Below are 134,963 nucleotides of genomic sequence, written 5' to 3'. Positions count from 1 at the left end.
TTATTTCCCCTTTCCCCCTTCTTCATGTCGGTTGATGTCCTCACTTGATTTAATTCTTGTTCTATGGAAAAGCTACTTTTGTCACCTGAAAAAGTTCTAAGCTCTATAATAAGCTTTACAGACTCAGACAACCTGAAAAAGGAAATGTTGTCGTTATTACAGGAGGCCTTCAAAAACTTGTAAAAAAATGCAACAAAATTTGTTAATTATGAAGCACAGGATTCTAGTACGCTATCTTAAAATTGTTCCCTGAACAGCTATTTGATAATCAATATTTTGCATTAATATAGTGCTTATTGCTCCAAAACCCAATTAACATTTGTTAATGAAGTAAGCTAGACAGCACCTACAGGAACCAACTTAATACTCACCTACTTCATATGGGTATTATTAAATAGTTTGTAAATAATTATATTATGATCTTCAAAGATGTTTAATATTATGCTAACTTTATTCTATTAGATATTTGAAGATTATTGCATCCATTTTATGCAAGGAGGAAACTGAAAATGCAGCAGACCACCCTGGCGAAGTGGCAGAGAGATGTAAAGCAAGCATGAGTGCTGACTGGCTGGAGAAGTTCCACACGTGCCGGGCAGGTACACCTTATGTGAAAACAGAAGCTGCAGAGACTCTCTGAGGATTCATGATGTGCTGATGAAACGGGGTGCTGGTGGTGAAGATTTGAAAGTGCTGACATCAGATAAAAGGGCTAGTTCAGATTATATGCTTCTGAAATTTAGAGATACCTAAATCTGATACCATGGTAACTTGGAAGAACGGTTCTTACAACTTATTTTCCAGATGTCTACAAATACGAAAAACAAGCTGCTTGATTTCTTTAACTTGATTTCTTTATTTGCCAAATCTCTATTCATATCTTCATCTCCTCTTTATTTGACTGGATAATTTTCTAAGACTACCATATGTCTTTGAGTATTCTCTAAACATTTTTTTTCCTCAAAATACAGTTATTCAGGCCCTCACCTATACCTGGACTGAGACACATAGCCACCACACACAAAAGACAATACTAGAAGCACCACAGGGAATTCTGAATTTACTATCTGTAATTTAATCCATGAATTTATAGTTTGTAAGAGAGTGTCAGAAGTATCTGGGATAATTAAAGATAATCCGCATTTCCTTTGACAAGAAAAAATACCACCCACACTATAACTAACAATAGCCCAGCCAGTTCTTAAGAAACTGTTGTTGAGTGTAGCTCTCCTCACAAATTGCCACTTAATGTTGAAATCCTTTATTACAGCAGGGTGTTTGAGAAGTTTACACAGAACTAGGCACATTTCACTACCTGCTGCCAGTATCCCGGATCCTTTCAGTGTCTTGTTTCAGACGGGATCCAGAGCAGATCCTAAGATGCTAACACTAATGCATATCTTGTTTATGAACAAGGGCTGTGCAACCATACTCACTGCTGGATCTCGCCTGGATGCCGGTTACTGGCAGCCTGACATGCTGTCGTACGGTCTTGAAGAAGCAGCACGAATTTCCTTTCGGGCAGAATTTCATCTCTATACCTCTTACTTTCCTGTTAGCAAAAAGACCCAGGCCATTAGTTATACTGAGTTTTGCAGATGGTTCTGCATTTTTTAACCTGTGTTTTTGGTGTGGTTTCCAGGTTGTATCAATTTTTTTACTTAACAATTAAGAGTGTCCAGAATACAGGTTTTAGTGCTTATCCTGCGATATCTTCAAGGGACTGGACACTACATTTATGCCTGCCCGCTCCCAAAGATAACTTTCTATCACATTTCCACTGTTTTAAGGAACGTGACAATTCAACTTCAAGAAAAATTGTGTAAACAGACTTTCTGAACAGGTGAGCCACAACACAACCAGCCCTTGAAAATTTTAGAAAAAGAATTCTCCTTGCTTATGAAGTGGCCATCTGAAAGAAAACAGACTCATGAAAATTGGAGGGGAGGAGAAAAGAGTAAGAATAATTTTGTTGCTGTATGAAACCTTGGTACCCCCACGTCTTGCTTACAAGAGGGACGGGTGTATACACCTCAAGAAGAATACAACAAAATTAGGGAAGGTAAAGAGAAGGGCAGACGCAATGATCAAGAGGGTGGAATAGTGCCATATTAAGAGAGACTAAAATGGCTGGGGCTCTTCAACCTGCAGAGGAGAAGGCTGAGAAAAGATATGATCGAGGCTTACAAAATCATAAAGGCAGTGGCTAAGGTGAATACGAAGTTGTTATTTATCAGATCTTACAATACTAGAATGAAGGTGCACACAGTGAGACTAATCAGGCATTACTAACAGTACCTTTTTTCACAGCAGGTAATTAATGTCTGGAACTGCCTACCACACGCTGTAGTAAAGGCAATAGTCAGCAGGTTCAAAAAGAAACTAGTCAAACTGGGTAACAGGTCTATAAACAGATGAAAAAAAAGAGAACAGGCATGGAATCATCATCTAACATCTCTAACTGATGCCCACTCGTAATTATGGATGCTTGGGAGTATGAGATGAACAGCCTGTGGGCTTGCATGCTGGTCGCTAAGCAGAGCATCCCTTACTGCCACGGACAGGGAGAGAGCAGTGGGCTAGGTGGACCGCTGTTCTGGTCCAGCAGGACACTCCTTACGTTCAGGATTCCTTGGATACGCTGGTTTGCAGAATATAGAGAGAATTCAGATTTCAAACTGATTCTAATTAATTCAAAACACATTAAAGGGATCTATCTGTAATCCACAAGGGCGAAGCTCATTTCCAGGAGCAACTAAGATAAAAAGTTATAAAAATAATTGATGCCTTAAATCATTATATGCCTCTCCATTGGAACTGTTAAGATGGATTAGAAAAAAAAAATGAAGACATGCTTAATTTAGTTTTTGTTGACAATCCTCCATCCTATATTCCTGTAAAATTGCCAACAAATTAAAGTTTTTATATAGGTTTTCTTGTTCTTTCAGTTTCTTAGATCTCTAGTGACAAGCATTTAAAAGCAATTAATTATGTATGGTGATTGTTATCTGACATTTGTTCTATCAGGTAAGTATCCAGTATAGAATTATAAACTAATTTTCTTCTTTCTGCATTTTGTATGTCCCATACTTTTAAAGTGATTCTGCGCTACACAGACCCCTTTCCCCCTGAATGCAGTATTTCGTAACTGTTTATGAAAAACTAAATATATTAAGTTCCCTTTGCCTCTAAGGAAAAAAAAAAAAAAGAAAAAAAAAGAAAAAAAGGGAGTTCTGTTGGTTTCCTTTGTACTAACAGTAAACACGTAACAGATCCCAGCTCAAGTCATCAGTGCACAAGCCCTAGTAGATTCTCAAGCTGTTTTAGTACCATGGATATACCAGCTCATGACTGATTTCTTTCATTCCTAACTTTGTGAACTGCTTCCCCTTCCATCCATGATCACATAACACCTAACGGACTATGTAGGAATTTGCTTATGTAGAAAACTCATGCCTGTCACTACGTTTTTAGCTGCCTTGTAACGAAACACAGCAGCGTGAAATAAAGGGCGAGCCCGCACCCTGGCCCTGGGCAGCGCTGCACAAACAGGCACAAAGCAGAGAAAACACAGCGAATTGCTCAGCAGGCGAGAGCTCAGCTCAGACCTCACCTGGGCCCAGCATCTCCGCGGTTCCTCAGTGCGACGAAACAATTTGAAAAGCATTCTCTCGTAACTGCATAACCGTGCGAACAAGATTTTGGTAGAAAAGCATTTAAAAATAGTTTTAATAAAATCATTGCCAAATTACACTGTGTTTCAACAGCGGCTGTTTATGTGTGCTGGAAAGTGATGTACAGATGGTGAGGGGAACGTACAAAGTAGTACAGCAACTGTGAACTTTACGCTGCAAGTTTGTGAGTTTTCTATTCGTGCTGCATTAGCTTCTATCAGCCTGAACCAGAAATAGAAAGGGTCCCACGGTGCTAGAAACTGTGAATATCACATTGAAAAAGACCATCTCTCACTGAAAAAAACCTGAGAAGCCAGTGGTGCATCCCTCTCGGGATAACCCAGGAGACGGGACAGCTGGTAAACGTGTGCCGTTTCTCAGAAGACCATTCGATTGCACGTTGTGGCAGATGTCTTGGGCCCTCTCTGAGTGCCGAGGCTGGGCAGGTCCCGGTGCCTGGGGGGCTGCTCCCCTGCCCCAGCTTTGGGGGGTGGGAGGGCTGTCCTGATGTGAGGGTTTGTGGTGGCCCTGCTGAGTTACAGTTCAGGATACAGGAGCAAACACCAGACCAGCAGCTTTACAGATAAATTATTTCTCTCTAAAGACAGTACAGTAACAAATACTAATCAGTAGAACAGTTATCTGGATTGAGACAACAGCAAATCCAGTATTTCACCAATACCGGGCTAAACTTAATACCCAGGCACGCAAAGACTCTCATACTCATGCACTACCCAGCGCTACCCGGACTTGTTAACGAACCGTCGCATCCCACCCCTGCCCTCCCTCTGGGTTCTGTCCCTGCTGGGCACCGGGCCTGGGAACGCCGTTGCTGAGGGTTGGCCCTGGCCGCTCGGCACCTGCACGGCCGCTCCCTCCCTCCCCAGCGGGACGGGGAGAGAACAGGCAAAGCAAAAGTGAGAAAGCTCTTGGGTGAAGATAAAGACAGTTTAATAAGCAAAGGAAAGAGGAAGAAAAAAAAAAAATTTTAAAGATCTGGCCAGCAGCCAGATCGAACCTCAGTCTTCCCAGTCAGGGCTACAGAAAATACTGCCTTCCCCCCAAAAAGCCACAGCGCAGAGCAGCAGAAAACCGGCAAGGGTTTAAAAGATGCTCACCTCCAGGAGGAAGTTTCTGCCAGAGACTGTGGGTGAGGACGTGGTGGTGCATGGCTCGGGCTCTCTGCCAGAAGTGAGGGCAGGCAGCGGTGGGTCTGCGGGCGAGAGCCATGTGCCGGCAGCAGGGCAGCAAGAGGACGGCAGCAGGGACAGCCACCCCCAGTGCCCGAAAGGGCCTGGAGAGACGATGCAAAACAAGAACTGCCTTCTGAGGAAGGCAAGCTCTCTGGCAGCGTGGCAGGAGGCAAAGTGGCTCAAGCAGAAGAATGCTAAACTGCTTCCACTACCACGCTACCGGAAGAAAGATCCAGGCAACTACACGAGACCACTTTCAAGGCAATCAGGTCTTGGCTTCTTTCAGATGAGGACACCAAATGAGACACAGGAATCAGTAATGGACAAATGTTCCTTAATCCAACAGTCCCCAAGACAACAACCTGCAAAATTTAGAGTATTCTTAGCTTGACATAGCTATGACCCTTTTGATGGCCCTAATAAGCACCTAATAAGTAGTTAGAGCTTCCTCTAACTTCTGGAGAATATGGTTTATGTCTTTTGAAACTGGATGAGGATGGTTTCTTTGAGGGAGAGCTGACTGATGGCAGAGGAGCACAGGTCCCCTCTCATGTGGTAGAAGTTTCAAAGGATGACATGATAACAGCTGAGCCTCCAGAGCCAAGTCAGCTCTTGCAGAATGCAGATCACGAAGTGAGATTTTGCAGCAGAAGCGTTAGCAACGGAGGAAAAAGGGATGGTCTTGACAAAGGAATCTGTGTCATTGTGTTGGCTGATAGACTAGGAGACACAGAGATTCCTCTTAATCATGCAGCAGTACCTTATCCAAGAAATCTCACTCTAATCAAACACTTTGCAAGAAGTAGTATTATTGGCCAGGAGCCTCCGCTTGTGCTAGCTGTGTGGGAGGTGGTGCAGAACTATAACATTTATGTAGATACCAAATGTAGTTTATATAGCCAGAATGTGAGATTTAGTTCAAAGACTCAAGCAGTGATTGAAAACTTGGATTTAAAAAAAATCAGACCTACCGAATTTTAGTTTGAAGCATAATAGAAAAATTCAGATAAGAGGCAGCATACTAGCCTGGTAGGTATAGCCTTCCAAATAGCACCAAAACCTTTGAAACTTAGCAGCATCATTCCTATTTCAGAGGTCACTTGGATGCCAAGCAGTAATTATTTGCATGCTGTGTACCTCAATGAAAGAGACTGTGATGCGGCAAAGGCAGAGGGCTACTGCTCTACTTTCCCAAGCTTGCAACCCAACACTCAGCAAGAAACAAAAGTGAAAGCGTGGCCCAGAGACATGAAATGGCACATTAACCGTGAGAGGAGCAAAATTCAGCAACAATGAGATTTCTTACTCCATCTGCACAACTCCTTCATGTTCCACTTGATATTCAGGTGGAGCCTGGCCCATCAGTGGATGTTTTGCTTATCAGTTGACTATCAATCAGGATCAGTCAATGCTGGAGGATCTTCCAAAGGAATACATCGGTGTACACCAGAGGACAAAGAGACAGAAGTTGCATCTCCAACACTGGAAGTACCCTGATGGTTTATCTGAGAGTTTAATATTATGGAAGACACTCCTTTCTTCAATCAACAGAAGAAATCCTGACATAGTTGTTCTCACTACATTTCATTTTATCTGGACGAAACTTAGGAAATTTGTATTATTTAACTAAAAAAAAACCAAAACAAAACTAAACTTTCTTTGACTTTAATTGTTAAAACACGAATGTCTCTTCCCCCATTAGATGTGTGTATAGTGTGTATCTGTATTTAGAAAACCAAAAAAATGCACCATTTCCTGTTCCAATTGAATTAAGTTGTTTTTTTCATTGACTTCTGAAGTATAGGATTAATGTACCAATTTTACTATCTCCAGAGCTAAATACAGACATTTGTACCGTAAATACTTATGTCTTAATTGATACCGCACAGATGAGTGACTGCCAAAACCATTTTTCTGTTAAGACATGAATTAAATAACTTTACACACTATAAGGACTACATATACTCAAGAAAAAGTTCTCCTTAGCACAAATTTTAAAAGAAAGGATTTTGCTCAGCTAGCACTAAGGACCCAATTTTGCAGCGATTCCACCCATATGTGGAAGTCCCCCTGCACTAAGTTACATCCAGAATCAGTCACCTTTTGTGCACTTAATAATAAAAATGTTTTTGTCTTCTGTAACTGATTAAATAATTTTCCCTGTATAGATTTGTTTGCTTGAAATGTTACACTATTTTACTTGTTAACTTTAATTTTTTTTTTCCATATATAAATACTTGCCTTATTTCTAGTGTATGATTGGCTCTGACTATAAATGCTGGAAAGGGTGGCTCACAGCTAAATTATGTGGAGTATTTTTAAATAAGTGAATATTCAAATATTTAAATTTAAAGAACATTCTTTAAGATGAAGGAAGGTGGAACCAGTGGAAAGGTTTACTGGTTTTTATAACGTTGATTTCTGTACCTATTTCATTGTTTGTCTTAAGATACAAATGTGTGTAGTTTTTTTTTTTCCCCAAAAACATGGATGTTGAAGATAGCTTGTTTAAGTAAGCCTTTATTACAATAGCATTTGCTTTTAAAACCACTGTTCGATGAAGGACAAACTTGTAAAACCTTATTAAAATTATTTTGCCCTTGCACTGTATTTAGTTCCATGGCTAACTCATAAATGAATCTCTTTGATGAGAAGGGGATTTTGCAGATGTAAGGTGACGGGTCTAGTGGATACTACTGATTTCTGTGGATAAAGGAATTTGTACCTCCCAGGTGCTGGGACAGTTGTGGGCTGATTACATCGTACAGATTAACACTGTCCCAGGAACTCTTCTGACTTCTGCCCTGCCTGTACAAGTGCCTAAAGATCCGTCAGTAATTTAGAAGATGCTTTTTTAAATCTTTTCAATTTGTGAGCCATATCTAATTTACAGGGAGGTACAGAGTACAGAAAACTTAAGCTCACTACTGGCCTAAGAGTGCTTTTCTTACTTATTGCTAGATGTCTTAGAAGTAGCCCGTAACCCCCTGCCCTAACGTAATTGATCCGCTCAGTGATTAGAAGCGACAGCATTTCTTTCTAACATCCAGTCATTTTCTAGGCTTCTATAATGAGAAAAAAAGAAAAGAAAAGAAAAAGAAACACTTGCTGCCCACGCAGAAAGCAAACGATTCCAAGTGCCTGGCTGCAGGAATGCCGATACAACCTTTAGATGTCAGCAGAGCCCACGAAACGAGAACCCGACCGGCAGCGTTACCCGAAGGCTGGCTGCGCTAAACCCCTTCTGTCCCGAAGGGCTCTGGCGTTGCCTTCAGGGTATTTTAAAAAGAACTCTGGTCAAAACACTTGCTCTTCGTCTGTGTGCTACATTACTTTTTGTATTTCTCACAGATGCAATACTCTGAACAGTAATCAGATCCCTATTTTACAAGAAGTGATTTTTCTTTCTCTTTTAGTTTATGTACATCTTTATATCTGCCTCCAGTTTGGAAAAACTTGTTTAAAAGCAAGCCTCAATTTTGAGCCAAACTTGACTTTCTAGTGTTCATTCCTCAGACAAATCTATTTAGGAATACTTCATTACGGAAATGTTACTGTACTTGAAAGTTGTTGGTTTTTTTGTGTTTTTTTTTTTTTTTTTTTTAAAATGCCTGCAATGTTACAAAGAAATATCCAATATCTAAAATACTAGATATCTAGAAATATCTAAACTTGAACATAATGGAAGGGACAGTTGTGACAGATTACAAGATTCCAGGCACTTAAAAGCAAAAATGAGGCTCTTTTTTACAGCAAATAAACTCTAGAGAGATTGATTCCAATCCTTAAAATACTTTGATTTTTCCCCCCACTACTATAAAGTATATTTCATTGTGACTGAAAAAAGTTTAAATCTCACTGCCCCAATTGGAAAAAAAAAAAAAAGGTGTAGAGTCATCATCTTTTACCACAATAAACTTTACTAAATACAGCATGAGCTCAAGCTGTATGGAAAGGTTGGAGGGAACTATCAAAAGCCTGTTTCTGTAGTTGCACAGCTAGAAGTTGGGAAACAACAGATACAGGAATAATCTAGTGGTCTAGAGCTAGCAAGGGTCCTGAAGATGGGCTTGGTGAAGTCAGGGGTGAAGAAAAGGGCAGGCAGTATCAGGGACAGCTTGGAGGTGGCTTCCGTGTCACCTGGGGGGAAGCCACAGGGATGGAAGGAGCTGACGTGTTTAGCAGCCCCCCCGGGAAGGGGGGAGGGCATTGAACAGTTGCTGAAAGCCTGGATCGGCCAAAACCTTATGGATCATCAACCACAAATCAGGTAAGATACCAGCTTGCAGCAACTAGTAGGGCTCTATTCTGTCGAGTGTTAGCTATGAACTGGGCTGCCTGCCGTTGTGGAGGGCACATCCTGGCTCATTAGATGGAAATCACACAGGGCGGTGCTGAGCCAGGCCGAAACAGAAAGTCATTTAGGAATAGATGTAACTCTGGATTTTCCTGTGGCATCATAAATACTGCTAGCCACAGCTGTCTTGGATATCACCATCCCACACGTGATCTGCAAATTCGCTGAAAGATCAGGCAGATGAAGGACAAAGATGATATCGTTTGGCAATGGACTTCAAGGGTCTTGAAAGGATAACTGGCAGGTCTGACATCCCAGGAGGTGTTGCTTTTAATTAAAACAACTGAAATTTGCTCAAGATGTACAAAACCAGACTAGTCAAAAGGACTCAAAATACTACAAAAGCAACTGCATGCTCACAGGGAGATGGCATTAGATGACCGATTATTATTTTCATGTCTAATTTCTATGTTTAAATAGGTGCATAAACCCCCAATTTTATATTAAAGGTGTATTTCATTCACACCCAGGTTTTAAGTTGAAGAACTATTGAGGGATAATAGAATGAACCAGAATGCTAAATGTAGTTTTTAATAAATTAACTTTGAAGAAAGGCATCATCTCTCAGGAACCACACTTCCTGCACAAAATCAGAGAAAATGGTACAGACTCCTGAGACTTTGCCTGTATCTGTGCCCTCAGGATTAGATTCCCTTACTGTACAGGCTACGAGCTTCTGATCATGGTCTCAGGCATGGGAGAAATTCAGCCCTTTGAGCACGCAGGTATACAACATAACTGATGGGTGCGTGGCTCTGCCAGACACACACAGACGTCCACAAAGTAACCCCGTAAAATGGAGCCAGAACACTTGTGCTTGCTTGACTCCAAGAAATACTCTTGTAGAGCAAAGCTGACACAGGCTGGAGATGCACTGATGGGTGCCCTTCCCAAGCAAGGCTTACAATACTCCTCTATTCTTAGCTCAGTTACCTCTGTACACGTTTGATGGAGCAGACTCTGTGGAATAACATCACGTTAAGCCAAGTCTAGTTTTATTAGATTTCAGTATTTCAAAAACCCTAATATTATTCTAACCAATGAAAAGCAGGAGTGTCATCCACTTGAAGGGGATATATTTTGCTCTGACTTTTACCCCTTGACTTTCCCGCACAGCACATTTCATTCTCCTGACCCTTGCTATTCAAGCATTCCATGTAGAAGGAGGAAGTAGGGCTGGCACGAGCAACTTGCTGCTTATTCATAGACTCAGGCCTGTGACAAGAAGACAGATCCCAAAAGTAGGATCCAGCCCTTGAGGCTGGCACGTTTAGAGCACGCTGGTTGACAAAAAGATTAATCTGCATTAGGTATGCACCTTCTTCATGGTGTTCTATGGGTATGTCTTCACCCCCTATCGCCCATAGGTAAAGATGTGATTAACGTCATTTGGCAGGGAAGGTTTAGATTGGGATCTTCTTACGATGAATCACTAAAGAAAATCATTCCTTATGTCACTTATTCCCCCACCACGTGACCAAAAGCATGTTCCCCAACCAAAATGCTGGCATCCTCCATTACATAATGGGTTCACTTCTGGTTACATGCTAGGGGACAAATGCCTTCAGCCCAGGTCTCCGTGGGTGCTTGTCCAGTCACAGGAGAGCCCATCCTTTCATGTATTAAGAGATCAACAGATATGACAGTTGAACCACAAGTAGACTTTTGTCCACACGACGGAGAAAGCGGTAGAGTGGGCCAGAGGAATTGTTCTGCCACCTTGGATCTGGCTCCCAGTCTGTGGTTCTTCACACTCGCTTTACTGAAAGGATCTTTTCTAAATAGGTGGAATAACAGTGTTTGTCACTCAGTTGTTGGCTGTCCCTGCTGCATTCCCCAATTCAGCTACCCTTCAGAAAAACAGAGGAGAAGTGGCAGGAGTATTGCTAGTGCAAGGTACGACTATCAACTTCTGCTGTCACTTCTTCTCATAATTCACAGAAATTCAATTATTAAAAATTTAAGAATACTCTATATCTTATGTCACCTTCATTTCTGGTTCTTCTTCCCTAAATGTTGTCATAATTTTCCTTGAGATCATACTAGTAACTTAGTTCAGAAAGTTCCAGCACAACAGGGTTTATAACTGATCTGTGAAACATGAGGACCAAAAAATTGTCCTAGTTTTTTTACTAATACTGTTCATTTCAAGGTAAGAGCGCATGAAGAAAGTTCTTGATGATTTGAATAATCGAATCGCTAAGTAGGAAATTCATCTGAGTTTTAAAACAAACTCATCACACATTACTGATTATCTCTGAAAGGGCTCCCAGGTGACAAGAAACATGGTAAAGACAAAAATATTTTTTCAGCAGCATTTACATTGCATTCTATATTGCAAAATAGCCCTCCAAATTCTCACAGAAATCACTATTACTTACCTTACCCTACTAAAGAAAGACAAAGGGCCCAGGGAGAACAGAGCTTCCATAGCTTATAGCTTTTAGAAATTACCTGCCAAGTATGTAATTTTAAAGTGATTGTCTTCCATTAGGGCTACAATAAACAGCATGGTGGAAAATTCAATCTGATTAGCTTTTCTAATGAGCTGCAGGAGGTTGTGGAGGCCAAAGCAGAAGAATCTTAAACATTTCATCACTGATTACAAACCTGCCTCTGAATTAATCAGATAATGAAGTGCATAGATTTAATGAACTTAATGCTGATCAACAAATTATCAGTGATCCTTGTAGATTTTTGGCAGGCTAAACACCTTTTTTCTAAGGTTTCCTAAAGCGGGAAGGTTACAAAAAGTATGGTGCTCTATATGTAGTTTTTTATGCAATAACCAGGAGGTGTAAACTTTATAATTCACACAATTATTTAATTTACTCACAATGTGTTCGAGTTCCTGTTGGGTCTCCAGGAGGGCTGTTGTTATCACAGATGCAATTTAATTGAGACAGCAGCAATTAAAAAGATGAGCTAAATCCTGAGAACTTTTAACACATGGAACAAATGGAGCTCTTACTCTGGAAATGAGAGCAGAACAGGTTTTAGATCTTGCCAATGTACTATGTGCAAGGCCAAATTTCTAAACCCACGCTATCCCTTTTGGTAGAACTACTCACCACAGCCAGCGTTCAAACTGCACCCGCACTGACCTCCTGGTGTCTGCGCTGCATTCTTCCCTCCTCCAGCCATTTCTTTTCCGTCCATGTTTCATTCACGTTGCTAGAGTTTAATTACATACTTCCATTTTGCAACAGAAAAACTGGCCGTAGGACCCCAAAGCAGTTGTATCTAGCAGGGCGAGAGAACAGAACAAATAACACACACCTCTACGTTCGGGTTTCAGCAACTCCAGCGCTCCCTGTGAAGGTAACACCTTCGCTGCGGCTGGTCAGCCTGACACCTATTTCTTGTGAGACAGAGACCTCGAGCTGGGTTTGAGGCACTGGGAGAAATGATTTCACTTGCTGTTTCTTCTGAGTTTTGGAATACTCTGCTCTTGGGATTCCTTTTCATTTTCTGCTTAGTCACCAACTCAATACTCACTGAAAGATCAAAGCCATTACCGTTAAAATCTTATATTCTGCTCTTGGCTACTGCCAGAATCAGGGTATGGACTAGATAGACCTTTGCTCTGATCCAGTATGGCAGGTCTTATGTTCTTATTATGACTTAAAATTTACTTTCCCCAAAGGGATGTGCTTGTAGAAGTCCATCTGTCAAGTGATTCATGAGAAGTGGACATAAAAGAGAACTGAATATGACTAACTGAATACATTAAAAAATTTAAACAAGTATTCCTGGCAAATGAATACTTGAAAGATCTTAAATAAAAACAGTAAGAACTTGAATTTGTCACCTCTCTAGTATCTGTTTTGGATTTTAAATGGTTGCACCTTTGATGAAACATTTTTTTAACATTATGTATTGCCCTTTTCTTATAAAAACATATGTGGCTTTTCCTTTCTATCTCAGTTGTTTTGGATTAAAGAAGAAGAGGCAATTACAGCAATATCAAAGAAAGAGACAGAAGCAATCGCATGGATCAAATTATTATCTCATTGAAATCCAGGGGCCTGTTACTTGCAAGTTCAGTCAGAGCAGGATTCATCCTCAGTGCTTGGAACAGTGGCAAATTTGTTTTAATCCTCGTGCATTACTCATCTGTGCCCAATATGATTTATCCTGCAATGTTAGGTTTTTGGTATTTGTCTGAATGGCTTTTAATAAAGATAGCTCTGGCAATCAAAGATACTCTGAATAAAAATGCTAAACTTCATTTGTAAAATAAATTTTGTAAGAAGTTTCTTTTTTACTTCTATTACTGACTTCAAATATTCAGAGTCACTCTGAAAGCAGAGCTGATTGATGGATAGACTACTTTTTGAAAGTACTTTCTACGACAAAGTTTGTTATTGAGGAGTGGGAATAAGCTCAATTTTATGGCAATAACCATTTTATACATTATTCCTGACATGTATGTGTATGCTTTCAAGTGGTGGCATGCACGTGTTGTAAATACGATATCTTTATAATTCTGACAGAGCATAATCAGAATAGATCAGCCAAGCCAATAGATATGTGAATGCATCTAGAGGTGGAATGGCGTGACACTGACACTGATACAAAATAATCTCATTTTTCTGCCAACTGCAGACAAAGCATTGCTCACTGTGGTTTTGAGGGTGACACATGTCTCTAAAATGTCTTTTTCTAAGCACAATTTTGAACATCAACTGTCTCATTGCTTTGGAGTTTTCATGACAGGCTTCATTTATAATGTTAGAAAACAGGACGCTGGAGCATCAGCAAGCTTTTCAAAACCCCTGAAAGAATAGGAATTCTGCTGGATGCCATCTTAAGTGAAATGGAAAGATGGTGACATCCAAAAATAAACAAAGATGAAAACTGTGAAGTGCTTCACATCCCACTCTCTGCTGGCGATGCTCAGCTTTTCTGGATATCAAGCCCTACACACGTAAACTGAAAATAACCCAGAGAACCAAATTAATAAACCTGAGACCCAAAAAGTAAAGATTAGTTTAACAACTGTGTTATTCACAGTAGATTCAGAGTATTACTATTTGCTTACCAAAGAAAAACTAACCTGAAACATTTCTCACTGGAATTTGGACACTTTGGAATTGTTTCTTGCTGTGCTCACTTACCTATTCTCCCCCTATTCTCTTTACAGGAATTCTATAATGGATGTAAAACAGCTTTAACACCCTCCCCCCCCCCCCAATTAATTGGTTATTTCTCAACATAAAATACTTAATAAAGATTTGTGGTGGATGATACCTACTTTCAGAACCTATGAATTTCCAAAGTATTTTTAATACCGAAACTACGACTAGCATTTATATTTGTTGTGTCTGATGCCATTTGTTCTCATTCTAGATCACTTGGGGGTATTTGATTAACTCATTTCTAGTTATTTTGGGGTAGTCCATGCAGGCTGAGGCCACCTTCAGGAAGCCCATTAACAAGCCACCAAGACCTCACCAGTTTCAGGAGGCAAAGATATATACAGAAATAGGAGATCGTGTCTATCTTCTGCAAATCAAGAAAGAACTGTGTCTAAATTCAGGCTCAAGGTGGCGGTTTGGGTTTGTTTATTTGTTTTTGCTTTTTCTCTTCTTTCTTAAGAGGAAAAGCAATAGCAGCTATATGTATTCAAATCTTAGTCTCACCGAGTTTTTCCTGTAATTTCAAGGCGGCTAGATTTGATCACGAAACCTCAGTCTTCCCAACAGTACAATATAAATAACTATTTTAGTACTAAACAATTAGCAAATTTTCTGCAGACCTCTGTTGATTCTTCCACATAACCATTCTGTGAATCACAAGTTCTTCTCTCTGGGCATTTTTCAAAGACTTCTAAAAACGTAGGGCTGGATGGATCCTCAAGATATCAGTGACCTGAGCTTTCTGTAAGCTATGATCAGTGGTGATTCTTGAGACACAAGAAGGCGTTTTCCATATCCCACCTACCTGTACAAACAGACAGAGAAAGAGAGTGGGGGAAACAGGGTAATAAAAATAATAGTTAGCTCAGACCTGGAAAATGACTGTTTGGTTTAGTGTCAAAATTTTCCCTCTCTGGGATTCCACATCCTCCCCTGATAACCTGTCCCACCGCTCAGTGTGCTATCCACCCACTCGGAAATGAAGCCCTGCTATTTAACCTAATATCCTTGCTGTAAATTAGCCAACCATCTCTTATTCTGTGTTAGTGAACCTAAGGAGTGACTGACTGACATTTTAAAATATAAAATAAAAACACCATTTACATTTTTGGAGACTTGTAGCTTCCCTCATTACTTTTCTAAATTTAACGAAGACGGTTCTTTCAACCTTTCCTCCCAGGTCACGTTTCCCAAACCACTTATTGCTTTAGCTCTCCCTCCCTTTCTCTCCCCCACCAGCTCTCTCCCCAGTTTTGCTCTTTTCAAACTGCAGAGTCCAGAACGAGATACAGCATCTGGCTCAAGTCTCACAAGTGCTAAACCGAGCAGAGCAATCACCCTCTATTTCCATATGTGCTTTTTGCAGACACATTCAGTCTGTGATAGATGACAACCCCTCATGCCATCCAGCTACTTCTCCGCTACATTCCTGTGCATTTATCTCACGGACAACTGAAGTATTGCCACAAGTAACCACGAGGAAAAATCATTCTTGATTTTAAAGTTAATTAAATGGCTGAGAGTTCGCAAACGTGTCCCACCCCTGAGCAGGCTCAGCATCGTTCCAGCTGTGTACTGTGGTAAGCGGAGGAAGGCAGTCCAGAGAAGTCTGTTTACTAGAGCATTGTGATGGGTCAAAGAAAGTTCTTGGCAGGCTACATAAGCTCATGGGTCAGATGTTTTGCAGTTCTGTTTTATCTCTTGTCTTTTATGTATGAAATTCTTGGGAAGTTCTTCAATAACAAAACTTCTGTTGCTCTTCTACATGTTGTTCCAATGTCTGAAAATCTACAGACTGAAAATCTAGGTGCATGCATTTGTTTACAGATGCTTGAATTCACACATTTGCTATTGCAACTTACTGCCAGTAATTCCAATCCATTTAACAAATCTAACATTTCCACATGGCTCCCAAATTCCTGCAGCTCAAGGTCCTCCAGGGCACACAGTAAAAATTGGATGGGAAGTCTGTAAATGATGCAGACAGATACTGCATTTATCTGTAAGGATAAATCTTTAACAATAGAAGATATGCAGAACACTAATGGATCAATGTATATTCTTTATATGAAGCTGAGAATGCAGGCAAGTCTATAAAGTTGTTTTTCTTTGTAATTTTCTCCATTTTTGCAGAACCCTGTAAAAAGCAACATTGTAAATAGTGGTTGCTGATAGGAGAAAACCCCATTACCGAAGATTTAAACTGTGCAGGAGCAAGAATAACTTTCAGGTCAGTAATGGATTTTAACGAAATACATTTAAAATATCCATATGCTTTTAAAGTTGTGAAAACTTTTTTCCCCCCAAGGAAATGAGAGTTTTGCATTTTCAAATACATAGCAGGTATATTTGGTTAGAACAATGCAACGTAAGGCCAACTCCAGCAGTCCTTTCTCAGCTCTTACTCGGTCAAAGCTTCCATTGATCTCTGAATGAGTGTAAACTGGGCAAGGACTTCAGGACATGCTTTACAGCTGGTGCTTCATCCAGAGGCTTCCAACACAAACACACTTGTTAAGGTTATTATAGAATGAGGCTTTCGGTATGAATTCCCTTCATTAAGGGTCCAACAGTGTCCCTAATAAAATCAGTGAAAATTTTCCGACTGTCTTCAGAGAAAGCATTTTGGGGCATTCAGTGGACATTCACAAGCAAAAGCTATTGCTATACAAGTGGGTTAGAACTTGGGTGAGGCTTTAAATGGAGAAAGAAGAAACAGGGCTGCTCTTTGGACAATGTAAGAGCAGTTTATAGTAATAAATGCATGGAGAGGGCCAAATTCACTGCTGTCATCAGCTACTCTGACTCTTGATTTAAATGAATTTCTGTCCATTTACTCCAACCTGACCAGATCTCCTGGCCAAACACTTTTGAAAGCTTCCAGAATATGTAGTCACACAGCTGAGGACTTGCTAGATTAACTGCTTGTACAAATTTGAGTGACCCAACTGCCACATGTTCACTAATCACCCGGCCTGCTGGCACCCTGGACCTGTGGCTGCTTTTTCAGTCGTGCAGAACTGTGAAGGTTGCAAGTCAAATCCACTTTAGCTGAGCAAAGCGACTCGTATGCCATTTTTTAAATATATAGCTCTATAAATCTCAGTATGGCCTTTTGAACTGTATATTACTATAGAACTGTGGGAAACCCCTTTTGGGAGAGAAGTGGCGCAGTTGATATTTATCACTACAAAGTCTATTGCAACACACTGTCTCTTTCCTTTGAAATAAAAGCTTTTGAATTACAGATGATCAAATATATTCACACCCCAAGCGAAACCAGAATATTTCTGGCTTTTTGCCAGTATCGGCTTGGGTGTGAAATATTTGACATTTTGCATTAATTTTTTACAGTAATAAAAGCACTTTCTCAGCTAAAATCTGCTTTGCCATCCAGCAAGTGCTACTGAGCTTGCAGCTAGTTTAGACGCATGTGAGTAAATCTATAGGTCCCATGACTGGAGAGAACAGTAGTCCTGGGCATTGTGCTACATGACAGCTTATAGATGCCACCACAGTACAATCATCAACCACATCTAGAATTTGACAGATTAGCAACAAGCAATACTTCGAGATATATTTTAATAAAGGTAATTACATTATTCTATGCGTGTGCCCAGTGAAACAAGGCTGCTATACTGTCTGTGTGCAATGTGGCTGAGTTAGCACTGATACAGGCACCTTACCTCAGCATTTCCAAAATCTCTAGCTCTGCAACCTGAACGTTGCATTAACTTATCTTCCTCTTTCACGTATCGACATTTCTTTCCTTTGGGGAAGGAGGCACGAGATTTTAACGAACTGAGAAAGAAGATGTTAACCTCGTAAGAGGGATCACTCGCAGGGTGAGTTCTGAGTTCATCTTTAATACCCGTGGTCATTTCAGTATTGCTGCTAACAGGGTAAGTATTCCTCTCTCCAGGAAACGAGGAGTCACCCCGTTAAAGCCCGCTCTTGTACACTTTGGGGAACAGAGGCTGGTGAATCTGTGAGGCCCCGCGGAGCAGAGGCTGATAGATCTCCGGCCGTTGAGCTGCCCAGCTCCTGTTGAGACACAGCGAGGGAACAGATCTCTGCAGGACCTCAGAGACAGTCGCTTTCTCTTTTCTTCCTGAGCAAGTAGAGCCGTCAGTCCCACTTCCAATGTCTCAGCCAAATTGCCTTAGCTGTAATTAAATAGAAATAGAGAGGAAGAATGAACATTTCTCTTCCTGCTACAACAGTCACTTCTAGCATTTGATTCATCGATTCATCTCCGAGCAGAGATCTGTCAATTGGAACTTCACAGGATGGAAAGGATGCTGCCACTGGTGGGTCTGCATTTTTAAAAGGGAACATTTCTAGGTATGAGGTTTAGACTCTCACTTTTGGCTCATTTGAAGAGAGCCACCCTGGGCCTGAATTACAAAGGTATTAAGGCTCCTGTAGCAGGAATCCAAGACCCTTGAGTCATGTAAGCCTCTAAAGCCATGATCTGAACAGGAGTTTTGTGCTTAAACTACTTAGGAAATTTTTTAATCCCTTCTGGACTTCTATCCTTTTCCCATAGGTACTTAAATGCCATTGTGAATCAGGAATGTTTCATGCTTCAATTACTTTCTTTCTTGAAAGGAGTAAATAACTGGTTTTTGCCTCTTTACACAGGAAAAATTGCACCATGTCCTAGACCCAGTCCTACAAGCTCTCCAAATTATGGGAGCTTCCCTTACGGACACTGTGAACAGCAGGACTGCAGTCTGCAAAAGTTTTGCGTTTGAAGCTACCTAACTTCCACCTAACCCTGTTTTACAAATATATTTCTACCAAAAAAAAAAAAAAAGGGTAAAAAGAAAAAAAAAATCCCTATACCTTAAAAGTGTTTAATTATATGTGAATGGATCTACATACGCATCTGCTGGCCAGCAGACTTTCCTGCTCATTTATGATGTTAAGGATTGGGATACACAACCCAGTGGGCAGGAAATTAGGCACACACACAAGTTTCCCTCTTTCTGCCTCACATAGAAACGGGATAAAGACAACTTGGGGGGGAAGGGGATGGAGCAAGAGAGAATGAGAGACAGAACGATCACAGTTGTTCCAGCTCTCCCTCACACAGTTTTTACCAGCTGCCACCTCCAGCCACGGATGGTTTGCGTGGGGTGAGGATGCTGCGGGAGAGCTCTGGCCCGTGAGAACATCCATGCGCCCGCGACGCACAAATGAGAACAAAAGGCACGGTGAAGCCCGTATATGCTCCACGCTGCCTGAAATGCTGAAAGCCACTTTTAGGAGACAATTTACAGAAAAATAAAAAAGTTTACAAACTGGTTTACGAGACAGTTAAATGGTTCTTGAGGGGGGGTCTTTATAATTGAATTATAAGAACAAAAGAAATCTGAGGAGCAGGCAGAGGCCTTAAGGCCCAACATGCTTGACCTCATTTGGTTTAATTGCGCTGCTGGCTCTCTCACTATAACCTTCACTTGGAGACCAGTCTCTGGAAATCATTTAAACTCCTTGCTTCAGTTGCCTTTGTTAGTGATTTAGTCAATAATTTTATTACCTCTTTGGTAAGATAGCCCTGAGTGCCCCAGTCTTTGATTAAAAGCCTCTTAGGTTTGAATCTTCTAGCAATACGAACATATCTCTCCAAGATCTCTATCAGAACCTTCTATAAATTTTATAACTTCCTCCTAGTCATCTTGAAGATGCTGTTTTCCATTGTGAATAAACCCAGCTCCCTTTGCGTTGTCAATCTGTCAGGAGCACGGCGCAGAGCTGATGGCAAGCTGAGCTCTGCGGACCTTCTCAAGCAAGAGCGTGGTGCCAGCGGGAGGGTGGCCAGGGCCGCAGACGTCATTCGGCAGGAGCTCGAAGAAGTGCCTGCGACCGGGGCCAAATGGGAGGTACTGCAGCACTGTTGAATCGGGATTTAGTCCTACCGCTGCCACCTTTAATACTATAGCCTGGGGCTAACAGGGCGCAGATTTTGCCTCCCTGTGTGCTGCTGGTGGTTCCAGCAACGTCGATGCTACAGTCCCCAAGACTTTTCCCTCTCTTTGTACATAATGAGTATTACATTTTGAGCAAGCCTTTCCTGGAAGTCTTAGCTTCAGACTGACATTTTTTATATCTGCCCTCCATTAACTTCTTTATTTTTAATGTTTAGGTTATTTCTTTTAAAATCAGCTCCTGTTATTCAGGAGCGTTTCTGTTCAGCCAGTGATCTCCCAGAATCACAAATTCAGTGCCACATTTTCAACTCGAAGCGATCTGAAGTGACTTCTTGCGAAGCTGGAGACAGTCATTACCCCTCTGAACATGGCTGTGGTGTTCAGTTTTCTGGGAGCAGAGCAAGGGGTAATAATTAAATGGGCACCATTAAAACACTCAAACTCCTAGTAGCCTGATTCCATCAGGGCTCAGTCCTGCGGTGAAAGGGCTGTGAGGGGTGGCCTCCTTGGCAGCCCTTTTTGGAACCATTTGGGTCTGACCCTAGCCTGTCTCGTGCTCTGAATCCTTGTGCAAAGCGGGTCCGCTGTGCTCCCTGAGCAGAGCTGCTCACCACTAACTGTAAGGATGGAGTTAGGCAAAGACACGAGCAGTGTTAAGTGGGTCCATCCTGATGCTCTCAGGTAAGGCTGCCAGGGAAGCACAAGTTGCAGGAGAATGGACCTGGAGGTGGCACTTTTTTCACCTGCAGCAGGCTCCTCACTGCCTGCAGGGAACAGGAACCTCAGCAGCTCCCTGCAGAGGCTCTCCAGGGCTGGAGAGGGCTCCTTGGACCTCTGTCCTCACACCGAATTTGAGAACAATCTGCTTCCTAACATCAGAAGTTCAGCCAGCCCTCCCATAAAGAAGCACCTGAGCGTTAGTGCCAGCTGTAACACTGTCCTCCATTCCCAGGTTAGTCACAACCTTTCTGCCTCAGTTTCCCTTTCTGCAAAATTAGGGTAATTGTGCTGGACACCTCAAGGGGGAGGGGGTTCAGAGAAATTAATGTGCTCTTTGTAAAGTGCTTTGAATATGAATACTGATATGGACAGTAAGCGCTAACTATCAATTATTAAGTGGGAGTCAGGTTTCAGGAGCTTTATAACAGGGAAAGGTTAAGCAAGTGTAATAGCAGAAGACATGTAATGAAGCTCAGTACTGCCCTGTAGCACTGGCTATGAAAAGCTAATATCCACAGTAAAAATTCCAGCTCTGTGGCCTATGCAGAGTATTTTGCTCTGCTGCTATAATGATGACACTTAGAATTAGACCGACATAACCTAGAGAGCTCTGGGGACTCATCATCTCTGAGATTTCACTTAATTATTGGCAAACTCTGTCATTTAGTATCCCGAGCAGGCTGCGCTATGTATAACCAACACATCTAATTTGATTTCATCTTGAATTGCTCCTATGAGTGGTCTTGAATGGAACCGCATCTGGTATCTTGGCAACGTCTCTTCTTCTCTTGGAGAGAGCTGTCCTTGAATCTATAAAATGGATCTCTTACGGCGGGGGGTGTGTGTGTGCGTGTGCATGTGTGCACGTGTTGGGGGGGATAAACCCTCTGAGAGCACACAAAGGGAGCCTTTGCTTACATACACGTTTGATGTGTTTAAGTTTTTAATATTTTTTTCCAGATAAATTATATCCATGAGTCTTTGTGTAAATCTTTGTTGAGCTAGGGCAGTGGATTTAAGAAGCACTCAGGCTACTTCATCCTTAATTGGAGCTTTCAAGAAGGAATTGGTTGCTGATCTGTATGGACAAAACATTATCGCTTTCCCCTCTTTGCAATATACAATTAGAGGGGAGGGTGGGGGGATCAAATGTACATTTCAAGGAGAAAAAAATAGTGGTTATAAAAGTATAGTCAGAAACTGATTTTTCTGTGTAACCTGATGAGGTTCAGAATTTTGGCATTAGGGATATAAGGATCGCTCAGCTTCCCACTAACTCAGGATTTCTCCCTCCAGTCTGCTCTTCCTCCTGGCAGCTGGTTTGTGGAGAAGAAAACTCATCCCAACTTCCATGTACAGCATAGAAATGGGAGACAATTCACAACCCATTACCTTTGTCAGGGCTTTGGATCTTGTTCTTTACATGGTAAATTATTGAGGGGTTTCCACAACGAAGATGTGCCTTCCACTGCTCTTATGGGGGAACATAGGGGAAATGTGCAAACAGAGAATATAAATTAATGTGTGACATTATTTCAGTAACTTCTCTCGGCTTCTATTAGTCCTTGATAAAATGGCATTTACTGAATTATAGGAACTTCACTTGCCACTTAAAACTTGTCCTCCCCTTTTGCTATAACAGACTTAAGTCACTGGAGTTATTCCAGACACTGCAGTATCCTACTTGTCAATAAGACTCAATCCTGCAAAGCTGAAAGCACAGGGACTTTTCTTCTATTTGTTTCCAGAGATGGAGTGTCTTATCACTTTTGTAATATAAACAGCTATAGAGAATCCTCTCCCTTTGCATCATAAATTGAACATACTGAGGAGTCACGTTTTGGAAGAAGTATGGCTCTTTCACCTATGATAAACAGAGAGGTACATCAGGGAAGCTGAGGATAAAAATGAAGGAACAACTCAGGTTTACTTTTATGCTCTGTAACTCAGAACCTGTCTGACACTTTTTTCAGTCTTCTCTTGGTCATTCCCAGACTACCAAATTAAAGTTTTGGTGGGACTAAAATATAGATTAGAATCCTGAACATTAACAGCTACTTGGTAACTTGATTAACTACTTGCTTACTTGACAAACTGATACTCATAGAACTTTTTTTTCCACAAGAGGATCCAGTCTCTTTCTATTCAGAAGAAAGCTGTAGTTATTTCTTGCTTCAAAGACAGATCTTTTACCAGAATCTAGGATGGCACAAACTGCCTATGTCCAACAGATATTGTCTATTTATCCCTTTACCTTCCTCAATTCTCCTAAGCAGAGTGAAACCACAGTAACGCATGCGTTTGTGAATACGCTGTGTTTGAGTGGTCCATGTACATTCATCAGCTCTAATAAAATGCTCAGTGCTTCCTGGATGTACAGGATATGAATCAGTTAATGTGAAGAAGATGACCACATAGCATCATCATTACAAAGCTTTATTAGCATTCTGCTGCCTGTGGAGCAGCTGTGGTGGTGTGTTACTCTGCACATTTCAACAGACCGAGCCAAAGAGAGGTAGATTAATGCAGTCCTCTGCTCAGGCACATAGGAGCTAATTATGAAAAGGTGTGATCTTTGATTGGTATTTTCTTCTGTAATTATATCCCTCACTTACAAGACTTCTTTCTGACTGTTCCTCCCAATAACAGTATGCTTTTGAGTACAGAGCGATAATTGCTATTGTTATTTGCACTGCAAGTTTGGTCAGATGGAGGAACTTTGTATGACCTTCCAAATAAATGGAGAAAAAAATGATGCTAACACCATGCTATTTTGGGTGATTAATAAGGGAAGCAATGTTTGGAATCAGGATGGAGTAATGTTGCTGGGAGATCTCTAAGTCACCCTGCTGAAGCCTGAGAGCTACACTGCGTGTGACACTTCCATTTCATGCATTGATTCCACTACATTTCAACAAAGTTGGACTAACTAGTAAAGAAAATGTTTACAAGCGTCTATGAAAATAAGTGATGTCAGGATAAAACTAATCAGAGCAAAGGGACTTACGACTATTTTAAAGTATAAGTAGATCTGGCTTTAATTTTTTTGAACACTTTTGCTCAACATGGGCCTTTCTCCAATTTAAAGAATAAAATACAATTTCTGGTTACTTTTAGATTCAAACCATTGTTCTGGCACTGTGCAATGGAACAGGTTTTTTTAAAAATTCCAGGGCAGTCCTTTGATTTAAAAAAATTGATGACTGCCAGACTAGACAATCTCTTAAGGTCTCTGCCAGCCTTATGGTTCTATGATTTGTCATTGGGTCTGGAAAAGTCTCTGCTCTCATTCCTATCCATGTAGTTGCACTGTCTTCATTTTACACAAAGGAGTGGTGCTGTAGAGAAGCTGAAGTAGTTTGCCAAGAATCAAAAAAGGGATCAGTGATGAAGTCCGTGCAGAAATCGAACTTCTTGTTTTCCACTGTCTAACCAAAGAGCGCGGCCTCCGGCCGAACGGCTCAGCTGTCAGCTCTACCCCACAGAGCTACGTCCTCTACAGACCTTGCTGCCTGATCCTTCCAGTCAAATGTCAAATCCACAAACAATTGTTTTAATGAATTTCTTTAACATTCCTTCACCCTCCTTCCTCCTTCCCTCTCCACATACCCACGACATCCCCTGCGCGCCTTCCCAGGCCCCCGTTGCTGCTCTGTTCTCCAGGTCAGTGTTCCCATCGCTTCATTCCCAATGGCTTTTGGGGCCAGAGAAGGAGTGAACACATGTGCAGAGGTGGGGAGAAGAACTGGAGACAGGTTTGACTTGTGGGAAGAGAGAACAGACTGAAGAAGGGGACCCAGGCTGTGCTGGCTTACCATAAACTGGAGCATAAACTGAAGTTTGTGAAAACTCTCATGGGAGAATTTAACACAGAATTACCGGGAAATGCCAAGAATGCTTCAGACTCCCTCCTCCCTGCCATCACCAGGTACAATATGCCAGGGCATATGACACACTCACAGCCACGAGACTGCAGAGTTCCCTTCCCTATTTTAATCAAACCCGCAATGACCCCTCGGTATTTGGCTTCCAAAGAAAATGAGGATTATGCAGTCATGCTGTCTGCCTGTTCGTTGTCCCAGTAATGTTTGAACTGGATCACCAGTTTCAAGGAAAACTGTTTCAAAGCTATTAAGTTCCCACATGTTTCTTGAAAGTGAGTGTCTGGTCAGAACATGAAAGCTTTTGCCATAAAAAGTCCCTACTCCTCATAACAAAGATCTGGAGGAGGATGTGTGGTTGCCCATCCTGCTCTGAGTTAGGCTCAATGTATCTACATTATCCTCAGTGAATGATTTTTGAGTCTGAATCTGTTCTTGAAAACCTCTAGCAAGGGGATGCCCCAGCACCCCCTGGCAGACCCAGAGCTGCCACCTAAGCCTTCGCCTTCCTCCACACGCTCTGCCGCATCAGCTTGGTATGGAAGACAGTTTTAGAGAAACTAAATAAAGAAGCTTAAAAGGAAATAAAAAAAGGAAAATACTTCTGAGTAACAATGCCAGGTATCAGCTCTGTATCCTAAGACAACTGCTTCAAAACACAGCAGCTGTCTATAGAGGCAGGCCCTTTCAAAATTTAAAAGACTATTTGGAGAAACCAGTCCCAATAGTCCTATAAGCACTGATCAAAACACAGCAGCTGGATGTTGCCAATTTGTTGCTGACAATGCTTTGTGTCACTACCCTCATTTAGGAACACGAGATGGAAAACACAGTCCTAATACCTACTTATCTCCAGTAGCCACTGCTCCTTGTGTCATTTCATCTTTGGCATAAATCTACTCTACACGCCATATCCTTTTGTGAGAGGCAGGGATCTGGGGCTAAACGTATATAAATATCACCGAGATGCATCCCTTAGCCTTGAATCCGAGTGAGGAAGTATTACTCCATTTTGAAGTGCAGGGAGATAAGAGCACACAGCCAAATGCCATCTCCATTAACGGCCCTGCGAAAAGCATAATGGTGCACAGAGCACAAAGGCACTCGAGCCTGCCGTGCAGCAACCTCCCGCGCGCTTGCAGCGCAGAAGCCCGAAGCTCTGCAGCAGCTCAGCGTGTTGCTAACCTGTCCCAGGGCCCCCAGCCCCAGGCCAGCCCCGGGCTCCATTTGGGAACCCAGCAGAGGGCACTCCTAAACAAGAGCCACCAGAAGATGTCCTGGGCGGCCAGGGCGAAGCCGCGTTGGGATCTCGCTCTGGCGGTTTGCGGTTCAAATTCTGGCCCGCTCGCTTTCCACTCACGCAGGGGCGTTCAGCGAGAGAGGAAATCCTGACAGAAAATGAGCTTTCTGGGAAAAAAGCAGAGACATTCACTGGCACGTTGCTCCCCCGATGTGTGTTTGGTTTGCCAGGGGAAAAAGCGATAGTTTTCCACGTCCTCCAGCTCATGGCTGTGGCTCCAACTGCATTATTTCTGCCAGGTTTGTTGGCAATGCCTGAGAGCTAGGGATTGTATTTCAATAGTTATTAAAAAGAAAGAATATAGGGAAGGGTAAAAAATCTTGTTTTAATGGGAAACGAGGAATCTGCGGTCTTTGCTTTCCTTTACATTTCTGTGAAAACAGGTCACTTACTGGTTGATCTTCCCCTCTCTCTGCCATCCTGCCAGACCAGTCATACTGTCCTTTCACTCATACCACAACAGCACAAAGGAGCTTTAAAAATCCATCAGCAGTCACAGAAAGCATTCAGCAGTGCTGCTCTGTCACCCTCTGCTTGGACCGCACTGTCCCTCATCAATAGCTTGTGCACTTTGGTTGCAAGCTCCATGGGCCACAGCAGCCCTAAATAATTAGGAAGTACTAAAAGGGATTTAGTTCTGGCTTTCCCATTTCAGAGCTGTTCTTTTCTCTGCTTTCAACATAATCTTTTATTTACTCTATGCTGAATACTCTGTCCCTGGACCTTCCACCTCTCCGGGAAAGTTACTTCAGGATTTTGCCAAACATGCCGGGGTAGGGCAGAGGCTGGGCGCGGAGGAAGTCGGGCATTGCACCTTCTTCCCAGCACCCATGGCTCTGATGGGTGCCAGCTCACAATAAATCTTCCTGCTGCTTGCCAATGAGCTAACCGCCTCCCCGCACACAAACATCGCAGCAAAGATGTAAGAAAGACTTTGTTAAACATTTTAGGAAATAGGCTGCCATTTAGAAGTTAATCCCAAAGGTGCGGGGAGGGTCAGAGCCAGCAGAAGGGTGTGGGAGAGCGGGTGGGAGATACACACTTACTTCTGAACCCGGGCGGCCTGGCTCCATGTGTAGGGCTGCGCTGCGGGATGGGGATGCAGGTACGATCTCCATTCTGCCTTTGATGATTTAATGCCTGCAAGAAGAGCCGAAAAACTTCCCTTCCCCTCGCCCGTAGGAGAGAATTGACAGGTATGAAACAAACCCCAGCCGACTTTGGGGAAATAAAGGCACTAAAAATCAGCTCTACGTATGCTCCTTTGGCTTCAGATTTCAGTTAAAATCATCTCTTTCTATCGATAGGTTTGGTTCTCGTTCAAGTGACAGCAATGTCTGTTGGGCCACTAGCTGAGATTGTGGCTCAGCCTCGATGCACAAAGGCTCGTCCATCTATTGTTGGGTGTTTAAGTTCTCAGGTTTTGAATTCTTGCGGGTGACTCAAGGAAATAAATCTAATTTAGTGACTTTCAAAAAAATTATTGCTTGTGGGAGACACAGACAGATTGCAAACAACGGGCTGGTTCCTGCTCCTGTTGAAGGCATGGAGTTGAGGCACCAGAGTTCACTCCTGACTACTTTAAGTTTTCAGGGACAAAGAATGAAGTAAGAGCCAGCTGTAAAGCCAAAAGCGAGCACTGACTTGCTATCAAACCCTCGTGATACCTCTGAGGGGAGAAATGCAGCTTGTAAAAAAAATTATAAGAGGATAACTGCACCTTCTCCTTCATGAAAATGAGCAAATTCCAGAGTGTTTCTTCTTCTGCCTGCTATGCGATTTGCTTCAGCTTCATTTCACGTGCTGTCTCACACAATAGCCTCCGGGGATTCACAGGGAAAAAAATTTAGCTGCCTCACCTTCTATGTCCAACTCCTGCCTTCCTGCAAGAAAATTATTTGCTGCTTTCCTAACAAACCAGCTTCAGTTGTCACTGTAGTTAAAGTTATGTCAACACTTCTATTATAAACTCCTCTTGTCAGGAATTTACAAGTCGGCTGTAAAAATTCCCTTTGCACTTAATTCTGGCATAGATGAAAAAGCCCCAGGAGCACGTTAAAAAAAATCAACATTTACGTATTAGATTTTAACACTTTCCAAGAAATGAAAATTTCAATGTTAATGCAGACACTGTATGATCAGACAAAAACCTAAACCCATGGCCCCAGTCAGCGTGTGAGTCCTCTACTGAAATAAGTCACCTTGGAGCACCCTGCACTCCAGTGCTGCAAATACGGAATTGTCACTCTGAGTGCTACTGCAGGAATAAGAACAAAAGTCCCCTGAAAAAACCTCATCTACTTATACTGCAATAATTAAAATTGCCATCCTGTTTATTGAGGATACATCCTGTTTCTCGTACCAAGAAACCTGGTTTAATGTATAAAGGTTTCACAGGAGTTGAGGAAGGATTATTTTTATCTGTCTAAAATATTTATCTCACCTTCATCCTCATCTGAGTCCCTCATAATCACCAGCACATTTCGCTTTTCTGGTGCATTACTGTCGTTTATTTTCATTGCAGAAACAGAACAGTGATACGGAGAGAGGTTAAATGACTTGCCCAAGGTCGCAGAGGACAAGCCTCTGCTCTGGGAAAGGCACTCACCCCCCTGCCTGGGATCCACCCTAGCAGATTCTCCATCTTCTCATGGCTTGCTAAGGAGTAACAGCAATTTATCGTCCTTAATACAGCTCTGAGACTGCAGTTTCTTCTGGCTTCCCTGGGCTACGACTTGGCAGGATTTAACAGTCACTAGCTTCAGCCTCCCCCTCCACTTCCACCCTTGCTTTTTATGGGTTTAAGAGGAGCCTGAAAAGGTCTGGATTTGGCTCTGGAGAAGTCTAGAGAGCCCATGTATGGGCTCCCCAAATCCTTGGCGTATCAGAAATTTTCCAGATTGAAACAGAGACCAGGATTTGCTGTGTAGGCAGAGGTGTGTGCTTTTGTATTTTGTCCAGTCCCATATTGAAACTGAGGAGTACATGGCATTAAGCTGAACTCTATGTCTTGAGGAAAAAAAAGGAGAAGGCCAGGAGAAAGCAAAATAAGATATAGAACAGGCATTAAGTGTTGTCAAGACAGTCTTTAGTTCATTTTCAAATGCTACAGAAAATCAACAACTGAAAGAAATTATAAATAATCCAGTCAGAACTAGTGCAGCTTCAGTAAGACCACATTTTTAAAAGTATGATTGCAGCTCTGTAAACTCTTCCACATATTTAATGCATGCAAATATCTACACCCATGTGTATGACTTACCTTTGCAAAGTTATGCTCATGTTTGCAGCATTGCAAGCCGCATTTTAAACAAAGACTCAGATCTTTATCTTTTACCTTCCTTTAACTGTACTAGAACATGCACAAGAAACACTGCTTACTCTAGTGACAGCTAAGGAGGACAAGCAGTAACCCTGTGGCAATCCAGTCCAGTTTTGAGCAAACGATAGTGTAAATCTGGAAAGAAAAGCGTTGAATTCTGTGTAACAGAATCAGGCCCAAGAAGCGCAAAAGGAATTTACAAAGCAAGATTTTCTGTAATATGGTCCATTGGCTTTTGATAATAAAAACCACATTGTAAATGGCCAAGAAATTAATCTTTAAAAGGCAGCTGTAGCCCATGTGTATTAACTATTTTTTCAAAGACATTTCCTCTGGATTTTTGTTACCTTCTTTAATACATGTTTCCAGCCAGCAGAGATGTTATGCTCTGTGGGCGAAATATAATATGCATTTTTAAAACATTTATAAATATGTATACACCCTATGGATTCATATGACACTGTAGGAGCTGTGTTCTGGTCTGCCCTGAAATGACGGCAGTCTTTAAAAAATAATTACAAATATACTAAGGTGTACGTTCAACACAATGCATGGGGATTTAGCCACATAAATTTCATTAGCGCTAATGAGAGGTGTGCAGCTAAAGCCCTGCATATCAAGACATCACGCATAAAGAAAAGCCTGTCTAATGATGTATTTACTTATTAAACCAGAACAGCTCTGAAGGGCATGCATGTTTATCTATTTTATTTATCCCTTTTCAAAAGAAATGAAATGCACACATGCACGCACGCACACACGCACACATCCATATTCTGCAGAACACAGAATTTCTAAATTTTGATAAATTAATGTATTGAAAAATCAATTAAAATGATTCTTCAGCTATTTTTTTTTTTTGCAACAGGCAAAATTAAAATGTCCCTTGAGGTCGCAAACCAGAAACATGCAAATAATTTGACTATGTGGCATGGCACTTTTGTGCTAGAATAAACAGGTGGGATAATAAAGGCGTTGGTGGTATATTTTAGTAGAATTGAGACTGTGACATGCAGTACTCAAAGCTGGGAAATTCTCAGTTCACCTACCTCGTTTTCTCAGCTCTCACTTTCGTCTTTATAAAACTTCCTTCCTTTTTTCAACAGCGGGGCATGCAGAGGGCACACGGTCTGTGTTAAGGGAAAGCCTTGTTTTTAGTGCACATATGTGGATCAGAAACCAGGTATTTTTCATCAGTTTTGTTAATTTCTGGAGATGAAAGAAGTCATTTTATGCAATTGTTTATTTTCTTCTCTAGATTACAAGTGGGTTCCTTTGCTGAATAGCTACAACATGCGTTTGCTGCCAAGTTCAGGGTCCGAAGATGTTGCACCGATGTATCATTTGAACACTTCGATGCCATCTACTAGATCATTGTCTTATGGGGCCAAGTTAGGGCCAGCAGGGTAAAGGCAATTTATAACCCACATAGTGACATCAATCTAACCTAGCAACCTCCCTAGCAACACTGCCAAAGCATCACAATGTGGCCCCTATAGCTCAGATGATATGAAGATAGTAGCATTGTTAGGGTGGGAGGTTGCCACTTTGGCCTAGCAACAAATAACAGCCTGACCTTGGGATCTATTGAAAGCTGAGAAGCCAAGCAGAACAGAGGGAGAACCACCAAATGAAAACCCACGGGTTCCTGCCTGTTTCTTTTATGTAACCTAAACAAATTCTTCAGAGAAAAATATGGCAATGCTTCCAGACATGCTGCATGCATATATATTCAACATTGCTTTTCCACATGGCTGGTTAAGAGCTGTACAGCTTTTACGCTGTGGTTTGGAAATCATAAAATCTGGGTGCAGAAAAAGGATGAATACAGAAATCACTACAGCCGAGGCAGAGGGGTGACAAACAGGTTGCATGTTGCTATTAAAGTGCGCCAGATACACGAGGGCTCACACACGCAGGTATCGCCCGTGGTAATTGGGGAGCTACATACACCCGGGGTTTGGGTTCACTCAAGAAATCCAGCTGTAGCTGACTTATATGCAGCATTTTGTCACTGAAAATAATGAAATGGATATAAATCACATCCCCCCCTCCCTTCTCTTTCTTCTTGTTACCCATTCAAATAAGCCCCCTATACATGCCATTGTGCCAGTTCTCCACATGCAGCTGCCGAAGCAAGGTAACGTTTCTCTCTCCCGTATATACATCAAGCGTAGGGCATCTTCTAAAGATGCTCTGGAGCTATAAGGAGTTGGACCTGACCTGCTTGATGTTTCCCATTTCTAACGTTGATCCCATACTCTGGTGCTTGCAATTGAATACCACTTACAGCATCTTGACAGTTACAGTGATTCAAAGACAACTGAGAGAAACAAGTGGGAAGCATGGAAAAAGTAAAAGTGAGGCATTTGTTTCTGTACAGGTGGCCCCAAATCGGTGTGTGGTGCTGGAGGTTACCTGGTGCTGAGCTTCCAGCCACCGTTCCATCTTAAAAAATTATGTAACAGTATTAGCCCAGCAGTTCCTATGTGAATCATAACCCCTGTGATTTCAAAGCTATCCCGTACAGCGACCACTTCTAAGACCAACCAGTGGGAATAATTCACCTCCCCCTCCCTGCTTGCTGGCTTTAAGCTACCAGCTGGCCAGTGCAGAGAAGCTCAAATTGCAGCTGCCGTCACCCTCTTTAGTGTTCAAGATAAACAGATGACTTTGGTTTGCAGCAACAAAATATTGCACATATATTTTCAAAAATGTAATTTCTTTTGTTAAATGAAACACGTTTGCACATATATGTGGTTCTGCAGCTGGGTGTGTGTATACACACACATTATACATAATTACATATATTTAAGAGGGGATTTCTTAGGTTTTTAATGCCTTCCATTTTGTGCCTTGTTTCCCCCTTGTATAACACTTGGTATCACTTTCAGTTTATAAGTTCTCTTGAGAGAGTAGCCACAAGCCACAAATAGTCAATTGTCTACTTGCAGCAGACTTTAACAAAGGGACTGATAGAGCTGAACTGGAAATGGTATGTCTATACTGCAGTCACTGCTACAGTAACCACAACCGTAATTTTGGTAACACAAAGTCAGGGGCAATTTATCTTACACAGCCCGAGTGCAACTTACATCACAGAATATAGCATCTGTCCATTAGACCTATTTCTATTTTCAGCCAAGACCATGACAAATTCAAAGACATTGTATGAAGTGTGTGAAAGTTTGCTCTTTTGCATCTTTCTTAAATGACAAGCTTTAAGTGCATTGAAAAACAGTGAGGATTGGGAGAAACTTCTCGTGTCTTAGTGCCACTTCAGCCATTCCACACTTTTTCAAACTGAAACCGGCCAGCTGGATTTTTTTAATACCTTGAATTTCCCATAGCAGCCCTTGTTGGAGATGTTTGTATCCGAACAGTAAAGCGGATGGGCACAGCGGTAACCGAAGCAGTATGCTTGCCGCCCTACCATGCAGATCTGCTGGGATTCCCACAGACACAAAGAAAAATGAAATTTCAGCTCCCCGAAGGGCTTCCCAGCCACTCTGCTCTGTCCCCTCCCGCTGCCATCCCTGCAGCACGGTATCCTCAGAGGGTAACTTCCAGACTGTGAAAAAATGGGAGGAGAACGGGAACGTGGATGAATCCTTACAAACTGACCATATCACTTTCTCCATGTATTTCCCGCTAAGCTTCTCGGTAAACAGTGATAACCTTTGTCTATCCCTAATGCTGGCCACAGTTTTCCCCTTGGGGAATGCTCCGCATCAGTAAGTGAGCCCCCTCTCCCCCTTTTCCGTCTCACTTCCTTCCCCCTTAGAACCACGCTTCCTGAAGGAGGGAAGGGAGCGGGGTGTGGAAGTTACTCCTCCACCCAGGGCTGCCAGAGAATGAATGGTCACTACTGGCTGCGCGTCTTTTCTTGGCACCATATTTTGCCAATCTGTGGAACATAATGTGTGAAACACACTTGCAAAAAACAACCGAGAAGCAGCTCATCTCCTCCTCCTTCCTCATCGCTCAGCACCTCTAAAACTCCGGCCTGAGCTCTCACCAGTCCCCGCCACGGCGTTCGAAAGCTCCAGCTCCAGCTCAGCCTGTCCTCTGCCCTCCCACTGCAAATTCAGCCCAGAGCAAGAGCCCGGTGTAATGAGTAACCCGGGGGAGATTCAATGGGACCCAACACCAGGAAAACGATTTCTCTGCTTACAAAATTCAGTGTAGTTCATCATTTTCCCAGTTCTGAAACTGAGAAATTGAGGCAAACACCAGAGCCAGTCTCAGCTACTTAGAGGAGACAAAAGACTCTTCCATGAATGTTTCAAGAACCAAGCAGTACTTTTAGATGCTAGAGGTTAGGACTGCATTGCATGGATTTCTGTATGTGTGTAAATTTTACAATCTTGATAGCCATGTTTTTTAAAAAATGAAATCAGTGTTTAAAAATACATACACCTTATTAAATACTTAAATTTCCTGTCCTTTCCTCTAGAGATCATGCATGACTAGCATTGAAGCTGGGCCTTTGCAACCAAAAGAAATGACTGATTCTGATCAGCAGATCTTGATCTGAGCATCAGGAGCTGGTGAGGCTGGGGGAGATTGTAGCAAACTTGGGATGTTTGGGTCTGGGTTTTGTTCCACCTGTTAAAGGGAAGATGACAGATGCAGAATCTGGGATCCAGTTTATGTAGAGTTCATCTGTATTCAGTGTAAATTTAGGTGCCTCTCTGGTGTAAATCAGGGTAAACCTCATACACAAGCGCTTGGGAAAACACCGGCTCGCCCAAACACATTCATTCTTGCACAGGAGGGAAAAAGAAGTGGCCCTGCATTTGTGAGAGGAATGTAGCTATATATAAGGATCTCCAGTGCCTGCGGTTAATGCCAAGGTCAGCTCCAGCTGACACCCGTGCCAGAGGCTGTGGGGGAAGGGATCGCTGTACTCTGCAGCGAAGCCACAAGATGTCAGGAGACTGCTGCTGCGCTGCTGCGCTGCTGCTGCTCTGCTGCGCTGCTGCTGCTCTGCTGCGCTGCTGCTGCTCTGCTGCGCTGCTGCACTGGTGCGCTGGCAGGGCACGCAGCATTGAGGCCTGGGAGCAGCCTGGAAGCTCCTGCCACCATTTTTCAGGCCAGCTCGCTTCTCCCCGGTGCTATCCTGCCTGCTTGCCGTGCCACTCCGTTTCTTGATGAAAAGGGGCAAGAAAGAAAATGAAGAATTCTCTCCCTTTTGATGGCTTTTCCCAAGTCCCTATTTTACAGCTTGCTATCTCCCTTGCCATGTATCTACATGCAACTTCCTCTATTATATCTCACTTTACATGGTTAGTTGTGTTCATATTCTCCACAGGGTTCTTGGCAGTTACAGCGTACTGTAGGTCACTGATTCACCTCCGGGTTTTCAGAAACCCATCTTACAGTCCCCCCATGTAAAACTGAAAACTAGGCATATGTGAGAAAACAGCAGTTTGCAAGAATGCTCACGATAAAAGCGTAAACAAGATCTTACACAGAACCGTGCCCGGGCTTGCATCCAAACGCATTGTGTTATAGCTTTGATATAAAGAGATGTTTGTAAGATGCAGTTCATTCTCGCTGCATGCACTCTGCTAGTGAATGCTCTAATCACCAGACACTGTGTGCTATGCACAAATCCTGCAGGAACCTGCTGGTGGAATAAATCCTCTTCTCACACTTAAAGTACACCCCTGTGCTAGTTTTTGCATGTCAAGCAGCCAGAGCACAGCTGTGCATGTTTTTAAAGCAGCAATGGCCGTTCCACGGGGTTCAGTTCCAGCAGGTGGTAATTGGGGTGTACACCATTGCTGGGAAATGGCACCTAACTGCAGTTCTTAAAATATTCCTTCAGATCCAGTCTGGTCCGTAGCCGATATCTATCTGATGGACTGATGGAGCACTGTCCAAGTGACTCCCATTTTGTTGCTGCTCTCAGATCAAACCCAAAATGGTGTCCTAAGGAAACCTGCTGCATCCCTTTCCCTCTGCACCGACACACTGCCACTTACTTGCCTATACTTGCAGAATGAAACTCTTTTATAGAGAAGTAATTTTTTCCAAGTGCAAAGCTGGCGTAAGCAGAGGATATGTGTAGCCAAGATCTGCACAGTGCACAAACTAAACTGGGAATTTCAGGGCCCAGTTCTTTACTTTATTGTTATTTTCATATCCTTGCTTTGGCTGTAAGCTATCGCTTGTCTGGATCGGTAACTCTGATCCCTCTCTGCGTGCAGGTGTAAACAGAAACACAAGCCACTTACCTGCATGGAAGAGTCAGTCCCTTATTTTTCCACACTAGAAAGTGTATCTCCCCGTATGGAAAGTGCTGCAAAAGCTTTAGACAACTTCCATCTCAAGATACTTTCTATTATATGTTATGCCTGATTTCCCAAATGGTTACACCACTTCACACCAGTATATCTCCAGTGACTTTGGTGAGACCTGCTAACCTACATTACATGACAGCACCGCTGGTGCCGTGAAAGGATGAATGAGGGCCACTGAGTGTCTGGAAACTCTGCTGTGAAGCCAAATGTGCTGTGTATTGCCATCGTTCTTGAAACCCGGTGTTCTGCTCAGGACTCTGTGCAGCAAGAGATTTACCGTTTTTTCAGCACTGCATCACCTGTGTCATACAACTACTACTTTTCGGGTTACTTTTTCAAGGTGTTGTGAAAAGAGCATTTAGAAAATGCTGCAATCGTATGCTACTGTTAGTAAAATATGAAAAATAGTTTCTGAGTCTCCTGGTTGCTAAGATCAGCTCTGGTCCAGCAGGTACCCCATCCTGCTCACGATCTTATCTTGCTTCTGTATGCAAGTTCCTGAGCTTCTGGATACTAAATGGATGCAGTGAAGCCTCTCTTTTGACATTAAGTGGCACCTGCACACCCAGGTCTTGGGTGTCATGCTAAGATCTAAGAAAATCAGAAGACACTGGAGAAAAAAGAAGAGTATTAATGTTGTTATGGTGATAGCTCATTTGCCAGAGCAACATCAAGAAATACAACAGACACACCAGTGTGTCTTGCTCCAGTTTCAGGAAGAGTCATTGCCATGGACGTTGAGGTGATATGCAGAAATGGATGTTAGGTACCTCAAATGCAAAGCATGGGTATATACAGGATATTTTTACGCATTGAACGTTGAAATGTTCAGTTTGTTAGTGACTGGAAATTTTCATTCCACGGATTTTGAGTCGCTATGTGAAATGACATGAAAACCACCAAGTTTCTGTTCACATAAAAAAAAATACAAGTACAGATGGTACCTTGTCTTTCTGGCAGCGTCAGCAGGTTGAAGCAGGATTAAGCAGGTAAGAAGGGTGAAACACAGGCTCCATGGCTGCCACTTGTAGAGCTCCCCTGCTAGAACTGATTTCAACAGAATTAGTATTCCTTCTGAACAAGAAGCAGTCCCGTCCTGTCCCCTACATGCCCACCCTCTCTGTCAGGCCTGAAGCTCATTAGTGGAGCGGCATAGGACGCTTGCATTGTCTCTCCGCATTTGGCACCTTGGAACTAGAAAATTTATTTTTTCAGCTCTGTCAATCTAGCTACCAGCTAGCAAGTCAGTCAGGAAAAGGAGTTCTTTCGGAAATACGAGGGGATGAGAGAAGGCAGGAAATTAATGAGTGATGAGCTCTGAATGCAAGTGGGGAAGGAGGATGTTTACAGGTATGATCCTACAACCCTGCAAGTCAAGTTCGCTGTTCAATTTGCTACTGTAGCCGTGAATTCTGGGTTGAGCACTGATGGGTAAGAATGAGTACAAGCTCTGCAGGACAAGGCTGCAAATTCTGAGCTTCTGTGCAATGGCTCTTACCCTGCATTTGATATCATAATCAAATAATGATATTTTAATGAGGGAATAGACCATGCAGATTCTTTTTCTTGTGCTATTCTACACTGCTGCAAATGACAGGAACACCAGGGAAGCAAGAATTACAGCCCTCTGTTTTAGGGATGGTGCACACTTGCTTAATATACAGCTTGACTGTTTTGTCCTAACCACTTCATTTGTATGATTTGCTTTGTAGCCCATGGCTCATAACAAAAAAACCAGGTGGCATTAGTTTTCTCATTGTGACACCAGACTGGTGAGGAAAATACTAACGTAGTTGGCATTTTAGCTGTAAGCGTACCTCAGGAAATTATGGCACTTCCGTTTCACCTTCACAGCGCATTTCCCAGAACTATATGGAGAAAGGCTGCTAGATACAAACTGACAGTCTCTTGTATTTTAAAAAGAATTGTAAGAAGGTAAAAATAATGCTAATAAGAGTTGCTAGGTACAATTCTGGAGCATAATCTAATGTGAATTTGTTTTCTGTTACAAATTAAGTATTTGATTCTGTAAACACTGACCCCCCTTTCATCAGGTCTACAGTTTATTCTGGGATACATTTTAACGTCTTCCAACAAAAACTGCTTAGAGTTTGGTAAATTTATAGTTTTTTACAGAGTCAAGGAAGAAAGATTAAGTATTAATAATCCTGACAATTAACTAAATTCTTGTATTTCACTAAAACCTTCCTTCCACTGAGCCGAATCCTCAGCACACTGCGCTGCACGTCTCAGGCACTGCAGCACCTTGTCGTCAGGACGGTCTTCCGCTTGCAGAGCTCATGAAAAATGGATTCCAGCTTGAAGCAAAATTTCTGGTGACTAGTAGCTACATGGTGATGGCATCTTGTCTGAACTGAAAGCTGAGGGCTGGCTACTTGCAGGGCTGCAAGCAGGTAAAAAATGACATTAATGACAGTTAAGTTTATTTCTATGTCCAGGATAAAACAAGGGAAAGAGAGAGCAGATTTGGGCAGCTGAACAAAACTTCCCTGTAAATATTTGCGATTATTTTCAAGAAAAATATTCTTATTACCCAGTAATATCTTGCTGTCATATATGACACTAAACATTTGAATATGTGAATTTTCGCACTGGGTAGAATGATTTAGCACTTAGTTTCTGGGAAAGTTTTTTAGCAAATCCAGCAGACTCGGGCTGAGTACTGGCATGATGGATCTTTTTAGAAATAAACGTTAAAAGAACCTGTGTTCCGTAAGTCCAACCCTTTCATAGGGAAACAAGGACAGCAATGTGTGAGGACCTCTGCATGGTGTTGTGTGGTTTTGTGCCTCACGTTGGCGGAAAAAACAAGTCGACGGCAGCACAATTTGTAAACCAATTACTGCTTCTGGAATTGATAGTCTCACGCTGCTAACTGGAGGTCTAACGGAATCAGGTGTTTGGCTGCAGCGATGGCCAAACAAGGACAGATAGCAAATTAAGTGCTATCCTGAACAGCAAAGAAAATATTACATTTCTTGCTCTAAATTAGCAACACTGAATTTTTTAATTAGACTTCAAAGGCTTCCATAGAGACCAAAGCAGTATGTTGCTGTGGTCAGTTTACATTAAAAAAAGTAACAATGCTAAATTGAAAAGAAAACAAAAAGTCACACAATTTGCTCTTGCGTGGAAAAGACCACAAACTCTGGGAGCATTTGCCACTGCGCCATGTGACCGACCTTCCCCTGCCCGTGGATAGTGGATTATCGTCAAAACTATTTGGACACACGCACATGACCTCACAAAAATGTGCACTAGCAAAAACACACTTTTTCTCAAGCCAAAAAGGGAACAAAATTTTTCATAAAAGAGACCTAAGCCTTGCTCTTGTGCTAGTGATTGGATTAGGTAATGACTAATTAGATGAGGTCATCACTTTCTATGTCATATATATACAGTATTTATGGAGAATTTGCTCATTCTAATTAACAGAGTAGAAATAGTTTCTTGACAAACTTCATTTTCCTGAAACTAAGAGCTTTGAATTTGTTCCACTTTTGATCTTTCTTCGGTGGCTATGTTTGCTTTACATTAAAATAACTTCTAACATTCCCATTAAGGATAATCCCTCCAGCAGCCACAGTATGACATTTCTATATTAATCTTTTAAGCATTTTAGAAAAGCAAGGTTTCATGTTTTAATAATCACAGTGTTTTTCTCCGAGGAGTTGTAAAAATTTATGGGGCCTTTCTATCCTATTTGACTTCTACATCTTTAGAGTTTGGTGCTAATGGCCCATTCAGCCTGCTTACTCTTTGACTCCTTTTTTATTTCTTTTTCATCTTCTTACAAAAGAAAAATTGCTTCCGTGCCTTACGCTGTTGCAGATGCTATTCTAGTGGTAAGTAATTTCAATCCAACTAGCTGAAAAAAACCGCACAGTTTACTCGGAATCACTTGGGGGTCTCCACTGTAGACGTGTGCATACAAACCCTTTAATTCTTAATTAAGAACAAAATATAGCCACTTGTTTAAAGCAGCAAAAGCAGCAACAACAATATACATACAGGTTATCAACCCGTCTTTAAAAAAATACTTTTTCTGCTTTAATATTTTATCCCATTCTTGCTTTTTTAGCAGAAAAATAAAAGTAATAGATTAACTATTTATGTTTATTATCATTCTAAGGTTGCCATAAAAGTGGCTCTCCAGTGCCCCTGGAAGCATTCTTGTCCCATACTACTCACACGTTGCTCTATGCAGAGCCAGGAAAGCCATTGCAACTAGCAAAAATCCAGCCACGCAATCACGTAACAAAACAAGCAAATCCCTCGCTCTGTCACCAAGACCTCTCTCACTGCTCACAGTTTCACTTGCTGAGAGCCAACAAATCTTGGCCCTTTTGGAGAAAGTAATTTCCAAAGTGGAGAGAAAACAATACGCCTGCTTTAAGTCAAGATTGCCTCTGTTGATTTCTGTTGCTGAAATCCCTGCAGAAGAGGAGATACAGCGTCTCAGTTAGGCAAGTCTCGAAGCATTTGTGGTTATAGAGAACAAAACCAATGATGTTCTCTGTTCCAATGCAAGTGGAAGACACTTAGTGGGGTCATTTTTTTGTGAGGTGCTTCGCTCAAGAAATAGATTGATGTGATTCGCACAAACAGCATTACTGTCAGAAATGGGGTCTTACCCCTTACCAAAGCCACCACAAGTCAAGTCTCACCTGACTTCCCTCTGGAGAACCAAGGGGATAAAAAATTTTTGTGGTGTCTTATATAGCAACAAGAAGCTGTTTCTTGAGACAGTCTACTGGGGCCCTGCAAAGAGACTGGGACAGAGAGGATAAAGAACAGAGCAGTCAGCAGCACTTCGGAATAAGTTTGATAATGAAGGAGACGGGAGTTTCAGGGGCTGGGAACACTCACCAAGGAAACTGCAGTAACTATAGAGGAGTGGGAAAATGTAGTTTCTATTGCATATTCAGGACTGTAATCAAAGAGATAAGTGCCAAGAAGATCTGCAGCATCCAGAAATTGTCAGGGTTGTCTTGCCACAGCTTCCTCAGTGATCTTATCCTAAGTGTTTCATAACAGATTGAATGATAGCTAGAATGCACGTTTAAGAATACAAGGAAAAAGCAACCCTTTTTTGCACCAAAAGACTCCATGCCCTATTTAAAAATAAAGTAAGGACATGGTGGCAACTCGATCACCACCACCAGAGTCAGCACTGCCTCAATGTCCCCGGCAGCCAGCAGGCAGATGGGTCTTCCCTCACCACAGCCTCTGTGATTTACTGCATGTACATAAAGCCTGAGTAACATGAGTGCCTCCTGTATGATTTATGGAGGCGTGGGTTGCTCATCTAAGCAGAGGAGTGGGATGCAGAAATGCTTGTGCTCTAACCAGTTTCTGACATGGACTCCTGCAACCCAAGGCACGTCATGTTGTTTCTCAGCCTCTGGGCAAGTTCTCAATTCCTAAAGCAAATCCCGAGTGGTTTTAGATGTGATGTTAAAGGTTCCAGGAGAATGGGGAGAGCTTGCAGAAGTCCCCAGCTGTTCCACTCCAGCTCTCCTTCCTTCTGTGTATCCAGCTCTCCTCTCATTCAGCCCTGAAGAGCGAGTACTGCTGAGTCGCTTGATATGCAAGAAGGTGCAATGATTTTCTTCAGGAGCTATCCTTTGCCTCCTGCCTCTGGGAGAGCAAATGCAGCATATCAGTTGTGCTGGATGAAAAGGACAGCGATGATGTTCATCTGTTTCACAGCCACGTACTTCTGGTCCTTCACTACTCCAGAATTTTCTTTTGGCCCTTGCTTGCTTGAGCACTTGGAAGAAACATTAGCCTCTTTGTTCCTGTATTTGTACAATTATGAGTGTAAAATTTACTGCTCTGTATCCTTCTCTAGTGTTTGAAAAGCCACTGAAAAAATGTAATATCCTAAATGTTGCATTTTTGCTGACAAGCTAAAGATATTTTTCAGCAAATATTGTTGATGATATATATTATTTTGCTCTCTACATCAAGTTTGATCTTTAGTGGACATTCTGGCTGAGTTGACTATTACCTGGCAACATGTCACAGTTTGCAAATGTTACACCAAGGAATGGGGTTAGTATCACAATTTAGAATATCAAATGTGTCACCAGAAGTTAAGCAAAGGTTGAAAATATTTTGGTCTGATTCAGCCCAGAGTCTGCTATGGACCTCCTTCGCCTGCGAGCACCGCATGTGTGGTCCTAGGTGGCCACTGTGGTGTCTTTGGTGTTCAATGATATTCGTAGTTCCCTGTCCCTGCACCGGGCTGTCACCCATCACTGGTTAGAGCAGGCTAAAAGCTGCTGTAAATGACACTCTGGCCCAGGGGCAATAGAAGAGCACCAGGGACCAGCATATGGGTTTCTAGTATGTTGCTTTTTATATGTATTGTCCTTAAACTAAAACAGTGTGAAAACATTGCCAGAGATGTTGTGTCTCCAGAGAACCAAAAGGAAAAAAGGAATGCAAGTGTTAAAAAGGGGAAGGAGAAGCAGAGGGTCTGCATTCCCGCGCATAACCCCTAAACTGGTACTACATCTCAAAATCTGCCATAAAGTGCCACTCAGCCCTCGGTGCTGATACAGAAAACAATGAAACTAAATCACCCCAAACATTCATAACCAGTCTTTTGTCTGCTCCTGAAAAAAAAACCAATCTCTCGTTCTTTGTCCTCTGAACTATAGTCACCTTGCATTACACGCTATTGAAATGACTAGCCAGGCTTCCCATTGTCATCGGCGTTAATCACAGAAGATGAATATGAACTGACCAATGGTGTTTATAACCTTGTTTGACAATGTCAGGCACTGGGCTGGAGTCTCCTCTCCCTTTCACCCATATCATTCCAGTGGCTCCAGTGTAGTTATTTCTGGTTTACACCAGCACCAGTGAAGTCAGACTCAAACAAAAAGGCACTTTTAGGACAGAAAAATCCAACAACACTTTTGAAAATTAAAAAGAATGAAAAGTGTCAGAATCCAGTGAATTTCTTCGCTTTGCAGCTCAGGTGCACACAAAACCCACTTTCCATGAAAACAGCACAGCGCATGCTAGAGTAAGAGAACCTGGCCTTTGAAGCAGATTCCCTGCCAGCATAAAGCAAAACATGTTTCATACCCATATATTTTCCCTAGCACTTGAAAAATCACAGTAAATACAGTCCATGTTGGTACCAAACAAGAAAATGTCTCTCTGGTGGTAAAGAAACTTTTATCTTTGATCACCAGTGCCCTGCTGGCACTGGAACATATTTATTTTTTAGCATTCAGTGACCTTTGATACCAGTAACTACAGAGGGCTGCCAACCTGCCCATGGGCTCTTCCATGCCAGTCTTTATCTGCTTTGTATACTGGGCAGTTTGAAAATGAACTCTGCTTGTTTGTGAAGAGGTAGGTAGGATAGATAGCAAACCCTATAGGGACTGTGCCCCGAGTCTGTGAGTGTGTGCGTGCATGCCGCGCATGTGCCGTGTGTGTGCCACGGATTCCGAGGCCACTGATACTCAGTTAATACACACCTATGTATGTGTGCATGTAATCAAGGGAACTGCAGTTTCTTTCTCTTACACAGTATAAAAAGTCATATTTGCATGGCCATTGGGCAGTCTTCAGCTGGGCTACAACATACCCTAATATCCTGGTGTCCATTTTGTATGGAAATGAGCCTTTTTATTGCCCTTGTGATTATCTTCTCTACCACATTAATTAAAAACACTGCTGTGACCTGACCAAACCTGTAGTACTCCCTGGGTTTGTACTTCACCCTGGGCAGTGCCAGCTTTGGGGAGTTTGCGTAGCCCAGTTGCTCTACGACAGTTCCATTTTTTCAGCTAAGTTCCCAGCTGGAGAGGCACGTGTTGCCCCCATCTAGCTGTCCCAGCAATGACAGCGCATGGCTCATGTTCACCTAGATGTAACTCACTGAGAAAATGCCAAGTTGGAGAGGGAGGAAAACGTGGCTTTTAGTTAGAGCTCCACCAACTAAATCAAGCTAAAATTACCTATGCCCTTTGCTTAAGTGCCACTGCTTGAGAAGCAATCTCATTACATGTGGTAAACACGTAAGCTTAAAAGCATTCAGCTAAAACCAATCCTTCTGCTGTCCCCTGGTCACCAACTGGCAACAAAGCTCCACATCGACACCAATCTGGCAACCTGTAGAGTTTGCCCTCTATTACATTTTGCTTCTATAAGCACAGCTATTATTGGAACTGCTTACTTGACCATATTGTATGCTTTACCTCCATCTGACAATAATTCATTCTTCCAGCTTGCAACGTTAATTACTTATGCAGACTGTACACACCACCACTCAAAGTACATATACACAAAGAAAGCAAAAAGATTTTATGTACAGCTGAATTTGGTCGTTTTTTCCCTATTATTTTTATCTAATATGAGGACAAGAAGAGATTTTTAGGTTATCTATAACTTGAAAGTCAACACCACAAATACTCAGAAATGTAACATATTAACAAATACTGGCTGGCTCTGTGCGTTATTACGGACAATACAAAATATAGCTCAGTATCTCTATGCTACCCAATAAGCAAATACAGAAGCAAAATATAGACGCAAAACTTCACTTAAATATGTATTTATGCATGTGTGTGTGTGTGTGTGTGTGTATGTACACACACATATATGTACTTACATGCAAACACAAAAAAATAAAAACAGGACCAAAAAAAGCTAGTCAAAGTATACACATGCTTTTGATGATTAACACTTTCCTATCTGTAACATTAGAAATATAAGACTGGAAGAGATCCTGGCATCTCAGAAATTCCCAGCCACTACCAGCAGCATACCCTGCATCTCTCCTACCCATGGATCAGCATTTGTCTGTAAAGTAGTTGCAGTTTTCAGCTCTCTGCTCTTGTTGGAAAGCTAGTGTCTCTTATGATTACCCAGGGCATCCTGATAGATTAACACCTGTCCTAATACCCGTGACGAGATCCTACACAACAACAGACATGATGGTCCAGCAGCGCCTTCTGTCGCGTCAGCAGTGCCTTCCTATTGCTCCTGGAAGAACCTTGTCTAGGATCACATTTGTCATTTGTATTACTGCCTCATGTACTGATGGTTCACAGTCATCCACTGACAAACTAATGCATCCATTTTTTTTTTCATCGTAGTCAGTTTTCTTCTTTCAAGAGAATCTATTTTCCTTCATCCTTCTGCATAGGGTTCTGTAGAGTTAATAGAGACAGACATATCCACAGAACAGTTCCTCTTACCCTAAATTAAAAACCCAGAAGAGGCAGGATAGACCTCCAAACTTGAGGTATCTCCTGTTTTCGTTGGCTGCAGAAGAAGCCCTGATGACCAGGTTGAAGACGACGCCTAATTTTTGATGGCTAATGGTGAAGTGCATCCCTAATGTATGTTGGTTTTGTATGGAATTGCATCCCATTTCCATTGCTCATTGCTTTCACTGTCTTCCAGCTCACTAGCCGTGATACTCTGACCCTGTTAATGACAGTGCCTCTCGACTGTTTCAACAGAAAATTTCTTAGGCACACTCCAGCTTAAATGGCAATACATCATTATAGTGAATATTAAACAAGTTCAGTCTTGAATCACTAGTAATCTTTCTATCCCAATAGTAATCTATTGGCACTTCTCCTTCAGACAATTCCTTATGCATTTTACTGTTCTTGTACTAATCCCCATCTTCTCCATCTTAATTAATAACTTCCCATGTGGCATCATATCAAATGCTTGACTAAAATCCATATAGATTAGATCTACTACACTTCCCCTTGCTTAGAAAATCAGTTATCTCATCTCAGCAAAGAAATAGTTCAGGATACTCGACAAAACCAGCGTTGTGGTTGCATTTTATCCTGTTTATCTTCTCTTTCACTCTCTCTTTCTTTTTTTTTTTCTGGTTAATTGTATTTTCCTTCAAAACTATTCTGAAAGCCTGAAATGGTCTCAAAATCAATGATGAGCTCAGTGGCTACTTAGATAACTTTCTAAAATTTTTAAAAGAAAAGTATTATATCCACTATTTTCAAATCATGCAAGAACAACCTCCAACTCAAAAATTTATTTTAAATTTTTGCTATCAACCTGGTACTTGTTCCTTTGGGATTCTGGGAAGGAAATTACCTGATCTCCTTCGTTTGAAAATGTTGAGCTCTTTTAGATTTGCTTTCACCTTTATTGTGATAATTTCCATTTTCATCCCCTCATTCCAACTAATCATGCTGGTTTTGCTCCCTTCTTCAATTTCATTCTTCCTCTTAAAAGCCATGGCAAAGCTTTCATTTGGATTTTGGGTACAAAAGTATTTTTAATCTTTTCCTTGTCCACACACTTCATAGCAGCACCAGTTCTTTTCTTGTTCGCTGTTTATTTACACGGCTGAAGAAATGTTTCCTTTTTATTTTAATTTCCTTCTGACATCTATTTCAGAGTTATTTTCAGCAAATGTCACTTTATTCCTAACACACATAGGTAGTGGCTTTGTTCATCAGTTGTTTTCCTTACTTTTTATTGCTCTCCCATAGTCTAGTGAAATTATGCCATTGCACAGACTATATTAACTAACAGGGTAGATATAGTTAAATACAGATGTTTTGTAGATAGGTACAGAGTGAACATATTAGCAATGAAATTCACAGGCCAACAGAAATCAAAGATCTTGTTATAATGGAAGCAATGTTTTTATCTGATTAGAGTCGCAAAAAGCCTTGCATCAGCCCTGTGTATGCCAGAATGCCTAGCAAAAAGCTTCAGCTTGTAGCAATAAAAATACTGTATGTTTCTTCTCTTCCAAGGAAATTAAAACTATTACTAAAAATACAACAGAAGCAGAAGTGTACAAAATAGTACCTTGTACAAGCACTAAACGACTAGCCTAATTTCTCAAACTGTTACCTTCTATTTATTTTTTTTTAATTGGGTTTCTAACCCCATGATTTTGAACAGAACCCTTACAACGCAAACCAACGCAGAGCTGAGTGGATCTGTGAGCCATTGCAGCATAAAACTAGCTCTGAGTTGAGGACCTTTGTGGCTATTTTTGATACTGAGGATTCAGATTACATTTACAGTTTCTGATTTTCCTTGATTACATATGATTTTCCTAAAAGACTGTATTTTGATTTTCAGCTGTGGAAAAATTGTTTGTAGAATTTGTGCACTCTCAAGTTTTGAATTAATAAAAATAGGAACAGAGATGAGAAATTAAAGTGTCATTACACAAAGGTCAAAATGTAATGTTCTTTGTGTCCATCCGCCAACTGCAAAAGACCATAGATAGCAGTGGGGGAACCAGCTAAGCCAGCTAATTATAAAGGGGCTTTACTGAGGATAGTATATTCATACGTAGAGCATTTGCAGCTAAGAGACAAAAGATTTTCAAAACCCGTCTTAGCATAAGATTGGAGTCTCCTCCATGGACACTTCGGAGTCTGTTGGAAAAGACCTTCCAGACACATATGTCTGACCATAGAGGGATATTTCTATTGAGGGGACAGTAAAATAACAGTTTAATTTCATGAGCTATCACCAGCAGTCCTGTTACCATTCAGGCACAGTTTTCCTGGGTGACTGCAATGCTTCAGAGGATGCCTGTTTCAGCTCCAATCTGATGTTCTGGTCCTCAGCATTTTTAGTGGCACTGTCAGGACTACCCCACGGGAGAGGCAATGACTGCAAACCTCTGCTAAGAAACTTTTTTTTCATTTTTAGGGCTAAGTCCTTTTTTATTCTCGAGGAGCAGGCTGGTTAGCTCTCGCCTTCACTTTGCTTTCAGATATACACCCTGCGCTGGCATTCTGTGCCCTGTATGTTTTGCTTAGTTCCTGGAATTATAGTTTTTTTCCGTTTCACTTCAACTTTTCCGCCCAGCTTCACCCATCAGTTTACTACTGTAAACAACTGTTTTGCCTGCTAGATGGCACTGGACATCCACTAGCTTTGGGACTGAAGGCAGGTGGCACTGAAGAGCTGTAAGGGCACATGGCCACCCTTTGGTCGTTATTCTATTTACTTTCTGCAATGGCATTTTCTTTGCTCAGATTACTTCATTCCTCACCCACAGCACTGGCTTGCCACTATAACAATTCTACCCATGTCCTCTTCCTGTTTTATGATGAGTTTAAACCTGCTATTAGCACAGCTACAAAGGACTGGAGCTGCTTCTGAACCCATCAGTTGGTCGAAAACGACTAAAACCAAACTGAAGCCCTGAAATTCTTCTGGGTTTCAGCCACTGACTTGATTTGAGTCTAAGTATTGTGCAAACAGTAACTTATTTTGGGCAGTTAGTATTAATTAAACTTTTCTGCCTGAAAGCAGCATTATAGAGCTATTTGTGAATAGATACTGAAGGCTAATATACAAGGATGGTGTGAAATCTGCTTATTCTTTGGATTCTGTTCTGAATTCTTTGTATCCTGTTAGGACAAAAATCTGTCCATCATAGCTACCTTGGATGTGTTGCATTCAACATATTCACCCACACACCGAGGAGGAAGTTGAAGCTTTCATTTGTGTCTGCAGAGCACCCCGCAAAATCCGCTGCTGCCGTTCTGACTGTCCTCTTTTCAAAATAAATGTTAAAAAACCCAGTCACACAAAATTAGGAATCAAAGTTAATCACAAGTATCTGGCTGGAAATAGAAGCGTCTCTTTCTTCAAAGTATCCACTAGCCCAAACCGTCCTTCATTGCACCACAGTGCCTGTAACCAGGGTGCCACCATTACCCTTCTAGTCCGGTCTTTCACCAGAGAATGCTGTTCTCTGCACCTTAGTAACGCGTTTGCTTTTCTTGTACAGAGACACATGTTTCACCCAGTGCCAGACGTGCCCACAGTGGGTGTGATTTCTTGGAACTGGAGGGTGTACCCTCTGTTTGGATGGCAAGTTCCCTGGCTGTGGTTGCTTGGAGACATTATAGGTATCATGGTATCTGCCTTGCATGCCCGTAGATGTTTTCCAGGTAGGTGTGGTCATACTTCTACTTGGCTCATCAGATTCTCCACAGATGTCCATGGTTCTAGTGACAGCGCCAGGTCTAGCTTTCTCATTAATTCTTTTTCAACCTTATAATTATCATGTATATATGAAGCTGAATGCAGTGTTGCATCCTACCATATCATTTCTAGGTGCCAGACACCTAATTTCTATCTTTTTTTTGTCTCCTCTCCACTGGGAATGTGTGTCTCTCTCCATTTCCTTAGGGATGCTCAGAACTGATTGTTCCCAAACCTAGAGAAGATTCAAATGCAAGAAAAGCTTTTTGCAGACTACATCTTGTGGTGGCATTTTAGGATGTTTCTCCCCTTCTTCTCAACCTTCTTCACTCCCTTCACTCTCAAAAGTTATCACCTGCCTAGCAAAGTTGGCAGACAGACTGAAATGCTTGTGCTTCAAGCCATTCCTGTGCAAAGCCTGGCACCTTTGTTCAAATGTCTGATGAAAGTGGGTTTGAACTAAGATGTTGGTCTGCGAACTGGCAGGGGCACACAGACTGTTCGGCTGACTGTTTCTGGGGCAGTAAGCTTCAGCAGAAGGAAGGAAGATTGAGGGCAGATGGTGGCATTGTTGAGGTCTTGAGATGCCACACAGAGATTCACAAAAGCGGGTCTTCCTAAACCCAAATGTCTAAACTTGCCTGAAATAACTCCAGGATGCATTTTTCCCCTGTTTAGATAACATAGCACAAGGACTTCTGTGTATTTGCCTACCAATTCCTCTGGCACAGCGTGAAGCAAATGGCTACCTACACCTCCCTGGCTATTTGCAAGGCCACTTAGCTTTAAAATACAGCTAAGAGCAGCACCACCAATCTTAAATTAACTTTCCCGGTGGGGGAAGAGTCTTGAATTGATCCTTATCTACTTCACTGGGTCTTGTGCTGACAGTCAGGTTTGCTGTTCTCACCACTGTTAAAGTGTTCTGCTCTTTATTGGGTGTACTGTGAACAAACCACCAGTCCAGACCTTTCTGATATGGCTGTTGTGATTTGCCTTATCTTTATTTGCTCCTCAAGCCACTTTGGTAGGGCTGAAGAAACCATCTTCTGCAAAAACTTTGAACTCTGGATGAGCAACTAGAAAATATCTTTATTATCAGGGAAGGAGAGCTTAGGCTGCAGCTGGGGTCCAGCTGAAGTGCGTGCAAACTGCAGGGATCTGCACAGGAAGTGGCTGAGAGAGTCGCTGGCGTTGAGGCTATTAGGGAATTCTTAGAGATGTGTTAAATGGTAGCTCGGCTTCACTAATGAATCACTTTGCTCAGGCTACAGAGAATTTTGGTTATGGGTGGCTCCGAGGGCACCGAAGAAAAGAAAATGCCATCTCACACTTGCAGCTAATACAGTGATTCCTACATGGGATAGTGGAAGAACTCCTGTGCACGATTACAATAAAAATGTTTATATGCATCGCTCCTGTCATTACAGATTAATTAGCTACTGAAGGGAGAAAGTGCTACAAAGGTGTAATTCAGAATTCTGCACAGTTGTACTTCGTGGCAATGGTCAGTAAAATTAAGATGATATCAGTTCACTTTGCATTTTACAAAATAATAACTTGAGCTTACAGGCTATGCACATGCTTAGTGTAAGCATCTGAATAGCCCCTGCTTGCTCAGTGTGATTACTGATGTGCTTAAAGTTAAGCATGCATGAAAGTCTTTGCAGGACCAGGGATGCAAAACACAAATAACTTTTCCCCTCGATATACTTCCAATAGGTAAATAACGAAAAAAAATGCACAAAACAAAACTTCAGATTTCTGCAGATTCTATGGCTGCAGAGGCCACGTCTTCATCTGTGTCTTGGATGGAGCAAAATGCACTGTCAGTCCTTAAAAAACAGACAGGAGTGGTAAAAAGCTAATATGCAAATTGCGTTATACATGAGGATGTTTTCTTAATTTGTGTATGAAGCTCATTTCAGATTCCAATACATGTACAAGCTATAATCTATATAATTTCCCTTAACACACACTTGAGACCTCATCAGTGATGGGAGAAATAATCTTAACAAATGCATTTTTCATTGCTCCAAACCTGGGAGGGAGCAGCAGCATTTGGGTTGCCGGGAGGTAGTGGTCGGGCTCCGGGCTGGGTTTCGGGGTGTGGGTGGCAGGGAAGGGAGGGGGGGCTCGGGGTGGGGGAAGCCCTGGTCCCTCGGTGGGAATTACCCAGCTCCCCGTCCCTCTCCCAGCCCCGCCGCGGCAACATTTATTGCAAAAGCAGGAAATTGCTTATTACTAAACTAGCTGGCAAGGGAGCGGGAGCCGATGCTGTTCCACACTGGCACAGCACTTGCTTAGCTGCTGCTTTCCCTGCCTCTCCTTGTTCCGCTCTTTCTTCTTCTTCTTCCCCCTCTTTCTCTCCTCTCTCCCTCTCTCTCTCCTCTTCTTTTTTTCATTTTGGCTTCTATTCAAATGTGGGTCAGGGGTGAGCGGCTCCCAACGTCACAAGCTTGCAAGATGGCGCTGGGAGGAAGGCTGTGAGATGAGGAACAGGCTGGTATAAACCGAGAGGACAGGAGAGGGAGAGGAGGAGGAGGAGGAGAGGGGAAGGGGAAGAAAAGCTGCTGCTCCAGATGCAATAAGAAGGTAACGCGGAGCGGGGCGCGGGCGGGGGCGCGGGGCCGCGCGTCCCGCTCGGGCGGCCGGGCGCTGCCGGGCTCCGCGGTGCAGCCCAGCCCCGCTCCCCCGCTCTTTATTTGCAACCCCGGTTATTTGCCCATCTGCACGGGTCCACTCGGGGGAGTCGCCGGGGTGGCGGGGGTGCCCCCTTGTTCCCTGCCCTGCAGCAGCCGTGCCCGGCACCAGCGGTAGTTCCATTGAAGAAAATATAGATCATTTTCCTTTCCCTTTTGCCCCCCTCTCTCCATGCCCCGGGCCCCCTCCCCTCGCTCGCCCGGCGCGCTGCCCCGTTGCTTTCGGGGCCGGGGCGTGCATACGGTGTATTCGCCACCGTGCCTGTCTGGGGATTGCAAATGTTGGCTATTTGGTTGAAGCGGCTGGAAACTTTCCCCCTCCTCCCGTGCCATTTGTGTGTGTGTGCGTGTGCGTGTGTGTGCGCGCACGGGTGTGCGCTGCCCCTTCCCCGGCGGCGGTGGGATCGGGGCGGGGGGCCGCAGCTGCTGCCCGCCGGGGCCGGCGTGGGGGTGACCGGCCGGGCGGGCAGGCAGCCCCGGAGCAGCAGCCTTCTCCCCATCCCCACTCGCCCCCTGCAAGTGAGCCCTATTTTATTTATTTATTTTTTTCCCCCGAAAGGAGGGAGCGGAGCCTCGGGGTGCCGGGGGGCGTGTTTGTGCTGGGGATCCGGCCGCATTGTGGAGGAGAGGGCAGGGAAGGGGCTCCCGGGACTCGCATCGCCTCCTTCCCCCCCGCAGTCCATCCGCGGGGCTGCAAGGCGACGAGCCAGGCCGGCATCCCCCAACCCCAGCGCCGGCCCCTGCCCCACCGGGCACCCCCTGCCCTACCGGGACCGCGGTGAACTTTTGCCCTGGCTCCCCCCTTCCCCGCCGCCCCCCTCGGCCGTTCGGGATCGCGGAGAGAAGGACCCGCCGGCTCCGCTCGCTCTGCCCGTCGCTGCGGGTCTCTGGCTTTTGTTACGGCACCGTCTCGGATGCAATGGACGGAGCGCAGGATCGCGCACCCTCCCGCGGCCGGGGGCTCGCAGGACCCTGCCCGCCCGGCTTTGTGCCCCCGGAGGAAATGCGCGCTTCCCCGGCCCCGCCAGCCAGGCGCAGAGCTGTCCACCCAGTTAAAAAAAAAAAAATTCAAATTGTACGTCCAGGCTGGCAATATTGTTGCCGAGGCGCGTAACACTGTAATTCAGGGAGCCGGGAGGGCCGATCACCGCCCGCGGCAGCCCGGTCCCGGGTGAACGGCGCCGCGGAGCCGGGCCGGGCTCTGCATCCCCGGGCGCGCCGGTGCCGGTGCCAGCTCGGCGGCGGGGGGAGCCGGGCTTTTTTGTTTTTCTGGTTGCATTTAAAAGCAAAGCAAAGCCGGCGGGGGGAGTGGGGGTGGGGGGCGGCTGTGTGCGCGGCCCCCTGCGCGGTGCGCGGCCCGGGGAGCCCCTCGGGCGCGCAGGGCGGCCGCGGTGCCCGCAGCGCCCAGCCTGCTGCCTGCCTGCTCCCGGCCCCTTTTGTACGGGGCGGGAGAAGTCAATTATTGACTTCTGCCTGGACCGGTCCCAGGTGGAAGTGGGCTCTCGGCGCGCCCCCCGCGCTCCCCGTTATCGCGGCCGCCAGCCGCGCTCCTCCCGGGGGCTCCGCCGGACACCGCGCCCGGCCCCGCCGCCGCCCGGGCGCTGCCCCCGGCCGCTCGGGTGAACGCGTATTTACACACGGGGGTTTGGTGACTCGAAACTTTCTGCTGCGAAATCCGCAGCCTTTGAAAACTCGGGCTGCCTCGGCTCTTCGAGAGGCGAGTAACTTCGCGTTCAGTATCTGCGAGTGGGGCGGGTGTATACCTTGACATGGAATTAATGAATTATATACGAAACCAAATGTTTTAGCAGACAGCGACAGAAATCACCCTGGATGTTACTTAGTTGTTAGGATAAATCTGAGAGAGCAGCCAGAAACCAGTTAAGAAGGGCATCACAATTACGTTCTGCTAATAAGCTGTCCTTTGACCAAAACTGGTTTAAATTTATTGCGGAATGCTGTTTATATTTGAATGGCTCCCATGTTTTTCCACAAATTAAAGGGGAAAACAATATGCAATAGTCACTTTCATTGGAAAATGTCAGAACTATGAGCAGATGTTTGCTGTGCTTGATAAATACAGTGTATAAACAACTAGTATTTCAAGATGACTTATTACTATTTTTTATGACTCAGAACTATTGTATATACTACAGCAGCTCTGGAGAGAAAGCTGTAAATGACTCCTTAGGATTTCACAGCAAATCTACATGGGGAAAAAGACATATGGAAAGAAAATTGACTTATTTCCACAACTGCAAGTGGCCTCCTTTTTGCGCCTTTTCATTAGCAATCTAATCCTAAAAGCATTAGGAGCAATTATTTGCAGTGGTGCCTGACATTCTAGGTCTAATTATTTAAATCAGTTTAACTTTTGATGGTTGACCCATTAGGTCAAATCTGTGTGCCCTTTGTTATATTTATTTAAAAAAAAAAAAAGGAGGGGAGGGGGGTCTTCAAACTTGCCACCTGCTACTGACATATCATTTTAGCTCTGGAGGAGATCAGCATGAAGAATAAGCAACCTCTTACATTTGTTACTTTCCATTCTAACACGGGTAAGGAAACCCTGCATAAGTGCCTTGTTCTTTTGCGTCTAAAATCCATCGCTTAATCACGGCAGACTTGCATGGCCACAGGGGTGTAAGCAGGAGGAATGGGAGAATCCGAGGATATAGCAGGTTTTTCTTATGTCATGCTTCCTAATCTACGTGAAATGCAGACGAGATGCACATACATAAAAAGGAAGATTTTTCAATGTTTGAGGGAAAAGCTTCTTTCAAGGATCTGGGAGAGCTCTAAATCTTTAATGCATAAAGAAATAGCTCACGTTAGTATTCACATACATTGCTGGGCGGAATGACTTATGGATGTGTAGATAGTAATAAGTATCGCAAGATGCTTGAAGCACTTGGTATCACGTGATACGCTGTAGTGTCAGTGCTGAATTGTTTGGCAGAAGCCAATGTGTGACAAGGGGTGGGGGGAGAGAGAAGGAGAGAAAGAGAAGGTTAGAGGCCTTATTCCAGGAGGGTACATGTTCAATTTATTTTGACTAGTCATTTAAAACAACTAGAACACAACCTAATGCTAATCAGTTTGGCTATGTAATGGATTGAAACTCCCTAAAACAGCCACCGCAGCCCAAAATTGGTGGTCACAGCATGAAATTTGAAGTTGTGAACAGCAGATCTTGCTATGAGAGTTCTCATTTTCTAGCATCTTTACAGCTCATAGTAATTAAGAACTGTCAAACATAAACTGTATGTTGTGCATTCCTTTGACCTTGTAGAGAAAATAGTACGTGGCTATTCTTTGAGCTCCTGCTAGCTTCTTTGATGACAGATGTAGGGAAATAGGATAATGTTTGAGCACTGAGGTGCATTTGCCTTCATATCAGAACTCCTGTTTGCGCTGACTGCAGCGTTTAACCCTCTCATCCAGTCTGACGAACGTATCGCAGCTTGATAGGTAGAAGGTGTTGGTATGACAAGGTTGTCATGTTTTCTCTACAGAAAACCAAGTTTCCCATCCGCTAACCAAATCTGACTCATGAAGTGTACGAACAAAACTGCATTTTCTGACAACATCCGGGGAAGAACGTTGCCACAAAGTGGCATTTCAGTGCAGCAGCAAATTTGGTCTCGGAATGGGAGAAAGCAGAATCACATTTGTGACATAGCCATTATATTGGCTGTATTGTGACAGGCAAAGCTCAATGGGAAGGGGGACCATTTCAGCATCAGCAGACATGCCTACCCTGCTGGGCTTGGACAAAAATTAACAGGGCTCAGCTGTGGGATTGCAACAACAGAGTGTTGACCCAACCATAAGCAGGAGAATATCTTTTAAAAAATAAAGATGATTTCTCCTTTGGTTTGATGTGGATTGAACACTAGTGATTAAACCACTAGGGCTGCTTAAATTGGTTTTTATTTTGCTGTAGTATCAGGAGCAAGGACAATGCATTGCAAGAGAGATTTCACTCTGCTGTGCTGTAGCTCATTGGCAAAGCAACTGCATTAGTTTGTTTAGGTCTTTTTTAATCAGCGGTGACAGTGTGCTTACTTCTCTCAAAAGCAGCAGAAACAATGTAAAAAAAAAGTGTTCCTGAGAGTTGTATTTTCTTGTTCAGTTAGCATCTCCAGGTTCCAACAGGATGCCAATTTTAAGCTGGGTTTCTTTCCTTGAAGTGTACACGTATTACAAGCTAGCTGTCCAAACTTGTAAGTTACTCACGCTTCTTGTTTGTAATTCCTGGAAAGAAAATTCACCCTCCAGTACTGGCTCCCACAAAACAAGGAAGAAACGAAACAGTGAGGTCAATCCTGAATTTTAAGCTGATATAAAAGGGGTTGTTACAATAGCTGTAAGGAGGAGACTACAACACTGCAATAGCTGTACCTGCTGTAAGTGACAGGTGGGAGAAATTTTGTTCTTTTTCATCTGTGTTTGGATGACGGCCCGGTGCTGGCCACAAACTGCAATCCAGGATTAATCCTCACATAGTGTTTTCTTTCTATATATCAGATTTCTCATTTTGTTAATAAGCACAGCCTAGCATGCACTTCAAGTCAGCTGTTCTGGACTGGAAGCAACAGGGTTTTGCATTATTGAAATGACGGCTCTTATGCTTTCCTAGACACCGTGTTGTTTGGCCAGGGCAGGGCGGAGGGTGATCCTTGTAATCACAAATCCTAAACAGGGATTCTAGTTACTGGTTTTACTTAATGGGAAGGGGTGGGGAATCTAGTTTATCCAGGATTACATATGTACTATATCACATTTTCTGATGTGCACGCTGGGGATTTGAAGGGGCTAAAGAGTGATCTTTTAAACTGAAAATCTCAAGCAGGCATTTGGAAATGGACCTGTTGTGGGAAACGGTTGTCAGGATGGGCTTCCTTCAGCACTGACTTTCTTGCTCACGTAGAACAGACAAAACTGCTCAGCTCTCCTGCAGAAAGTGTCAGAAGACACATGCACAGCTAAGCTGGGAGAGGAAGGGTCCTAGTCTTCAGCTGGCAATAAGAAGAGTTCAGAGAAGTGCAGGGAGTTTCCTGCTCAAAACTGTCATCAGGGGCTGCTCTCCCAATAAAAACAGCCCTGAAAACAGGGTGTACTTCTTGCATCTGTTGCTAAATGTTCTGAGAGATCTATGCAGGAACTAGGAACAACTCCCTCTTCCAGCTTTAGATACTGGATGGAAAAACTTGCCATTGTTGTCCTCGCCCAGGTTCTGGACGGGAGGTAGAAAGCATCTCATGTCAGTAAGCTGGCCTGAGGCATTCGCTGTCCTTCAGTCTCTTGGGTAAAGGAAGAGGGGGTAGCTTTCAATAATATATCAGTTTGCCCTATCCACGCCCTTCCCCCACTGAACCAAACACTACGCAAGATAAAATTGTCCTCAAATCAGTCTTTTGCCATGAGTTTTAAAAGAGATACAGGGCGGACTGCCTGGGGAAGAGGCCTCATATGGTAAACAACCTTACTCTGCTCTTCATGCTGGGCTAGTCCCATTCATTCCTGGACTGGTTTAAGATGACAGGGGTGTACAGCAGATTCCTTCCCCTAAATGTGTGCTCATTTCCCGTTGTATAAAGAACCATTCAGTGTGTGGATTCAGTTTTCCAGGAGTCACATAAAGACACTGCCATGTAGGACTCCACTTACTGCATTTCCATCTGCTGTCAAGATGCCACCAGCCAGTTTGACAGTTTGGAAATCTTTTCTCTGGTCTGATAAAGAACAGAATAGAGTAATTTGCATTGCCAATTTTAACTAAGAATTGAAATCAGCCGACAAGAAACCTTATTTTAAAGCTTGCTTGTTTGTCTATGTGGTAGTTACCCTCCAGTGGAAGGGCTGGGTCTCACTGGTTTGTACCTATTAAAACATGTTGATGTGCAACTAAAAATAGCTTTAAAGTAAATTTGGTATTATTTTCTGTTAAGCAGGAGGACAGAGTTTAACACATTCAAGCTATGATTTAACATGCAAATCAGAAACAAAATTAATTTACTATGTTATTGTTTCTGAGAAGTGTATCAAGCAACTTCTTATATAGCATTAAATTCAATGAAATGCTAAACCAGAGTATTTTGAAATGTTAAATAAAAATATTTGGAAAATATTTTCTTATCAAAATACTTTCTGACGACCTCCTGAGGTCCCTTCCTATGTGACTTATTCTGTGATTCTTATTCAGCTCCATTTTAAATGCAAAGCAAAGGAAATGTTCTTTGAGCAAAAGGGAATTGATTATTTTCTAGTTTTATGAGTTTAGAGCCAGCAGATACTAGTCTTTAACATCTACTTTTAATTTGGAGGGAAGTAATCTTTCCTGCCCTTCTGTTCCTCTCCAAATCTCAATTGCTTTCTCCAGTCTGAAAGAACTAGTTATTGAATTAAAACTGAAAAAACCATCCTCTCTGTCCCTTTACAAGAGGCTCCTGATGCGAGAGGTTAGTTAACTGCCCAGGCTTGGATGAAATAATAAAGTAGTGACTTTCCTCAAAACTTCACTAGCAAACACATACAATTGACGACCGACTTTTTTTTAAACAAGACCTATTTAAAAGAAAGTTTGAAATCATGCCAGTGTATAGTGAGACTTGAACTTGTGCTGTTTTTATTTAATGTCATTTCCCCTACCCCTGGAAGGGTGAGGTGCTTTGTTATTCCTAGTTTCTGTTTACCCTTATAAAGTATTCAGAATGGTCCTCATGTGGAACTTTCTGCATCAAACTTCTCGAGTCCTTGAAAAAGGCTCTTTGTTCATTTTCTAAGCAGTTCAAATGCTCTTTGATGATGTGATATTAGTGACATGATTATGCCCAGTCTTCAAAGAAAAATGTGGATGTCCTTCTAGGCAGGAAAAATATCTACCAAAATTGTAGATGGCAGGGAATCCACTAAAAACTATAAATGTGCATGCACATCTACGAAGGGTACATAGCCAGAACTGTAGTACCAAAATGCTCAATAAAAGGAATTTTGGCATGAGAGTGAGAGTTGTCTTGTAATTCTTCAGATGTCAGCAGACTGATGTTTGGCTGAGCGTGTTTTAAAAGCAACATGACTTACGACTCGAAAAGTTTTACCCAGAAAACTTGGTTATAAGTACTTACTCTTATGAATTGGTGCAGCAGTTGAAACTATGCACACATTTAATTCTTCTAGGTGAGCTCCTAGGGAACTCTGGGTTCAGTTTCTATCACTGATTTAAATTCTCCATGCTATGGTCATGAAGGAAGTTAAGCAACTTAAGTTTTCTTCATCTTTAAAGTATGGAGAATACAATGTCCTTGGTTTGTCTTGTATATTTATCTTATAAATGCTCATCATAGTTAAAAGTTTGCACAATGGGACCCTGACCTTAGCAAAGGCCTGTAAATGCTGTCATCATACACATAATTCTAATAAAGCTTCAAAATGGTAGTTGCCAAAGGACTAATGCTTTGGTATTATGCAAAACCCATAGGCGGAGGAAGAATAGAAAAGATTGCTCTCCAGTCCTTCAGAAATGCTACGTTTCTTAGTCTCCACTGTACTTTATCAAACAAGGCTTTCAAAATTGTAATGAAAATTGAAACATGCCAGCTATAAAAATTATTCACTTTTTGCTACAGCATTGAAAATATTAACGAGACTGTATTTCCCTGCAGCGAACACTGGGGTTTGTTGGAAGGTCTGTTTTGCACTGCCAGTCTCTTCCTGGGAATAAATAAATGCCTCTAAATAATCCCTTTCAGGATGCGCTGAGCAGCAGCTTGTATTTTTTTGTCTTCCCTCCCTGGGTTGCATGGTGCAGTGCCAGCGTACCGCGTGACGCAACAGTCTTGGAAATTCTTGGAAAAGCACTTCCGTTCGCTCTAGGTAAAAATTGTGTTGGCAGCAAAACTGACTCTGCTGTTTACAAGCTGGCAGCATTCTTAAGTGAACTCCAAGAAAAGTAGTTTAATGTATGCGGTTCTGCATATCCATCCAAGATGCAGAGGTGTTTGAGACTGTTGGCCTGTTATTATGGGTGGTGCCTCTGGAGAAGGAATGTCTTGAGTATTTCCCCAAGCGTGGACCTCTTTTTAGTAGTTGTAGTCAGCTGGCTTATCCCAGTCATGCTGGGTCTCCCAGTTTCTGGTTGCTACTTTTAAGTGATGGGTTTAATTGCCATAGTGATATTCCTTAGCTCCTGAGTGAGGGGAAGAAGTGACCTGAGTGAGGAGAGAGGACTATAGCCATTATCTTCATTCTGACAGTCTCTATTTTGGTGGCTAAAACAAGGAGTTGAGTATGAGAATTTGTTTGCCGCTGATTTGTTTTTTGATTCCGGAAAAATAATTTAATCTGTCTGTACCTCTCTCTACCTGTGTAAGGGCATGATATTTTGAAGATGGGCTGAATTTCCATTAGCATTTAATGAACAGTAAATAACAGTAGTAGCCGCTATTGTCTAATATTTCACCCTGTTAATGGTGCAAGAGGATTTCAAGCTGAATGCTGTACTAATAATTCAGTGTCTTGTAAGTGGAACCAAATGCAGAGAAAACTAGTACATTTGATAGCGCTGTAGTACTGGAAATCATGCTGTTATTTAAAAGCTGCATGGAGGTGTAACTAATAACAGAGGACAGTCATGGAAGGAAAATATATTTTAAGGGTCCTGCTGGAACAGTGATCATTGGAGTATGGAATTAAAATATTTGCCTATCCAGCAAAGAGATCCTTTCCACCCAAGGATCGCAAAATGCTTTCATAACTAGTAATCTGTGACTTATAGCTATGTCTCTGGCATCTTCATATAACCTTTTTTGAGATGTTTATGACTTTCTGAAAGCTGCACAAGGGTTCTTCCCTACCAGAAGCCATGGCCATAGCCAGACAAACCAGCTTCCACTCCCAGTAGACGCAAATGACTGATTAAGCACCTCTTAAGTCTCTCTCTTTCACTTGTAATAAATAAACAAAATCTCCCTCTCCCTTCCAAATTTTGAGAGTTCATATGAAATGGGACCTGGGCTACATGACGCCAGCTGTACCGTTTCAAAAGACTTATCAGTACTTTTCTACCTAATACCCAGAGCATCTAATACCATATGCCAGAGGCTTGGGATGTTCCCCATCCATGAACTGGTTGGACAAGAAAAGGGGAAAGGAGTCCAGGTGAGTCCAAGCAGGTTTCCGTGTGCGTCTACTCTGCCATTATTCAGAGTATTTGCCAATTTGTGCTTGCTTCCTCCGTGGTTACACGTGGACCCATGCTACCTCTCTGTTTGTCTAAAACAGCCTGGGTTGTACCCCCACCAACAAGCAAAAAAAACCCCCAAAGCACCCCCCGCAAACCTTCTTGGAGCAAAAGCAAAGCACATCCCCTTTTGAGGTGGAGGGGAAGCTGCTTCATTACAATGGCTTTGACCATCAAAAGTGGTGAGTGGGAGGGTATCTGACAGCGTTAGCTCTGTAGATTGCCTGGCTGGGGTCACGTTTGTGTAAGTGAGAAGGTAGCAGCTGTCCTTTGTGGCATGCAGGACGCAGCATTTCAGGGGAACTTGCAGATATTTTTTCCATAAGAACTGCTCCATGCTGTGCCATGCTGCTGGCCCACCCACCCCTCCCTCTTCTGTGCCTTGGGAGGAGGGAAGGGGCTGGGTGCCCATCAGGAATGCTTGCAGTGGCACGGGGAAAGCAAGCCTGCCTCTACTAAACTTACACATTACTGGAGACTAATCAGTCAAGTTTGTTGCTTTAATTTTGTTTCCGGTTCCCAGTTTTTTAAATCTTCAGGGAAGAAAGGATGGCATCATCTCGAGTGAAGTCAGTGTAATGCCAGGGTGTGGCATTTCCATAATTCAGTGCCTATCTTACTATTTTTTAACAAAATGCTTGAAATTAAAGAAGCGGAGAGGTAGTATGAACATGGTGGTTTTGCAATAAATTAAAAAAAGAACAGTGCAAACTGGTTGTTGGTCAGATCGCAGTCTTCAGGGGAAACTGTCTCTAATAGATGTCATTGTAAGGGTAATGCTGCACTTGGCACCAAAAATTAGATTTAATGCCATAAATGGAGATAAAGAACATTGCAGCTGACAATATACTTCCAGACCATGTCCCTGGCTGAAGAGCTTGCAATGCAAGGCACAAATAGGTGCAGTATAGATAACTGACTGGAGGGGGGTCAGATTCTGCAAATGCTTACTCAGGCTCTTTGCTTGAACTCAGTGTGACTGCTGGAGTAAGAGCTTGCACAATCCAGCCTGAGGAGTGGGGCTGGAGCCTTATATGTTGGGTAAAACAGAACTGCTTGGGGGTTTTGTTTATTTTTCAAGTGCCTGGTGAGGCGGGCTTTAAGTAAAAGCCCGCTTCCGAGCCTGACTTGAATGCCTGTTTATTTGCTGTAATCACCTGTAACCTAGAATTGCAAAACTCCTGTGGATACACTAGTGATGCCTCTGTAAAGTCTCCCTAGCAAAAATTCAACTCGATTTTAAAAGCACATGCTTCTTTCAAAACGCTTAGCTGTAAAGTTCAGTCCTGCCAGCCTGGTGGGCTGAGAACATTTCGGAAAAGGTCAGAGGGCCACATCGAATACTATGGGTCCAATTTCCCAGGCTGATTTGTTGCCTGAACTCTTTGAAGGGAGCAGAGCACCTGCAAATCCCCTTCTGGGGATTCCCTTAAAGTGTGGGGAAGCCTCCAACAGGTGTGTGGAGCTGGCATGGCCTTGGCCCGAGGTGGGGAGAGGTGGGGCTGGGACACGTCTGAACCTGCGCTTGGGCTGGAGCAGGGAATCAAAGAGGCTGTAAGTGGTAGCTGTTCTCAGCTCCTCTCATTCCCCTGAGCGTGGGGAAGGGATGCTAACCTTCGGCAGGCAGAGTTCAGGAAGGTATTCTCCGCTTTTCTGCAGCCTGTTAGGAAGCAGGCAGTGGGCAAGGGAGTTGCAGCTGCTCGTCCCCCCTCTGAGAGGCGGGGGGTTGGCTGCCGGGGCAGATGCTGACTAATTGTACCAGGAAAGAAGCGGGAGGCGATAGAGCTGATTCAGATCCCTGGTTTAAAAATCCTGAGCCTGGCTGAGTGAATGCCTGATTAATGTATTTTCTTCTCAGATTCATTTGCTTTGAGGTCACAGTTCAGAGGCTCAAGAGAAAACAGGCAAGACGTTACGAGGCTGGCTGGCTGCGTGTCACGCGCTCGCTGCCTAGGTGCTCTGCGTGTAAAAGGCTTTGACGAAGTCCCAGACAGGCTGCGATACTACCGTGTCAGAGAAGGCTCTGCCTGGGATGTCTGCTTGGGTAGGGGTTTGAATCTTTCTTTTTCTTAGGAGGCACTTCGTTGGCTGGCATTAAAAAGTTATTCCTTCTGATGGGTTATTGGATCTTCTTCGTAAGACCTTTCTGGCTTATTTCAGAAACTTAATGTTTAAGGGACAGCAAAGCATTTCTTTTGCTTTCATTGAAAAGAGTGTAAGCACTTCATCTGAGTAGGGAAGAAAAGCACGATTATTCATATGAAGTCAGTCTCTGCAGTGAATGACTGAACAAAAAAAGTCCAACATCAATTTTACTGAGGGCAACAGACTTTTTAATTCTGTTTATCCCCAGAAGTCTTAGAGAAAAATATGTTTTCTCCCTCCTGCTTCTTGTCAGAGGATTTGGCAGAAAGAAATCTACCTCCTTTCCAATCTAGTTTTTAGAATGTATTTGCTCTTTAAGAACAAGTCAGCACAGTAATCCTGTTTCATGTTAACCGCTATGAAATATGGTGTTAACTTTTTAGTCCTATAGTGGCAGGAAATGGGATTTAAGATTTTTTTCCTTGAGTGTAGAAGAGTTTAGGAGCAGGATTTAAAAAAAAAATTTCTTACAATCCTCTCTCTGAGTGTATTTCCATAGACTAATCTTTCAATTCATCTCATTCGTCTGTTATGCAATTTGGTGAATGATTTTAAATACGATAGTCTTTAAATGAGAGTTGACACTTCAGATCCCTGTGCTGGCTTCAACTCCTAGTCCATAGTGTCTGCTTATTTCGATTTATGCTTTGCTTGTCTAACCTGTTGGATTCTTTGCTTCCTCCAGAATCCTCAGTTGTGCACATACTTGCTTTTTCCAATCATTTCTACATATTTGCCGTATCACTGTAATCTCTTCATTCTCTGGGCTGTGCCTATTCCTATCTGTTTTCTCTGTCTCTTTCCACACAAACGTTGCACCATGTTTTGGGCTGTCCTTCATAAATGTAACGGTAATTTCTTCACTGTAAGCTACTCCAGAACTTCAGAGAGTCACCAAATAGTCTAGGGTAACATCCATGCAAGTGTTGGTGCAGCATCTGTTTGTGCATCAAGACTCTCTTTAGAATAAGATCTGTGTTTCAAAACTCTCTGCAAACATCCTTCCTATTATAATACTTGAGGGCCACTTGGCACAAATCTTTTTTTTCCTGACTTGTGAAACTGATATCCCAGTAAATAAGAAAGTATCACTGCAGATACTTTTAGGGACAGGGAAAATGAGGAACATCTACTGTGACTTGCAGGAAAATCTTCTGGCTGTTCTACTGACGATGTCCTTCCGCTTCCCTTAGTATGCTTTTTAATGTTCGATTAATTCTTCTGGAGCAGAAGTCATATGATAAAGTTCTAAGGAGTATTCCAAAAGAGGCAACTTGAATGTGTTGCTGCTTTGTCTTGCCAGATACCCGTGGTTAGATTGAAGCCTCTGGTTGTACAATTCCCACTTGTTCTTGACCTCAAACCTCCAGCCTATGTCAAAGTCTCACTTTCCAGAACTGCATGCCCTTATGTCTAGGAGAAACTTGTGACTGATGGAAGGTTTGATATCAAATGCTCTCAAACCCTGTTGAAATCAGCAGGTTGAGGGTGCTCATTTCTAAGATCAGGCCCAACAGCTAAGATGCAGTTTCCAGATCAGATCCCTCCTGCAGCTGGGTCACAGAGCCTTGGAGAGAAGCAGTAGATAGTCTCATTCCCTGCCATGGACAGTCTTGAGCCTTCTCATTAAATTGATCATTATTTATTATATACACACACATATGCACTCTTTCTCTAATTTAAATATATATGAATAATATATATGAATAATACCAGACATGAGTGTCCATGAGGGTGGAATAACTGAACTCAGTTATGCTTGGCGTTCAGTTACAACAGGAAAAAATGGGTTTTGGTACTTAGTGCTGAATAGCAGAGGCCAACTCATCAAATTGTTCCGTTGCAAAAATGCTATGTCTGAATTTCTTAAATAGTGTGTGTCTAGAATAGGCTCAGAGGCATGACAGCACACGTGGAGCACATGAAGGGGAAGACACAGGACATGAATTTTTCTGCAGGTTTTAACAAAGCCAGAATCTTCTGTGCCCTCTCTGCTCTGCCACACAGAACAAAAGCCTCAGGGGGTTTGTTTCTAAAGTCATCTGAGAACTGCCAGCACTAAATGAAAGCCTCAAGGGTTTCTTCAGTCATTGAAGGGGCACCCAGAGCCTATAAATGTGAAAATGCAACTGAGCTGCACTTTGAAAGTGAGAGGATGGTGGCCTGGCACAGTCACTGGGGAGTCACCGAACAGTCAAGACTGACACAATGTGGAACTCATGAACTTGTGCCTAAACAAGTCATTTGTTTAACCAGTATGTGACTTACTGCGTGCTGGTGGCTGTTGGGCCCCACATCCCGAATGTTCCTCTACCACCTTCCCTGTATCTGTGCATAAGTTAGCTCCCCTTTGGGAGGGGAAGGACACTGATGTGGCACAAAGCCTGCTGGAAAATCCCAAAGTCATGCTTCATTTCAGACCTGGGCATGTGGGATGCCTGGCTCTAACAAGTAACAGGAGTTTTCCTCTGCTGTCTTTTCGGAGGGACTGCCCACCTCTGTGTCTGGAGGCAAGGGTCTGCATGGCCTGTGTGAGGAGCAGCATGGGTCTGCTCCCATTTCTGGCTCCATCATACAGATATGCAAGCCTTGGAAGTGAGTGATGTTGTTGCTTTCCCCGCAGGCTTCAGCATGGAGCTCAGCCTGAGCCAGCGGGGCAGAAAGCGCTGCAGGAGGGAGCTGGAGGGCAGTGTGGGCAACGCAGGGCTTCTTGCTCCAGCCCTTGGCTGTCTGAATCCCCGGCAGGCAGAGCTGCACGGCCACCGTCATGGACAGTTGCACCTGATGTGTGGGAGTTACTTGGCACCTTGTGGATGTAGTTTCCCATTGATTTTTGGTGGAATTGATTTATAGAGCTATTTAATGGAATTGATTCTTTTTACAACTTTTTTCCCCTCTTAAAGACCAATTGTTTTTCTTGAGTGATGGCTACAAGTTTGTGTTTATGTATTAATATGCTCATGCACCCACAGTCCCAACTGTGTTCTTTCTACTCACACTGCAAAAGAAAGTCTCAATCTCAAATGCCATCTTAAATTTTAATATTATATTTGATGTATGACCTGGAATAAATTAAACGTGCTAGAACTTGCAAGATGAAATCCTAGTGGTGGGTATAACCACAAAGCAGTGTTCTATTAAGCCAAGGACTGTCGAGAATGTCTGTTGTGGTTGTGTCTGGGTTACGAGTGGCTCCCTTTGGTTTAGTGTAGGTGGATATTTTTATTCTGCCTGGCTCATGAACAAGGGGATGAAAATTCAGAATTTACCTACGAGAAGTGTAAGACTCTGCCGAGTTTTTCTTTACAAGCCAATAGGTAGGAACCACATTTTTATCCTAAAACCAATATTTTTATTGTACTTAATGTCTTTCATTGATTGTCACTCCAAAGTGGCTTGCATTAAGAAAATATGATATTCTGTACCTGGAGGAATATTATGAGAAACTGTGAATATCATAACTCTCTGTTAGTGTTTTGCACTTTGCAGGTCAGTTCTGTTAATAATTTTAACTTGCAAATTTGTGTTGTGGTTTTGGGCTTCTTTCTTTTTTCCTTCCTTTCTGTCTTTCTTCTTTCAAGAAGCACCAAAATAAATTTGGGCAGGATCCTAGCTCTGGGTGGGACTCCTGAGCAGATATTATGCCACCCAAATTTCCAGATCAGAGACTTAAACGTGTGTGCTGAGGGCTTAGGACCCAGCTAACAACTGCCTCTCAGGATACAATGAAATAATCTCTGAAATAGCCAGCACCCAAGTCATACAAGGTATTAGTAATCCAAAAGTACCTCCTTGAATGGCAATGTGAAACAAACAGGGCATCAACCACCACAGTTGTTCTGTGTGATCCCTGTGTGAAATTTAGCTAAGCAATTTGGCAGCTGTATGTAGTACTAACTGGAGCTTCCAAGTGGTGGTCTGATGTAGCCCTAAGCATAGTACATTTGGGTAACCTAGTTATCACCAGCGAAGTGACAGAGATGGAGTCAGCACTGGTCAACATCCTGTTTGAATAGAAAAGCTCTCAACTTCATGACTGTTTATCCAAACTTCCACCCTTGGCCAGCTATAATCTGTAGCCATCTAAAAACTGTTGAGAATCCAGCAGGGCCCCCTACTGTGCATTTAACTTATATTGTGAGTTTAACAGGATGGCCAAGAATAATATCATTGGTATGCTGAATGTGCAACTGCTGAAGAAGTGGGTTGTACATGTGAACAAAGCTTAGCAGGAAAACTGTAGATGGTACGTGCATGATGCAGAGCAGATAATAGCAGTTTATCCGGTTGTCTTATATCTACAACTCTAAATCCCACATACCATTAATTTTGGAAAAGGACTCCAAATGTAAGCAAATTGCTCTGACCCAGATTTTAAACTGGTAAAGGAACTTGAATTCACATGCAAGACAATACGGGCCCTTTTGCAAAACATGGTATTTAAATGTGGCTTGCTTAGAGAAGCTTCCAACAACAATCAACCTTCACCATGTGTCCCAGAAGACAGCAAAGACTTTATTCAACATCTTAGTGATCCTAAATGGCAGTCTATGAGAGGGAAAACTATATCATTACTTTGTAAATTTAACCTGCAGCTGTTGAATTATACTGTAGTTTTACAGAGGTGTTTTATATACCACAGCCACATTGTAACCTAGATTTTGTTTGCTTGGAATTATACTAGTGATTTGTAGTCTGTCTCTGACAGATGTGTATGTGTCTCCCTCTAACCATCACATGCCCTAAGCAATTATGCAGAGTTAACAAAACCTAGAGAAGGCAACTGCTCTTATCTGTCTTGCCCCATGCCAAGTCTTTGCCTTCCAGTCTCTGCTGGGAAATAGTAGAAATTCCAGGCATTCTTCGGAAGGGAGAGGGTTAAGTTTAAAGAGAAGGGTATCTTGTCTTTCACCACTACTGGGGTGGAAAGATTTTAACTGTGCCTGCTCCCTAGACGTGCTTTGTTATGGGCGTGATGATACGGCCTTGGCATGTCCTTGTGGGATAGGTTGGACATTAAGGATCTGTACTGCCAAGGTTCTTCCTTATCATATGGACAGATTCTGGCATCGTGATTCTCAGGGCATCAGAAAAAGCATTTACATGAGAAGATGAGATTTCATAGTTGGTGTTACGTAAATTGGTCTACAGCAAAGTCTTTATATAAAAGCATTGTTTGGCTTAGGGACTGCAGAGCCCTAAGGCTGTCACTGGGTGCTGTACAAGCACAATCTCTGTGAAGAATGACACAGTCTAAATGGACAGTATAGGCAAAAGGTGAGAAAGGAAGCAGAGACACGAAGAGATGCATTATTCAGCCAAGGTGGTGTGACAGATGGAGAGAATTAGGAGGAGAACCTAAATTCCTTCAGTTCCAGTTTACTTTGCTACCAGAACAGACTACTGTTATTATAGCACTCTTTTTTGCATCCTTACTCTTCCAACTAAATTAACTTTCCTTGCCTCAAGGACTGACACAGTCCCTGTACAGTCTTCTGGTGTATTTTAGCTATTCCAGAGAACTGGAACAACAAGCACACAAACAAGTTACTGCACACTGACTGATCATTGCTTACTCTCTGTATGTGAGGCTTTAGCTCATGGCAGTGAAAGGTAACCAGATAAAACAGCTTTGTGCCCAGGACAAAGCCAGCCACACAAGTAGAAGTTGCTTCTGGATTTGCACAGCTACACATCAGCCTTGCTAGTTCTGGAGATGCCTACCTTCTGTCTCAGTCTCCGGGTTCCTGGTGCTGTGCACAAACGGGTGTAAGGCTAGGCAGCGCTAATGCCACCTCAGTCTGCCCCAGCTCCATTTCGGGCATGCACGTGCATCTTACCTGGACTGTGTCTGAGCTGTAGGCAGCTCTCCCATTAAATCAGTGTTGTTAAGTTGTTCTTCACTGTATAACTTAAAAAGAGCAACATCTAAGTCCGACCAGACTAAGTCTGACCTCAGAACACAGAATGGACCCCATTTTTATGAGTCTCCTTGAGACAAAGTGGGGGTAAGAGGAAACAAATGCAACTTCTTACCGCCCTGTACTCTGCCCTGGCTCCACAGGGTGGTTTTATCAGAAAGGTCCTGTGGTTGCCCACTCTAATCTCGCTAGTGTTTTAAATCCCTTGCCAGACTCCTGCCTTACTAGGGATTGCATTCGAGGGATTGCATTTCTGTAGTGCTTGGACTTGGAAAGCTACAAGATGGAAACAAATATTCCTACTCCAGAAGATGGTAAACAGGACCAAACAGTTACTTACTCTTTGTGTGTTGCCTTGGTAAATTTAAAGACTTCCGTGTATTAAATGATGCAATAGCAAATTCCTTACAAAAATAAAATGCCTGTAATCAGATAATGGTTGCTCTGGTGCTAGCGGTAACATGGCATTGAATATCTCTTGGTTTGGCTTCCACAGTTCAGGGGTGAGGGGAACTGGAATGGTGTTTACTGAGCCAATAAACTTCTCACTAAACATAATTCATGGGCTCTAGCTGGCTAATAACCAGGACCTCAATGCTCTAACAGTTGGCCCCATACATTTTAAAACAAAGCTTTATTTGAAGTGAAAACTTTAAGAAAAATAAACTTTAGGATTTAGTGGCCTCTAATATTATCCGCCTCCACAGACCATGAGAGATCTCATAAGTAGAGAGTGCATTTTTAAATATTTCTATTGCAGTCTCTTTGACCAATGCTAAAAGACTGCTTGCTCCAGAGATTGCCTCAGCATCATTTTTTGTTTGTTGTTTTGAAACTTACAGGAATTCATACATTTCTTTTAAAATAGCACTGTGCAGGGATTTTTTTCCCTGTTTATGTTTAAAAGGAGTTTCTGCTGACCATCTGAGTGCTCTAGGCACTCAGCACTTCTTCAGTTATAAGAATAAGGTGAAGAGCTGAAACAAGGCTTACTCTCTTTAAGATGGCATTTTAAAAATTATTTCCATAACCTTTCTTACAGTCCTAGTTTTTCTCTGGAGAGGAGAGATCTTCATCTGAACAGGTTTATTTAAACACTTGCTAGATTATGTAGGAGATTTCCCTTCCTCTCCTCATGAATGAAGACCTGTGCTTCTGCAGGTTCACTCAAAGAGCGCTCCTCCTCGGAGCACTACAGAACTTAAGATTTGGATCGGTTTCAGATCCCCATCATTTCCCTGTGTGTAGAAGAGTATTCTTGTGTTCCGTGTTTGTTTAGTTTCTCATGAATGAAATTTAAATTCTTAAAGAATCCCTAGCAATTCTCAGAGGGGTGTGGGTGAATGGTGGTTCTGCTCTCTGGTGCACGTGTAATTTGTACTGGGAGCAAAGTAGCTCATTTTTAAGGACTGGGAATCAGTTAATTTAGATTTCTGCTAATGGTTTTACCTTCTCTGGGAGACCTTGCCACTTTGTGCTTCAGCTTCTTCCTTGGACGGATGAAGAAACAACGCCTGCCTGCCTCCTGTCAGATGCTTTGAAGTCTGTAGATGAAAGATACCATATGAATGCAAAGTACTTGCCAGTTAATGTCAGCAAGTCATTTTGCTTGTACCTTGATGGAAAAAGCTTTATTGTAGGCTTACAATGAATGGATCTGCATATGCACCAGTAGTTCTTTCCCTTTTACTTAAGTCTTTTGGAGAATTATATTGACTACCTCTCAGAAAGATAGAGGGAGGTTAAATAACAAGCAATAAAAGATTATCAGAGGAAATTTCTTGTCATGTGATATCTTCAAGATAATACTTAGTAATATTTTGAAAAGGAAAGAAAATAACAACTATGCAACAAGGAGTTCCTGCTAAATACTATCTCATTCTCTGTCTTTCAGGGATTGTTTTCTGATGCAGAGCTAAGCCTAGTTCCATCGATGCATAGAGAAGTTCTATTATTACACACTGATTTGATAAGATAATATAATTAGTGGCTTGGTCCATTGATGCAGACCTCTACTGTCCAAAAACAACATTAGGTTATTAAATCAATTCTCGTATTTGTTACAGTAATAAGTTAAAATAGTATTATTTAGATACTGCTTGTCTAAACTTAGATAAGTCATTCAACTGTATCTGTGTTTGCTTATCCACATTCTTCTTCTGCTTTTAAAAAACAGCACAAATTCACTAGGTTGGTGTAGGCTTTGGATTTCCTGGCCTTTATTGTTTGGTGTGGCAAGGTCTTCCCTGTCAGTTATTTGTGTCTTGTCTGTGTGGCTCTGCCTCCCCGGCAGCAGATGGGCAGTAAGGAAATGAGGGCTCCAGTGGATAAATGCAGCAGCAGCAGCAGCAGCTGCTTGCAAGAAGGGTCTCCATGGAGCAGGTCACAAGTGAGATAGTGTCTGGGCAGCTAATCTGGACAGGTATCTACTAGTAATTTCTGCTGACACACAGATTGGGAGACCTGGAATTGAAGGCTAAACTGGCACAGAGCCAAAGTCAACAGCGAAGAATTTTTAGGTAGAAAGGCAGGTCTAAATTTCCCCAGGTTAAAGTTGTCTTGGGGAGCTTGGGAGCCTTCTGGCTCCAGAGAAGGAAGAAAGAGGCCTTGCCAAATGCCCATTTCAAGTATAAACACCATCCCAAGCCCCTAGTTCACAGGATGATACAGGTATTTACTATTCTGCTGGAAGTGGCTTGACTTACTCAAAGGTTGCAGGGAATTGGTTTTGTAGATAGACTTTGATGTGTTTTGCTTTTTGTTAGCTCTAGAGGCACAGATCCTATAGGACAATGACTGATTTAGCCTGATGCTGAGGGACCATTATGCCTAGTGAGATCTGTTTTTTTTTTAATATTGCATTTTGTATTAACTTGGGCTGCAGACCACAATTCTGCTCTGTCTCCTGGTTTTGTAACACATTTACTTGCATGGGAACATCCTGTTTCTTGCACGCGTGAGGACTTCCAGGGTGAGAGCCGAGCCCTGCTCAGCTTTGTTCCCGAATTCTGCAGTGGAACACAGGACTCTGAGAATGCAAAGGGCCAAGCTGTGCTGCTGTGTGCTACTGGAGTGCTGCTGGCATGACTGTGCAGGGCCAGATGGAGAGGGAAGGCTATTTAACAGGGCCGTGCGTTATTAGAACTTGCCATCTAACATTCCTCGCTTTCCCCAGTGTGTTCTCCCCCTTCCAGGGTGGAATGCAGTAATTGCCATACCAGAAAGAAGCCATGATCTGTCTGTCTAGTCTGGCATCCCTTCTCCAAGCGAGGCAAACACCAGATGCTTGAGGGAAAGGTACAAGAACTCCTAAAACAAACAACTACGGAATAACTTGCTCACAGAGGAAGTTAGTGGTTGGCTTATGCCCTAAGGCAAGAGAGTTTCTAGCCTTTACATGAGTCTTCTGTGTAGCTGGGTATTCTCTATCATATACAACACGCTTGCACTTAAGCCGTTCTTGCTGACTCCCTGTCTCTTGAATTGGGGACCAGGGAACTCCGCAGGTCAGCAGCACCACCACGCACTGTTTGAGTGGTCACCAGTCTTGAACTTTTGGAGGGACAGGGATAGCAAGGTGTGATATCGCTCCGTAGTGTGTCGCTGATATCGTTGCCTGTAGACCGGTGATCACTCTGGGCGGCTGTCATTCACATCTCCTGTTTATTTTGTTTGCTAGTTTTTGTCTGCTGGCTTTTCTCACTTGCTTGTTGTCAGCAGCCCCTGTGTCTTGTGCTAAAGGCACAAACTGTGTTTGCCTGCGTGCTTTTTCTGTAGTGCTCCATTTTGCACACCTCTACCCTCGGCTCTCAGTCCCTTCTGTCTCTGTACAGAAGTCTTTCTATGCTGTACACGGCTTCGTGCTGTGTCTCGTGTCTTCCCTGTGCGTTAGGCCTGATGAATATACTAGATGTTCCTGGTCTTTCAGTAGCTCTTCCTGGAGGGGATCCTGAGAGACTGTATTCCAGGCGGTATTACCAAATGACAGGATTTACTCTGTTCAGTAAAGTGTGATCTGAGCTCTTCCCTACTCCTCCCTTCTAAACACAAGAGCAGGAGGGTTGGCTCCATGGGTGCTCAATCACGGTCACCAGGAAGGGACCACTGAACCTCTATTGTGAGTCAAGACAAGAACTACCATCTAGTTCCCTCCCTCCCGGTGTTCTGCAGTGGCTAAATCTTTCATCACAGGCTGCACATACGAACAGCGTGTCCTGCTGCATAGGACCATTGCTGCTAACTGGTGTGAAATAGCCTCCAGCAACTGAAAGCAAGAGGGAGAGAGGCCTGGCTAGAAGTGAGAAAGACCTCAAGCGATAGCTTCATTCTCTGGTGCTGATGTAGAAGTCAATATTATGCAGGACCTGTGTTCACCTCGGGGACGAGGAAGGGGAGAGTGCTTTTTTAATTATGTATTGCTAATTCTTTCCCAACCAGCCAGCCTGGGATTTCCTTCCATTCTGAGGCAATCCTTTCATCTGTCTCCTGTTTAACAATCTTGACTTGCTTGAGAAGTTGGTTTTCCTTCTTGTGGAAGATTGCATTGGAGCCAGAGTGTTGTTTACTTAATATCTATAATAAAAATTCTTTATCCTTTTTTTTTCCTTCCTCTCCTACTCGGAAAGGGGTGGCATGGAAAGTAGCATGTATTCTGTGGGGGAAGATCTTTTGGGTATTTAGTAACCACAGTTACCAGGCCACTCTCATGTCAAGCAGTTGGTCAGTCTCCCTTGTGCTAGCTGGACTTCTACAGTCTATGGTTCTGATTTGCCACAAGCTCCCCCAGCAACCCTAGGTAAACTGAAGTGGAGAAGTTATGTCTCTTTTCTTAAACGGCAACTAGAAATTTACCATTACTTGCCATCTCTCCTCTGTGAAATGATTGTTGCTGAGTCCTTTTGATGAAAAAATGCTGTGTCCGTGCAACTAGCTGAGTTGTGGTGTTGTACGGCCCTTGATGAAGCTGTAAGAGGTCTGTACTGCTTAGGTAAGCTGGAAACATACCCAGTTGCTTACAAACAGCACAACAATTTGCTTCTAAAACTTGAGAACTATCCTCTCTGTTAGGTGGTCAGATTAGTAGCTCATGGAAATGGTGGAGACCAAACCTAGATCCAGGTCCATAAGCAGGTGGTTGCACAGATGTGGCTGGGATCTGGCGTCTGTCTTTTCTGTATGTGAAGTAATGCCATGAATGTTTCTTATGTGCTGTTGTCTTTTCCCATTTTTTATGATATCAATGTCCTTTTTCCTTCTGATATTTTCATTTTTAAACAACATATATGCTCTGGTAGACTGAAACAAAAGGCAAATGCAGAGCCAGAGGTAGGGTTTTTTTTTAACACAGCTTGAGATTTGTAGGCATGGATAATTAGAAAAATTGAATTTATAATTTTAGTTAGGTTATTTTTAAGGGGGGGGGAAATCAACGTTCTTTGGCATGGAAGTGGGGTGACTTCCTATGCCACATTCGACTCCAGCATAGCATGTAACATCATCCTTTGTTCAACTCGCTAATCCCTGCATGGGCATTCTTAGAATTAAAATGCTCTTAATTCAGTAAAATGAGATAGACCAAATAAAAGTTCCTTTTAATACTGAATGAGTGTGTTTGTACAGAGATATAATGTGGTTTAGCTAATTCACTTTAAATTCACAACTTTAGTTAATCTGAATTAAGTTTCCCAAGTCCTGCGTGTAAAGACCTCTTTATTTAGCAAAAGCTGCTCTTGTGGAAAGAGCAATGGACTCAGCCCTGTCCTGAGGCATTCTGGCATGCAGCTAGCTTTTTCAGAGAGAGAGAGTTTCTGGGCATTAGCAAATTGTCTACCACATCCTTTTCTTCTCCTCTCAGAACGCCTCTGTGCCACCTCCTAATATTGAGGTTTCTAAGCCATTACTCTGAGTAACTTGCTCTGTTTTTATTTGCTGTGCAGCTGAGGAAACAATATTTCAGCAACTTGCGTCATTTCAGAACAGGGAAAGTTAAATTGATCCTAAAACCAGCCATGAACGTACCCTTTGATTTGAAAGGCCAGTCCAGTGGATGTTCACTGCCCAGCCCAGACACAGAGCAGGGAGCAGAATGTGGGATCTCTCTACAATAGCAAAGGTTTGTGCAGTAAAACCCGACTTGTGTTGCATTTCGATGGGAAAGCCAAACCATTAGCACAACTTTCTTTGAGGGTTGGAACTTGAGCTCAGAGATTTGCTCCTGGAAATATGTGCTTTTCTGCTTGGAAATGATCTTGTGGTCATGTTACACTTTTCTAATGAAAGGAGAAACTGGTCACATGGGTCAAGTATAACCATTTAGGACAAACACGGCTTAATGAAACTTGCTGCTTGCCAGATGCAGGGAGTGCTGGACCATGTGAACTTTGACTGCAAGTTTCACCCAGTTCTGTTCATTGGACTGTTTTCCGACTCTTGCCCTAATGGGAAATTGTTCATAGAATCATTGCATTGTCTCAGGGGCTGCTGTTTTTGCCAAGAGATCAGCTGGGGGGGGGGGGGATCAGTTGGCTTCCTCTAAAATTTTTCAGTTGTAATTTCCAGTACATTGATCATGGATGTTATGAATAATGGGTAGGAGATAATAGAGCAAAAATTATTTTCTTTCACTCCAATTTTGAGTGGGAGTACAGAGGCAGATAGACACAGGGGAGGTGGTTTTCTATGGGTCAGTTGATAAATTCGTGTTCCTTCCACCTGGCAAAGTCACGCCTGACATGGTGAAGTCTCCAGAAGCCCTGAAAGCATCATGCATGTACGTGTGTACTATAAATAAACTTTTAAAAACATAATTTAAAAACACCTCTGGCAAGGCACATGCTTAACTGAAACTCATCTGGTGAAGGTTGACTCAGGGGTGTAGGACGGAGATGGGGAAAGAGCAAGTGGGAGGAAATAAATGGAACCTGCTGTCAGAGAAAAGCTACTTGTTTGTAATTTTCAGGCTGTCCAAGCTCTTGGCGTGTCAGCTTTGGGAGATACCTAGTGACTTTCTGGATATTTGCCCTTGGCATGCATGTGTGTGCGTGAACTGAGAATTCAAGTACTAACAAAGCTGCATGAGCAGGTTTAGTCAACCTACTAGAAAAGGATCAGATGTCTTAGAATTATGGTTGATTCTCCAACTCTAGGAATCCTAATAGCTCCTGCTGACAGTCTCCAATCAGTTAGACAGAATAATTTCAACAAGTCCTTTTAATGAATTTTCATGTATTCAACCTGCAATTTAGATAGCAGCATCCCTTTATTTTAAATGGACAATACTTTTGATCTGCACAGAACCAGAGGCTGTTTGGGGAGATGGAACTCTCTTAGGGTAAATTCCCCTGAGAGTATCTGTGTAGGTATATAACCTGCGCTGCTGCTGTCTCAAAGCATGGCTGGCTTACTTGATTGTTTTTTAAAGATGTATGAAAACATGATGCATCTTCAAGCAGGAAAAAGAAGTCTTCTACACCAAGGCCTCTTTAGATTGGCTGCTAAGGGGTTAAACACATTGCCCAGTTCTGAGGAAGTCTGTTCCAAGGAAGGCATTGACTGGAATAAGGTTTTGCTGCAGACACGCTGATGTGCTTGCAGCAAAGATTGCAGGCTTATCAGTAAAGATAAACATGCAAGGGCTTCCAAAACCATGTGTCCCTGCCACTTGTTTGGGATCCTTTTTCAGAGACCAAGAGAAAAATACAAGATCTTCTCCAAGATAGATGCTACTTCGAAGAGGGCAGCCAGCAGACTTTGTAGAAACAGAGACCATGTATTACTATGTGGTTTGGAACAGGTACAGGAGATATTAGTTTACCTGATTCAAAATAGTACTTGAGACCTTGCAGTATCATGTGGGGTTGGCTCTTTCCACTCAATTATCAGTCTTTCGCTGAGTGTCCAAATGCTGGACAATGCTGGGTTTTGTTGTCCTCACTTAGTTACTTGCCATAGCTAATTTCTGCATGTGGCTTTCTGCTGCCAAGCAATCTCCAGGCTTTACTACCCATTTGTTTGCCATTTCCCACAAATACTTTGAATGTTATTTTATTTTCATCCTGGTGCTGAGAGGAGGGGAATGGAGATAATGTTTCTTTAAAAGCATGGAATAAAAATGCACAGGATCAGCTACAGAATTTCTGGGCACTGAACAGACCTCTTGAGTTGCCTGCAAAAAAGTCACAACGGTAATATTAGGTATAATTATGGTGCGGCCTTGTAAATAATACATTTTTTCTTTATATCCTTCTCTTCCTGCTTCTATCACCAAACGCTGCAAAGCAGGAGATGCAGAAATCAAGCACCTGGCTTCTTGAGGTCAAATTCCAAAAGTCTGCAATGAAAAATGCAGAAATTATTCCAGATTGGTGAGGACTGGCACTTTCTTTCTGTCCAGGAAGGTCTGTGCCATTCTAAAATCTCAGCCTGGGTCCCTCTGTTTTGCCACCGAGTCTGATTGACACCTACATGTGTGTGGCCCTTTTACACAGGGGTGGATTTAAGTTTGAAAATCCGGACATTTTTGGACTGTGACAACAGTTGGTATGGTGTTTCAATCTGTATTATAGTTTTCAAAAATTATATAGAATATTTTAAAAGGGAGTGTAGCAACTTACTGCAAAAAGCAGAGAGGAGAACAGTTTATAAAAACAATTTGAAAGTTTCTCTCAGTGGAGTGAGTCTTTGAATGTGGAAAGAGGGACTTGTACAATTTCAAAAAATTCTCTTAAACTTGCAGTGTGATAGATAAAGCTAGTTCTGAGAATGTGAAAATGTGGGCTCCATGTGCTAAAGCTATTTGAAAAGAGGTGTGAGTGAAGGGGCTGAGGTTGGTGTGAACGTCAGACTTCCTGCCTTCTGCACTTTCTGTGTCGCAGCTGTAGCACGTTCATAGTGTGGCACTTCTTTTAAAAGGGACTCTGAACTAACCCAGCCTTTCAGGAAAAGACTAGCTGCAGCCAGAAATTCTGGCCCATCGCAGGATGACAAGAGGAAGAGCTTTGTTACTAGCTTGCGTTTGATCTTAGCTGCTTTTTCTTCTGCTCTCAGTAGCATGCTAATGATACCTGTGGGAGGTGAAAAATGGGTGAATTCCTGCTAGGGTGCGGACAAGTTCGCAGTTTAGTTCTTGTCCTCTTCTTCCCCTCTGGTAAAAATTTTGGGGGCTGTCCCAGATACTTAAAAAGGAACTTTTTCGTAGAATAATTTTCTGTCTTACATCTGCTGAGGACTGAATCAGAAAGGCAGTAAGCAGTTGACTCAGTTTGTTTTGTCTCCTCTCCCCCTTTCTTATGTTTAAAATTATGGGTATTTATGGGAAATGACTGGCTTGAAAGTCTAGGACAAGTCTGAGCTGCCCATAAGCCATTCCTTTGCTACTGTGCAGTTTTGCCTTGTTTATTTTAAAGTTTAAAGCTGAAATGCCAAGTGCATCCTGAATTCCCATTCTGTTTCAGATGCCAGAGTTGCCAGTTTCACATTTCTTAGATGTGATCCTCCACATATTACCCCACTCTTGGTATCAGAGAATCCAGCAGGGTGGGTAAGCTGCACCCGGGGTCAGAAGAACAGGGCGATGGTGAAAGAGAGGGGTGCCAAGCATGGAGGCAAATATACACCAGTTTCTGCTGCTGCCCAGGGAGAGGGTCTGCAAGTCTGCGATAAGGAATGGAAAGAGACCAAAAGGGATGGGTGGGCCCCCAAAGGCGGCGATCTGGATGCCAAAATATCTTGCTCCAGCTTTGCAAGGAGCAGCAGGCAAGTGCTTCAGAGGGAGGGCTAGCGATGGTTTGTGGTTTAGGGAGTTGACACAAATAGTCTCTGGACCCTTTTTTATGGGCCTGCAAAGCAGTGTTCTACCCGGGGAACTGGAGCCTCTCCTCCTTGGTGTAATGCTTTCTTGCTTAGCAGGTTCGAGGCTGTGCTCAGAGCAGGCAGTCATGGCTGTCTGTCAGAAAGGCTCCTAGCTTAAGAAGTAGGATTTCGCACCTTACATAGTTTATGCTATGATAGAGTTAGATTAGGATGGACATGTCTGTAATTAAACACTTGGGTTTAGGTTTCTGTTTTTAAACTACTGTTGTAAACCAGCAGTAAGTATTGTGGCAGGCAACCTGTGACGATGTTTCCGTGCCCAAGAACTGTATGGACTAGGCTGTTTTTTCCTTATTTCAGTAAGTGAACTGTGTAACTTTTTTGTGGTCAGAAAATACAGAATAGCATGTTGACCTTCATTGCTGATGAAACTTCGGTTGCACCCAGATATAACTGATAGCAGATCTTACCTGGATTTACTTTCTCTCAGTGCACGTAGCTGGTCACATGGAGGAGAAGTGAAATACTTCAATAACATATATAGCACAAATGCCTGGATAGAATAAGAAGAAACAAAGTGTGTCAGAGAGGAAAATGCACCACAAATCTTTCAAATTCAATAAGAAAACATTTTCATTGTTCAAATATTTCATTCTGCATGAACGGCTGATGCTAAACCTGATAAAAGTCATCCAGATGGAGAGAGATTGCCCCTAGTACTAAAATACCAGCATGCCTATTGACCTGTACTGTGCTCCTCGTACCTGGCAAAGCACTGGTTATGCTAATCTCCCAGTCTGCTTCCCTTCCAATTGAGAGTTCTTCTACAGGGATGACCAGAGGGAATCTTAGTGATACTACAAAGAAGCCTGTTTGCTTAAGAGGGCATATGTACATCTTTTAACAATCTGGTTGTGTACCTCCTTTGTGGGAGGATCCCTGACCTTATACAGAGAGGGACAAGTGCTAATTAACTTAATTCTGGCAACAGGAGGTGGTGTGACCTTTTCCAATGTGATTCTTTTGGGCTAGAGTTTACATTTGCTAGGACTGATGCCTGGGTTTGCTATAAAAACGTTATTCATAGAGAGGTGTAAAATTCTCTGGTGTGACGGGGAGAAGAAGTCAACCTCCCATCCCTCTGGTTTGGGTTCATGGTTCCTTGCCTAAAAATTGTTGGCACTGTGGCCAGATTTATGTTATTTAGTATCAAAATACAGTTATGTTTTCTGTCTTATCTTTTAGCACTGAACACAGCAAGTAGATCCAAGTTATTAGACCATTGTTTTGGCCACCACTCACCGTATGTTGTGAACATCCCGTCTTTTATTGGCACTCCAGGAGGAAATTCATTTCTGGGGCATTTTTTTTTCCTAGCTATCAAGACGTTGTCTGTCCTGAGCATCTTCCAAATTTCTCCCTCTTTTGCCAAAGAAGTGGTAAGGATGCTCAAAGCCATCTCTCTGCTGTACTCCCTCCGAGCAGCTCAGGGACACAATTACCACCACCGCGAGCGTACCTATGCCGTTCGATTTTTCTTCTTGCTACCAGCACTAAGCAATCAGTCCCAGTTGCTCCAGTGTAGACAAAACCGGAGGCAGCTCCAGCATTGCCTTAGCAGCAACTGCAGGAAGCAGAGCTTATGGAGAGGTGCCTGAGGTGAGCAGGGCAGGGCCATCGGCCTGACTCTGTGGAGGACATGGAACGCAGCCCCCACGAAGGAGGCAAGTCGCTGAAGACCCCCTGGCTGGCCACGCGTCAGGCTCACAAAGCATCTAGGAAGCCCTGGCTGCCCAGAAGCGGGCAGAAAGCTGGCCAGGAGGTCTTGCAGCTTGAGAGAGGTAAGGAGGCAGCCGGTGAGACTGAATTTTCCTCAGGGAAAGAAAGATCTTTCTCCCTGCTCCCTCTTGTCTTCTAATGTTTTTTAAAAAACCCCAGCAAAGCAACTCTTCCTCATTCCCCACCACCACCCCCAACAAAGCACAGGTTTGCTGGACCCTAAGAGAAACAAACGTGAGCACCTCTTTGGAAAACACCCCTGAGGCCTGCGGCCATCCCGCATTCCTGAGGAGGCTGCAGGCCTCCTCCCCGACCTGCCTGCCCAGCAGGGCGGCCGGCTGCGGGGCTCGGAGGCCGCTGCAGCGCTGCCCCTCTCGCTGCACCAACATACCCCCCCAGCCCCCTCAGGGGCTCGGACCTCTCTCAGGCCTCTCCGCAGCCATCTTTTGTGCTGCTCGTGCTCAGGAGATGACTGCTCAGGAGAACAGAAGCAGCATCTTTGCCATGCGGCATTTTCTGCCATATTCATTCAAAGGACGGCTCCGTGTCTGAAGTGTTGCCAGACTGATCTATGAACACTGCGAAGCAAACAGCTGCCATGTCCTCATCTACTTCTTGTCACGGCATCGCCCGTAGAGCAGGAAGTTTTTCGGTAATGTAACTAGGTAAGGGGTATTTATTTAGATGAAAATGAAGGTAAAATCCCTATTTCCCAGTTGGTTTGACCCCTATTTACAAAGATCTAGTAATGCATGTATGTAGAAGAAATATCTACATGAGTGAAAATGTGCCCTGCTAATATTAAAAGGTACACTGTGGAATTTTGCCTAAGGATAAAATGCAATTTTAATTGAAAGCTGCTGTAACTTGATAGGGAATATCCACAACAGTCTTGAGGATCTACTTTAAAATATAGTTAAACACAGAGCCAACTCCCACCACTCTTAGAGCTACATGTCCTCTTTGATCCATCCATGGTGCTTATGATTCCCAAGAGACACGCATACTGCAGTAGTCAGAGCTCATTAATATTTATATGACACTTTCCATCTGAAGATGTGCGCTTTGCAATTATTAATTAAAACAATTTCACAAACCCCTAAAATTTAGCTCCATTTCGTAGCTTATAAAACTGAGACCCGTAAAGTTTGTGTGTCCTTGCATGAGACAGAATGAGATTAGGAACATGGAAGCTTGCCTGCATGGACTCCTATTATGCTGTATTTCTTTATCTTTTCTTCAACAGTAACTTTTGAAAAGGCAGCACACGTTTCCTTTGGCAATAAGTTGAACTATGAGCCTGTACTACCTAGGCAATACTGAGAATGTGAGCGAAGGGAACCTCCTCTTTCATTGTGGTTCTTCACACAGTGTTTGCTTGCTTTTTAGAAAGCCTCTTTAAAAATACAACCTGGAAACGGCTTGTCGGCCCTGCAGAAAAGACCCTGAATGAATCTTTACTTGAACATGTTAACCCTTCCCTAGCGCGCTGTATTTTAGTTCCTGGGTAAGAGTAGACAGAGGGGATGGTGGGTTATAATCCATGCCAGACGTGGGCTCTCTGCTCTCAGTCCTTCCCGGTGCATATGGAATGAAGGAGCTTGGCTCAGCGTGAGACTGATAACGGGAGGGAGGGCTTGCCATGCGATTAGACCAGTTCGCTGTAAACACCTAAGTTGCACAAGTGGCTCAAACTTTGATCTTTTTGTTGTGGCAAAGAAATCTGAGACTGTGAAACCTGCCCTCAGTCACAAACAAGGAGGTGGACATTACTCAAACCCAACTGTGGAAATGTAAATACAGATAATTGTGATCAAAATGGAAAAAACACTTCTTTCTTCCCCATCCCTTGCTCCCTGGCGTACAGAGTCTGCTTTTACCAGGGGCTCCTATTCTGACTTGCCTCGCTCTGTTTGTGAGTGTAGGCCCCAGTCCCACACCTGAAACGCCCAAATCCAAATGCTCCCGAGTGCTGTCTGGGATAAGGTTTAAGCCACAGGTGCAATTAAGCTTTTAAGTGGTAAGCCTATTTGGTTAGGGGCACACCTAGAGCCTGCAACAAGCTGAGAGAAAAACGATCAGTCTTTCAAACTGACAGGCGGTTCCTGAAATACTGCTGGAAGGGTTAAGAAGAAGCTACAACATTCGTAATTCTCCTGGTATTTATTGTAACAACTCTCTGAACGAGTTCTCTGTGGATGCATCTGGCTGCCCTAGTGAGGTGGGACTTGATTTTAATTACAAATCTGGTAATGGATTATCAAAATGATGGTGTTGCTAAGGCCCTGGGCACACTTTTCTTAGTTCTCTCTTCTTTTTCCCCCACCCCCTCCTTCCCAAATCTGCCCGAGCAAACACTGGAGCAAAAGAAGAAGTTTCACAAGAGTGTAGGCTGTTAGCCTGTGGTCTCTTTTCCTATTGGCATTTGGAGCTTTGATTAGATTTTTAGAGGAAAAATGTCATAGCAGGTTGTCCAGTAAAATGCTGGTGAATATTTTAAGATGGAAATGCTCATAGGCATTCAATAAGCGTATGAAAAATGCTGGATGTGAGGCTTCAGCAATTCCTCGACATTCTGATTTCTTTGCACTGTCATAGCTTTGCTTTTATAATCATTAGGACAACATCAGAGACCTTTGCTTTGCCTAGCCTTGAGTTCTTGGGCAAGGATTTAAAAGTGGAACATTAAGACGCTTTAGCGAACACGTCCTAATTGGTCTCTACCTTGGCTACCACATGCTCAAAGGCCGTGAGCCTTACCTACACTATGCCTCTCAAACGCCTTCAACAATATAGCATTTTATCCTAGTCTAGACAAAGTCTTAAGGGTTACGTTGTCTCGTCAACTAATCACTCCTTTTAGTGGGAAAACTGCTTTCCTTCAGGATTGTTTCTCTGCCTGCTTTTTCTTCCTTGCTGTCTCTTTTCTCCTCCTTCCCTCTGCATACCTTCCCTGCAGCAACTCCTGTTCCATCTGCTGTAATGTAAGCATTAACTATTTAATTGCTGATTAAGAAAATCTCATCATGTGGGCTTTGGAACAATATTTGAGTGGGAATAGAGGAGTGGGAGGCAGAAAAAGGAGATGTGCGAGTTCCCAGTTCTCTATCACAGCCTGACCTGGAAGGGCATTAGTCATTCTTGACGCCATGAGGGTGTTTAACGTCTCTTCAATCTAATGGGTAGAATGGTTGAATGGGATTTGGATGTAACTGAGTCCTAGTCATCTTTTGCTGCTGAACTTGCTATTTGACCTTGAGCGAGCTTGGCCTGGCCTTTCATCCCTTAAGTGGATAGAGGGCAAGTACTGTAGCTAAGTGCTTTGAGATTCTTGAATGCAGAGAACATACTCATGCAAAGGACTAGTTGCTTTTCCTGTATCATAAAATACTGTGGGGTTTGGGAATCTTTTCTTTATGTTTCCGCACCAAGTTGCACAGAGTCAGATGAGAAGCTGGAGGAGATCTGCAGTTCTCCACGCAGTGAAAGCCCTTTTAGCTCTATGTTCCCAAGCAGCCATATGGGGGCTTTTACCCAACTGACTTATTTCCTTGTGTGATGCAAATTCAGCTGGTGGCCCCCTTCTCTCCCCCTGGCATCAGCTATTCTAAGCATTCTCGCATTATCAGCATTTCAGCTCCTCTTTGCACTTACAGTACGTAGTTGCCACAGTCAGATGTAGTCTGTAGTATAATACTGGTGAAAATTCAGCAGACTCCTGGGGGACTGTGGGCGATGTGGGAAGAGGAGGCGTGCAGGTGGACTCTGCAAGCCCCTCTGCCCCGAGGACTTTTTGTGGCTAGTCATAATTGCCAGTTTCTCACTTGGTTTTGCAGGACCCTGAAAGTTGAGTTGGAGATGGGAATTGGACTTTTTCCTTTCTGTCGTGAAAGAGAAAGGACTGAAATATTTTGATAATTGGAGAACTAATGAAATTGCCATTGTAAACGACAAGAAAATGGTATTATTACCAAGGGAAAGCATTTTAGTCAGACCAAAACTATCTTCTCATTTGTATGGGGAGTTTATTGTTAGCAGATGTTTAATTTCCGTAAGCAATTAATATTTGGAAAGCTTAAAAATTATTTATATGTAAAAAAGCCTTGTATTTTACTTCAGTCAGGGAGTAAGCACTCACACAATGTCTCCTCAAAGACCCCACAAAGACCAGAACTGACATTCTTGATACTTTCAAAGAACAAATGGGTCTACGTGTAGGAGAGCAGAGAGGAGAGGGTAAGTGTATATACGGGCAGGGAACAGAAATAAAGGAAAAAATACCTTTGAGGAAAGGGATAAAAAATGCCAATATACTGCTCATGCTGTCTGCCTTCATCACAAACAACCCCCACCTCCTTTCCCCCATCCTCGACTCAAAAAAAAAAAAAAAAAAAAAAAAAAAAAAAAAATCAAAACAATTCCATTTAGAAAACATCTTTGCAGATCACGTGGCAGCTGGCAAAGGCTGCTAGTCCTTTTGCCAAAGACAGCTTAGACTCCTGAAAGAAAGCAAACTGGGTTGAAATTCTAGGCATTAAAAAACTAAAGCAGCTGCCTCCCTGACATCCTGGGTCGGACTCTGATTTCAGTTTCGCTTCTGCTAGATCTTAGGTAATGTCATTGCTACGGTGTAACTGAAATGAGAACTGAGTCTGCTAATCTTGACATTGGGTCACCCCCTGGTAATCCATTTGTTATCTCTGTTACATTTGTGGGAGCACACACACCCACTCCCTTTAGACTGCAGTAATTTATTTGGCCTATTTTATGTCTGATGGTCACTTGAAACTGTACCTCTTGCCTGTCAGCAGCTGTAGTTGTTTTGCTAAGTGACTATCTAAAGTGAGACTTCCTTGTGCAAATGTGTATTTTAGACACTGTCACCAGAAATCCAGCGGTTCTCCTCTCTCCCTACCCCTCCCGTCCCCTTCAGCTGTTTAGATTTCAGGACACATGGCTTAAATGAACGTATGCTTGGAGTTTGCAAAATGGCTTGGATGACAGGAGAAATCGGATCACACAATGAGAGTTCAGAACCCAGCCACCAATTGGTACAACAGGAGTCTGCAACTCCCTTACGCTCATTATTGTCTCGGCATAACATCTAGCAATGTGCGTTTCTCACGTCCCCCTCTGAAAAATGGGAACGCAATTGAAATGAGCAGGCGGAGGAATGTCACCACCTCCCTTTGAGCGGCTGGGCTGTCAGCCTTTGCTTTCTGTGGTACCCCCAAGGGCTGTGGGTATCGGGGTGGAGAAGGGCCTGCACACCTTATTGTGCCTTCTTGCTTACGCTGGAGAATCTCCAGCTTATCCTGCCAGTGCAGTGACTGCATGTGGAGGAGGGGGAGAGGTTGTGTTGCAACCTCTGAGAAAATGAGTTGTCTCTATTTTATCTTTTGCAGCTGCAGCACTTTTTTTTCCCCTCATCACCACCCCCCCCCCCCCCCCCCGATGCGAGTGGTATGTCTGAACCATATCCTTCAAAACCAGTTTTCTAAGCAGATTAGATGGGTAGCAGAGACAGCTATGCAATCAGGCAAAAATGTGCACTCAAGCCTTCATTTTGCGCAGTGGCCAGAGCAGTAAGTGTCTACCACCTGGATTTTTTTTTTCTTCATTCTCTCCCTTTCCTGTTATTCTGCAGTGCTGCGGTCTGTTGCTGTTGTAGACTGAAACGAAATGCCCATTCTGGTCCTTAATTGTATCAAAAATAGGGAGGGGAAGGAAGTTGGGTTCCATGCTAATGCTCATTAACATGAAACATAAAGCATGATCCCTGGCTGGCATGCTTCACCATGCAAAGTGACATTTGCTCCCTGTGAGCGTGTGAAGGGTAATCTGAAGATTACCCTCAGGTCCTCCAACACCAATCCTCCCCTGACCAGTCTGGAAAACCAGCATCTAAGTTTACTGCCCCTCTGAATTCAGTATACTCTCCTGAACTGCCACTGTGAATTTGGTCTCCTACTGCCCCACATCTTTCAGTGCTCCCTATCAGCCTTGTTGCATGCTAGGAATCTCACAATAATGGTCTTCACCTGCTTTCAGATATCACAAGAACTCTTAAGCATCGGTATTGGTTTCATGTCTGATCTCTTACAGGACAACGAGCTGAATTTAGGATTAAGCTCCACAGACAAGTTTGGAAACCTTATGGCTTGTTCAGGGTGGGTGGAAAATGGGGATAGGTTAGTGGGCTGAGTGGCAGACCTGAGGAAAAGAGAGTTGAGTAAGCTTTGGCTTTTTTCCAAGAGAGGAAACGGAGCAAAGTGTCCCAGGAGCTATTTGTTGCTTCTCTGGAGGAGAGGAAGGAACCCAGAGCAAGGCAATCCAGAAATGCTTTTCCCTGTGAGTCTGGAGAAACACAGTGGCTAAGAAAAGGAGGGAGAGAACTTGTATGATAAAACTAGAAAAGAGAAGTTGGGGATTGAGGTTTGGGGGAAGAAGAGAGAAGGAGAGAAAATAAACCCTTTATTTCCCATATAAGGTATGGAGAAGGAAAGAAAAGAGAAACTAACCTGAAGACTTCTGTGCTTTATGGGGTAATCAAGAAGCTACTAGAAGCCCAGACAAACAAAGTTATATTTGAAATATTGATAGAAATCTGTGCTTTAACATATTGGCACGATGCACTTGATTATCTTCTGTTGATCCCTCAAAAGTAAAGAATTACCTTTGAGCAGAGGAAAAAAATTGCAAACAAAAGAAAGACTCGATGTCACTGGCATAAAGGGGGTGAAAAAGTGGGTGGAAAGCTGGTTGGATGTGTCAATCACAAAAGCGGTGAGATATGATCGTAGAGAATTCGGGTTTTAAAACACAAGGAAATCATGCAGAGATATTTTTCACGCTGACTTGTAAACAGCGTCTTTGGGTGTGCAGCATTGCCAAATTTACCCTTGTTACAGGGGCAACTTACAGTAAGTTCCCACCAAAGCCAAACGCCATCTGTTTGAACTACTTAGAGGAAAGGTTCGTCTCCTTATTCCCCTTCTATTAGATATGACAGATTAATGTCTTTGAGGGCAGATCACTGTTAGGCTAAATCTTTCTCTGGTTATGATTCCTTATAACTATAAAACAGTCACAAGGTTATGGGGTTTAAAAAGAGAGGTTTATTGCAATTTCTAACACTGAAACTAGAGGCTAAGTGTGTCTTTTTCTTTTTTTCTAAAGTAAATCAAAACCATACATGCACTCTACCTTCTCTCGGATATACAGACCTAGGGGTAAGAACACACATTACAAGGGAAGCATTATCGAGTCTACAGGAAAAGTACTAAAATAGTTTTCTGTGAATACGTTCTAATCCTCCCACTGAGTCCTCTCCACTTGTTTTAAGAGCTGTTTGTTGAGCATGAGCTGGTGGCACCTCTAATGTTTGGGGCAGAACTCAGAGCCTTCAGCAACTCCACCAGCACTTGTTTCTACCCAACTATTGTAAAAGCCGCGTCCATGCCTCGGCTAGAAGCAGCAAGGGATCGACCATTCAGCATCTGTTGCAAAACCTCTAGTTCAATACTTGTCAGACTCTCTCTAAACTAGTCTTTATACTCGGCTGACGAACTCAATCCTACAGTCCTTAGGTCACAACAGGAGCTGTGTAGGAGGCAGAGGGGTGCTGATATTGCTGTAATTTAAGTTCCCTGCTGGGGAAATTTCTGTAAGAGTGAGCTTCGTTCACTGGATTATTTTTAAGACAGTTTGTAAGAGTGCTGCTGTGGTCAGTAGGAGCCTGAGATGCATTTTTCTTTGGAGTGGCTTTTTCAGGGAAAAACACAGTTTCTTTAAAATAGAACCTTTTTTTTTTCCTACAAAAGCCCAATTCTAGATTTCTGATCACCTGTAAAATTAATAAACTAGCTTTTAACCAGAAATATTACATTGAACTGTCTATACTACCTGAATGGAAATACCTCTTTGCTTTGCTTTTCTTTAACTGGTCTGAAAGGCTTCACTCAGAATTGGTCCAAAGCTTTGTGTTGGATTCCAGGTAGTGCTCGGCTGCTCAGAGAGCTGTTGTCTGATGTACCCGTCCTCTTCTGCTGGACTCTAAGGGCCTTGGCCTTCCCATATGGCATTTCAGCTCTCCCGGAGACCGCGCTGTGCCACGGGACACCTCGGTGTGTGCTATGGGAACTGCCTTCCAGCCAGGGGGTCTGCCCCAGAAGTGAGATCAGGGTTATCAGGCTGCCAAACTGCAGTGACTGAGGCAATGCAACATTGTGGGAATAAAAGCAGTTCAATAGTGTACTGACTCAGAACAAAATTTCTTGGGTCAGGTCACCAAACCAAAATGAATCAATTTTGGTTTCAGTAATGTAAAAATATTCCATTTTAAATGACACAAAATGCACTGGTGTTCACAAATAGTTTTTTGGGGGGTTTTGTTTGTGTGGGTGTTTTTTTTTTTTTTTTTTTTTAAACTTGTGAACTTCCGTTCTACAAAGAGTCTCTAATTTCAGTTTTTTCCCCGAATTGGGATAAGAGTGAATGTTGAAATACTGGAATTTCTTCCTTTCTGGGGAGGAGGCAGCTGATGAGTATGAGCAACCAGTTTCAGGGTTAGGACAGCTGACTCGGAAGACCTGTACACTGGAGCAGAGCAGGTGATGGTGGGGCAGATAGGTGATGGAGGGAGGGGAACAGACAGGCAGAAGGAGGGAAGTAGGAGACAGGAATGAGAAGCAGCAATAAGGGCTAGAGCAGAAGAGTAAGGAGGAGAGAGCAGAAGTTTCTACTTGGCTCCCTGGGCCGTAGGAACTGCTACATTTTTGTGCTGTTATGCTGTTGGCTGTGCCTAGCTCAGCACCGTCTGTTTTGCCGAGTGACCGGCAGACACGCAAGCTGGTGCTGCGCTGGGAGCTGCTGTCAGAGAGAGCTTGAAGCACTTCATGGAGAGGGCAAGAGCTGGGTGAGGTGGAGGCTCACACCAGAGCACAACCAGGCGGTGCTGTGTGGTTTCACTTCTGCTCACTGAGCAGTTGAGTCCTTCCGTGCTAATCGAAGGGGGGTGAGTGCAGGACCAAAAGAGCAGCATTTCTCAGTTCCCATCCAGGCTCTGAGCCAGGGTGCTGCAGCCCTTGCAAGTTAGAGAATCTCTCTGCCACTATGTCTCTTTCTGCCAAGTAGAAAGAACAGGAATACTCTTTTCTGGTGTGACTGGGAAGGAGCACTAGTGACTGTTCCTAACACACTGCAGAATGTTTATTATGCTGATGCTTTTTTATTTAACAAGTTTCTTAATTTTTTTTTTTTTTTTAAATATACCAAATTGATACACTCCATCCATCAGCAATGCCCTCCAGGAATGAGTAGCTAATTAGAGAGCAGGACTTGTGAAAAGACAAACCCAGGTTATGCACAGAACAGGTTTCTCCAGTATTTATTGCCTACGTTACTGGCCAAGCTTCCTTGTAAGTAATAGTCAAATAATCGGCCTGGGTCCTTTTGTGAATGGTTTGAGTCTGTGTGGTCCTCCTTTGTTAGAGCAGCTCATGGCTTCTGAAAGCTTCTGCACCCCCTGTTCTGAACAGCAGAGCCTGGTGGCACCAGCTGCTTCTGCCTGGAACAAACATTTGCATGTGACATTAAAAAAAAAAAGCCAATTTCAAAACGTATTTGCTTTTCCTTATCCCCTCATTTTTCAGCCCTTCTTAAAACTCTGGAAATATTTAAAAGATTAATATATTCAGCTTTTGCTACAAGCATCTTTTAAACAAGTAAAGCTTGAAGACGAAAGAGAAATCTTTCCTTCAGAAATAAAACAGCAGCCAGTGTTTGGAAATATTTTAACAATAGACCATATGGGAGTCCCAAACTATTAAGCTTTATTATTCAGAAGGCGGAAAATGTGGTTTGATATTCAATTGATATACAGCATAAATGAGAGCCGCAAACTCGGCTCCCTTGAGCTGGGATTCAGATGTTCTCTTGAATATAATAACTAACGCTTTGGCCTAGTTCCACAGAATGCATCCAGCCTGCTGATCACAAGCCAAGAAACTGTAGGCTTTTTTTTTTCCCTTCCCCTCTCTTCTCCAAAGTACTTTCCTCTCCTGCCAGCGTGAGCTTTTGGCCTGAATATAAATCTCCTGATATTAGATGCATATAGAAAATGGGGAGGATGCTAATAGCACACAGCAGTGGAGCTGTGTGTGTGTGTGCATGTGTGTTTGTTTTCCTTCTGCTTTAATGATAAGGTTTTCCCACCGTGATGCGCTGTCAGGGGATTACGTTGGTCATCCTAGGTGGGAGCTGCTTTGTTCCTGTTTCACTGTTTGTTTCTTAGTGCTGTGGGAGCAGGTGAACATCTTTTGGGGTTACTGTGAAGTGGTGCCAGAGACCATGAGAGTGTGGAATTTGTTGGAGAGGGAGACTGGAAGTGGTTTCAGTTTCTTTTTTTTTTTTTTTTTTCCCTTTTCTTCCCTGATTGGACTTGCATATATTTATAATTGCCCTTTCCCCTTTCTATCATGGCTCTCTTAACTTTCTCTCCTATGGGGAAAAGAACCCATAGAAGTTGCTTATAAAATATTACATTACATGGACTAAGATTGCCTATATGCAAAGGGAGACTGATAGTTACACAGATACTGCGATCAAGTAATGGCAGGCTGGATCACCTGCTATTTTTTGACACAGGATCCCTGATTTACTCCACGTATGGGATGGACCAGCTTTGTCAGTGTGAATGTGAGAGGTGTGGTATGAATAAGGAGTTGCAGGGACATAAGAAATGGTCTTGCGGGTCTGGCAGTTGAATGCTGCCCTGAAATACTGAGTTCTGTGTCTGTCTTTGTCAGAGAGCTCCTTTGAGACCCCGTCCTTGGAAACAGCTGAACTGTCCACTGACACTTTCTGCCCTATGCCCCTCACCAGAACCCAACTGCCTGGGCACAGACCTCAGGCATGGAAAAACATGCAGACAGGGATGCTTAACAGTCAGGTATACCAAATCAAGTCATACTCTAGCAGCCTAGAAGCAACCTTAACAGAGTATGTTTTGTTCTGTTCCCTCTATATAACATATGCAACATGAGATGGCTTTGTATATATTTTAAGTTGTAGGTGTTCAAGGATTTTCTCAGATTTTTGTGCTGCAGGACTTGACAAGTATCTGTAAGTAACTCTCCCCTCGCTTTTGTGACAGAGATCCTCAGCTATGTTGGGTCCTATCTTTTCTAGCCTCAGAATCTGAAATCAACCAAAGAACCTTGTCTATGGTCTGTGATTTCCCCTGAGTAGCTAGAAGACTCCAGCATTAAGCTATATGGCATTTTTCTCTATAAATGTGATGAGCCCAAGAAAAAGACTTTCACTTTACGTTTAAGTCCGGGAATGCCTGTAATACAGAACACTGTAGAGAATATAAATTATGCACTCTGAATGTGAAGTTCAGTTTTGGCTTCTGTCTTTCCTCCATTTCTCTTTTCAGTTGTTCACGATAGTTGAAATTTTCCATGTTTTTGTCTCAACCCACACACAAATTTTTTCCTTTGGGGAAAACTGGAGCAAAATCAATTTTAGTGCAATTTTTCAAGCCTCTTTGACTTGCACCTACATCTGTCTGGTGTGGGGGAGTGGAATTTTATCATAAAACGTTTGATTTATTTAATGTATTCAATAAGCATCCAAGATGTGCCAGGTACTTTCTCAGCCCTTTTTGGATGAGAAATCTTGCAAGCTAAGAACTTAATAAACAAAGAAGCTACAGAACTCAAAATTTCCCTGCTGTTAAGGTCTCCATATATCTAAGGAATAAACCACATTTGAACAATGCAGGTCCAGAGACTTGTAAAGTAGAAAATGTCACATGCAGTACTGATGAGATCTAACATTATAAGAACAACTGTTTTTTTACGTATTTCTTCATCCTGTTATCTGCCCAATTTACAACAAACTCAGCTGAGATGTGTCCACGCAGCAGCTCTACTTTCATTGCAACTATGAGTCTATTTTTATTGATGAAGCCATTGCTATGATTGCCCTACTAAGAGCTCATCTAAACAGGGTCTTTGAGTCAGTCTAAGGTAAGTTACAAATCTGAGCGGAACACCTATTCCGAATTAACTTCATCATCCTAAAGAAGAGGTGCTTGGGAATAGTTAATAAGGAATAGCTGTTCTGGAATAATTCCTTTTTAAGACAAACCCTTACTCTCTCTATAATTGCATTCTAGGAAGCTATTCTGTACTGAATCAGCATGGGATAGAGTGCCTAGAAGACGTTCAGACCAAGCACAGCTAGCGGTGAGTGGGGCAATATACACCGGGATGCCCTATTGCAACTACTATGAGTGAGCAGAAGAATAGCAAAATTGGTTGCCTATGCATCTCTCTAGAAGGCAACAGAAAGTATTATATCAAAATCACTGTACAAAGGCCTCTCTCTTAGCAGGGATGAAGTATGAGCTGCCTGTTACTCTGAATGTTAACCCCATGTTACGGACAGAATGCATGTTTCGACTCGTAACTGATTACGATTTGATTAAATGTTGGGGTGTGGAAAGGACTTGTGTGCTTTTTTTTTCAACGTGTGTATTTACATTATTATGTGGGGAGCAATCAATTTATCAAACCCATCTGATTATTCAATAGTGGGGAAAGACAACTGGTTGGAGGAAAACTTATGTTGTTTCTAAAGTGGACAGAAAATTAGTTTAAAAGAAATTTGCACAGTCTTTTTTTGAGGAGAACCTACACTAACAAACTAATCAAATAAAGGTAAAGCCAATAATTTATAACACCATGAAAATTTTCCTGCAGCGTAAAATTTTGTGCTTGACCTTTTCGAGGAGGATGGGCTGGGGTAGAGATGGTGCTCTTGTGCTTTAATGCATTGTAGTTGTGATATAGTTGCTGTTAATTCATAGTTCTCCTGACTTTTGGAATTCATCCCTTCCATTAAAAGGGAAGGTGGCAGCCTGGAGTGGAGAAGCTCCAACTGCAGCCCTTTGGATGTTAATCCACCCTGACTTTCTTAAGCCTCCTACTTAAATCATTATCTTAATGAATCACCATTGCTGCTATCTTCAGTGCTACACAGGAACATGCAAATTTTAAACAGCCTGGGGGAAAGACCTTTTTGTCTGTAAAGTGCTCTGATACTTGCATTTAGATGTTGCCATGATAGGTACCTTGGATACTACTTTCTGCCTAACCCCATGGATAGATCATGGGGTATAGTGTATCACCAATGTGTTCCTGCTAGGCAGCTCTCAGGGCTTGCCCCTGAGAGGAGGTGGATGTGACTCTGCTACTGACTGTAAGAAGCAGCTTTAGCTCAAGCGGTTGAAGCCAGATCGCTGTGCAGGTTTGTCATTCATCTAACTGCCTGTTGGCTATGCTTTTCTTTAGTTGCAAAATGACAAAGAGTTAAGGGAGTGAGAATGGGGGTCCCCCCTCAGCTCTGCAGCTGCTATTCTTCACCTCTTCATTTGACTTTTTTCACAGCACAAAGAAATATGCCATGCAAATATTAATGTATCAAGTCGGGATTGAGAAATCTGATACAGCAGGAAAATTACCAGCTTGCTAAAAAAATCTTAAGAACATTTGTTTGAGGAAAAACTGAACATAGCGAAGCCACTGCAAAGTATCTCCAAGACTTTCAGCATTGTGTTGTCCAAATTTTTCCTTGAAGAGTCAACTTGGCTAGACACTGAGCTCTGCCCACTTTCAGCTTTCCCAGATGATCACGTGAGAAATGTTTACTTGTAGATGGTGGGTATGGAGAGCGAGCCATATATAGCTGTTTCAGATGGCAAATCTTTGTGGTTATTTGCAATATGCATTGAAAGATTTGATTCCTTTATTCGTTAAACCAAGAGCTGAAGAAGCTGTTTTATGCAATTGTCCTAGATGATAAGAAGTGTTCTTCTCAAATTGCGAAGTAATTTCACCCACTGTCCCATTTCTGTGGCTTAGAAGAAGAGCCCATTCCCTGACTATGGGTAACTTTTCCTCATCAGTAATAGTTCTGCTTCTGGATCAATGGCAGGATAAATGCGGAAGATACCAGGTGAACAGAGATCCTCTAGTCTCAACTGGGAGAGGACCATATTAACAGAACTGAGCTTAAATGCATTTTCTGCAACATTATAAATTGTCAAGTTCCGCTAGGAGAGCTATGCCCACAAGAGGCCAGAACATCTATCTCAAGGAGGGCATCCTTATTCTTCCCAGCTCTATCTTCTCTGAAACCAGTTGAGCTGGAACTAGATGTTTTCAGACTAAGAGGAAATGCATTTTCTTGGCTCATACTAAAGCTAAGTAACATGTTCTTAGTTGGTTACCAAAGAGAGGGGACGTGAGCAAACAGTACCTGCTGACTTTTTGCAGCTCAAGGCCTGGAGAGCCCAGTGTGAGGCAGGAGATACTACCTGCTTCCTTACCCGTTTGTGCACACCATCCCCGACAGCAGCAGGTAACTAGCACTGTGACTCCAAGTTTTTTTTCCTGCCTGGTGTGGCTCTGAGCAGACTGCCACTTTCTTGAAATAGTATTTAAGACACTTTGTGTAAACCGCTTTATAATGTTAATTTTTCTGCTCACTGTGAGCAGACTGTTGTGTTTTCCGTATTCAAGCTCCTAGCTAGTTCTGATCCCTCGTTGGATGGCAGCATTTTATAATATGGGGGTAAATTAACTGGAGAAGCCATCTATTAGATTCAGCACTTCAAGAACAGTCAGCCTAGGGATTTCAGAAGAAACAACAGAAGTGATTTATGTATATGTGTGTGTATACATACATGGGGGGTGTGTGTGTGTATATTGCATATATATTGTGTGCATATTTCAAAAGAGAAAATTGAGGTGACTAACATTTGAGGCTAAGTGCAAATGCAACTTTTTCTCATTCCAGTCTTGGAAAGTGATGGGTGTGGGCAGGTCTCTGGCTGACTTTTTGAATTGCCTTTATGTTAGAGCTCCGGCAAGGGATTTGGTGGAATTTCTTATCCTATTGAGTAAAAGTGATGTTCTATCCCACATTAGGAAACAGAAGGAAAGGGACTCTTCTCCCCAGCACTTAACACACCCAGTGTTATTTTTGCAGGCACTGTATGCAAAATGTTCAGAAAATGAGATATCCAGAAGGAAGGTTTAGATTTCAATATGCTGAACTGGTTTACGTTATTTGCCTAGCTTTTGCATGCTATCTTATGCTTGTGGGTAGTAGTAGAGTTTTGTTGATGTACAAAGGTTGTTATTTCTATAGTTTGCTCATTCAGATTCAGAGGTTTGTAACTATGGAAGTAAAATGTGTCTGTGCTATTATTTTGTTAAGCTGTCTTGAGCTACTTTTGTTAACCACGTGTTCACAGGAGTCTGTGTTTGCTCAAATTACCTGCTCAGTTTTCTGGTCAGGTATGCTGAGATGCAGTGTTTCAGCTCATAGCTTCATGTTTTGTGTTATCTTTCTCATGGTCCATTACAACTGCTTCCCAGAAATTCTGAAATTGGGGTCAAACAAACTGCTCTGATGTTTCTCCCAGCATTCGCTAATTTGGCAGTATTTGAGCTGCTACTAAGAAGCATAGAGAAACTGCAGCTGAGCACTGTGACTGAGTGCTGGTATGAACAAGTGATGCACATAGCATTACACAGGTAGATGGATTTTAATCTGCAAGCATATCTATCATTAATTTTAAGAGCTTTTGGAACCATGGTAGTTCAGCTAAGAGAGGGAGATAAGCCAAGCAATTATACGGAGCAGCTATATCTGGTGAAGCGCGTCTCTTGGGATTAGCAGGGGCTCATGAGTCAGAGTGGTGAATTGTGCATCACAGTGCCAAGTCTGACTGATCCTTCAGGACAGTCGCTCATTATATGAGGACGCCTGGGAAATTTCTTAAGACTGGGATATTCACTGGGATAAGCTTAAGAAAGTTTCCTTGGTTAGTCAGTATAGATTTTAATGCAACGATGCTTCTCCCGGCTTGTTGGGGAGAACCATGTACTTTCTGCTTCTCTGGCTTGTGGAACTTCTCACTGGATGTACAGGTGAAAGAAAGTATCTGTGAGCTTTGAGCGGTTGCAAACTGCCATGCTTTTGGAAAGACTTTGAGGGGGGAAAATGGCAGGGATTTAAAAGCTGTGAGTTTCACTGGCTTGAATTGGGTAAAAAAAATTGAGAGATCTGTGGCAGCAGTTGTTGGGAGATGAAAAATTTCACCTGTCACCTCAGCAGACTACTTAAGAGCACTATCTGAAGTGAGTCCCCAAAAAGTTATTGCAGAGAGACTAATGGCCAACTGGGAGGAAATGCTACACTCCCTGAAGAATCAACAAACTCTCTGGATGTTTACCCAAGCTGGTAAACCAAACAGAAACCATCAGTATGCTGCTGTGTAAATTCATGGTGTGCCAGTATCTTAAACACTATGCAATTCTGATTACCACCTCTCAAAGGTACTGGAGGACTAGGGAAGGTCTGGAGAAGACCATCAAAGATGGGTCTCAAGTCAGTCAACAGGGTTTCTCTCTTTGCCACAGAGAAGAGATGACTTATTACAGAAATTGCAGATGTTCTACACTGTTATGAAAGGTGGGGGGAAGGGAGTAGGGAGTTATTCTTCATGGTTCTTGTGTTAACTAAACTGATTCAAAGCAGGCAAAGAGGAGGCACTCTGTCAAGCAGCAGTTACCATGTGAAACTCATGGCCAAAGGGTGTTATGGATAGCGGAAGTCTAAACAGATTGAAAAATCGATGAAGGACAGATAAGTTCTTATTAGAAGTGATGGCCTGGATGCAACCTCCGAATCAGATCTTTAACAATTGCACAGGGTATAAGAAGAGAGAAGACTGCCGGTACTCTATTTCACTGCTCCCCCCCTTTTTTTCTTTTGGTCCTATTCTGGCTACTCCTGAAGAATAGCTAGAGACAGAGAGCTAGACCTTTGCTCTTATAATATGGCTATTTTTATATTTCAAAACTAGAAAGGAAACTAGCTACACTTCAGTGCACGGAACTAGTTTTGCCTTGTAGCCCACAAGTAATGTAAAGCGCACTGAAATGAAGAGAATTAGGCGCCAAATGCCTCCTAATACCTTAAAAATGTGTGTGTTATAAAATGCCTCTGTAGCCTGCTTACTTTGTTAAAATTCTGACTTAACAAAAAGCTGAGCTTGTTAATGAAGCTATAAGTCACTACAATGCTTCTAGTTATTTTTCTCACTTTCTGTGTTTGGTGCTACAGTCAGTCCGGTTGTCTGATAATGCACCTAATGAGCTGGCTTAGGCATTTTAACTCGAGGAGTAGTGACACCTTGGGCTGGAAGCTGAGGGTGGCCGCCCTCCGCAGAAAGGTCTGGGGAGTACAACTGGGAGGGAAGAAGCAGCAAGTTGGGAAGGAGGCTGAAGAGGAGGCAAGATACTAAAATCTCTTGTATATGCATAAAAGCAGGAAAGTCTAATACAGAGCAGGGCTTCTAGTTGTGACTGCAACGGCAACAGTCAGTTGGTATTTGGGAGGTGAAAAAATCAGTTTTGCATTTTGCTAGACGATTATACTGTAATACAGCAGTGCCTCCTGGCAGGGAAAGCAATGTAATGTAAAGCAATACAGCGTGGAAGAGCAGTTGGAGAGCTGTCAGAAGCTGAGTAGCTTGGAATGCTTCCATGTGAACCTGGGAGCAAGCGAGCTTGCTGCAGCGTGGCATTCCTCTGCCCTGAGGAGGAGTACGGACTGCAGCACAAGCATGAATAACACACCTTACAAACAATGCAGCTCAGCTCTCCGGAGGAGGGCTACAAGAGGCTTTTCTAGGCAAAATAGTGAGAGTTTCTTTCTTCTCTTGGGAGATTTCTCTTCCAGCTCACAGAGCCCTTCTGAGTTACATGCCAGGCAGCCCTGGGGCAAATGAGTTTGTACCTGTCAGCTGTCATTGCCTGGCACACCTGAGCACTCAAGGGCACGAGGCTGCCCAAGAGGTAGCAAAAAGCTGGAGCTCTCTAAAGCGCAGGCTGCAGGAAAGCTGCTGGGTCTGATCTGATTGGGCAAACAAGGAAGTAATGACTCATTTTTTTTAACAGTTTGTATTTCCAGAGGGCTTTGGTGCATGGCATTGGCTTTTATTCCAGTTTTGAGATGTTGGATGTACTTAGCAATCTTACTTGCGGTTTTTAATCCTCCCCCCTCTCCCTGCCCCTAGCATTTTCTTTCCTTTCAAATCCTCTGCCTTACTCTATGTATTGCTACTATAAATTGCTTAGGATGATGGGTCCTGCTTCTTACTTGGAGCCTCTGGATGCTATTAACAAGTAATTGCTGGAAAAGCTTGTTTAAACATCAAAACCCTACATTATTTTTCAAATTGCCCTTTGAGGTGGCTGAAACGCTACTGAAAGATTACTTTCCTCTAATACTGGACAAGGAACTTTATTAGGTAAGGGAAATTGTGTTCTTACTAGACTATTTCTGAAGTACCAAGTCACCTTCCTTTTAAAGAAGGGATGTGTAGTTGTACTTCCCTTGCTTGCTTCTCCCCCAACACCAGGAAAACAACTGATGTTTATAGCAAGGAGCAAAGAGGTTTTACTGGCTTTATCCCTTCAACACATCTAGACTTTCTTTTTTGAAAAACATGTAAGAATGCAGCAATTCATTCTGCACGTTTGCTATCTAGCCACAACTTGAAACCCAGCAATACTGGTAAATTATCCAGGGAGATTCTTTAAACATCCAAGCTACGTATACAAGGGTTGTCCAGCACGATGTAGGACCAGGGCACTGTGTCTAAGACACTACTACTTTTCCTGTTGTAATCACGTCGGTCAGATTACTGGATGGTTAACCTGCGGTCATGGATGAGCTTGAACAGGATCCTCCACCATTCAGAAACCAGTAGCTACACGCATGATGCACCCCTCCAGGTTAAAACTGTTGTTAGATTGGCTGAAGCACAACAGGTCTTGCTCAAAATGTAACTGAGGAGTGTTCTGTCAGTGGCAATATGAGTCATCATTAGCCTACTAGCAACCATTGGATAATCAGGTGAAATTTGCATTTATTTTACATACCGAAAACTGTTAGGCAGACCTCCTCAGAGGATGAGTGTCTCCTGACTTTAAGAACAAATGGTTCATTTTGCTTTGACGTTCATGCAGCCACAGGGACGCAGTAAATGTATTGACTTCTTATTCCTTTCTACTCTTTTATGTAAGTGTACACACATTATTGCACGAAAGCAGCACGTGAGCTCATAGCTGTGCCTCATCACTTAATGAAGCGTTTGCTTTAAAGGAATGACATGGATCTTCTGCGGAGGCTGTAGAAGCAGTACCTAGGCTGCCCAGGCCTGAGCCCCAGCAGGCAAAAGGGAAGACTTCATTTCAGGTTTCCTAGGCTTGACAGGCAGCCAGGTCTGTGCTAGCAATTAAGGTGTGAATGTTATAAATGGAAGTGCTACCTTGGGAAGGAATAAACAAATAAGGAACTTGGTGCAGACATGGTTTGAGAAATGTCATGGATTGTGAAGACAAACATGAATTTGGAAGTAGCATGGGAGGGTTGCATGAATACCTGTTCTGCACTTTTCACATAACATTGTGTCTGATCAGGTGAAGGTCTGTCTTCTGTTCCTCTGCCATCTTCCCGATAGCAAATTAAGCTTTATCTTTTTACATTTGGCATGTGTATTAAGACATTTTGGGGAAAAAAGATTTCTCTCTCATATAAATTTCTAAACAAAATGAGGACAGACACAATTGCAGCCTCTCAGTATGTATGCCACGGAAAGGGAAGCAAAATGCATATTGTAGGACATGGATACGTACCTCTTGCTTTTATGGTGTGCAAGTGTTTCTCTTCCCCCATTGTTGTTTATTTCAATTTGTGTTTTAGTAGTCTTTACCTTAGGAATTTGTGGGATATTGAGAAAAGTCAAGTGCATCGTAGATGTAGTGGCTAAAAGCTACTGAATGGAACAATCTTTTTAATACCTAGGAAAAAATACTTGCTTGAAATTACAATAGTTGCCTTAAACAATTTTCATAGATCTTGGTGAGTTTAGGTCTGTCTTTATTCAGGCACTACTTGTCTTCTGCCAAAGGTTTAAGGAAAAACAAAACACTCAACTGCAGAAAGTCTGTCCCTAAGCATGAAGAACAAGAGTTTGTAAGAAAGTACTGGGCTTTTGATAGATGTAGCTGCTTTTGCAGGGAGACCTTGAGGCCGTTTTTGCTGAAAAAAATTTTTTTTTTTTTCATTTGAGTTTATTTAATGCAGTAAAGGATTTCAGTTGAGAAAACAATGAAAGTTTAAGAAACTTAGGATGCTTGTTTTCCTTTTCTAAGCTGGTGAATAAGAACTAGATATAATGGGAGGCAAATATCTGGTAGCTCTAGATTTTGAAGGACAAGGCAATGAGAACTCAGTTTTAAATCATCAGCTACAGCTCACTTCTCTTTAATAAAGTGTTTGTTTTAAATGTTAAACATGTTTGGACTTAAATGTTTAGTATGCTTGATAAGAAAATGAAGTCAGAAAATTCTCAATGGATGGTCACTTTCTGAATTTTTAGGCAGTATGATTCAAATGAGAAAAATAAAAAGTCTAATAAAAGTCATTGTGTATTAAAATAATAAAAGGAGGAAAAATGTCAGCTGGATAAATACCTGTAAAATAGAATAAATGTTTCAACTGGAGATAGTGCAGCTCTCTGGTTAGCAAAAAATAATGCCAAATTGAGAGCAGACTATATTTAGTTGCAAATCAATATGGCTTAGTAGTTACCAGCCACTGATCATCCTTTATGAAAATAACTAGAATGTACATGTAAAACAAGATTAAAATTGGTAGCTTTAAATTACTTTGATTTAAATCCACTCTTCCTTTTCCATTGAATGCTATCTGAGTAAATAAATAAGTAAAAGCACATTTAGCTGCTGGCATGGCATTGCCATGGCTTTTCCTGTATTTGCTATGATGTGATACACAGACAAAGAAACTCCCTCTGCGTGTTCACATATTAAGTCACTAACGTAACACCTGGTCCCTTTTTTTCCCTCCCCTTCCTCTGTCTCTCATCTCCATTACCCTTCCCCAAAATTTAAATGGGCAAGTGAATTTTGAATTTGTCATATTTTACATACTTCTTAAGACATGTGAGCTGCTTCTGAAGATCAGTGCACCTGGCCTCCTATTTTCCTGTCTTCTGTATGTTTGATACAAACTGAAAGAGAACTCTAAAGAGGTTTTTCTTCTTTTACTCCTGGTCACATGTTTGGTACTGTAACTTCGAAAAATTAAAATTAATTATGACCTTAGAGGCAGACAGTCCAACAGTGAAATAGCTTGTAATTTATTTGAACTCTGAAATTCTACTGGTTAAAATTGTGTAAAACTTTCCAATAATTTGTTTATATATTATTTTAAGAAAAAAAAACCCTTAATTATGAGTCTGGTTCCTCAATAAAAAAAGGATAGTTATCTGGTTAATCATTGCTATGCAGTAGATCACTGATTTTCTTCTTAATGACAGTAGGATTTTTGCCATTTTCCCCCATAAACCTGCTTCAATTATATAACGAATGCATTTGGTTTAAGGGGACGCTCTCTAGGATTTTACGCCCCAAGGCAGGCATGTCACAAAATAGCTGTAGGTTGGTGAAGAACCTCTGTTGGATTAAATCTTGCAAGTACTGACAAGAGTGGGAGTTGAGCATTTGGATGGAGGCCTGTACAGAGGCTCATGGACAGCTCTGTTCTCAGCTACTCCTACTTGAAATGAGTTATTTTGTTTTGCTTTCACCAAGAAATTCAGACATTCTGGGTCTTCAAAGAAAACGCGTGTGCTGCTATCTCCCTATGGGAACACACAGCTCCATCTGAGTATATGTAGAGGTTGCTTGTAAGAAGACCTGGTTTTCCCAAAGTCTGAAAATTTTGTTTGTGGAAAAATGAAGTGAATGGTTGCACTCCTATACTAAATGTGAGGATTTTCTTTAATGGCTTCTTAAATAATTGTTTCTGCATTAGATGCGTCACTAAGTATAACGGTTTCTGGAAGTGCACATTCACGGTTATGAAATACAGCTGGGCCTCCATTTGTCTGTTGGGGACACAGACCTGCTCCTGTGATTTGGTTTCAAGTTGCTCGAGAAAGATGTGACAGTGTGTATTCTAAGATCTCATGACAAATGTGTAAAGTTAAGTGCTTTTACCAGGCTGACTGCTAACTGGCCAGGAAGTCACTAACGCTGCGGCTGGCAAAGAATAAAGAAAACATAAAGATGCTAAATCTTGGTTATGGGAAACCGCTCAACATTTGAACTCCTGGTGTCTGAGAACATGGGGTGGCATTTGCAACAGATGTTTGCCTGGTAATCAAAGACCCAGTGTAATAAATAGCTGGTTAAAGAGTAAGAGTTCACCTGGCGGTTAATGCTGCTTTTTATGGCTATGGACTTGAGACCTCTTGAAAATAAGAAATGCCAGTAGTAAGAAGTATATGTGTTTCTAGGGGTAGATGGATTTTGGGGTCCTGCTCACTTGTTTGAGAATAAAGTGTCATGGAATGGCCTTATTCTGGATTCATTTGAACAGAGATGGCCAGTGAGATGAACAGATGACTGGGATATAGAGTATGTGAGAATTTCCCTTTGCTTCCGACCTGAGCTGGACTGATGAGTTGGGTTCATTGAACCCACTGTATCGCCCAGCCCCAAGGGGTTATAAAGCAGAAGTGGACTGAAGAAGTTCTACCTACGCCACTTCAGAAGAACGTTGCTTGGCACTGCCTTCATCCCTGATGGCTGCTCATGATGCCTGGGGCCATTTACTGTAGGGATGAGCAGACAAACCTGATGTGTGCTCAAACCTGGAAATCTGAATTAATTAACCAGTAGAATAACTTATGGATGTGGTAGATTCCTCATAAATTAGACTTTTCATCAAGATTGGTGCGTGCATTCTTGCTCGTGCACTCTCTCTCCTAAAAGCTGTTGCCCGAATGCAAGAATCGCTTGCTCGAAAATGAAGGCACTTGTGCCGTTAAGGAGGAATAAGAAAGGAGGATCCTACAGAGCCCTGTGGTCCTCCACCTCTGAGCCCATGCATGCTGGTCAGCAGCTTCTCGCATCCATCGGTGCTCTGGCTCCCTGTTAAGCACTACAAGATGCTTTTCACGAGATGGGTGGCATGGGGGGGCAGTTCTTATTCATTCAGTTCTTATTCATCATACCTTTGCATTGTGATGCAGAGCTATAGCTCAACCAAGTAGCTCTTCTCTTTTTATTATCTGTGCCAGTCACGAAGATATGACACAGAAAATGCCACTACTGCATTTGCTGCTCTAAAAATTTTCTTGTTGGCTCTTTCAGCTGCTTAGGCCAGCAGCTAGTATCCTCCAAGGCTTAGTGAAGAATTAGGTTGAAATTGCCAAGGGGTGTTTCTTCCTGCACTGCCTTAGGGATGTCTGAAGCTCACTCTCCTTTGTCCTTTCTTCATCCTGCACTAGCCATATCTGCCTTGTGCCCTGTCAGCATTTTCTGCTTGGGAATAGCTGAGTGGACTTTGCTCTGTTAGCTGTGCATCTTTTTTTATTTAAAGGAGATCTTCAGAGTGTCTATTTGGCATAATTCACTTAAGAATTTGCTGGTAACAAGTGCAGAGGAGGGAAAGAGAAGAACACTTCACGTTCTCTTGACAGAGCCTTGTTCCTGCTCTTGGAGGAGGTCTTTTGCCTGTCCCTGAATTGATTCAGCCCCCAGAACACAAATGCTCTGAAGCTGCAGTCGCAGGGTCGCTGTGTGTCTCCAGAAAGTCATGTGGCAAGGGGCTCTGCATGCTATGGAGAGCAGCTCCCCCCGTCCAAGGAGTTACAGGATACCACTGGGGGTAGCTACAGCTGGTCCGCACTGGTACTAATATAATCCTGCAGGACTGTATCCATGAGACACAAGTGTGACATGCGAGGTATTTAAGGAGACACACCTGTTCTAGGCACAGGCCTGGGTATTGCATGCCTTGGAAATGGAAGGTTTTGGTGGAGCAGGAAAGACTCCCATTTCATCCACAGGAGGGCTTTGCTTTCTTCTTTCTCCCCAGTTTCACATTATTTTATAGTTCCCTAATATTATGCAATCATGTGGCCTGTTAGCACCGGGCTGTTTCAAAGGCCAGGCCAGTGTTTGCATTTGAACTTTTTTTACCTTAGTGTGTGATTCCAGAGTGATTAGCAGGAGAGAACAGCTTCTGGGCTGAGTGATGGTTTGGGTGTAACTGCTCCCAAGAAAGGGCAGAGAATTCGGAGAATGTCATCTATGTGCGGGGTTGGGTTTTTCAGCCCTTTAGATAATTTAGATTTTATGTCGTGTTTACCTGTATTTTTATTATAAGGCCTCTGTCTTGCAATTTGGAGTAGTAAATCACGTAAAAGTGATATCATCTTACCAAATTTTGTACAAAAATATTTTGTCCCTTTGGTTTGAAATCTCTGAGTGTCTTTTCTTCCCTTCTTCCCATCTGCTCCCCCATCCCAAAAATTGTTGTGAAATGGCTACTTTCCATACAGAAGAAAAAGCAAGCAAATGCAAAATAAATCTCATGGTTACGTAGTATAAAGAAATTAACTTGCTTAGATTTTTATCTCTCTTTTTTAAGGTCATCTGACACTTGTTTGGCAGAAGATAATTTTTTTTGCCATTGCAAAGGGGATGTATTAAGATAGAGGAAAAAAATCGCAGGGTCTGTCATATGACTTGATTCCATCTGTCTGTCTTGTCTTTCAAGTAGAATGGAAATTTTCTCTCAAACTTCTTTTTTTTTATGTGCCTTTTTTTGATGTTAATGTGGAATCTCCTAGTTTGCCTTGGTCTCACTCCACATGCCCTTTCTTTCCACGGATTCCTGCTCTTGGTGAGGTTTTAAATGCTTGTTGGTTTGGGAGAGCTACCAGGATTGGGGCCAAGATTTCTCCTGTACTTGATAGATCGTTGTGTGAAAATAGTAACAACTGGACAGTCTTTCCCTCCCATCTTTATTTTAAATAGAATTTGCCAGTAAAAATCCAGTATGACAATTGTTTATAGAACTAATAATGGCTGGTGGAAATAAGGAAGACAGGGTGAGAGGCATGTTTTACTCTAGGACCTGGTTAGTTTGGGCAGTTAGGTATTTAGGGGGGAAGATGGTTATTATTCCCTTCTATAACAGCTCTGAATTCTGAGTAGGGTGGACTGGAATAACCAGACCCCGAGGGGACAACAGATTGTCCTTCTCAGAACTGAAATGTTGTTGGCAGGGGAGAAGATCCTGGGAATGGAGACTCCTCTGCTCCAGCCTCATCTAGCCCATGGGGTAGCCCCACTGTGAGCAGGTCCTTGACCCTTATGGCAAGGGGATATAAACCTGGAATCTTCTTAATTCTCACCTGAAAGGTGGCTGCAGTGTGGCAAAAGCCTCCCTGCCTGCATGGGTGAGCAGAGCTCCTGACCAAAACCCCCTAAAAAGGACTTCTTTAGTCGCTGTATGCTGGCATTCACAGTTTGACCAGCTCCAAAGCCTCAAATAATTTTCCTTCCTTGTGGGCAGACAAGTTTTTTTTACATATGAATGTGAAAATACTTTTGATTATAATACTAAGAAGCAGAATAGCTTATTGTGAGGGAAGCACCATCCTCATCTAGCTGTGGTGCCTCTCTGCACATCACTGCATTTTGCTGCACAGACACAGCCTAAGGTAGACATGGCCTCGCTATCCTTGCCAGCTGGTAATGGTGGGCTTTCTCCCACCCCTGTCCCTACTGGATTTTCCCAGAATTAACTGATTTCCAACCAAAAACTGAAGAGATTTATTCTGTTTGGGTGGGTTTTTTTTTTGGGGGGGGTGTGGGGTGTGGGGTGGGTGTGGAGGGGGGGGTGGTTGGGTTTAGTGGGTTTTTTTGTTCCTTAACCGCACCCTGCAAAATGTCCCGGCTGAGTTGTTTCCAAATACTGGCATCTCTAGGGAAGGGGTTATAAATTGCTAATTTAAAGCCTGCAACAGGATAATTAACTAACCAGTTTGATGTAAATGGCTTAATGGGGCTTTACTAGCCCCTTTGAACTTAAAGTAGCACTAAAAAGTAAACTGTAAATACCTTCAAGGAAAGTACTGGCATGCTTGAATGGGGGCTGCTTGGTTGTAAGGAGCAAGCCTGCTCAACTTGCCAGGAATCCAGCGGCCTGTGTGACAGCAAACATGTCAAGGGGGTGAGGGGACCAACCAGGCAGCCCTTGGGGAAGGCTCTGCAACTACCCGAGTTCTTCAGGAAGCGCATAAACTCTGATATATCAGGCTTTCAAACCTGCCCTGCCTGCTTTGGAAAATTTAAATCACGACCTCAGTTTAAATGCTACTGTAATGAATTTCATCACAATTGAAGGGGGGGGGGGGGGAACCAACAAACCAACCCTGAGGGGGAGGCAGCCACTAGAGTCCACCCTAATTTTCCTGGAGTTGTATTTGCATTAAGGTCTTTTGGCAAGTCCAGGCAGAAACACTTGTTATACTTTGTTTCAGAAGACCTTGTTACCCACTGAATCTGCTGAGACAACGTACTGCAGCCCTGCAGCAGATTCCAGTTTCTGATGCATCTTGGGGACTTCTGGGAGAACCTCTAAACTTTCATTCTTGCAGGGCTGTTACAAAATTCCAAGGGAGGAAGTCAACAACTATTAAGCATCTAGAAATGAAGATCATTACAAAGTGGAAGCATCTCGTGTAGTTAGGCATTGATCTCACTTCTGACTATGCAAACTGGGGTGTCAGAGAGAATTTCAGGTCCAAAGGCAGGCAGGCAGGAGTATTCCCCTCTGTCCTTCCCTCTATGGGAGAGAAGCTCCTCCTGATCCGAGTGCTCTGCTCTGCCTTCTCATTGCACATGCACCACGCAGTGCCAGCAATAATTTGCAAGAACTTTTTCTTCATTGTTCCTCTGTCACACCACCATCTTCCACCTTGCCAGCAGCCTTCCTGGGTAGTGGAGGATGTTTTGGAGTTTGTAGCACAACCCTCAATTAATACTGTGACCTCTGACACATGGGATTTGGCTTTACAGCCAGCTTTGCTGATGAGTGTTCCTCATCAGCATCCTTGGCTGTGCTCTCCTGCCTGCTCCATTGCACTGCTCCTGAAGACCATGAGGTTGTAAGGCTGAGCCAGACCAGGGTTGATGCAGGAAGAGGGCAAGACCTAAATTTTTCAGTGGCAGTCCTGACTTGGATGGGCTAAAACAGATCACGATGCCTTATCATCTGTAATGATGGATCTATTTCTCTGTGGTTTGGGTTTTTTTTGTTTCTTTTTTTCCAGCTGGGACAATAATGGGAAATAATTACCACTGGCAATGTTAATGCTGGCTTTTTTTTTTTTAAAAAAAAAAAAAAAAAAGAAAGAAACAGAAAAGCACTGATGCCTGTTGTAGAGGGCAATGATGCAGAAGTGCTACATCTTATTTTAAAAACCATGTCTGACAGCGGATTCAGTCCTGCACTCCAGTTCAGATGTCTATGGGTCTATTGTATGCAAAGATCAAAATTCTCTACGGTGGCCTTTAGAAGAAGAAGTAAGCACATGGCACTTCTTTGCTCCTATATGTTGACTGAAGAAGTTGGCACCATGGCACTACCTGATTGCTGTGTGTGGGTGGGAGCACAGTGCAGGATTAATTTGGGGTTGATTGTGTTGGCAGGGTTCTGTCAGCCGAGCTTGCGCAGCTGCCTGTGTTACGCTGTAGCTGTTATCCTTCACTTTTATGAGCACTAACCTAGATCACATATTTAAAAAAAAAATAAAAACTCATGTGCTATCAGAGAGTGAGATACTTGCAAGCAGAAGAGCTCTGTACACATGCAGCGTTGGTGGCTGGAGACTCCCTTCAAGGAACGCCAGAACACCTTAGCGTGCCAGCTTTGCTATCTTGGCATCTGACTGGGAAATGCAAATACTCAATCTTAAGCCATCATTCCCACATGCTGACATGTATCCAAGGGGAACTTCTATGAATGTTGTTGTTATTCCCATATAATTTCAGCTGCTTCTTTGCTTCCCAGCACCACCCCACCATGTGTCCAACTGCGTGCAGTGTCTTCCAGGCCTTTTATGCCAGATCTTTTGGATCTGGGGAGGCAAAAGGGCATTAGTGTGCATGTGCAGCAGAGGAACAAACTCTGTGTTTGGAGGGGGTGGGGTTGTTTTTATGAGGCTTTTCTCTTTCTAATTCCCCCCAACAAACCTTTCTGCAGATTTTTAGATTCCTCACCAAGTCCTTTAAATACAGTCAGTTAAAAACCAAATGAACAAAAAAGCTTTTTCACACTTCCCAGGAAAATAAAAATTAAGTTAAAGAAAAAAGTGGATTGTGATAATCACCCTTTCTTTCACATGGGAGATGGTCGGAGTTGGGGCTTCTTTCTGAAGTTCTGGTGTGCTTCACATATCTTCTAACAATCATAGGTTTGTCTCTTATAATGAAAGTTTTATATGAAGAATAATAAAAAATCATATGAATAAAAGCTAGCATGACTAAGAATTTCTACTGTGCCACTCATCCCATTGAAAGACCCAAACTCCTCGCTCATTTTTGGGTACCTCACTAAATTTCAGCACAGTTGTTAGTCCTGTCTGAAGCTTTGCATGTCTCTCAGTGACCCAGTCTCTTCTGGGGGGGGGGAAGAAGTAATATTTGCAAAATGGAAAGCGGAATTTATTTTCTCAGCAATTTCAATGTTTGTTAAGAATAACTGTCTTTAAAAAAACCCACAATAATCCCCCTTCCAATACACCTTTTGTTTTGAAACCCACTGAACCTGACACCCATATTTGATTTGTTGGTTCAAGAATAACAGGGTAAATGTGAGCAGTAAAACCTGGCCCAGCACACTCGACGGCTGCTGCTGCTGCTAGAGAAAGAACAAATTATGCGTAACAGTGCTTTCCTGACCTTTCTTCTGTTTTTTTTTTTTCTGGCTATTGTAAATAATAGAAAGTTGTGTGAAAATTAGAACCTAACGAATACAAATTTGAGAGTGGTGTCTGCTGCAGGTCTTGGGTGTGTTCACTGAATTGCGTCCTGCTTAGAGAGCAGCTGGAAAATCCAAGTCCTTTCCCAACATGTCAAAACCAACTTTTTCAAAGGATGTAGTAGCTGTGCCAAAGCACCTTGCCTATTTGTAAGCAAATGCATACTATTGGGACTATCTCTGCCTGGGCCAGCATTCTCACATGCAGCTGGCTGTATTAAATCAATTTGATGAATTACTATATACTTTTTAATTTTTCTACAGGCAGGTCCCTGCTATTTTTTGCCTGCACAAGATTAAAAGGGTTTTACATTACACGCCCTGTTATAAGACTTTAATTGTCTGGAATGGGCCTGCGTGTGCAAAGACTGGTCCTGGAAGGGTCTGGGGGTTCGGGATTATTGTCAGGCTTCTTACACTGAGGTAGCAGAGAAAGGTGGTGTGTGAAAGCTGTGTTAGCATCCATGAAGGAGGACACTCTTTGATAAGAAGGATGCCACCTATGCTACTTAGTTGACTGTTGTTTGGTTTGGGATTTTGGGGTGGTTTTCCTGCTGTTAAAACATATTATTTGAGTGAGGCGTCTGCTAAGAAAATGCCTGGAGAAGGAAATAGGTTAACCCTAGATGGACAGAGTTGATGGGTCAGAGAAAGCTGGATGGCATCAGACATCCCTATGGCTGATGCGGCATATCTTTTCTCAAGTTCACGAGCCTAAGGACGTGCGTGTTTTGGAGCACCTGCACTGTGGCATAACAATGCTACAATTTATTCAGCCCTTCTGCGTGACAGAACTGCGTGTGGCTGAATAATGTGTAGCCAAGGGCCAGGGACTGAAAGCAGCTAGGTACTGGATACAGGTGTTTGCGAACGCACAATGCCAAGAGAGAGATTTTGGTTCAAACGTATCCTCACTAAACACACTTTTTGCATCCTTTGGGAGTCTCTTGATGCTGTTATATTAGTGGGCTCTGCTGGAAGTGGTAAGGATAGAAGAATTTTATTTTTTCCCTCCAGTCCAAGGTGTAGTATCCATGTTTGTTGTGGCTGGTAGCAGTAGTTTGTACATGTATTACTCCTTTGGCCAGATTCTGATCCTATTTGTATATCTATAAAACTGCTGAGTTGTTTCATCCATGTAACGGAGGTTTCAGTCCCTCTGGCTGTTTTGGTTTTTCTGTTTGGGTTCTGTTTGGGTTTTTGTTTTTCCTTTAACCGCTTTCCTTGCTGAGAGGGGAGAGCTCTATGGGAAGTGATCCAGCAAACTTTTAAAATAGCCTTTTAGTGTGTTTTTATTTTTAACTCTTGCTCAAGCTTTTAAATATGTGAATTGTCTCTGTGAATTCTCACCTGAGTGCCTATGAAACCTGCCAGCCAAGCCTAAATCTTCCAGGAGGTGCGGCCACATTTGTGTTCTCAGAGCTCTCTGGCACAGACACCTGGTACACCTGTGTCTCCTGCTAGTTTCAGTACTGTCACAACTTCACCCCTCATACCTGTTTCTCTGGTACCTCCTGTTTTTCCCAAGGTTATCTTCTATAAATAGAATCTGCTCCAGCTTTTCACTCCCCCACACCCATCTTGAGATGGTTTTAATGGTGCTGAAAGAAGGAGGGTGATCCATTCTGCTGTGCTCTTTGAGGCTTTTTTCTGACAGAAAATAAATGCACAAATTGCTTAGCAATTTCCTTAGGTGACAAATGTAAAGTGACTAGCTTTTGAAATACTTAAGCTTGAGTATTTAAACATTTGATAAACCATGGCTTATCTGAAGAATAAAATCGTAATTGTTTTGGCACCCACGGAATTCCATGCAAAGGTCTCAATCTGAGTATAAAATCTAGTAATTTCCTTAATTGTAGTTAGACTGATGGAGGTAACTGTGGTATCTAGTGTTCACCTGTCCAGAAACCAAAACTGTGCTCAACCCAGGCTTGCAGAGATGCTTTGGATGATGCAGTTATCTGTCAGCATGTGATACAGCAGCCAGAAGATACAAACATTTAGAGCATTCACAAACTAGAAAAATTTCTCAAAAATGAAAAAAATAACTAAATGAAAGCACGTAAGGGTTTGAGGTGATGATGCTGACTTTACTGTCCTTTAAACTATGCCTGCAGCAGCCCAGAGCTTAATGTTGTGTAAACCAAGAGAAATGAAAGAGAAGCTGTCTCCATAGGCTACATGATGCAACTGGTGAGAATTGCTCAGATAGCAGGGTGCTCTGCATGGAGTAAGTGCCTACAGACAGAAATGCTGTGTAAAGGAATCATTGCTGGCACGCAGATACATGCTGGCAAATTAGACTGTATTTGGTGGAAGGATAAGAATCTACTACAGCTTTTTAAAATGACCCGTGTCGTGATCACCTTGTGATAAACATTAATCTCTCCAGTGTAAATAAAAGCATAGCATATTTCCCAAATAATCTCTTAAAATAAAAATAGATTGGTGCATAAGAGTAAACCAAGTCAGAACAACCAGTCAACCTACAGTATTACTACCCAGAGCTCAGAATGAAATGGGAACAGTGGTACTTTTTCAGGTTTTACCTCTTTGCTCTACTTTGACAATTATTTATTACCACTAATATTGTGCTTTGTAAACTTATACAGTGCTCTATGAAGTAAGACATGTTTCCTATTTTAAAGGTCTTATAATCTTGTGGGCTGATAAGGGGTGCAGATTATCCCTTGGATGTTCATAAATAGCATTAGCACTAAGAGTTTTATTAGTGCTTGGTCCTTTCAAGCCTGTGGCTCTTTCTTTTCCTTAACAACACTTTCCTAGTCAAGTGCCGAAATAAGGATTTCGACACCTTGATCTTCCAGGCTGGAACAGTGTGGGCATTCTTTTGTTTTGCTTGTAGTGAAAGAGCAAAACCCAGGCAGAGTCCCAGTGCAGTGACTGTTGCTCTGCATGGGTTTAATCCACTGCCTTTGCTTGCCTCTCTCTCTGAGACTACAAATCTGGAGTTTGGGTGATGGCAGCAGAGAGCAAGTTTGGGAGGTTTGTGTGTGTGTGTGTGTGTGTGTGCGTGCGCGTGTTTTAAATAAACAAACAATGGAACAGCAACTTCAACAAATTGTGAGTGGTGCTAATTTGTTATAGTGCTGTCTTGCCTTCTGGCAGTGTTGATTTAGGAGAAGCTGAGCAGACTGGAACGGATGCGGGGAGCCACTGGTTCTTTTGCTGTGGGGTGTGTATATAGTTCAGTATAAAATGCTTCTAGGGGTCCTGTCCTGAGGAGCTTCCAGATTACAGGGTAAAGCACATGCATAGGCTGCCAATCCCCTTTTCAAAACCAAATCTGATGCAAAAGTACCTTCCCCTCTGCCTTGCTCCTCCCCTTCCACTTTTTTTAAATGGAGAGATGTTTTAAGTCTTGATTCATGACAAGAGCCTATAATTTGTGTGTTTTGAGGACTGCCAGAAAATCCTTTACTTCGACAAGAATAGTGTGTAGGGAAGGAAAGGAGGAAGATCCTTTGCTTTGGATTGTAGCAAAGTTTTCAACACCCCATGACCTTGCTTGGCTGCCTTTCATAACGCGCCTGGGGCTGTAATCCCCAAAGCTGAGAAACTGTTTGACGGAGAAGGCTGGCCAAATGCGCATGAGATATCTGCAGCCCTGGACCACTGTTGTGCAGTGCTGCAGGATAAGGATGGCAGGATGGGAGCCTTGCTGGGAAGAGGTGGATTTTGGAAGCGTATGTAGAGTGATGTCCTTGCAGCCTGTGAGCTGAGTTTAAAGAAAGTCTGAAGTCTCAAGTGAAGAAGACAGAGGAATAAAACAGTCAAAATGAGAAGTAGTGGTTGAGGAGAGGCAGCCAAAGAAATGAAGAATTTTGAAAATGAGTAAACCCCGCTTTCCCCTTAGGTTATCTTCAGCTTGGACAGATTTGGATGCAATGCAGATAGTTTGCAAAACTTGGAGTTTGTTAGTCCTTCATGCAATAGTGGCTTTCTGGAATCCTCTCATTTGCCAGGCTTAGAGTTGCAGAAACACTTTTTGGTGGTTGCAAAGAACCAAATGTTCAGGATGATCAGCTAAGCATCTGATTCGGAGGGACATCTGGCAGGCAGTACAGTCTTGATACTGCCAGGACCGATTCTTAAACAGTGGTTGGCTTGAAAGGCTTCACAGGAGTGGAGCTGAGCGACAAAGATTTCTCTGGGAGGTACAGGGCTGAGTACTTGGTCAGTTCTTGGCAAAAAAAGATAAAATGGTGGATAAAGTGCAAAAGGTGCTGTACGTAAGGCATTGTTTATTTGTGTTAAGGAGAACTGCTGCTGCTGCATTTGCAGGTATGCATGAAATAAGGGAATGAGATTTGGTCTTGTAGAAGAAAACGAGACAGCAAAGTTTGTTTCTGTGCTCACTGGTATCTGGCATGTGGTGAGAGAGATGACATTTTGGTCCAGGGCTGTTACTATCCATGTTCTTCCTGCAACCCTCAGCACGAAGCTCAGTGTTAACTATTGCAACAAGTTCACGATAATAGCAGTATTCTGTATGAAGACACTCCTGTGCAGACTGCTTCTCTCTGCAGAAAAGTTTGCTGAGTCCACACAAGAAATAAAAATAAGCAGGCCAATTGGGAAGATCTTTATCAAACCCTCCCCGATTTCTCGCAGTACTCTGAGGCCTTGTTTGCTCTAACAAACCCTGTAACTAAGGGGTCTGAGTCACAATCGCTAGAGGATTCAACACTCCCAGCTGCCTGCCTCATCCCTGTCCTGGAGATCCCTCCCTAGTTGCAGGGACAGCTGAAAGGGCCACGCATTTGCTCCAGTATTGCTGCATTTCACAACCCAGCTATCAGCTTGTACCTGTGGTGACTCAGAGCCCTAAAGCTGTGCTGCAACTGGGAGGGTGCTGTAAGACAGTTGGAAAAGTTGGAAAAGGGTCACGACGTTCCTTCTTCTCCACGGTGCTGTGTGCTCTTGCCCCCAGAGCAATGCCCAGCATGAAGCTGCCACCCTGTGCACCCCCTGCCAACTCTGGCCTACCATGCTGAAGGACAGGTCCCAAGCTTTTAGGACCAGAAGCATCTTCTCACTCCATGTAATTCATAGGGTTGTTGAATCTGCCTAACGCTCTGTAGGATTAGCTGGGAGGTAGCAACAATCCTTTAGTCATGTCCTAAATTCTTGCATTGTAAAGGGACAATTCTATACATCAAGGCTCAAAGGTAGCTGGGAAACAGAGGAATTTTGCATACCAAAGGGGCCTTAACTGGTGGATGGGTAGAGGGTATCCTTCCTCCTGTGTGAGCTGAGCTACTCCACTGAGTATGTGGGTACTTTAGTGCAATAAGGAGTCGTTAGATTAGCCCGGGACATCGGAGCTGCCTTTACCACTTGCAATGCAGGTACAGTTGGAGCTGAGCTTGCTCAGTTGTTGCAGGGTTGCAGAAGAGCCCAACATCTATTGCTGCTCACTAGCTTCTGAGGCTCTATTTGGTTTGTGCCACTGCTGTGTTCCTGAGATCAACTGTGCTCTGCAGATATGGAGGAATTTTTAGTGCCTGGCTCTGCTTGACAGGATCTGCAACGTCCATGCCTCTTCTCTTCTCCTCCCACTAAAGAGTTTGGGTAGTCTTAGGGTCCTTCACGTCAGCAGTGAAAATAAATGTATAATATACAAGGGCTCTGTTTAGGGAATTGGCAGGAAGCTTCATTTCTGAAGTGCAGTGTGATGTTCTAACAGTAGGAAACACCTTTGTTTTAAGCAGTTCTCTGCTAATCTCTGCCCTAGAGGGGAAATACAACTATGGAGAAGAGCTTCTTGCTTCACAGTAGCAAGAAGCAAATTGCTGTAATCTGTGTGTAAATCTGCATTTGAGCTGCTGTCTCGAAACCTGTCCAAGAAATACCTTTATGCAGCATTCAGCCTTTCTTAAGCTGAGTATTGCTGGTATTGTTGAGTGTTTTGCAGAGTCCTGATGCTGGCAGATGCCACCAGTAGCATGTTGCTCGTATGCAGTCTAGAGGGTGTGATCTCTTGGAGAGGGGGGAGCTCCAAATCCCTGGGGCTCTGGCCCGTTCTGCTTAAAGTTGCACGCTATTTAAATGTGGGTTGGCCTGTTCATGCTGGCAGTGGTCCGTTCAGACTAGTTCAGCAAATGCTCTTGGCTCAGCATAGCCTGCTTACATTTCACTTCTTTATTGTATTGACAAGATTTAAAAATCTTCGGTCTATAGCAGTCAAAACAGGGCGATCTGAATACAAAAGACCTATTAGTTCAGTGTGAAAGGGATTTAGTTACAGAATTGTGGAGATAAGAATGCAGGTGGGAATGATGGGAGCACTGTCCCGGGCCTGAGCCCAGCAGATGTCCAGGAAGAATGAAGAACTATCTCTTTACATTTAGTAAGACGTTTACATTTCATGAAGACACTTTCTATTTGCCAGGCCACTGTTCTCCTTTACGTTCCCTCTCATCCAACTACATTAATTATTGTAAGTCTTTTTCATTTGGCCTTTTATCTTTTAAGGTTGAAATGATAATCAATAATATTCTAACTTTTTAAATGTAAGATTTCTACCTCCAGCAGCACAGCTGCCATCAAAGTGACAAGAGCTATGCAGAAGTTTCACTTCACCATAAGGGTCTAAAAACCTATTTTAAATCCCTGTGAGGCTGCAGGCTTATTTCTGTTCTGTTTTTTTGTTTTGTTTTGTTTTGTTTTTTCACTGGGGCAGCATCACCATTTGTAGAGAGGGACCTGTGCTTTGCATCTACCCTGAGACTATCCTCTTTGATAACCCTGCCAGAGCTGATTACAGGAGCTCTGGGGGAAGGAGGATACGCACCACAGAGGATACCCTAGGCTTGACAAGCTGGGTGTCTGTGGGATGTGCCTTTCCCTGACATGGAAAAGATGTTGTTGCTTTTTCCTTTGAGTAGGGAAGGGTGAAATTATAGATCTTCAGTTTTGTGACTCTCATACCAGGTGCAGTCCACCATGAATCAACTTGATCTCCAGTCTCCAGGAACGTAGATTAAATTATCAGTGAAGCATCATCATAAATAGCAGAGGGTATACAGTGTTTTCACTTCCTGTCTTGCACCACAGATGTAACAAAAGCCAAAGGACCCAGCCTGGCTCAATGCCGTAACATCTCTAGAAGAGCAGGACATCAAAGGCTTGGGAAGGGGGACAGGGAAATGGGGGCAACGTAGAGGATCAGCATTTAAGTGTTTCTTCCATTGCCTGTACTGTGTGGGGAATGAGACCATGAAGCTCTGGCGCCAGGCTTTTCTCGTTGTAGAGGCATTTCTAAATGGTGATATTTAGTTGCCTGAATTTCTGGGCAGAAGGAAGCTGGTGCAGACATCCTGGGATCTGCTGTTCTTGGATATATATGGACTGGTCCCCCTGAAGCTCAGTGCCGTTGGGGGTCCTGAATGGAGGTGGCCAGAGAGAGTCATCAAGAAACTCGCAGAGGCCTTCTGCTCTGTTTCCGTCGCAGTTCAGCAGTTCTGGGGAGATGGGTGGAGGGGAGGTTGTTCTAGTAGTTACATATTTAAGGCAGGTGGCCGTTTTAAAATGTACGTTTCAATTTTGATTGCAGTTTTTTAATTGCATTTAACAGCGTCCCTGCTGGTTCTCCATTCTGCATCCGTGCAGCCACGTTCTATTGATGGCCTGTTGTGATTTCAATGGAACATCATGGGATGTACCTGGCACGTCGGGCAGCACTGGATGGAGGTGCCTTTAGCCCAATGTACCTGGCATGGTAAGCGGCAACCAAGTGGTTAATCTGCATTCTACTGCTCGTAGTCTCAGCTTGTATAGCAAGGTGTTCCTGCTTTGCTGCAGCCTTGCACTGACTGGAAATCACTTTGCTCTCCTGATGTTAGTGCTTTCATGCACACAGGGCCCCTACCCTTTTCACCCATGGAGATTCCCCTTCCCTGGGCAGTTTGCCATGCAGTAGAGAAGGGCCTAGCCATGTTGGGCTCTCCTTGTTATTCTACAACAGGAAAGAGAAGGGACTGGGGAAATCATCTGACTCTTTTTCTTCTCTCCTTTTTGGGCCAGGAGCTGGTAGCAGTTGAGCACGTATTGCCCACGTACCTAATGTCCAAACGTTGCCGCACAGAGGTACCGAACAGGTGCTTGTGTCCATAAGCAAAGCTATACTGTTTCTGCGGGAGTCCTGCAAGAGCTGCTTCAGGGACCCAGGAGGGCAGTTCTGCCTGGCACTAATTGGAATGTAACAAACTAAACAAGGGCCACTTTAAGTTTGCTGATGTGGTATCCTCTGCGAAATGATCCTCCATTCTCCTTCTCCTTTCCATGTCCACACCTGTAACATCAGCTGCATATCCTGCTCTGTCCTGCATGTCGCTTTCTCTCCCTTGCCCAGCTTTGCAGACCTCTCCCCGAGTAACTTAACATGTTGGTCCTACCTATTTTGAAGATGTTGCTGTGAGAAAAACAAGGATGCTGCATCCTGTTTTCTGCCTGAGCCCACAGAGCTTTTGCTGCTCCACTGCCAATGATGAAAATGCATGTTCTTGCCTCTGTTTCCAAGTCCTGCTGTCTGCCTGCTCACAGGGGCTGGGGTTAGGGAACCATGTGGGCTAACACAGTTCCTGCATTCCTCCCTATGCCTCTGCTGCTCTGGAATGTGAATACCTTTACAAGGCATGGGCTGATGACCTGCCAACTGCAGCTCCTGCGGGGAAGGTTAGTGGCCATGAAAGCCCACCTCACCGATACCTCGGAAGAGTCCTGGAAATAGAACAGAACTGTTGGGATGTGGGGAGAGGAAGATCAGATGAGCCAGTGAGCAATAGGAAAGCTCTCTTCCCAGTGGGGTCTTCAAGTGCTCTAAAAAAGTTAGTTCATCTGAAACTGAAGGGTGCAGAGTCATCTGTTTCAGTTTCACCCAGATCCAGTAGCAGTTGGACACAGCATTATTAATGTCCAAAGTAAATTGGTGGGAAAGAGCAATGTAGGAAACGATTTAATTTTGTCTTGTTCTTCCCCGTGCTTGCTGCTGCAGTGTCTGCTCAGTGCAGCACAACTGCTTGGGAAGGTGGAGAAATACGTAAGCAGGCCACTATCTTTTCCTAGGTATTTTATAACATGCACAGTAGGCTAACGCTTTAACGGCATCTAATTTGATACATCACATCTAATCTGTTTGTTGGTTTTTATCTGCAGTACTGTTAGTTCACTGTTCAGGTGCTTGGTGTCTAGCCTTCTCATCCCTCCACAAATCCTCTACGTGAAATGAGTGATTCCTTAGATCTGTTTTTGATTGATTCTTTGCTTCACTGGTGTTGCTTCTTAAAAGGTAAACAATATTCATATGCTGCAATCTATAACTCAGAGATGAAATCAAATAGCATCTCCTGCCAGAGTTTCCTAAGATAACACATTTAGCATTCATTCAGCAATTACTTTTAGGAAGAGATTTAGTGATATTAAAGAGAATCAAATCTGTAGTGAATATGTAGATTTTATACTATTTAAAGGGGTGAAGGGATTCCTCTTCTCCTGTGCTTTGGCAATCCAATTTTCGGTGACGTCCAGAGTCTTTGTGGAAATTGAGAGAAAATTAAGTTTTTCCTGCTTTGTAGCGAGCGCAGCACAGCTCCTGGAGCAGTCTGTGTGTTCTGCACAATCTTCGTGCCCACAGGATCACAGTGTGCCCCAGGCTGGGCACAGCAGCTCGCAGTTACCCAGCTCCTTGGGCAATATCGCTTATGAAGACGCTATCAGCTCTTAGCTTGCGAAGCTTTGTTTGATGTGTGGCATCTGCTTGCAGCATTACTGTATTCTGTGATTTGTGCCCTATATTTTCATGTCTTTGCATGTGCTGTGTCTCAGTGTCATGGATATGGTGGAGGTAGTGGAGAGCCTCAGTCTTGCTTCATTCTCTACTTGCACAAAAATATTTGAGCAGGTTCATTGCTCTGAAAACTATGTGTCTTGAATGACTAGGAAGCAACCTGAATCTGAAAAAAGACCATCTCTAATGCTATTTGTCCGAAGCCTTCTGTGATCCTGTTTTAAATGCAAAGGAGTGAAATATTGCGCACCAAATTCAATGATAAAAGACTGTGGCCCCAGTGAGACATCTACATATTCTTGAGGTCTAGGGTTTGGGTTTTTTACTTGAAATACACCGGAGCCTTTTCTGAGCCAGGGCTCCTCTGAACTGGGAGTATGTTTTTTCTATCTTTTTGCAGAAAACAGAAAAGGAGGGGTTCTTAAAAATGATACTGAGATACAAGAAATACAAACCACTGTGATTTTTCAGGGCTTTTTGGGGCTTTTGTTGTCATTATTGGTGGTGGTGATGTTATCCAAATGTTCAGGGTTTGTTAAGAGCCACTCTCTGCAAACTAATGGATAGCAAGGCCTTTGTAAGGCTGCACCTGCCATTTGTTGGGAAGATCTGCTAACTTTTATACTGGACTTAACCTTGTAGTTGTCTTTGGTCCCATGCTTTCAGACAGAAGTGAGATCTTAGGAATGCCATAGATTGAGGAATAATGCCTGCTTCTCTTTCGCTAACAAGTTTTCCACCATCCCCCTCTTCTCCAACCTCTGAAATGCATCACTGCTAAAGAAGGGTTTGTAACTGGTCAGTTCTGGAAAATATCTGGAATGGATTTATTTTTGTTCAGGACTGCACAAGATACACAAGCCAGGTTGATGCTATAAAGCTTTTGTCAACAAAGGTACGTCAGTCAAAGGTGTTGCTGATCTGGTAAAAGCCCCCAGTGGGCAATTCTGGCAAAATTTTAAACATGGGGCTCTAAACCTGGCTGAAGATTTTGCTGCCTTGTTTCCATTACATTCATTTTGTTGAGGTTGCTAAATCCATGTTAGACTTCAGCTAACAATTTCAAATTTGATAGGCAGTGTTATAGTGCTTAAACCTGACCACTGCTTTTAAAATCTACTAAAGGTAATAGCCTACCTCATACTATGTCCTAATGAACATGAATACTTCTGTAAAATTTGACACGTGAGATAAATAGAGGTAGTTTAAACAACTTGCACTATGCTAATTTTTATGCTGCAGAACATACTGAGGTTTAATAATAACATTATCTTCCTCATGAAGGTCAGTAAAAAGCAGAACTATAATTCTACCCGTTTCCAGGGCTTTCCCTGCAGGCTCATTACCTGGTTTCAATATCATTTAAGGCAGAAAGAAAAAAACAGAAGTAAAAATCAAAAAATATTTCCCATTAGTAGCTGCAGCAAGCCTTGACTCTTTGCAAAGGCTTAGACAAACATGTGTACAGAGATTTTTAGACCTCTGCTTCAAGTGCCACATGAATGGGAAATAAGCTCGCTTTTACTTTAGTAACATACTATTTTTTTTATTAGTCTGTTTAGGCAAAATATATTGGCTGTGCTGTTTCCTTTCCTTTCCTTTCCCATATTTGTCCTTTATGGAACACTTAAAAATCATATCCAGGGATTTTGTGTGTTACGCGCATGGAGAAGCACCATTATGTTTGTAGTGAAAATAGTGTAGTAGTAGGCTGTTTCTTGCTATTCTTGAGCAGGATGCATTTATATATATAGATGGTGTGTTATGTTGCAAGCCATGTTTTTGTCCTTCCCCATCAATATATCTCGGTGACCCAGAAGTAAGTGCTTTTACTGGCCTGGCTAGATAAAAGTGGGTATTGGTGCCTCTGTGCTGTTGCTTCTTCCTCTTAATCAGCAATTCTGGAAGCAAGCCACTAGAACTAGACACATTGCCTGCGTGCTGCAACTCTGATGTAACTAATTACAGCAAAACTTGTTTTTAAAGTGCTCAACACTGTTCAATGGTGGTAATCCCTGTCTCTATCACATTGTTGTGATGCTGCAGGGTGACTTTCTATGACAGAAACACTATAGATGGAGAAGAAATAACTGGCTAGCACCATGGCAAGCCTGTATTGCCTCCTTTTGGCTGCTACCCTTTCTAAAGCCAGGCACTTCTGGGAACAACATTAACGTGCGCAAAGGCACAGTGGTGAATCCACTGCCGTCTTGGGTTCCCATCCATTGCTGAAACAATATAGAACAGAAAAGCAGAGCAGCCTTTTTAGCTGTGAGTCAAGGTGATGGGCCACTGAGATCTGTGTGGATGCTGAATTAGGTGCTGGTACACTGAGCAGGGGCCAGAAAATTCTACCAAATGTGTAACCAAGTACCAGGCTGACCAGCTACCAAGTGAAGAAATGTGTCCTGTGGAAGAATGGAGGTACCTGCTTGGCAGATCTGTTGACAAAAGTATAAGTACCAGGCTACTCAGGCAGCAAAATTGGAGGAAAAATTGCATTAGTTTACTTTTTGGTAGCTTTTTTCATAAAGCAAAATCTTCTTGTTGTGCAGAAATGCATGCTGTAAATTTACCACCTTTCTGCCAAATTAAATCTTTCTATTTATCACCAGTTAGTGAGAATCAGGTTTGAGGGAGGTTATTTTTAATATTGATAGTATCACTCCTTATTTCTTTTTCTTGTGTACACATACTTGACACAGAGGGAAGATAATGCAGTCTAATGCTTCATCATTTGAAATCTGATGGGACAGAATGTGGTAATGGGACTCACAAGCGATAAAAACATTAACTGACGATGATTTTAAGAGAAAATTTAAGCTCTTCATTTCTGTGGACTTATGGCCTGCTCCTTCTTCAGTAAGAGAAATCTGTTTCAATAATAAGATGAACTGGGAAGGAAGGAAGTGGAAGGCTAAAGGTGGCTGTTGTATGTTTGGTATTTAACTCTTACGTTTGAACCTCAGAAACTATTTTAAATCAACTTTAACAGATAAATGCCCATTACAAGTAGTAGTTGGCACTTTCAAACAAAAAAAATCAAGAAAAAAAGTTTAAAAACTGATCATGGATTCTTGAATGCAGCCCCAGATTTAAATTCTAGTTTTTATGTATTGTAGTATCTACCAAATGTGAAATTGCAATTAGTTCTGATACGCCTCAAACTAGATATTACATACAGTCCATACTACTGGGAAAGCCAATAGAAATATCTAAACTAAAATACATAGTGAATACTCTTTGTGAAATACATGAACTACACAGAGGTAACCACAATTTTCCTCTCTTCCCAGTACTTCAGGGTAGAGAGACTGTGACTTGAGATAGGTTACCTGACTATCAGTTTAAACAAAATTCCTTCAAAACTAAAGGCAGGGCAGAATTAACTTAAGAAAACAGTTTCAGATTATTGAAGACATTTGGTGGCATTTAGCTAGCTCAGCATCCTGAATTTCAGCCAGTTCAGGGTTGATTCTAGCCCTTCATGTCAATGGATTGGGATATGGACATTGCCAGGCGGGTGGTTTTTAAAGCAGCCTTTCATACTCTTAAGGAGATTTCCCATTCACACCTCAGTGCGATTAATTCCATCTTCAATGGATTTAGTTGCTACATGTCATTTTCTCAACCCCAGAGCAGCTGGGTGTTTGTAAGATTTCAACATGTAAGAGCCAAGAAACAAACGACATGTTAAAGCAGGGAAGCTACAGCTTATGCTAATTATTTTACATGCTCAGATATGCAAATGGCAGTGAAGTAGATGCTTCTTTTTTCTTTCTTTTTTTCTTGCTCCTCATCCTCCCTTCAGATTTGTGTCAGGAAAGGGAACCAGCTTTTCCCTGTACCCAACTATTTTTTTCCTGCTGGTATTTTTGAATAGTAATTCCAGCAATGACGATTGCTTTTGTAAAAAGATACTTACAAATCTGATTTTTGAAAGACTTGAGTCAAACCTTAGCATGAGAAATACTTCTCTCTGTATTCCAAGCAGGATCACAGCTTGCAGGGCTGAACCCAGGGCTCCTTAGTCAGTGTCAAGCCTAACATAGACTGCACCGAGTTAAGCCAGTCTATTAAATGTAGACTTGTTCGAGTGGAAACAGCAGGTTCACACCTCTCATCCTCCTGTTTTGCAGGTGGTAAGGTGAAGGTGAAAGGAAGAGAAGGTGGAGATGGAACTGCCAAATCATGCCAAACAACTGCTACTGCAGCTGAACCAGCAACGAGCCAAAGGTTTCCTCTGTGATGTGATCATTGTGGTAGAAAATGCCCTGTTTCGTGCCCATAAGAACATCCTGGCAGCCAGCAGCATGTATTTCAAATCCCTTGTCCTGCATGACAACCTGATTAACTTAGACACGGACATGGTGAACCCCACTGTGTTCCGGCAGATCTTGGACTTTATTTATACTGGTAAGCTCTTAACGACTGACCAGCCCGGTGAACAGAACTTTAATGCTCTCCTCACCGCAGCAAGCTACCTCCAACTGCACGACCTGGCAGCTCTCTGCAGAAAGAAGCTGAAGCGGAACGGCAAGTCCTTTGCTGGCAAGGCCAGTGGCCTTGGTGTTGGGAGATCTGCCAGGAGTCAGAGACTTTCCACTGCTTCGGTCATCCAAGCTCGCTATTCAGGGTCAAATGAGGGGTTGAAGGGCTCGCACTCAAAGGAGCTGTCAAAGGGAAAGCTCTCTGATGACGAGGTCTTCATCAGCAGCTCCAACCAAGAGAACTGTCACTCCTTAAGCAGGGGAGCCAGTAAGAACGGCGGTGGGGGCAGTAGCGCGAATGGGAGCACTGGTGACCAGGAGCTAGGCCTCGACCTGTCCAAAAAAAGCCCGTCGCTCCCTGTCGCAGCCTCCCACGATGACACGCAGCACAGCGAAAGCCAGCATGGCTCTCCCCAATCTGCCTCAGCCCCCGCAGCCAACAGTGCCTCATCGTTCGACGAGTCTGGAGTCGGAGCCCCTCACAGCATGGCGGACAGCAGCGACCCCATGGAGATGGATCTGAGCGAAGAGTGCCACCACTCATTGACAGAGAGCAGCCAGCGCAAGGGCCTCCGGCACTCGTCCCGCAAGAAGGAGTGGATCAAGAAAGACAACGCCTTTGACCGAAAGGAGGGGGGCAAAGACAGGGACGAGGGCGAAGGGCTGCCCAACGGTATCCTGCTGGGGCCCTTGTCCAAGTCCGTGGAGCGGAGTCTGGCCGGGGCCTACGGCGCAGACCTACCCTACCCGTGTAAGGAGGAGGTGGAAAATGGTAAGGAGAACAGTGACGACAGCGGCCAGAGCGAGAGCGAGAGCGGCGGGCATACCAGTGCCAACTACGTCTACCGGCAGGAGGGGTTTGAGCCCGTGGCCTACGGTGACAACCTGTACGTCTGTATCCCCTGTGGCAAAGGCTTCCCCAGCTCCGAGCAGCTCAATGCCCATGTGGAGACGCACACTGAGGAAGACCTTTACATCAAGGAGGAAGGCACGTACGGCGGCAAGGATGAAGCCGAGGATTTGTCCAACCCCAACCAGTCCTACGCTGCAGAGTCCCGGCCCTTCAAGTGTTCAGTGTGTGAGAAAAGCTACAAGGATCCAGCCACACTGCGGCAGCATGAGAAGACTCACTGGCTGACGCGGCCCTTCCCTTGCAACATCTGCGGCAAGATGTTCACGCAGCGGGGCACCATGACACGGCACATGCGCAGCCACTTAGGGCTCAAGCCCTTTGCTTGCGAGGAATGCGGGATGCGCTTTACCCGGCAGTACCGACTGACAGAGCATATGCGTGTCCACTCAGGAGAAAAACCTTACGAATGTCAACTGTGTGGTGGGAAATTCACCCAGCAGCGCAATCTGATCAGCCACCTGCGAATGCATACCTCTCCCACATAAGCCAAAGACTCCAGAATGAGCTTCGAGCCCATCCGCAGTGATTTACCTTTCTGTAGACTTGCTGCTTAAAAAAAAAAAAAGAAAAAAAGAAAAAAAACAAACAAAAAAGGGGGCAACTCCCCATACTCTGTTCAGTCATGGGAGGCCTAAACAAATGTAGCTTTAACATTTAAAAAAAAAAGTTCCTTTTTTCCCTTTTTTTAAAAAAAGAAAGGTCCACAGCCAAGCTGATGCATTTAGTCCAACTCTCCCTCCAAACCTTGGTGATCTGGCAAGAAACGCCACTTCTTTTTGCGCACATTGACTTCATTGCCATATTGACTATCCGGAGCAGGTAGGGGACCATGGGGAAATTTCGACCTCTGCTGGCTCCCCCTTCCCTGCCTTTCCTTCATGTTACTGTCACCCTACTCACCTCCTCTCTTAAAACCAAACTCAGTAGGGGCATTTCTTGTCATTAAAAAGAAAATGAAGTACACCTTTTCAGTGACCTAAGTAGCTGTGAAATAACATAGCATTGCATTCACAAGCGCGGAAGCTGTGTCTGTGGACCATCTCACAGGGTTGGCAGCCCCTTCGGATACCGTGGGAAAGCCACAGCCGTGGTGGAACCCACCACCCTCCCCCTGGGCTGGCGATGGTGGGGAGAGCAGTCTACCTAGGTGTGCACCGGCCAGAGTGCTTCACTTAAAGAAATGGCGATGCCTCCTCACCATCCCTCCCTCTTTTGGTTTCGATCTTTCTCCTTGGCACATGTAACCACATGCCACCTTTTCCCACAAAACACACAAACCTCTTCTGCCTTACCCATGACTGAACAGGGACTGGATGCCCTGGGAATTTCTTTCAGTGAGCAGGGGGTCATCTTTACTTTTCTAGTAGTTTCGTATGAATATTCTTTGCTTAGAGGTACTTGTTTTATTAAAGGAAAAACCATTGTAACGTTTATGTGAATGTTTGAACTGGAAGGTCTGAGGTTAATTCTAGGGTGGGTGGGCGGGGAGGGGGTTTGATGTAGGCTGGACTTGCTACAAGTTCCTTAGGTACTTTTTTATTATTTTTTATTTTATTTTTTGTGTGTGTGTATGTTTTTAGCTTTCCTCCCTCACTAAAGAGCGAGTCTGTGTGGACAGACTTGTTACCTTTGCTACCTCTTGAATTCATGAGAACAATAAGATGGTTAGTGAAAGATTAGGCATTTTTTTCTCTTATTGTAAGTAATTAAATGTATAAAAGTAGAAGCTAAATTAAAGTTAAGGGATTTTTACCACCCCGTCCTTCCATCAAAAGTCAGCTAGAGAAATGTTAAAGCAAAGCTCGGCCAAAGACAAAGCAAAAAATACGTTGAGCCAGAGGCTGTGCTGGCTGCTTGGACTGGCTCATTCGCAGTCTCTTGGCTGTTTGTAGTCACTTTTAGATAAAAGAAGAAAACTTCTCTGAGCTTTTTGGGCCCTTTCCAGCTTTGTTTATTGAATCTGGATACTATGGGGAGGGGAAAATGTCCCCCTCATCTTCCACTCCCCCGGCACATCTGGGTCAGTCTGTAAACACCTGGCAGGACAGAGGGTGAGGGCATAGCAGCCTATAATTTACTAGAATCCAGAGTGCAATAAGGTGGGGGAGAGGAGGAAAAAGCAAACCAAAGTGTTTCATATCCTCCCTTTTAGACAATTTAACACACGCACACAAAAAAAAAAAGAAGAAAAATGAAAAGAAAAAGAAACAAAATGTTCTTGCAACATCTGCATAAGACATCACAGCCAACAGCTGCTATTGGTTTAGGAGAGAAGACAGAGAACTTAGCCCACCGATTCTTGGCCCTCTTGACTTTGTTGGCGTGACCTTGTGGAAAGCTATGGCTTATTTCAAGCCTCCCGTGACTGTGGTGGTAAAAATTCACAGCCAGTAGAATCATCCCTTCTGAATTGAGTAAGGTTTACACTTGTATTTTTTCATTTGGTTTTTTTTTTTCCCCCCACTCAAACCAGTATAGTTTCTATGCGTAAGGTTTACCAAACCTCACGTTTTGTCTTTTTTAAAAAAACAAAACCAGTTTTTTTAAGTTTCGACCAAAAAAGAAAAAAGAAAAAAAAAACAAAAAAGTGAGCATGTTTGACTAAAACAAAGAAATATAAGCTTCATTTTCTATTGGGTTTTTTTTGTTTGTTTTTCATTTTTTTTTTTTTTTTTTTTTGTTAAGGTAGACTAGTCCATAAGAAGTTTTTGGGTCAATTGAATGAACTGAGGAAACTGGAATCCAGGCTCCAAGCAATAGACAACCCAAAGGCGCTGAGCCTTGGCCTGGTGTCACGATACAGGGAACACGCCCGCCCCTCTCGCCCGCCGCGCTCCAGTGTGCTTCTCCCAGTGCCATTGTCCACTTGCTCCCGGACGCCTGCGAGCTGTGGAGCGTGAGAGGGGAGCATGGACTTTTGTTTTTTTCTAATTGTGCTGAGATGTGCTGTTTTCTTTTGGGGGGTTAGGTGGGGTTTTAGTGTCTTTAGCACTTCCACATTTTGAGTATATATTGAATTCTTTTCTCCTTGATTCCTTGCCAAACCCCCCTGAGAATGTCCCCAAAATAGTCTTTGGGGAGGACAGGGAAGGCCTTGCCATCTACTTTTTTCTCAGAGCAAGTCTCAGCAGGGCCCAGGGACAGCCGTGCAAGATATTAGTTCCTAGGCACTTTCACCCTGCCTTTACCTTCCCTCCCACCATCCTAAACCTGAGCTGAATCCCACGCTGGCTTAGGCTGCAGCCAGAGCAGGCTCCCCTTGCTGCCGGCTGGCTAAGGACCCAGCGAGTCCAGATTTTTAGCTCCCTCAGCGAGAAGGGCGCAGCCGGGGATGAGCCCTGTCCCCCGCTGCGGGTTTTGGATGCGGGTTCCCCCCATTCACTCATGGCCCTTCAGTTTGCTGAGACGGGTCCGCCACCGCTGTGGCACACGGCCAGCGATGGGGACAGCAGGTGGGTGTCTGCGCAGAAGCCACCCTGGGGACAGCAGCTCAAGCTGTGACCGACTGAGCCAAGCCACGGAGCAGCCCACGGCGCGAGGACGCAGCGAGCTCCTCAGCGGGCAAATAACCTGCTCCCTCTCACTTAATTCCATTTTTACAAGCATGTGTGTGGGTGATGTAGCCTCTCCCCCCACCCCCAGCCCCCTCTTCATTTGCTTCTTAAGCCTCAAGAATCATGTTGAAGTTTCAGGACCCAATGCTATTTTTAAAAACTTTTTTTCGGAGCGTCTTTTTTTTAATTTATCCCCTCCCCAGCACTTAAACAATACGACATAAAGTCTGTGTACAGCAAGAGTATTGTACAAAAGGAAATTTTGTTCTTTTTTCAAGTAGCTGTGTAAAGTTGTGTTCCATAGATTGAGTATAAACAACATTTTCCAAATTGTGACAGTAATAATGAATAACTAATAATACTCAAAACTTCAGGGACTGTTTCAGGCCTGCTTGGGGCCTAAACACTCAACTGCATTTGTACGACATAGTATTGTATCAAACATTTTTCTGTATTTTAATGAGAAAGCAAAACACTAGTTTCATATTTAAGATTTTAAGAGTTTTAGGGTGGGGGGGAGGGAGTTGCATTTTTGTTTTGGTTTTTTTTTAATTTTAATTTTTTTTGAAATACACAAAGAGCCTCAAGAGGAATAAAACAATTTAAAAACAAACAAAAAAACAAAAAGAAAAAAAAAAAGAGGCCAGGCAGCTTAAGTGTATGCTTTAGTCACTTAGTTCCAGAATGTTTTCGGAATAACAGGAAAAAAAAAAAGATAAAATAGCAAAAGTTGTATAAAAGAATAAAGAAGCTCATACCCAAATTCACAAAACTATTTTTTAAACCAAAGCACATTTGAATGAGTATGGAACCTCACTTGGCTCAGAAAAGTACTAATATATTTATCTCATTGTTTACATAAACTTTTACAGTTTCAGACCTCAACAGATCTAGGGGCCAGTCAAAATTAATCTTTGCTTTTTCCATTGGTTTGTCTCTGAAGGCTACGCAGCATTCCCCAGCTTGGGAGGGGAGATCCGCGTCCCAGCCTGCATTCCAGCACTGCTCGGGGAGGGCAGGGAGAGGGAGGGCAATTAGAAATATGGCACGTAGATATTATTTTTTTTGTCTTCAACCCATGAGAGATGTTGCTGGGAGTGAGACCCAGGCACTATTGCGGAGGCGTTCCAGCCTACCTCTTCCTCAGGGGAGTCTGAGGGTACCAAGGGGGTAGAGAGAGATGTGAGAAGCTCTAGAAATAGAGACGGATGTTGTCAGAAGATGGTGGGAGCTGCTGTACCCAGCACATCTCCTTAACGTTAGCCATGGGGAGCTGGGCTGAGCTGTTTTCCAATCCTCTACTGCAAAGCCTCCAAAAACTAATTCCTGGAAAAAAAAACCCAAAAGCCCAGCTCTGTGCATTTGGGGGAGTTAGCAGAAGCCACAAAGATCACAGAAGACACCAAAGAGCTATTGACACGCAGCTTCTGTGAGGCTTTGTGGCTGCTGACGTGGAAGAGTACGCACAACTCTGAACCGCCCCTCTGCGCTGGGCAGGGGCTGTGGCAGAGGCGGCTGATCTCCCAGCGGTGACTTGGGTAGCTTTAATGGTCTGGCGTGAGGGCGAGAGCACGGGCGCCTAGCTGCCTCCTCCTGTTCAGAGCTGTGCCGGGGCCTGAGCTGTACTGTTCGGACCGTCTGAGCCACCTTTTAATTAAACAGCTGGATTGATTCACTCCAGACCTTACAGTCATGCGCAAAGAGCCCAACCAAAACTCCTAAGGCTTTCTAGGTGGAAAGCTAAGCTTGATTTGCATGTTAGAACAGTCTAAAGATGACCAATGAAGATGGTTTGCTAAAATACCGCTGAAGCCAAAAAAAAAAAAAAAAGAAAAAGGTTTAAAAAAAAAGCTCCCCATCATTAGTCTTGACCCTTTGTAGCTTTTACCTTCTACACCAAAGCCACCTCAAACATTTGAGGGGGGGGGCTGATGGAAAATGAAATATTAATTTTGCCTGGTCTTAATATCTAACAAAGATGGTGCAAACACTATTTGACAGTGTTGTTTTTGTATCAATATGTATGTGCAGTAATGAATGTATTTATTTCTCAGATTCTGTATGCACAGTTTTGCAATGTAATTCAGAAAGTTGCAAACACAAAGATGTGTCCGCAGGGTCTTCTCTACAGGATTTCAAAAAAATGAAAAAAATATATTAAAAAAAAAGAATCTCAGAGACTCTCAGCATAGCCATAAACCATAACCTGTGAAGACAATACAAAGACTGGACTTTTGTAGCTTTGCATAGAAGAGGAATTTATGTTTTGCTGTATTTAAATGTTTCCATTTACAGTGTCACTCTTTTAAGATTCCTGTTTTGGTTTTTGTTTTTTTTTTTCCTCTCTCTCGTGTGTGTGGAAAGCATTGTTTTCAAGCAGTGCAGGTTCAAAGTCTGGGTTAGCAGTATTTTACCGTGTCGCTTCAGTTCTGAAAAGCAGGAGTATGGGTCTTGACCAGGGAAACATCCAGTGCACTCAGTGAAACAAAACGAATTCTGAGGTGACTGCTGGCAAAATCCGGAGAAGGTAAAAGTCATCAGAGGAACGGTTGTGTGCTTCCGATTGCAGCTTGTGACTGAGACAAGTCTATTGTCCTGCCTGAAGGACAGGACGTAGCCCCTTTGCTAAAGTTCCCCTCATCCCCCCTTACTGTTCACTGTGGTAGCAGTAAGGATCTCAAGAGTGGGGAGTTGATGCCTAAGATATCCAGAGGAAGCTTTGTGCCAAACCCAACAGCCTCTGTGCCATCTTGTGATGGGCCTTGCAAACTATACTGGAACACCAGATTCCCAATAGCATAAGGTGGTTAGAGTCCCTGGGAAAAGCTGTACTTTACAAAGCCTCTTGTTCCAGTATTGGTGGAGTTAGTTAGGGACCTGCTACAGCCTTAAAAATTAGCATGAAGGAAGGATGTTTGTTGCCAAATTCAGAAACCTTTCCAACCAGCTGTGGTGGAGTTAAGGGAGAAGCAAATCAAAAACAAAGAGACAAAACCTCCCTACATTTTAAATGGGTTTGAGAGGCTCCAGATAGTAAACATCTAGCTCGTCCCAGACAGCAGAAATGCTCATCATTAAGACAGCATGTTTGAATAAACATTTGTTTAAGTAAGAGCTTAAAATCTAAATGACCTCTGAGCTGTAACTCTGGAATAATTAAATTAGACTTCTAGCATTTTTTCTTCGTTTTTGTTTAAAATTAATGATTTGCTCAACATCAACAAAGTCTCTCCATTTATTGTAAACCCCTTTCTTTTCATGAGCTTACTCTTGCACTCCAGAACTGGCCATATTCTTGAAAAAGAAAATTTGAGGGTTGCTTTCAATAGCTGAAAGTAGCTTGTTGCAATATTTTAAGTCCCATGATACTTTATTGTCCTGATTTTAGTGCAGGAGACAAGCAGGCAAATGGTAGCTGATTCTCAGCGCCTTTCCACTCATATCTTGCATTTTTTCAGAGCAGGGTAAGAAAATTCACCTTTGATGATTTCCCATTAGACTCACTAAATTTGCTGCTTTCCTTGTAAAAGAAGGAAAAGATTTGGGATCCCTTGTGAGACTGTTCCAGCTCTGCTGTAGGCCTCGTAGCTGGACCTCCTGGTCAGGCAGGCTTCTTTGTTTCAGCCCTAGTTCATCTCTGTGCCACAACAGAATTGCTATTTATTCTGTTTTCCTTGTTTTAACTAACTGGACTCAAAAATACTGAAACATAAGTTTAGAGCTAGAAATGCATTTTTTGTTCAGTTGTCTCCTATCACCATCCTCTTCTTCCCCTTCTTCCCCAATTTTCCTAAGCATTTTGAAGCCCGGTGTTGAACACATAGGGATCAATGGATCGGTGTTTTTTGACCAGAGGAGTCCCTGTGGGATGCAGTAGGGAAGGTCTAAACCAGAATACTTCATGCTACATTTGTTGGCAGTTAGGGGACACACTTCATAGTGCTTGCTTTCCCTGAGGAGTGGGACGTTTTTTAAACTCTCTCATTCACAAGTTGCCAATCGAAGCACCCAGTACAACCGCTGCTCTGACTTCCACAGGAGTTTTGACTGGCTGGGGATAACTTTTCTACGAGGAGAGGATCTTGTTCTGGCTGGCTGGATATTTTTCCCCATTTTATTTTAATACTTTAAATACAACTGAACAAGGAATGTTGCATCTCTCTCTTTTTTTTTTTTTTAATTTTAAGCCTTAACTATCAGTCAGTCTAGGAGCCCTGGATGTTTCCTGGGGAGGGGGAGAGGAGGGAGGGCAAGGGAAAGGCCGACATTCCTGCTGCAATGTTCTGTTCATTTCCTTCAAGAGCTTGAATTCAGGTCAGAGCCACACATAGTTGTGGCTTCAACTCAAGTGTCATATAAAAAGATACAGAAATTATAATATGATCTCAGCATTCAGAAATTTGCAGTCTTAATGTACAGTGATGAGAAACTGTTATTTTATGATCTTTTCATTAAAAGCTTGATTGAAAAATTACATCTTTTGCTCTAGAGTTCACCTTGTTCCTACAGCTGACTCTCTCCATGTTTAGTCCTCCCTTATTTATTCTTGCCCAGGGATCTGAACCAGCTACTTCACAAAGACACCCCCCCCCCCCATATAGCCTAAAGAGCTGCACACAACTTCTCATTTTATGCACCTATGCACTTTGCTCATAAGCCAAAATCTGACGCTCGTTAGAATATAAAAAAGGATGAATTGCATGAGCCAGGCTGGCGTACAGGCAATGGATAATGGGGGAACTGTAATTTCACCTTTTTTGTTGTGACCCTGAGCAAGTTGAGACTGTTTTTGAAAAGTTACCCCTGTTTTGTCCTTACCACGGTTTGAAAGCAGTGTTTTTCAGAGACAGTAGATGGTGGATGGACCTGCCAATCCATAAATCCCTTCAGTCTTTTTGGGCTGTAAGTCTTAACTCCCTGGGCACATCTCTGAGGAGCACAGAAACAGCTGACGCAGAAAAGTTTCCTAAAATAAATTATGGTTCTCCATCCACCTGTGGTGCAGGTAAAAAGGGAAAATGCTTCCAGGGAAGATGGCTGTAAGTAATGACAAAAGCACCCACTGCAGATTTCAACCTCTCAAATGTTAAGATCTAGACATTTTTCCTTGGGCAGGTTAAGTGTGAGCCTAGCAAAATTAATTAACATTTCCTTGGCCTGGGTTCTTGACAGTGTTTTCTGGTTCCCAGGCCAGCTTTTTGGATCTAAGGACCCTTCAGTAAAATACCTATTTAATGGAGACAAATTAAGCATCTTTACCATAATGCAAGAGCCAAGCCTGGTATTTTGCAACATTTCGCTTTGTCACACTACTCATCACCACAGTTTTGCTGTTTCTCCCAGAGCCTGTTAGATTGCCTTAATATGCAGCAGAGTAACCCTGGCCTTGAATTAATATATTTCTTTTTTTTTCTTCTTCCTTTTTTTTTTTTTAAAACACAATGCTGACTATATTTTAAAGTGACTGACTGAAAGAGCTTCAAGTTTAGTCAGTTTTCTGACAGGTTGCAAAGTCAGCAGCACTGGTAAGAAAATCATTTTTATTTGTCCTTGGAGATGTGTTTTACCCAGCAAGGTTAAAGAGAAGGACAAAAATGAACAGAAAAACAGATGAAGAGCTACAGAAAACCAGCGGCTGTTTTTCAACAGCTCAGATGTGGTAATGAGCCTGTACTCTTCTCCCAGCTACCAGTGACTTTTCTTTTCCTTTCTTTTCCTTTTTTTCTAATTTGCTCCCTGGCACCCATTTCTCTGCGGCATAAGTGGTTTCCAGCATAGTTAATAGATTGCATGTTCTATTTTACTTTCTTTGCCGTGGTCAGCTCCTTTTCATCTCGTAAGATCCTGTGACAACTATACGAAACTCTTCATATAATAACTCACAACTGAAATGCAGCTGCCTCTGCGGTGGAACACTGAAATATGTACAACTGAAGTGCAGAGCGCAGGATGTAAAGGATACCAGATATGTCTGGAATGCCTGGGAATTTGTACTTTCTTCCCTCTGCTTTCATTGCCCCCATTTATTGGTAGGACTTCTTTTCTCCTAAACACACGCTTGCTTTCTCTCCACTACCCTTCTCCCTCTTGAAGAGCAAACAGACATTGGGTCAAACCTTTGAATGATAGGTTTGGTTTTTCCTTTTCTGCAGGAAATATAATTTCATCAAAATTGGAACTTTTCTATGGGAACAAAATTTAGAATTTTTTTTAAAATTAAATTTTGTTTCATCCACTGTTGAGGTCCCATTTGGACCTTGCTGAGTAGATAGAGATGCAGAATGTTTGTTTTTTTCATGAGAACTCTGATGACTGATATCCTATTAAGAAGTCAAAAGGGAAGGACAGAATAATTTCAGGTCAGTAAAAGCCAAAAGACTAGCACCTCACTTTGCAAATTATTTCTAAAATATGCCTTCATCCTGTTTTATACTGAAAATAACCTTCGAAGAATGCTGAAGCTCTTACCAACTATTAATTTCGTGTATCTATCTGGGTTCTGTTTGTCTGGATGCACTACAGAGTTGCCCAGGTTTAAACAAATCGATGTTGTGTGCACTTGTGCAAAGCCTGCTGTGTACCAAGTTTAGTGTGACCTGGCTTAAATCAGTAATAGCTAAAGCTAGTGCATTTGCCTTAGCAAAACTCATTGTTCTTCGTCTTGTTCTTTTCTTGTGCAGTGGGAGGCACCTCCTGCAGCCCCCCATAAGCTGCACCTTGAGAATCCAACTGAAGGGGTTCCCATAA

General features: G+C 42.9%; 1 protein-coding gene across 4 annotated transcripts; it reads left to right on the top strand.

Moving 5' to 3' along the window:
* Nucleotides 1-51,040: 51,040 nt before the first annotated feature.
* Nucleotides 51,041-131,434, top strand: HIC2 (HIC ZBTB transcriptional repressor 2). Of its 4 annotated transcripts, none has more exons than XM_075167961.1 (4): nt 70,922-76,635; nt 92,617-92,686; nt 117,049-117,192; nt 123,399-131,434. In XM_075167961.1, the coding sequence occupies exon 4, from the start codon at nt 123,435-123,437 to the stop codon at nt 125,145-125,147; it is 1,713 nt and encodes a 570-aa protein (XP_075024062.1). In that variant the 5' UTR covers nt 70,922-76,635; nt 92,617-92,686; nt 117,049-117,192; nt 123,399-123,434; the 3' UTR covers nt 125,148-131,434. The 4 variants fall into 4 exon arrangements, with proteins under 4 accessions (XP_075024064.1, XP_075024063.1, XP_075024062.1 ...); XM_075167960.1 differs by lacking the exon at nt 70,922-76,635 and adding an exon at nt 91,535-91,556; XM_075167962.1 differs by lacking the exons at nt 70,922-76,635; nt 92,617-92,686 and adding an exon at nt 51,044-51,426.
* Nucleotides 131,435-134,963: the final 3,529 nt, after the last annotated feature.

The sequence above is a fragment of the Calonectris borealis genome, chromosome 18 (genome assembly GCF_964195595.1).
Source record: "Calonectris borealis chromosome 18, bCalBor7.hap1.2, whole genome shotgun sequence".
Taxonomy (NCBI): domain Eukaryota; kingdom Metazoa; phylum Chordata; class Aves; order Procellariiformes; family Procellariidae; genus Calonectris; species Calonectris borealis.
The sequence above is the reverse complement of the archived record's forward strand: the minus strand, read 5'-3'. Positions and strand labels throughout refer to the sequence as shown.

Excerpts from the sequence above, each read along its gene's own strand:
- HIC2 (XM_075167963.1), top strand. The coding sequence starts at position 123,435 with ATGGAACTGCCAAATCATGCCAAACAACTGCTACTGCAGCTGAACCAG.